Raw genomic sequence first — 138,652 nt, forward strand, 5'->3', positions numbered from 1 at the left:
GGCTCCTCCGGCGGCGCCAGAGGCTCGGGCGGCCCCAGCTCCAAGGATGGCTCCCCCAGAGCAATCCCAGCACGTCCCAGGGCTGGGGCTTGCAGAGGACAGGAGCTCCAGCCCGGCCTCTGCTGAGCCCTGGGGCTTTCCCTGGGGCTGGCGCTGCTTGCCCAGGCTGGGGCACAGGAAGGGACCCGCGAGGGAAAGCAGGTCCTGCCCCACCTAACACCATCCTCAGAGGTGTTAGTGGGGAAGGGGGAGAAAAGAAAACTGGGCTCCATCGGGTTCGTATTTCACACCAGAGAATCCCACAATGGTTTGGTTCAAAGGGACCTTAAAGCCCACCCAGTCCCACTTCCACCATCCCAGGGTGCTCCAAGCCCCGTCCAACCTGGCCTTGGACACTTCCAAGGATGCCACAGCTGCTCTGGGCACCTGTGCCAGGGCCTCCCCACTCTCAGAGGGAAGAATTTCCTCCCAATATCCCAGCTAACCCTGCCTGCTGGCAGTGGGAAGCCATTCCCCCTGTCCTGTCACTCTGTAGGCACAGGGAGGTTTTGTTTCACCTTGCCCAGCCTCAGCACGTCCTGTCCAGCACCCAGGCACCACCAGCACTCCCTGCAGGCAAAGGGCATCACCGTGCTTCCCCTGCACACCCAGCTGTGACACAGCATCCCCAGGGCTGTGCTGAAGGTGCCACAGGCTCCCTCAGCAACTCAATCCTTGCTCCTGCTCCCTCCTCACTGCTGTAATTGCCCCCAGGAGCACAAAGGAGCTGCCAGATGGGTGGGCTTTGAGAAAAAATATAAAGTAAAAAAAAAAAGGAATGAGGGAGGGTTAAGAAAACAGTGTGTGTAAGCACGTGCATGTGTACAGGTGTGTGAGAGGGAGAGGAAACTTGCACCAGGGTACAGCAAAGGCATTCAGCTCTTCACATCTCACCAGGCTGCTTTGGTCTAAGTCCAGCAGCCTGTGGCACTCAGCATGTGTAGGAAAGTGTGATCTGTGCAGAAAGGTGCCCACAGTGGGGCTGCTGCCCTGGTCCAGGGTGGGAAAGGGGCTGCTGGGACCTCCCTGGCTTTGTGAGGGGGAGGTGAGATGGAGAGGAGGAGCTGGAGTGAGGTGGAGAGGAGGAGCTGGAGTGAGGTGGAGAGGAGGAGATGGAGTGAGATGGAGAGGAGGAGATGGAGTGAGATGGAGAGGAGGAGCTGGAGTGAGGTGGAGAGGAGGAGATGGAGTGAGATGGAGAGGAGGAGCTGGAGTGAGATGGAGAGGAGGAGATGGAGTGAGGTGGAGAGGAGGAGATGGAGTGAGATGGAGAGGAGGAGCTGGAGAGAGGTGGAGAGGAGGAGCTGGAGTGAGATGGAGAGGAGGAGATGGAGTGAGATGGAGAGGAGGAGCTGGAGTTAGGTGGAATGGAGGAGCTGGAGTGAGATGGAGAGGAGGAGATGGAGTGAGATGGAGAGGAGGAGCTGGAGTGAGATAGAGAGGAGGAGCTGGAGTGAGATGGAGAGGAGGAGCTGGAGTGAGATGGAGAGGAGGAGATGGAGTGAGATGGAGAGGAGGAGCTGGAGTGAGATGGAGAGGAGGAGATGGAGTGAGGTGGAGAGGAGGAGCTGGAGTGAGATGGAGAGGAGGAGATGGAGTGAGGTGGAGAGGAGGAGCTGAAGTGAGGTGGAGAGGAGGAGCTGGAGTGAGGTGGAATGGAGGAGCTGGAGTGAGATGGAGAGGAGGAGATGGAGTGAGATGGAGTGGAGGAGATGGAGTGAGATGGAGAGGAGGAGCTGGAGTGAGATGGAGAGGAGGAGCTGGAGTGAGATGGAGAGGAGGAGCTGGAGTGAGATGGAGAGGAGGAGATGGAGTGAGGTGGAGAGGAGGAGATGGAGTGAGATGGAGAGGAGGAGATGGAGTGAGGTGGAATGGAGGAGATGGAGTGAGGTGGAGAGGAGGAGATGGAGTGAGATGGAGTGGAGGAGTTGGAGTGAGATGGAGAGGAGGAGATGGAGTGAGGTGGAGAGGAGGAGATGGAGTGAGATGGAGAGGAGGAGCTGGAGTGAGGTGGAATGGAGGAGATGGAGTGAGGTGGAGAGGAGGAGCTGGAGTGAGGTGGAGAGGAGGAGATGGAGTGAAATGGAGAGGAGGAGCTGGAGTGAAGTGGAATGGAGGAGCTGGAGTGAGATGGAGTGGAGGTGTGTTGGGAGGGTCACAGCTGGGTGCTCGCTGTCCCTGTTCCAGCCTGGTCTTGAGAATCCCAAAAGGGATGAAAAATGGTTAAACTGGCCTCAGAAAGGTCCTGATCCCAGCAGCTCCAGGCTGCCTGGCCTGCTCAGAAGCTGTTGGGAGCTGGTTCTAGGTGCTGAGCAGGCCAGCTCCCGCAGAGCCACTGTCCCCACTGTCACGTGCCAGTGCTGCTAATCCCATCTGGAAGGGCTGTGCCCCAGGCTGTGCCCACTAATCCCCCTTGGTGCCATGGCTGCAGGGCTCAGGGGCTGCCTGGCCAATACCAGAGTGTCCCTGCAAGCCTCAGGGTGTCCCTACAAACCCCAGGGTGTCCCTGAAAGGTGTCCCTGCAAGCTTCAGGGTGTACCCCCCACACCCCAGAGTGTCCCTGCAAGGTGTCCCTGCAGGCCTCAGGGTGTCCCTACAAACCCCAGGGTGTCCCTGCAGGCCTCAGGGTGTTCCCCCTATACCCCAGAGTGTCCCTGCAAGCCTCAGGGTGTCCCTACAAATCCCAGGGTGTCCCTGCAAACCCCAAGGTGTCCCCCCCACACCCCAGAGTGTCCCTGCAAGTCTCAGGGTGTCCCTGCAAACCCCAGAATGTCCCTGCAAGGTCTTCCTGCAGGCCCCAGGGTGTCCCTGCAAGCCCCAGGGTGTCCCCCCAAGCCCCAGGATTTCCCTGCAGGCCCCAGGGTGTCCCTGCAGGCCCCAGGGTGTCCCCCCAAGCCCCAGGATGTCCCTGCAGGCCCCAGGGTGTCCCTGCAGGCCCCAGGGTGTCCCCCCAAGCCCCCTCAGGGTGTCCCCCCAAACCCCAGGGTGTCCCCCCAAGCCCCAGGATGTCCCTGCAAGCCCCAGGGTGTCCCCCCAAGCCCCAGGATGTCCCTGCCCCAGCTCCTCTCCAGGCACACCTGGACATGCCCACATTCCTGCTCCGGCTGATCCTGAGGGCGCTCAGCTCCTGAGCCCTGGGCAGCCCCAGACCCGCTGTGCCTCCAGCCACACCCCGAGGCTCTGGGGAGGAGCTGCCCTGCCCAGGAGGGGATCCCCTGCTTGGCCAGGTGAGCAGCTCCAGGTGCCCATGGCACAGCCAGGGCTCGGCTCAGCCGTGCCAGGCTCCTCCCTGGCACTGCCAGGGGCTCTGCCCCCCAGGCTGCTCCCTTCTGATGGCAGCAGCTTCCTTGTGGGAGAGGGGAAAAAGCACAAAGCAAACCAGGGAGAAAATAAGAGGGGAATGTTTGCCGACTGTCTGCCGGGTGTTGTTGCTGTTTGTTGTGTTTCTGCGGTTGCCGTGGCAACCCCGGGAAGAGATGCCAGGCTGCAGCATGGTGGGTACCAGCACAGCGTGCTGAGGAGCTGGGGGATGGACTGGCAGGGGTGGGAGCCTGGGCAGGGCATTGGTGGGCTCACGTTTGGGGCCCAGCTCAGCTCCTGCCCTCCTGGAGAGCCTGGGGTGGGCGGTGGGTCACAGCCCAGGGCCCTCCAGGGGGTACCTGGCTCGGAGATGAGTGAAGGAAGACTGGCTGAAGGGACCTTGGGGAGCCAGCCCTGCTGCCAGCCCTGCTGCTCCCCAGGAGCCTGGGAGGACCTGGGCTCATCCTCTCTCCTCTTGTCTAGAGGCAAGAGAGTGAAGCAGTGGTGGTGTGGAGGGGCAGCTGCTGCCATGCAGGGCTCACCTGAGGGGCTGTGGGGGTCAGGAGGGGCTGTGAGTGGGTCAGGAGGGGCTGTGGGGGTCAGGAGGGGCTGTGAGTGGGTCAGGAGGGGCTGTGGGGGTCAGGAGGGGCTGTGAGTGGGTCAGGAGGGGCTGTGGGGGTCAGGAGGGGCTGTGAGTGGGTCAGGAGGGGCTGTGGGGGTCAGGAGGGGCTGTGGGGGTCAGGAGGGGCTGTGGGGGTCAGGAGGGGCTGTGAGTGGGTCAGGAGGGGCTGTGAGGGTCAGGAGGGGCTGTGGGGGTCAGGAGGGGCTGTGGGGGTCAGGAGGGGCTGTGGGGGTCAGGAGGGGCTGTGAGTGGGTCAGGAGGGGCTGTGGGGGTCAGGAGGGGCTGTGAGAGGCTCAGGAGGGGCTGTGAGTGGGTCAGGAGGGGCTGTGGGGGTCAGGAGGGGCTGTGGGGGTCAGGAATGCTGTGGGGACAGCTGCCTCTGCCCAGGACAGGTGCCACTCCTCAGAGCTGCTTTAATGTGGGCAGGGTCACACTCTGGCTCCTGCAGGGCTGCTCCCGTGTGGAACCAGGGTGCCAAGGGTGGCCCTGGGGACACCAGGGCAGGGGAGGGGGCAGCTCGGGGGGGATGGGGCTGCTCCCAGAGCCACTCTCTCTCTGCAGCCCCGGGAGCTGTACAGGCTGTCAGAGCAGGAGCCTGCGGCACCCCCAGGGCAGAGCAGGCAGGGCTGGGTGAGGGCTGTGCCCCTGGGAGCCAGAATGTTCTGTGCAGCTCCAGAGATGAGTGTTAACTCTTTGGGGGCTGCAGGGAGGACTGCAGCAGCTCCTCGGGGCTGTGGGCATTGCCATCCACCCAGAACCTGCAGATCCTGGGGTCTGGGGAGAGATTTCAGTGGTTTGGGGGCTCTGCTGCTTCCCATCCTGCCTGGCATGAGAAGTGTGAAAAGGTTTCAGCCTGTCACTGGTCAGAAGTGCCAGTTTAATTGAATTGTTTAATTGCTGCATCTCCAAATGGTGATTTTTTGATAGAGAGGCCTGATGAGGAATCCTGCCCTGAACTGGAAGCTGACTCATTCTCCTCGAAGTCCTGGGGTCATTGTTATATTGCAAACAAACACACCAAATTCCCACTGCTGGGTTCTGGGAACGTGCTCCTGCCCTGCATGGAGGCCAGGGACCCAGGAAGGGGCTGGGTGTCTGCCTGCCTCCCTCTACCTCCTCCCACCCTCGGAGCAGGGGGGGCTTTGGTGGCACCTGGAGCTGTCTGGGGTAGGGGGAAACACAACTTTAACACTGGAGGGGGTCTGGAAAACCCCAAAGTGCAGAGATTTGTTGTTTCCTCTTTGAAAAGGCAAGAGCAAGAATCAGGCCCCAACTGTCTCCTGCCTGCTGGAGCCATCAGGAATTCCCATTTCTTTGCTTGCAGCATCTCTGGGTGCAGCTTCAACCCCGATCCGGGGAGCAAAGGAAAACTGAAGAAAGAAGAGCTCAGAGCTGGGACTTGAATCCACATCCCAGCATGGGGGGTGAGGGAAGGGCAGTGCTTTCCCCCCCAAAAACCTCTCCACACGGGGCTGAGCAGAAGCTGGAGCCAGCATGAGTCACCCTGAGCAGCTGCTGCCAAGGCAGGAGCGACCTTGTGCTGCTGAGCCAGCGTGGGCTGAGCCACGGGAAAGGGAAGCTTTTGCTCAGGCCGGATGCTCCAGGGGAAAGAATGAGCTCTGGGGCTGAAAGTGCTGGCCAAAGAGGGCCAGAGCTGTGGTCAGGGAGGCTCTGGGGTCTGCCCCTTCTCTGCAGGGAGAGCAGCAGGGGCTGCTGGAGCGGGGAGCAGGGTTTGGGCACTCCCAAAATTCCGGGGCTTGCTGAGAGGTATCTGTGAGCACCCGGGGATGGGATTCACTTTCCATGAAACTTCAGGGAAAATCAGATAAATCTCCCCTCTGCTTCTGCCACCCTGTCCTCAGCCTTGGGATCCTTCCCGGCTGGCACTGCTGGATGTTTTCCCCCATCAACTTCTCTCTCTTGACTCAGCGGACGGACGTGACTCACGGGGAGGGAAGAGAGGGCTCGGTGACAGCTCTGTCCCTGCAGGAGCGGGGCTGGGGCTGTGGACACCAGGGGAGCAGCACCCCGACCCCCTCCCTGCCAGGAGCCAGGCTCAGGGCTGACATTCCCCTTGTCCCATGCTGTCCCTCCCTGTGCCCAGCCCAGTGGGTGCAGCAGAGGGGGAACTGGTTGAGCCGGTGCACCCCGTCCCGGCAGAGAGGGGACATTCCTCGGGCAGGGGGGTGACCCGGGGGCCTTTGTCACCAGGGTGCCACCACACCCCGAGTGCTGGGGACATGCATCACCCTTCCCAAGGGAAGCAGGCAAAGAAGCCCCTCCGTGGTGGGTCTGAGCCTTGTGGGGTGGGTGGAGGTGGGGAAAGGGCTGGGGGGGGTCAGTGCTGGTGGCACTGGGTCAGGGGAGCAGAGCCGGGGTGCCCAATCTTGGCTGGATTAGTTAAAGAGATCAAGAGCTGAGGGATTAGGGAGTCAAGAGAGCCAGGCCACCTGCGGGGGAGGAGAAGGATGGGAGAGGTGTGCAGGGCCTGGGCTGTGGAGCAATTAGATAAGTGAATCGGGGCCTCGGAGCGATTAGAGAAAGAAATCAGGTTTTACACCAATTAGGTAAAGTCCCCAGGCGATTAGACAGAGGTGGCTGCAAGAGGAGGGCTCCCAGCAGTCCCTGGAACTGATAGGGCTGGGCATTGATTAAAGGAGCATCAGAGGCTGAGAGCAATTTGATAAGAAAACAAAACAGTGGATCAATTAGCCTGGGAAAAAGGAGGTGGCTGAGGTGATAATGGGAATGGGGAAGTGGGGCCAGTCCAAACAAGCCCAACAGCTCTGAGTGTGGGGCTGGTGGAGCTGCAGGGAAGCGGTGGAAAGAGGGAGAATGGTCCCGGCTGGAGCCTCCAAGGGCCACTGGGGTGAGGTTGGTGGGCAATTTCAGTTTGGCCTCAGTGAATTCACAGCTGGCCCGAAGATGGGTTTGCTGTTGGTGGTGGCTGGTGTGAGCCCACAGCTCCCTGTGGGCTGCACTGCAGCATCACTAGGCAGCTGCTCCTCCCACCAAGGGAAGCAGAGTTCTGCATCTCACAGAACCTCAGAATCATGGAGTGGTTTGGCTTGGAAGGGACCTAAGAGTCCATCTACCTCCAATGGCCCTGCCATGGGCAGGGACACCTTCCACTATCCCAGTGGATCCCACTGTCCCAGCCTGGCCCTGAACACTCCCAGGATGGGGCAGCCACAGCTGCTCTGGGCAACCTGAGCGAGTAAATTCCAAAATATTTTATTTTTTTCCGGCAGGTTTTGCTCTGGGCTCACACTGTCACACACCTGGAGCAATTTTATCCCCTGGGAAGGCAGTGACAGCAGGATAACTCAGCCCTGTGCCCTGTCTCAGATGCTCTGGGAGTTTCCAGATCCGGGTGCCAGACGAATAAGCAATTAAGTAACTCAACGGAGCCTAGAAATAATTAGACCAAGGAATGCAGCTCCAGCAGATGAGTTTAGTGAAGAAATGGGAGTGTTGGAGAGATGGAGATGAGAAGGGTGATCAGGTCTCAGCACAATTATCTAGAGAAAGTCTGCTCCAGACTGATTAGAGGAAGGGAAAAGAGCTTTCTGGGCAATTAGGTGAGCGAAATCAACTCCGGGCAGGAAGAAAATAGACTGTGAAAGAGATTGGGGTGGGAGATGCTGAGTTTTCTCTGCCCCTGACTTAGATAAGGGAGCTAGATAAGGGCTTTCCGAGGCAGAGGCAGAAACGAGGATGAGGAGGATTAAGGAGCAGAGGTGAGTGTGCAGCTGATGCCTGGGGCTGGGGAAGAGGCAGTGAGGAGTGAGGAGAAACTGAGCCCTGCCCCTGAGGAACAGGAGGGCCAAAACCTGGGGATGAGAGCTAACAAAGAGTGCACCAGGTAAAACAGCGAACCAGGGGTGCTGCAGCTGGAGTGGCCTTGGGTGGAGCAGGGAAGGCAGCTGGGCACTGTTTCCAACCCAGCACGTGGCAGGATCCTTCCTTAATCTGTAAAACAGGATTAGTCCCTCGTGCCCAACAAAGCTGAGAGCCAGCAGAGCCTTTCTGCACGAGTGACTTTGACTTCAGGACAGAGGAACCTGCAGGGTGGGAGCGTGACCAGGGATGAGCGTGGGCTGGGATGTGCCAGCCCCTGGGGTGTGCCCTGTGGCAGCCAGCAGCCCCTGACTGAGCCAGGGGGAGGGGGACAGGCAGGGCAGCCTGGGGTGACCACAGCAGGGAGCTTTACCCAGGTTTTGGGGTGCTGAGCTGCCGTGAGAGGGGTGACAGTGGTCAGCTGCAGCCCAAGGTTGCAGCACGGGTCAGCAGCAGCTGCAGCTGGAGAGTGCTGGCTCCTTTGGGAATGGCTTCATTTGCTCTTTAATTAGCCCTGACGGCTGCTGGAGCAGATTTTGCTGGTCCTTTCCTCTCTGAGGCTGGCCCTGGCTTGAAGGGGCAGGGTTCAGTGAGGTCAGGCTCCTTTTTCCTTCTTTGCCATTTTCCTTTCTTCCATCCCTGCGGAGCACATGACGCTGACTCTGGTACTGTGGGAAGGGGAAGCTGTGGTTTGGCTGCCAGGCCATAGTTTGGCCTCTGGAAATGACCCTTTGGAAAGGGAAGCAGGGTCTTGCAGCCCCCCAGGAAATGTGGCAGGGAGGCACTGAGGGACCTCAGCAGCAGCCAAGGGCAATGCTCAGCTCCTGGGAAACCAGCCCAGGTTAAACCAAGCACCTGTGGAGGTCATGGAGGGTTTTCACATTCGAAATTTCTTCTTTTAATTATTTATTTTCATGCTTAGTTGAGTGCTTTTCACCACAGCTGCTGGTGAGTGACAGAGAGCAGTGCTGGGGCCATCCAGGGAAGCTCTCCTGGACACTCGGCCCTCCTGGGCATCACAGCCCTGCTGTTCCCTGCAGGAGGGTGCCTCTGACATATCTCCTTCACCCCCTGGCCTCTGCTGAGCTGGCTGGGACGAGCCTGGTTTCTGTGGCTTGACAGCATTATCTGGGACACAGGCAGAGCCAGGCTCCACTGTGGTCCCTGCTCCTTGCCTGCTGTGGATATCCTCAGGAGATAGCACAGCCAGCTGTCCCCTGGGACTCCATCAGCCTCTCCTCCTCCATCACAGCATGGAAAAGGGGATTTACAGAGCCCCAGAGGCACGGGGATCCATCCTGGGGCCCACGGGTGTGTCCTGCTCCCAACGCTCAGACACTGCTTTTGTTCAAGCCCTATTGTGGATTTCAGTGTTTTCATGGCTTTTAGATTTTTTTCCCCCTTTCCAATTCTGATGAAAAAATGTATTTGGGGAAAATAGAAATATTTAGACATTTCCCTGACAGGCAGCAGAGCTGGAAGAGCTGTGGTACAGCACTGCTCACGTGTGCTGGTGAAAGCTCAGCACAAAGAATCAGGCTGGGGAATGCAGCACCCTCAGCAGCAGGAGACCCACAGGGTGAAGTGTCAGTGCTCACCCCTCTTGCCAGCTGCCTTCAAAATCTGCATAAGATGGTTTTGAGCTGGTTTTGGGGAGGTTTTTAATGAGTGTGTGTATATCTATATCTGTATATATTCACATACACATATAAATCTTGTGTACACAAAAATATAGGTACTACATTAAAATATATTATACAGCATATTAAACCTCACTATAGAAGGAGTTTTGTATTAAGTAAGTAGCAGGACATTACAAATCTGGATTTGGTGTCATGCAGTGACTCTGTCAGGGCTGGAAAGGGGTCCACACCAGCCCTCCACATTCCTGTCAGGAGGTGTCTGGGCCAGATGTGCCTTGAAAGGGCTGGTGCAAACCCCCTCTGGAGCTGCAGGATGCTCTGGGGACCTTGGGCAGGTCAGTGAGGAGCAGAGCTGCTCTCTTCTGTGCAGCTGGCTCTGGGATGAGCCCAGACCTCCCTTTCCAGGAGGCAGAGGAATCCCCAGCCCCACAATCTGCCTTCCCCACCCCATTTTTGTCCTGCTCACGCCCTGGGGTGTTGATGGGGCGGGCACCACACCTGTGCTGGGGAGGTATCAGTCCCCATCCTGCACCCCACTCCCTTTGTCCCAGCCCTTCAGGCTTCAGCCCACGGCTCTGCCTCATTCCAGGGGGTGCAGGATGGGGACTGCCACCTCCTCCCACCCACCCCCAGCAGGGCTGTGCCTGCCCAGGCTGGCCCCTGGCCCCCTCTCCCTGCTGGGTCCCCTCTGTGGGAGCTCCCTGGATGCCTGTACTTGTTGAGATGGTCACAACACAAAGCAACACTCTCCATTTTCAGGAGGCTTCAAACTGTTTTTATTCTAGCATGCATGCTTTTTATACATTCTTACAAAACTCAGAAGTTTATATTTACTCATTGGTCAGGAAAGACAAACAAAGTGCTCATGGTTGCAGGTTTCTCTTATTTCTCCTTCTTTCTTTCTTGGTTTCTATGTCAACAACCTTGGTAGGAAATTCTTTCAGGGGTAAACATGGATCCTCTTCTCAAACTCCTCTCTGGCTCACAGGAGTTGCTGTAAAACCTCTTCCCCAGGTGTGGATGCCCCAAGCACAGGGCAGCTCTGCAGAACTGGGTGTGTGGGGCTACTGAGCTGCTCCTGGGGAGTGATAGGGACTGGAGGCCATAAACTCACAGAATCATGGAATAGTTTGGCTTGGAAGGCCCTTAAAGCTCCTCTAATTCCACTATCCCAGGCTGCTCCAACCTGGCCTTGGACACTTCCAGGGATAGGGCAGCTGCAGCTGCTCTGACAACCTGTGCCAGGGCCTCAGCACCCTCCTTGTCAAACACTTCTTCCTTATATCAAACCACAATCAACCTCTTTTCGTTTAAAAATGCTCCTCCTTGTCCCATCCACCCTTCTACTTGGGCTTAGGAAGAGAAGCTCAAGGCCCCAGTGCCCAGAGATCTTGCAAAGTCATTTTCCTGCTTGAATTTTGGGGAGTTTCCCTGCAGACCTGTTTGGCTGCCCTCTCCCTTCCCTCCCTTTTCTAACTTGTTGCTGGTGTGGGGGGAAAGAAATACTCTTAAAGAGTTTGTGGCTGCAAGACCTCTGGATCACACCCAGCCCTGGCACTGCCAGGCTGGAGAATGCTGGGGCAGGGCAGCAGCCGTGGCACGAGCTGCCTCCATCCCTGCCCCAGCTCCTGCCTGCTGGAAAGGACAAGGCAGTTGATCTCAAACCACCTGAAAACCACCTTGGTGTCCGGATGTCCCTTTGGGAGGTGTCCTGATGTCCCTTTGGGAGGTGTCCTGATGTCCCTTTGGGAGATGTCCTGATGTCCCTTTGGGAGAGGTGGTGCAGGAGGTGCAGTTTTTGCCCCACACTTTTTGTCAGTTCTGCCTGGGCCACCCTTGGTTTGGGTGTTCACAGGTGGGGGGAGGGACTGGAGACCCAGAGAGAGCCAGAGGGGATGGGGAAGTTGAAGAGGGGAATGATGAAGCCATGGGATGGGTTCTGTGAGCTGCCCCATGAGTGAGCCAGGCTAGCACAGAGCACAGCCATGCCCACACCGAGGGGTGGAAGCAGAGCTGCTCCCTCTGCCAGGGAAGCAGTGCTGCCTTTCCCACCTGTCAGGGCTGCTCTGGGGGCTGGGGAGCAGCGTGGGGCCATGGGCTGCTGGGAGCTGGGGCTGGCTGCCTCTTCCCACAGCCCCCACACATCCTGGCTCCATCATCAGCCTGACCCCTGATTCCACTCCTCAGGCTCTGCATCGCTGCCGTTGCCCCAGCAACGTGTCGTCGCCACGGCAACCGTGACAACCTTCTGCTCATTAATTTAAAAAGGTTCGCAGTGTAACAAATGAAATAGTTATAAGCTTGTCAGGGTGTTAAGGAGCAGGGGCTGACAACTTGCCCCCCTTGCCTGTGCTGCCAGAGCAGCCTGGCTCTGCCACGAGGTCCCCACCCAGAGCTGGCTCCATCCCACCCCCTCTGAGTGCAGAAATTCCTTCAGGGCAGTCCTCGGAGCATCCTGGCAGGGCGGCATCACTTGGTGACCACCCCAGGGGACAGATGCATGTGGGGGCCGTGGCAGAGGTGGCTTTGGGGGGTTTGAACCAGTGACACTTCTGTTGGGCCATTCCTGATGTCCTGCCACTCCGTCCTGATGTCTGGGATGGAGTCAGAGTTACCCCAGGGTCTGTCCTGGAGGATAATTATTTTTCATGCAACATGTAGCACCTCTGTATCTGCACTATTAAAATTAATGTCTTTACCTTTGTACCTAATAGGATTGAGAGGGGGAGGATGAACAGATCAAACACTTGACTGTACACACAGATATTCCTTAGGAAACCTGGACAGATCACAGATAGCCTGGATATCCCCAGCTGGGGGAAGTTAATCCCAGCTGGCTAAGCCTGGCAGCTGAGGTAAATCAATGTTTCCCTTGAAGTCCTGGGCCAGGTTGCTGACAGGTACAAAGAGGTATTGGAAAGCTGAAGCTGCTGAAGCCAGGGCAAAGGACACCAGTCGAGGATTTGGCTCTTGCTTCATTATACACCATTTTGCTGAAATCTCAGCGGATTTCAAGTTGACCAAACCCCTTTAATCTCAAATAAAGGCCATTCTCTGGCTTTTTGTAAGTGGAAACACGAAAGGAACTGGTTTTAAAAAAAAATTCCTGCCATTGCAATTCTGCTTGGCAAGCTGAGAATAAGGTCATTTTTCAGCAAGAAAAGTGTCCATTCAGTTAAAAATAAAAATGGTGAGTTCTGGGCCACATTCATTCCTAGTGGAAGCTGGTGCTGGGATTGCACTGGATTTTGTTAGCTGGGACCCAGCATTTCCCAGCTCTGCCACAGCCCCTTGTGCCAGACAAGTGTTGGTTTGGGAACAGGGCTTGTCCCTTGTTTTGACTCTGGAGCCTCTCTCCTCATGATCACCCAGTGGTTCCAAAGCCCTGACCTACTGCCTCCATTCCTGCCTCCAGCCCTGCCTTCATTCCTGCATCCAGCCCTGCACCCAACCCTGCATCCATCCCTGCCTCCAGCCCTGCATCCAGCCCTCTATCCATTCTTGTATCCATCCCTGCCTCCAGCCCTGCATCCATCCCTGCATCCAGCCCTCTATCCATTCTTGCATCCATGCCTGCATCCATGCCTGCATCCATGCCTGCATCCATCCCTCCCTCCATTCCTGCCTCCAGTCCTGCCTTCATCCCTGCATCTAGCCCTGCATCCATCCCTGCACCCAACCCTGCATCCATCCCTGCCTCCAGCCCTGCATCCAGCTCTCTATCCATTCTTGTATCCATCCCTGCACCCAACCCTGCGTCCATCCCTGCCTCTATCCCTGCATCCATTCCTGCCTCCAGCCCTGCCTTCATCCCTGCCTCCAGCCCTGCATCCATCCCTGCATCCATCCCTGCATCCATCCCTGCATCCATCCCTGCCTCCAGCCCGGCCTCCAGCCCTGCATCCAGCCCTCTATCCATTCTTGTATCCATCCCTGCCTCCAGCCCTGCCTTCATCCCTACATCCAGCCCTGCATCCATCCCTGCCTCCAGCCCTGCATCCATTCTTGCATCCATGCCTGCATCCATCCCTGCCTCTATCCCTGCCTCCAGCTCTGCATCCATCCCTGCATCCATTCCTGCCTCGATCCCTGCATCCATCCCTGCATCCATCCCTGCATCCATCCCTCCATCCCACACTCCCGGCTGGAGCTGCTGTCAGGTTCCTGTGCCCAAGGGGAGCTGCAGCTGCTCCAGCCCTGCTCTCTGCCCCGAGCTTCAGGAAGGGAAGTCCAGGGAGTGCTCCAGGGCCTTGTTTCCTTGCCTTCAAGAGATCCTTCAAAACCTTTCTCAATAATTAAACAAGCAAGGCCTAAAAATAGCCCCAATATCTATTAGATGTGGCAGAATAATTGAAGGGGAGAGCAGGGAAGAAAGCGTCCTCAGTGTCCCAAACTTCCCCCCACCCCGGCCTCAGTGGGCTCCTGAGGAGTGCAGGGAGGCTGCTGGATGTCAGGAGCCCAGGGGCTGCTGGCAGGTGGCTGGGATGTCTCCTTCCAAAGCAGCCAGCTTTGGGGATGGTTCATTCCCTAGAAGAGGCCTTTTGGCAGCTTTTTATGCCATGGTGGGTTTTGGAAGGGCACAGCAGCCTCGGCTGTGGCTGCAGCAAGGAAGGCCTAAGACCTACACCCATGGCTGGAAGCATCTTGCCCACCCTGGGCACTGGCAGAGGGCACCCTAAATCTACCCCAAAACAAGCTGGTGGCACAGCTGGCTCTTGGAAATTGGGCTGCTCCCGCCCAGCACGTGGTGCAAATGCTACTGTGAATGGCAGCCCAGAACAGCACCCCTGGAAGCGGCAGCTGGAGCCTTAAATCTGCACTCTCCTGAGCTCCTGCTTATCTCCAAAGCTCCCAGCACTGAAGTGGGGCTGTGGTGGAGCAGATAAACCCTTGGCTGGGAAGGGGCTGCTGGAGCCTTGGCTCCAGGGAAAGGCAGTGAGGGGAGGCCCTGCCCTGGGGGAACTTGGCCCTGGGGATGCTCAATTTGGGGCTGTGCCTCGTGGTCCTGGGTGGGGGCTCACAGTGCTCTGAATCCTGGGAGAATCAAAATGAGACTCAGTGCCAGCAGCACCATGGCACTGCAGTGTGACATGGCACTGCCCCACTGAGGGAGGGTGAAATGGCCCTGCCACACTGTGAAATGGCACTGCCACACTGGGGGGGGGTGAAATGGCACTGCCACACTGTGACATGGCACTGCCACACTGAGGGGGGGTGAAATGGCACTGCCACACTGTGACATGGCACTGCCACACTGAGGGGGGGTGAAATGGCACTGCCACGCTGTGAAATGGCACTGCCACACTGAGGGGGGGGGTGAAATGGCACTGCCACACTGTGACATGGCACTGCCATGCTGTGACATGGCACTGCCATGCTGTGACATGGCACTGCCACACTGAGGGGGGGTGAAATGGCACTGCCACACTGTGACATGGCACTGCCACACTGAGGGGGGGGGGTGAAATGGCACTGCCACACTGTGACATGGCACTGCCACGCTGTGAAATGGCACTGCCACACTGAGGGGGGGTGAAATGGCACTGCCACGCTGTGAAATGGCACTGCCACGCTGTGACATGGCACTGCCACGCTGTGACATGGCACTGCCACACTGAGGGGGGGCTGAAATGGCACTGCCACACTGGGGGGGGGGGGGTGAAATGGCACTGCCACGCTGTGACATGGCACTGCCACACTGAGGGTGGGTGATGATCCCAGCTGGGAGCTGGCAGGGGCAACTGGGATGGCAGAATTAGCCAGGATGGTGTGCCAGGAGTAGCCAGGATACTGTGGCAGGGTTAGCTGGGTTGCTGTTTTACCAGGATGCTGTGGCAGGGCTCACTGGGATGCAGGATTCACTGGGATCTGTGGCAGGATTCACTGGGATGCTGGGCCAGGCACACCGTGAGCTTGAGGAAAGCTCTTCTTGCAGCATGGAAAGGCCGTGTGGAAGGGGAGCAGGGCTGAACCCTGGGGGATACCCGGGAAGGGGAGAAGAGGAATGCATTAGGAACGGACAACAGCCCCTGCGGCAGGGGGGACGACGACACCAGCGTGCAGCTTCTCGATCCCCATTTGGGGCATTCCAGGACCTGTCCATTGCCCGGACAGGGGAGCCAGCCCAGCCTCCCAAACCTCCTCACGGAGAAAGGCAAACAGCTCAGCCGTGCGTTGCATAACCAGGAAAAAAGGCGTCCTCGTCCTCGGAGCCGAGTGGCTGCCGGCCAACTCTGGCATTAAAGTGGAGCAGAGGATACCGGGAGGGGAGCGCGGATTAGGCGGGGAGGAGACGGGATCAAGTGAGCAGCAGCGAGGGCAGGCTGGCCGCAGCCTCACCGAGGGTCACGCTGCCCGGGAGGGATCCAGGGTCCCTTCCTTGGGCTGTGCAGAGCCCCGGGGCCAGGGGGGATCCAGCCAGGGTGGGATCCAGCCTGGAGGGATCCAGCCTCCCTTCCCTGGGCTGCGCAGAGCCCCGGGGCCAGGAGGGATCCAGCCAGGAGCGATCCAGCTGGAGGCATCCAGCCAGGAGGGATCCAGCCTGGAGGGATCCAGCTGGAGGGATCCTGCCTCCCTTCAGAGCCCCGGGGCTCCCTTCCCTTCCCTGCAGAGCCCCGGGCGCGTCCCATCCGTGCCAAGGAGGGGTCGCACCCGCGGCAGCGAGGCTGCTGCCTTGACTCACGGCGATAAGAACTCACTCAGGAGAGGCTTTTTGTGTGCGATGGGCTCAGTTTGTGCAGGTTTAACTGGCTGGGCGATGGGGAGGCGCCGGGCCCTTTCATTAGGGCCAGGTGTGTGTGCAGGAATCACAGGGAGCATCTCGAGGAGGAGGGGATGAGATACTGGCGTTCAGCACTGAGGCTGGGCTGCAGCGACCAGGAGCTTCGATTTCTCTGAGCTGCTGAGCGAGGAGCTGCTCTGGATCTCGCACTGATTCAGCAAGACGCAAAGGCTTGTAACTTTTGGGAGTTCTTGGAAATGGTGCTGCTCCCAGTCAGCAGCTACTCCTACACACAGAGGAGATACACTTGCTTGGGGAGCTTCTGGAGCTCTACCCGCTGGCTGCCTGCACCAGAACAGGGCTGCAGTTTTATGCTGGGAAGAAAAAGGAGAGATCAAGTGAATTTAAAATTGCAAGGTGCTCCAAAGTCTCCATTAGCTGATAAGCACTGTGCTGGGCTTAAGCCTCTGGGGTGCTAAAAGACACTTACCTAGCTGATAAACCCCCAGCAGTGGAGATGGGGGGTTCTGCTGTGCCTGTTCTGCCCCAGGAACTGCTGCTGTCCCAGCTGGAAAGCTCCAACACAGACCAGCAAAGCTGCTGCCAGCTTGGGCTGAGCTAAACCCCAGCTGGGTTTGCTGCCTGCAGAATCACAGTATTAGAGGCTTCTTTGGTAAGGCTCATCTCATCCCAGCCCCCTGCCATTGGCAGGGACACCTCCCACTATCCCAGGTTGCTCCAAGCCCCGTCCATGCTGACCTTGGACACTTCCAGGGATGGGCAGCCACAGCTTCTCTGGGTAACCTGTGCCAGGGCCTAAGCAACCTCCACAGAGAAGAATTTCCTTCTAATATCTCATCCTCTGGACTCACTCCAGCAGCTCCATGTCCTTCCTGTGCTGGGGGCCCCAGAGCTGGAGGCAGCACTGCAGGTGGGGTCTCACCAGGGCCCAGCAGAGGGGCAGAATCCCCCGCTTTGGGTGCTGCCCACGCTGTGGGATGAGCCTCATGTAGGTGGGCCAGCATTGCTGGTGTTGGTTGCCAATTTGTATTGCCAGGTATCATCGAGCTTCTCATTCCCCAACAGCTCCAAGTCCTTCTCTTTTGGACATTTCCCAGCAGGGTTTGGCCCTGGTGGTTACCCCACAGTGTCAGCCCTGGTGAGCAGATCCCACACCCTGCAGCAGGGTGAAGGATCACCATCAGCAGTAGATGAGTAGATGAGTGTGTTGGGGGTGTAGACAAACAGTCCTGACCAGCGGCCAGGCCAAGGCAACACTGATGCCTTGCAACAGCAGCGGGGTCCTCCCCCACCCCCTTGAATTTATCAGGTTTTCTCCAAACCCAGCAGCCATGGCAGCCCAGCTCAGGACTGGTAACTGTGCCCTTGGCTCGGTGCCCTGAGTGTGTGCCAGGGAGGATGAGGATGGTCTGTCCCCAGTGAGTGTGCTGCTGGCCCGGGGATGCTCTGCCTCTTGCCTGCACGGGGTGGCCCCCACTCAAGGTGGCCGCTTTCTGCAACATGAGTTATTTTAATTTTCCCCCCTCTCTCGCGGCGGCTCCTGTTGGAGGGCTCACCACGATGGCTCCCACTCACCCATCTGTCTGAGCTGAGCATTCCACAGCCTGGGTGCGAGCGTGGCACTGCCGGCGCTGCTGGAGGCACGGGGCGGGGGCTGGGGATGCTCCAGGGGAGGAGATTCAGGGCTGCTCCTTGGGGAGCTGAAGGGCAGCGTGTTTGCTCTCAGCTTTGCATCGAAAGCAGGGTCAGAGCCAGGAATCTCTGTCCCCCAAGAGCCTTGCAGTGCCAGCGCCCGTGGCATGCTGCCCGGGCTTCCCGGCCTTGGGTCCAGGATCAGGGCGAATCCCGTTTTAAGGCAAAAGGTTATGGGCGGGAAGGAAGCAATCACAAAGCAAACACCACAGCCTTCTCCAGCCGCACACGGCTCCAGCACAATAAATAGAAGGAAAGGGACAAAAATAGCCCCCCGTGTCGCAGCGTGGACACAGCGAGGAAGCGGGGCTGTGCTCAGGGGTGGCGGCGTGTTCTGCCCACCCCGACAGCCGGACTCACGGCCAAGGGGATGTCCTGCAGTGCTGCGGCTGCCAGGCAACGTCCCGGAGCAGAAATGACGAGTGGGCTTCAGGGCGGGTACCTGAGCCCTTGCAAAAGTCACTGCACCCCGCACCTGAGCCCTTGCAAAACTCGCTGCGTGCCACGGCCTGGCAGAGCTGTGGCACTGCCCCTGCGTGCAAAGGCTGCTCCCAGCCCCCAGGAGCCAGCTGAGCCTCACCGTAACTCGGGCAGAGGCAAAGCCCAGATGTGGAGGCACAGGCTCTGGCTGGGGGCCCGGCAGCCGGGAAAGAAACGCTGCGAGTCTGGCTCTGGCTTTGGGAGCGCGCTCGGGGAGCTCGCACGGCCAATGCAAGCTGCCTTCCCCGGCCAACGGAGCTGCCCGTCCCCATTTGGGGTGGGTTTGGAGCACGGCAGGGAGGATGCAAAAAGTTCACGGTCCCGTGCAAGCCTTGTGAGAGGGGTGACAAAAAGCCTCATCCTCCCCCAGCCCGCGCCGGTTCCCGGCGGGGCGAGCCAGGAAACACCGCCCGGAGGCACCGGGAGCGGGTCCCGTTTGGGTGGGGGGTTCGGGGGTGCCCCTCCCCAGCCGGCCCCGCTGCTGGGGGTGCGCAGCTGGAGCCCTCCCAGGGCCCTGCCGCTTTAACCTGCCTCTCCCACGTGCTGTCTGGTTGTGCTGGAGACGGTGACGCAGGCAGGACGTCAATGGACGCTGTGGGAGAATTTAGACTTGGAGAGGAAGGGGGGCAGGGAGGAAGGCAGCGTTTGCAGGGGCGGGGGCCGGCGGGGGTGCACGGCCGGGGCAGGATGGACCCCGCACGCAGCCTGGCAGGGTCGCCCCGGAGCATCGCCGCCAGCTGCGTCCGTGCCACACTGTCCCCCCTCCCCGGCACAGGCTGGGACCTCGGCCAGCTGCGAGGGCAATAATCCTCCTCCCTTGCCCAAGCCGGGTGGGCGGCGGGGGGGCCCCAGGGGCCACGTGAAGGCGACGCTTCCTCCCTGCCCGCTGCCCCCCCGCATTGTCACCACACGTGTGCCACTCTTGTCCCCGCGCGGGTCGGGCAGGCAGCGACCGCGCCGTGCTGTGCCCTGGGCGTGCCAGCCCAGCGCACGCAGGAGGGGCGGGTGGCCCCGCAACGGGGCTGGCAGAGGCCCTGGCGGTCACCGGGACTGTCCCTGGGCTGGGGACACTGGGGCTGTCCCTCGGCTCGGGGTAGGGAGCTGGGAATGACCCCGGTCACGGGCGGGCCAGGAACGGGGCTGGCAGAGACCCTGGCGGTCACCGGGACTGTCCCTGGGCTGCAGACACTGGGAATGACCCGTGAGTGCCCCTCCGTGCAGGGCTCTGCTCCTCTCCCCATCCCGAGATGGGCTGTGGGGGCATCACCCCAAGGGCACCACCCCCAGCCCGGGCCAGGTGCAGCCGATGTGGCACGGCAGGACCCCTATCCCCCTCCCTCTTCCAGAGCTTTCAGCTCTCTATACCCATGGCTCCGGCACTGCCGGGGACAAGCTGGAGCAGCACTTCCACTCCAGGGAGGGATGAGATGAGCCACGAACTGTGATTCCTCCCTGCATCCAACCCCAATCTTTAAGAACTACACTGCTCTCCCCAAAACTCGTGTGGAACTCTGCTCCCACTTGGTTCAGAGGGAGGAGTGGCAGAGAGAGACAAAAAGTTGTGGCAAGGAGGCTAGAGATCTGCTCTGCAGTACAAGACTCTGCTCTCAGCCTCTTGGCTTTGCCCCCAGCCCTCACCCCACTCCCCTCCCTGAGCTCTGTGCAGGAGAGGAACAAATATCTTTCCCACTTTAGGTTTTTGGGAGCCTTTTTAATTTTTGTTTTTGTTTTAATAGCCTGAGGGTGTAGGTGGCTGCATATCTTGGAGGACCCAGGAGTCCTGCCTCCTTCCTGCTGGCATAGGGCAAGGGAAAGCAGTTTCCACTGTCAAGAGGCTGCACACCAGCTGTACAAAGCAGCAGCCTGGTGTGGGAAGGGAGTTACTCAGCATTTGGTTCCCAAGAGACAAAAAAAAAAAAAAAAAAAAAAAAAAAAAAGCAGCTCAAACTGACTTTCCAAAATACTTTGAGGTTCATAGTAATGTTCTTGTCTTTGTCTCATAAATATCCTGGGTTGGATCCTTCCCTCGTTTTCATCCTGTAACTCACGGAGAGGCACCAGAGTGTGGCTGCTGCATGTTATTCTGACTATTTTTATTTTTTATATCTTTGGATACATGATCTCAGTTGATTGGAAAACAAACCCCAGAGAATCCTTGAGGAGAGACTGCAAACAGCTCTTGGTGAGATGACTAATCCCATCTCTATCTAAACCAACAGCGTCCTAAAAATAGCCTTATTTCTAACAATAAATATAATAAAATAACTAACTGACAACAAACAGCCTCAAAAAGCCAAACACGTTGAAAAGTCCACTAGAAATACATATTGAGATGGGGGAAGGAGCCAGCAGGAAACTGTGTCACTGAGTCAGAGGGGTGGCCATGCCACCAGTGATGCTCGGTCAGATCCGGCCTCTCTCTTGAGACCGCGGTGGCCTCTCGCCCTTGTGCCTTGGCTGTCCTTGTCCCAGATCAGTGTGAGGAAGGCACCAGACCCAGGGGAAGCTGATCCCAGAGTCACCATCCCGGCCTCCAGCACCCACTGAAAGCCCTGCAGTGGGACCCCTGCCTCAGCTTGGGGTGTGGGTCCATCACTGCCAGGGCTGCTCCGTGCCCACCAGGCCCTGAGCTCACCACACACCTTGGATCATTTGGATCATTTGCCACCTACTTTCCACACACCAGGAGCCTCCCACACCCAGCGTGTTGCAAAACAACCCCCTCAGCTGAGTCACCGGCATCGGGGAACTTCTCCCTGCCCTCCTGGCCTGGGATGGGGCTCAGGGCAGAGCCGGCCCTGGCCGACAGCTGTGGTGGGAGCACACCCCAGCCCCATCCCGGGTCACCCCAGGCCTTTGGGGAGGAAATTGGGTGTTTTGGGCTTGTGCAGTGCCCTGTGTTTTGGAGGCCAGTGCACCACATGCTGCTGCATTAATGGCTATGGGCATCATCTGGGTGAAAACACAATGACTCTGTCCCCATGCCTGGCACATTCTCAGTGCTCCAGCTGAATGTGACCCAACAGGGCTGGGACATCCCTGTCACTGCCCTCTAGCCCCCCTTGAGCTGGGACAGTGGCTTTTTACGTGACAGAGCCATCACTCAGTGTTTTTATGGAGCACTGGAGCCACTCCAGACTCGTGCTGGCTCCGTGTCACCAGCATGGAAGGTGGGCTGCATTCTGCCAGACAGGGGAACCCATGAAACATTTACTGTGGAGGCTCTGACCCCTGGCACCAGTCATTTTCTGCCAGAAGCAGTCCCACACCGGCCTGATTTTTATTTTTACTGCTTTGTGTGGCCCATGGGAGCCTGCCCAGGCCCGCCATGCCTGGGAAAGGACAGCCTGTGCCCCATGGCGACCCCCAGCCCTGCCATATGGCACTCCTCCAGCATTCCCAGCGGTGGGAGAGCTCATCCAGTGGGATCACCAGCTCTCACCAGTGCAGACCTGGGGTGTAGGTGGGTGGTCTGCATCCCCCCAGCCGCAAGGATGCTTGTGCCCACCACCGACACTGCTCTGAGACTGTGGATAAGCAGCACTGGACATGGTGGCGAGACAGGAACAGAACTAGTTACCCAACCCCCTAAAAACCAGATTCCTGCCCAAATTCACGGCCCCAAACTGTCCTGGCACAGAGGAGGGAGCCTCTGTTTGACCTGTTGGGTTTCTTGCGGGTAGCACAGAGCGGTTTATCTGGCTTGCAGCTACTTTAGGAGCTGGGGACGTAGAGCCCCGGCTTGGAGCAGGGTCTGGGCTGCCGAGGAGCACAGGGAGCCCAGCGGCGGTGCCATGTGCTCGGCTGAGGGTCTGGCGCTGCGGGAAGGGCCGGCTGAGGGCTGGGAGAAGCCCAGTGCAGTGACGATACCAGAGGCAGGAGCAGCCCTGGGCTGTGTCCGGGCACAGCAGAGAGCATCATACCCACGAGGGCTCTGTGCCGGTGCCGGACACACAGCTGGCACCTTTCACTGCCTCGGCGTGCTGTATCCAGCATGCTGCAGCACAGCTGGCACCTTCACGGGCAGCTGATGGCACCTGTGTAGCTTCAGGGACACCTGGAACCCACCGACCCGCTGTCCTGAGCTCGATCCCCCACGGGAGCTGGGGCAGAGCCCACCGTGCCCCCATCACCACGGGGCAGCCGCTGTGGCCGCGGGGCTGGGCCGGACGTTCCTGCCCAGCCCGGGGAACACGAGTGGGGCCAGGCCAGCCCCTGAGGGCGGCCGAAGGGAACTCCGGGCCCAGCACACCCCGCCGCCGGCTGCGATTCCCCGTGCCCGGCTCAGCGTACCGTCGGGCCCGGCTCGGCCCCGGCCCGCCCCCGCTAGGCCTCGGTTCCCCCCCGGCTCAGCCCCCCTCGGCCCCGGTCCCACCCCGTCCCCCCCGGCCCCGCTCGCTCCCCCCCGCCGCGGCCATTGGCCGCCCGCGCCGCCGCCGCCGCCCCTGACGCTGGGCCGGGCCCGGCCATGGTCGCTCCCCGCCGGCTCCGCCGCAGCCCCGGCAGCGGCCGGTCCGCGCCCCGCTCAGGTGGGTCCCTCCCGCTCTCGCGCTTCTTCGCCGTCGGCTTTTTTTTTTTTTTTTTTTCTCCTCCTTCTAATTGTTATTTTTAATTATTTTTTATTTCTTTTCACGTTTCGCGATTTCTGGCGCTTACTTCCGAGAACGGCCCCCCCCCCCCCCCCTCCTTCCCCGGGCGGCCTTGGGGGGGCGCGGAGCCCCGCTCCGCCCGGCGCTGTTTGGGGTGGGGGGAGAGGAGCGGAGGGACCCCCTCCGACCCCCGCGCCGCACGGAGCCGCCCCGAGGCGCGGGGATGGGCGGGGGCGGGAGCAGCGGCGGCGGCGGCGGCGGCGGCAGCGGCACATCCTTCCCCCGCGCCCCCCTCCTCCCTCCTCCCCCCTCGGCTTCAAAACAAACCGTCACCAAAATGGTGCAGAGGTGAAGGAGGGAGCGGGAGGAAGGGGAAGAGGTGGCGGCTCGGCCTGGGCGCTGCGGGGACAGGTGAGGGCGGCGCGGGACGCGGAGGGACGCGGGACACGCGGGGGTGCGGGACACGGGGGGATGCGGGTGCCGGGTGCGGCACACGGGGATGGTCCCGCTGGGTGCTGCCGGTGGGGTGGGGGCAGCGCTGGGGGTGCCCACCCCGCTGCGGGGCGCTGGGCAATGTCCCCGTGGGACCCCCGCGGTGACAGAGCACGAGCCCACCCGCGACACTGCGTCCACCCCGAGTGGGACCCGCTGCGGCCTGGCGGGACGCAGGGAGAAGCAGGGCCCGGCGGATTTCGGGGGTTGGGGGGTGCCCTTCCTGGCAGGACATAGGGTGATGAGACGGGGACTGTGGGGCGACCCGCCGGCTCGGCTCCGGGTGCCGGTGGGGGCTGCGGTTTGATTGGCAAGAGCAGATTTTGGGAGAGCCGGCGGTAAATCGAGTCCTGGAGCGTCCATGCCTTGGCCGTGCGCCGGCTCCGGAGCCGACAGCTGGGATTGTTTGTCCGGGGGGGCTCAGTGCCTCGGCTCCATCCCACAGCGGCCGGAGCAGGGTGTCGTGTGGGGCCGAACCGCGTCACTGCTGCCGCGGCCTCCCCGCGGTGCCGAGCGCTTCCTTGGCCGGAGGGACCGGCGATGCTGAGCGGGGATGCGCTGACAGGGCGTCCGGCATCTGCGGCTGTTCGGCATCTGTGACGCCCGTTCGACCGCAGTTTATCCCTTCCCTGCAGCTCCCAAACCCCTTTGGCTTTGTCGCTGGTTTTTATTCTTTTATTTATTTGCCTTTCCTCTTCTCACACACAAGAGCAGCATGATCAGTTGTACCACACACGCAGCTCTTACCCCTGCACCCATGGAGCCCCATGGCACCCCCAGCTCTGCACGGCCACCAGCTGGGCTGTCCCCTCCTCCTAATCCTCCGCAAGTGTCGGAGCTGCCACGCGGTTTTGGCTAGTGACTCCCCCTTGCTGTGTGCAGGGGTCTGGGCAGGGACAGTGACACCTGTGCTGCTGCAAATTCCCCTGGCACTTCAGCTCTGCCTGCCCCCACCCCGGGAAGGCCTGATCCTGTCCCTCCAAAGCCCCTTCTCCCGCAGTGCGTGACTGTGTATGGGTTTTTGGGCTGGCATTGCTTTGCCAAGGTGGATGTTTTCAAAACCACTGTCCCAGGACAGCCAGCCTGAAGTCCTGCTGCTGATGGGGAAGGGGCTGTGCCAGCCTCAGTGTGACAGGGACACATCAGGCCAGGGGTGCAGGTTTTGGGTGTAGGTGAGGGTTATTCTCATTATGTCCTTTCCTTCCCTGAGCTGATTCGGTGCAGGTGGTCCTGGCGTGGGAGCACTGAGCTGGCCCTGTCTCTTTGAAGCTCCAAAGCAAGCTGCTCGCCCTGCCCTCAGGATCACTGGAACGGGCTCCTGAAGGTCACAGACCTGTGGATGGGCCTCATGGATCCTCCTTTCTACTCCCACCTTGCCCTTCAGCCCCTGCAGTTGTCGCGGCTCTGCCGAGCTGAGGCATCTGCACTTGTGCCGGCTCCGAGCAGGTGGCCGCTGTCCCCGCAGCAGCAGCAGCGGTGGGGGCACTGCTCGGGTTTCGCTGGTGCCTCCGCCACAGCAGGGATTTAACGTGCTCATGTTGAAGGGACATTAGCTCTGAAGGGACATTAGCTCCCGTGTCAGGTGGCTCGGGGGTTTCCACTCCTGCCCAGGCTCTCCCCCAGCACAAACCGGCTCAGGGGCTCCTCGTGCTGAGTGGTCTCATCCCTGTGTGTGCTCAGTCCTGCTGAGGGGCTCTTGGGACCTTGGGAAGTGGTGGCTTTGGCAATAGGTGACCTTGGGCACGTCCCTTTGCTTCCCCACACTTTGGTGGTGTTCTTGGAACGGGGGAGGTGGTTAAGGTGTTTAATTCCCCCCTCCTCACTGGTATGGGGCTCCTGGCTCCTCTTGGGAAGTGCAACTGCAGAGCTGGAAAGGGCTGTTGCTATTTTGTGCTGTCCCCGAGCGGGCAGGGTGGAGGCATGGACGGTGCTGGAGTCACCCGGGGTGGATTTTTCCCAGGCTGCCAAGTGAAACAAGTGGGGTCTGAGTCTCATTTAATGCTGCAGCCCTTTACTGTGACTCTGGCAACATAAAGGAGCCTAAATATGGTCATAAACTGCATCCACTTCAAGGTCCCTTCGTGCTGCCAGGGCAGCCTCACGGCGGCTTTGTGAGAGGGAGAACAAAGCCGAAAGTGTCGGACGAAAAGTACGGGAGTGGGACCCAGCTGCCGTGTGCTGGGAGCTGCCCGGCAGGGAGGTGTCACTGCTGGTGCAGGCCCTGGCTCACCAGGGAAGGATGTGTGTGAGGGTGGGGGGAGATGCTGCTTGGCACATCCCCGAAGGAGCAGGAGGGCTTCAGCTAGGTGTGGAGGGCTCAGCTACGAGCTATGCGTCTAACACCCTGGGCGAGTCATTTGAACCTAAAAAAGCGTCTGTGGTGAGGGGCAGAAATTGCTTTTCCCTCTTTTTTTCCAAGCCAGAGTGCGTGCCAGGGTCAGGTTGGCATCGCCTGGAGCGTGCTGGGAGGAACCCGCCATGGGGTGCTGCGTGGCATCTCCTCTGTGATGGATTGCAGGGATGTGGCCTTTTTGGGAGTGAAGGGGAAAGAGGCAGCGGGGTGTGGGTTGGTTGCTGACGTTGACTCCGCTGCCCCGGACCACCTCTGCCCCACTGGGTGCCCCCAGCAGTGGTGGTGAGATGCCATGTGGAGCTGTGATGGTGTGAGCTGGCCTGGGAGGTGGTGCCTGTGGCTCAGGAAGTGAGCAGGCAGCATCCCATTAAATCCTGTTAATGCCCGGGAGCGCACATGGAGGTGACCCAAGGCACGGTGAGCTGCACAGGCGGCGGTGGGGCTGCCGTGTCGATGCTGTGCCGGACTTCCCCATCTGCAAGCAGAGCTAAAAATATCCCCCTGCCTCACCCCGCTGCCGTCCCATCTGTTTGGAGGGTGAACTCCTCAGGCCAGGGGCTCTTTCTTATTTTTATCGCTATTTTGGCAGTTCCTGGCGGCTGAGCCGTCCCGGGTTCAGAGGTGACTCTATTGTAGATGACAGTCCTGCTCCCGGGAAGGTTCGGCTCTGCTGCTGAGCCCGCCGCGGTGAGCAGAGAGCGGGTGAGGAGGAGGAAGGGGAGGAGGAGGAAGGCTGGGGAGGCACGGCAACATGTGGCACGGGGTGAGCGCTGGGTGCCCCTGGCTGTGTTTGCCCTCTCCTTGTGCCAGCAGGACTGTGGGGTGCATCACCCCCTCACCTCCCCCCAGCACTGTCTGGGACTTCACCACTCGATGTGACTCTTAGGGGTTTGGTTTTGTTTTTTCCTTTTCTTTTTTCCTCTAATTAGAGAAGCTTTCAATAAAAAGCTGAGATTTGTTAATCACTTTGTTTGATCAGAGCTCAGGCAGTGCTGAAGACCTCTAGGTTTTTCCCTCTGCCTGTGTGAGCAGCAGTTTGCTTTTGCTTTCAAGATGGATCTCGCCGTCTGCCTGCCAGCAGCTCTGCCTCCCCGGATCTGTCGGTTTGCATCTTGCACTCCACTTTGCTTTGCTTGTGGTTCTTCTTTAATTTTTCCTTTCCCCTCACTCTTGGTGTCTCCCCACTGTAGCTCCCCACTGCTTGCAAAACAGACAAGAGCCCGCATCCTTTAAAAAATCCTAAAAAATGCCCATGTGGAGAGCAAAGGTTTGATAAATACTCCAGTTTGGAGTGATTTATTTTGGGGAGGTGGGATCTAGGTCTGCTTTCTCTTAAATGGGGGCTCAGAAGATGGGGGACTTGGGTCTCTGAGCTGCATGGGAACATTTTTTTGGGGAAACTTGGCCTGTTTTTTTGTGGCTGGTGCTTCTTAGCTCTAGGTGAGCACCTTCCTCTATAGGAAAGAGGGCAATGACACGAGGTGGGCATCAGTGTCACCCAGAGGGCTCTGCTCATGGTGAGATGCCCTGGTTGTGGTTGACTGCTGGAATGCTCTAGCAGCTGCTGGGGCCTGTTCCCAGTGCTGGGTACTGCCATGTTGCCCAGTGGGACTTCAGATGGCTCCGTGCACCTCCAGTCCCCAGCAGAGCAGGCGTGTGCTGCTGCTCTTGTTCTGTGTGTCCTGGTGCACGGTGAGGACAAGCTGGAAGGGCAGGATGGTCCCTGTGCTGGGATGTGCCAGGCTCCAGCCACCACCCAGGAGCCACCGTGGTGTCCCATGCCGAGGCAGCCGGACTGGGCCGTGCTGGGGCTGAGCGGGACACGTAGGATTTCCCAGATTGCCATCAGCCCTTGGTTTTCCTGGAGGCAGCAACGGCCCTGCCCGTGGCTGTGTGTGAAGGGGGTGAGCAGCACCCCAGCCTGACCCTCCTTGCTGTGAGTGACCAGCAGGAGTTGGAATGCAGAGGTGGGCAGCTGAGCCCCTGCCATCTGTGCTGGCTGTGCCCTGTCAGCCCAGTGCTGCTGGCACAAAGGCTCAAGGTCAAAGCCGAGCACGGTGGCTCTGGGCTGCTGCTGGCGCTGGGTGGAAGCACTCCCACCTCCTGTCCTGAGTCAGTGGTGGTTGGGGTTGGAAAGGGGGTAATTAAGTGACCTATTTCTGGGCAGGGAGGAAGAGGAGGAGGAGAAGGAATGGTTTCTCTTTCCAGAGCTTCAAACAGCTTGCTGCAAGCGTCCGGCACAAACCCCAAACCGCTTCCAGGACGAGGTGCCTGCAGCCCCCCTGGCTGGGGTGCTTGGGGCACGGGTTGGGAGCTGGGGGCTCTGGGGAAGGGTGACCTCCCACTGCAGCACTGCTGTTGCATCAGCCTTTTTTTTTTTTTTTTTTTTTTTTTTTGGGAAGGAGGCAGGACAAATCCGTGGCTCCCAAATTATTTTTTACCTTTTTTTCCATCCCCAAAAAGTAGTTACGAGATTTGGGAAGTGGCACCTGCCTGTGGGGCCAGGTCCTTGACCCGAGCCCACCCCAGGGCTGCCAAAGGATCTTCTTAGGATTTCTAGTGGGATTTCTCCTTCTCCTCTCTCCTCCTTTTGCCATAGGGGGATTATCAGCATCTACTGTGTGATGGATCCTGCAGCTCATGGCCCGGGGGGTGCTGGGCTGTGGGCCTGGGGGTACCTGCTCTGGAGGCTGTGGTGGAGCTTCAGGTGTAAGGTTTTATTGACGGATATAAGCAGTGGTTATAAATAGCCCTGCTTGGAAGTTTTCATCTTCTTTTCTAAATGGAAGTGCCTTTTAGAACAAAGTGACTTTCCTCCATCCTTTTAGAAAGCATCTTTTTTCTTGTCTTATTTTGAAGATGAAATTTTTCTTTTTACTCTTAAATTTTTTCCTTTCTGATTTTTGGAAGGCTTCGGGGAAAAATTGCTAGGCGCCATACCCAGGAACACATCCCATGTCGTGCAGGTGGGGAAAATATGTGGGGTCAGATTCATCTGGTTTGGTTTTCCTTAAAAAGGAAATTGAGAATTGGAAATGTTCATGGCATCAGTGAGAATTTTCTTTCGAAACAGACAAAATCTGAGGGGCAGGAGTTTGCTTAAACCTGCTGCATCAAGTGTAAAAAAAATAGAAGTTAAATAAATTAATTGGATAAAGAACTTCTGTTCAGTAAAAGACTGGCAACATTTCTGGGTTTCTGTCTGGAATTTTTCAGTTGTAAAACCTGAAATCCTCCCCCACCCCTAGCAGTAACCTTGAGACATGGTGCCGGAGCAGGAGTTTCCACTGGCAGGGAAGAAAAAAATTAGAATAAAGAATGTGGACAAATTATTTTGACTGACCAGGCTTTTTTTATTTTGCACGGGCAGTCACCAAGACTGTCCTGCCCTGCAGCTGCTGTGCTCAGTGCTGGGAGCAGGAGATAAACTGAGGGGCTGGGGCAGGGAATGGCAGGGATTGGGCTCCAGGCATGGGTGCTCTTGATCCTTGGTGGCATCCGTGGGGAAGGGCCTTCTGGGACAGCCAGAAATGAGTGGTTTTCACCCATTTTGGGTATACAGAGGCAGAGAGGCTGTGTGTTTGTGTAACTACAGGTGAGGGCTGAGCTGTCGTGCTTTGTCCAAATATCGTGACAAATGTCCCCGTGGAGCTGGTACTCACCCAGGCTTCTTGCTGGCATCTGAGCGAGCTGCCAGCCCTGGGGGGAGCAGCCACTTTGTCTGGATGCCAGTGGCTGGGCATGGTGTCCATCCCTGGGCTGCAGTGTCCTGTGGCACCCGTGACACCTGCTCTGTGTGGGCACCCTGGAGCTGCTTGGCTCGATGATGGGTGGCAGGTTGGGGTGGCTGAAGACCACAGTTTGTGAAAATCCTGGTGTTGCTGCAGCCTGGCTCTGTCACAAGCACCCTCCTCCTGCTGGGAATTCCTGCAGGAGCTCTGGCTTTGGCTGTGTTGGATACGGAGCCTGACATGTGGTGCTTGGACTGGTTCAGAACTTGCTGGAAGAACCGTGGGGGAAAGGAAAGTGTTTGTGTGTCACCAAGTGTCTCCGATGCTGGTACCACTGGGGAGGTCATGGAGGTGAGGAGGTGCCTCTCTAGGCACAGTTATCACAGACTCATGGAATGGTTTAGGTGGCAAGGGACCTTAAAAATCATCTCATTCCAACCCTTGGGTTTATCCCAGGGGGTAAACCACATGTTCCCTGGAGACTTGTCTCTGCCCCTAGGAAAACCATGTGGTAGCAGCAAATTTATTTCAGTAACTGGAACAGGATGTGGAGGGGTTGGGTGAAGGCAGGGCTTACCTGGGTGTGGGGCAGTTTTCCATGGAGTATTCCAGTGAGGAGCAGCACGTGGGATCACATGGACAGCGTGTGCATGCCAGCTCTCCTCTGAGAGCATGCACCAGCGTGGGGGCTCCGGGAAGGGCGCAGGGGGTCAGGATGCAGCCAAACTCAGGCCTTATCTCAGCCTCATCCCTTGGGTGGTGCTCTCCCAGAGAGCTCCACGTGCCACTGGACGTCTGGCTTTGCATGACTGAGGAGGATTTGACGCCCCATCTCCAGGCTCTGAAGCACAGGGATCAATCACGTATCCATCCTCAACCTTCCCTGACTCCACGGCCGTCCTTCCCACGCGCCGGCAACGAGCCGCCGGGAAAACTCGCACCTCTCGGCTCGCTCGCTCAAAAATATCCCCAGTCCTGCATGGATGCTCTGCCAAGATGGGGAGTGGAGCCTGCGCTGCCTCTTAGCAGAAATCTGTCGCCTTGCTCGGCGGTGGGGAGGCTGGGAGGGAGGCTGGGATCTGCCGAGCGCTGAGCCCCGGCGCTTTCGAAAATAGAAGCAGAACAAATGGTTGGAGCAAGATGCTGGTGGTGAAGGCAGCCAAGGCCTCTTCCCGCGGCAGCTGGTGGCTGCTTCTCGCTCCTCCATCAATCCTCTCCCCAGAGCTGGCATTTCCTTGAGGGGGGAGAGGTGAACATCTGGCTCTTGGGGCGGCCTGGGGTGCAGCGATGCTTTATTGGGTTCGGTGTGGCGCCCTGGGCTTTGGCACAGATGAGCTTTGAGTGAGCTGTGAGGGCGGCAGGGCAGGAGGGGATTCAGTCGGTGTGAGATAAGGAGATGGTCGGGTGGCGCCAGTTCCTGGAGGGACTTTGTCCCAAAACAACGGGACAGGTGCTGGGTTGAGCTGCGGGCACGCCGGCGCGGCGTGACAGCAGGTGCTGACCTGGTGTCCGACAGCTGAGCACGGAGCTGCTGTGCCTGCTCCCGTGGGAGGGGTGGGGGTCCCGGTGGGGTGAGTTCCTGGGGGCTCCCGGGGGCCCCAGGGGTCATGGGGTGCTGCCTTGGGGTGCTGCTGGGGAAAGGCCAAGGGCTGGGTTCCTGCTTCCCCATGGGTGCTGCTCCGGAGGGGAGGAAGCCGCCTGTCCCCTTGCCAGCCACTGGCACCCAGGAGAGGAAAATGGTGAGCCCAGCTCTCAACACAGACTGAGAGAGTTTGGAAAAGTCCTGGTAGTTGCCCTCAGGTCTTTCAGCTTTAGGGCCAGATGTGAGTGTGTGCTTTAGCGAGCAGGATTTCACACCTGCCTTTGTCCTGGAGAGAGCTGCTCCAACTGGACGAGGTGGAAGTGGGAAGGTTGGGAAGATGCTTTCCTTATGGGAAGATGCTCTTGCCTTGTCCTTTCCAGGGGAGAGGACCAGCCACGGTGAGCTCAGCATCTGCCTGGGTGACCTTCAGTGCCTTTGCTTGGAGAGAGAGGCTGCTTTGCATGTCCTCTGCCCTGCCAGCAGCACTTGCACCGAGCATCGGGGTCTTTTTGTTATGCAAATGAAGCTTTGGTTTTAGCTTCTCAGAGATAAATACATCTGAGGCTAAATTTGGAGCTCGGGGCACTGCTGAAAGTGCCCTGATGGCCCAAGGCCTGACAGGTCAGCTGCTGAAGGTGGTAGTTTGGGTGTTTGGCTCCTCTTTGGGCACGGAAACAAAACAGTCACAATATTTTTTCCACCGAGGTTGTACAAGATTTTTTGCAGTGAGGAACAAGCACCTTGAGTCCTGCTGGGGGTTCCTTGGCCCCTGCTGCCACCCCGCACTGGAGTTCCCACTTTTGCAGTGATGTGCTGTGGTTTTATTTAGGCTTTTGGAGCTCAGGAGACCCTTTTGTCCCAGCCTCACGCTGCCCTTTGAGGATCCTCACTCAGCTGTGCCCAGGCACCAGGGCTCAGTGCAGGACTGAGACAGAGATATCTCAGTGTCCCTGACACGGGCCACCTGGGTTTTGTGGTTAGGATCTCTCCCCCACCCCTCAGAGAGGCTGAGGGGTGCAGGCTGCATGGCCAGAGGATGCAGTGCCAAATGCCATGCCCCAGACCAGAGCTTTTTCTCATCTCCCCAGTGGTGCATGGTGTGGACCTGGCATCCCCAGGGGCAGTGTGGCTTCCTTTGGGACCCCCTGAGTCCCTGGCAGCTCATCTCTCTCGTGATGGGGTCATGGGCCGTTGGTTGGGGTTTGGGCAGAGGTGTTTGTGTATGGTTTTATTTTTATTTGTGCGTCTTTCGGAAATTTTTCGTCACAGCAGGTGCCGGTTCAGTGCCCGGCAGTGGGGCTGCCAGCGGGGTGGAAACGTGGCTAAAACTGGTTCTGTTCGTACAGTTTTGCTATTTCTGGGCCACAGGAGAGCTTGAGCTCCCTGGGGTCTGCAGGGGGCTGAAGCCATCGGGGTTCCTGGTTCATCCCTCCTGTGGGGTCACAGGTCACCTAGCAGCCTGAAAACTCACAGACATCAGCCCAGGGGCTCTCTAGGGCTGGACCAAGGTGGTGTGACCTTAAGAGCACCCAGAGGTGTCTCATGGCCTTGCAAAAACATGGGCAGTGGTGGGTTTTGTTCCAACGGAGAGCTGGACAGGAGCACAGGGTGTCCTGCGTGCTGCTCGCAATGGGATACCTTGGGGACCTGCAGCTGGAAGGGAAAGGTGGTAGGAAATAGAGGTAAAAAGGGAGGACAGCTCTTTTGGAGCTGCTGCTTTGCAAAGTTTTGGCATTGGCTGCGTGCTGAGCTGTGGAGGGCTGGGCTAAGGCCACCCCAAAACAGGGTGGTCCTGCTCAGGGGCACCTTGGGTTCCACAAGGTTTTCCGGGGCATTTAGGATTTGTCGTGCCTCCTGGCAGGGTGGCAGCCTGCATCCCCCAAAGCCCTGCGTGGTCTGGAGTGCTCGTGCCCAGGGAAGCTCTGTGCCAGCAATGCCCCGAAGTGGGTACTCTGGCCGAGGCACAGGAGCAGGTCCCCATCCCAGGGAAGAGAAGGCTCCAGGTAAACCCTAGAGCCCTTTCCAGTGCCTAAAGGGCTTCAAGTGAGCTGGAGATGACTTTGGACAAGGGCCTGGAGTGACAGGACAAGGGGATAATGGATTCACACTGACAGAAGGCAGGGTTAGGTGGGATATGGGGAAGAATTTCCTCCCTCTGAGGGTGGTAAGACCCTGGCAGAGGTTGCCTAAGCTGCCCCATCCCTGGAAGTTCCAAAGGCCGGGTTAGACAAGGCTTGGAGCGACCTGGTCTAGTGGAAAGTGTCTCTGACCGTGGCAGAGGTTGGAATAACATCTTTATGGTCCTTTCCCACCCAAACCATTCCATGATTCCATGATCCCCTGTCCCTTCAGCTGTGACATGGCACTGCTCCTCCAGCCTCTGCTACCCAAGCAAAGCTGCTGCCTTGGTTCTTTTCTATTTTTTTAAATTCTTTTTTTCCCTAAAAATGCATTACCAGTGCAGCTCATCCATATTTCCACCACCTTCTCCCTCCTGTTCTCGCGCTGAAGTCTATAATGCTGAAATTATAGCATCCCCCTCGTCACCATGGCAACGCTCAGGGATGTATTTAAAAAAAAAAAAAGACCAGAAGCCCTCCAAGGATTATGACTTCAGTGAGGGATCAGGCTGGAGGGGAATCTGGGTCACGGCTGGAGCAGGCTTTTCTTCCAGCCTGTCTTCAGTAATTCCCCTCAGAGCGCCCGGGGCCGCGTCAGGGCAGGGCAGGGCAGAGCTGCCACTGGCACCCGTGGGTGCCCTCCAGGGGGTCCAGCTGCTCTGGGGGGTGCTGCCTCCCTCTATATGAGGCTGCTTATTGCCCATGTGCACTCTGGGAATGAGCATCCTCTGCAAGCTCAGGATTCCCACCCAATATTGAGGTGTTTTAACCAAACCTTTTTGATTCCCAGCGCGTGGTGCCTGCAGGAGTGCCAGAGCCTCGCTCCCCCTCCACCCTGGTTTGTGCAGTGCAAGCTTTCTCTCTCATCCCCCAAAATAAACAGGACTTTTTTATATATATATTTTTTTTACTCCTCTTCTTCTTTTTATTTTTTTTTCCTCCCTTTTTCCACACCCCCAGAGCCGCTGTTGCTGGTGGCAGGGAGCCCAGACTCTGTAGGAACTCAGAAATGCTGCGAATCCAAGCCCTGGCTGCCCTCTCAGTTTCGCAATCCTTTGGAAGGGGGGAGAGAGAAGGAATAAAATGGGAGGGGATTTTTTTTCTTTATTAGAGATTTATAGACTTTCCCACCAGTAGGGACAAGGAGCTGGAGCCGAGCGGCCAATTTCCTGCAGTAAGTTTCCAACACTGCTCCTCTCTGGCCACTGCAAAACCCTCTGCAGCCTCTCCTCTGGTGGGTTGGGTTGGTTAAATTTTCGGAAAACCATCGGAAATGCTGGCCTTTCCAGTGCTGGGGGGGTTGGCAGGGTGAGGGGCTGCTGATGTGGGGGGTGGTGGTGCAGCTCAGTGGGCCAGCACCTCCCATGGGCTAGGTGATGCTAAGGGCCAGGAAAAATCAGCTCAGGTGGTGCTTTTTGAGCAAGTAAAGCCTTTTTTCTACCTGTTTTTTGCTTGCATGTGAACCCTTTGGCTTGGGCTTCGTGGTGGTGCCTGAGAGCTGCTCATGGCTGCTGCTCCCTCCAGCCGGCTTGGTGCTGCTGGGGCACGTTCCCTGCTGTCCTCATCCCCCTCAGTCATTTGGCCTCTTGAGGTTTGTGGTCCATTTATTTTTAGGTAATTGCAGTGTCCGGGCGTGGAGAGGCCGGTCGGTACCACGCAGCCGGACAAGGGAGGGGTTTGTTGGTCAGTTATATTTTAAGCAGTTGGTTTCTTACAGGCGTGAGCTTGTGCAGCTCCTTGCACTGGTGTGGACGGGCCCAGCCAGTGCCACGGTGGCTCCTGTCCCCACAGATGCCACTTCAGCTGTGCCTGGTGCTGGGTATGGGGCAGGGTGTGAGGGTTCGGCTCCTGGCCCTTCTCTGCACCCTCGTGCAGGATCTGACCCTCTGCCAGTGCTCTTGCTGGAGGAAAAAATCCTCCCTTAAGCTGTGCCTGGATGAGATCTGAGTGCTGGCAGCTCTGCTCCCAGTATCCAGTGATTAATGGGATTAAATTGGTGCCCCTAGTGAGGTTTTTTTATTTTGCATCTGGTTTTCTCAAGACTTTTTCAGCAGGGGGAGGCCGGGGCCATGTCGCGCTGAGATCTGATTAGATAAGGGAGAGCTGCCTGTGAACAAAATTCCTACCGGATAATTATTTATACCTCCATGTGCGTCACTAATAAACATCTGGATCTGCTCCAAACATCTTCATTTGATTTGTTTTGTAGTCTCTCAACAGGGATGTTTCTCAGCTCCCCACCTCCCTCTTGTCGCGTGGCTTTTGAGGACTTGGCTGAAATGAGGGGTGGGTTTGAGCAGTTGCCCCCCTGCTCGTGGGACAGGGCTGTCCCCCAGCACCAGCCTTGCTCGCCCATTTCCCCCTGGGCATTAGCACTCTTGGGGCTGGCTTAGCAAATTCCCACTCCTGGGTGCCCGTGATGGGGCGACAGTCACGTTGTCCTTTCTCAGGAGGAGAAAATATGTGGTGTTGGTGGTTGAAGAAAAAAATATGAGTGGTCAAAACAAGCCAAAAAGCAACCCCAGATGTGTTGCCTTCTATTTTAAACATCCTCGTTTGATTTGGGGGCGAACCAGACTCCTGACCTTTCGGAGCACGTGGGGCTGGCAGTCACGCCAAGCGCTCCCAGGCCAGGGCTGACTTCTTGCTCTGTTTGTGCAGAGCCAAGAAATTACTATTAATAACTTTCCCTGAATGAGAGCTGAGTACCTGCTTCCCTGGGGCTCCTTGGAAGGCTCCGGCTTGGGCGGATAACATCAAGAGTCATTATGAACGGGACTGAGAGCATCGGGCGCAGCTGGGATGCAGATGGGAAGGGACTGATGTGGGAGGGGAGAGATGAAGGAAGCCTCTGGCTGGCTGTGAAGCGCCTTGGGCAGGGCTTGCAGGCGCCACAAGCCGTTTTTTGTGCGTTCCTCCATCCTTTTTACAGCCCTGGCCCCTCTTTGCACGAATGCGATGCGAAAACCATCCCGAGTGGCCGGAGCCAGCGGCGAATGCCAGCTCCATCCATGTCGGCTGTAATCTGTGTCTCACCTCTGCTGGCCTCTCAGGAGAAAAAAAATAAAAAATAAAAAAGTTTCAGTGCTGCACCCAGCCTTAATCTCTTTAAACTGTATTTCGCTAATCCTTCATTAGGATCTCATTGTGAGCTTGTTATCCCGTTAGGGCTGAGCCGTGCGTGGCGGCGCCCGCCGAGCTGGGTGGGAAGGGGCTGCCTTGGCCCGCTGAGGCCACGTGCTCCACCAGGATGTGCCAGCAGCACCAGCCAGGTGGGCTCAGCTCCGTGGGGATGGTGTCTGTGCTCTGTGCTGCGGCTGAGGTGGGGTGGGTGCTGGGGGGTGCCGGGTGCTGGTCTTTGGTGTGAGCTTTGTTTCTGTTTCTGTTTGCCTTCCCATCCATTCCTTGATGTGCCCATCAGGAGCGTTGGAGCTGGGGAGGGGGGGTGTCACATAGAAAGTGCTGGTTTTGGTTTGTACCAAGGCTTGGTCAGTCTGTAGGTTGTTTCTGGGAGCACCTGCAGTGCCGGGGCCAGGCACCAAGGGCAGGGTTGTAGCTGGGGTTGTTATCCTGGAAGCTGGCAGGAGGTGATCCCAAGGGTCTTGCCAGGAGCAGGGTGTGCACTGATCCCCCTTCCTTCTGCCACAGGAGTGTTAGAAAAGGGCATCAGTTGGACCCAGCATGGGCAGGCAGATTCCTTCCTTCAGTGAGAGCTGCTCTCCCGCTGGCAGGCTGCGCTGGTGCTGTCCCCTGTCCCAGGGGGCACAGCCATGCCAGCGCTTTGCAGCACCCAGCCTTGGCACCCTCCCCTCCACACAGGGACCTTCTCAGAGTGACTGGCAGTGACAACAGCTCTGCAGCACCCTGAGGGCTGGGATACCTGCAGGCCATGTTTCTGGAAGTCCTTGGAGGAGGAGAGTAGCTGGAGAAGTGGGATGTCCACCCTGCTGGGTGATGGAGCTGGGCTGAGCCATGCAGGCTGCGCTGGCCCAGAGCAGGAGATGGTCTGCAGAGCGGTGCAGAAAGCAAAACAAAACCCACACACCCACACATTCCCACAAGCACACAGGCAGTGAGCAGGCAGGAGGGGATCTGCCGGCAGCCAGAGTCGAGGCTCGAGTTAATTTGGTGGAAAATGAAAACCATTGCGGCGAGCGAGAAGGTTCCTGCCTTTTCTTTTTCCTTCCTCAAAGAAAACATTAGGTGGGATTTTTACCTTCCCCAGGTTTTGTTTCGTGCAGCAGTGTGGCTCTGAAGAGGAGCCTGGTGGTTAAAAGAGTTGCTGCCTGTTTTGTACTTTGCTGCCCGGCCTCCTCCCTGCTGGAAGGTCTCGTGGGCACGTGTGTCACCACGTCCTTGTCCACTTCTGCAGTGGGTCGAGGGAGGGAGGTGGCTCCTGTGACATTGCTCAGTGAGTGACAATGAACTTGGCTCTAAGCCTGCCCGTGGCTTTGCCTGAGAGCCTTGGCTGGGGTGTAAATTAATGCACGTTTATTTGCCTCCACATTGGGGAGCAGCTGTGCAGGCTGTGTTTTGGGCAGTGCTGGGGCACGAGGGCACAGTGAGGGGCTTGTGGCATCATTCACCTTCAGGAGATGGGATCTCTCCAGGGAACCCTGTGCTCAGATTCCGGGTGTGGGACTGACAGACTGGTTCTGGCTGAGGCTGGGGTGGTGCTGACCTGTCCTGCTCCCCCTGAGGGGCTTCCCCTCTCCACCAGAGCACCTTGGAACTGTGAAGTATTGTGAGATAAGATTTATGCTGGCTTTCGTCTTTCCATCATCTTTCTATCTTTCCTCACCTTTCCAGAGAATGAGGATAGTGAAGTCCAGGAGGACTGGATCCCTGGGATTCACTCTCCTTGCCTGGGTTTTGCAGCCCTTTGGGGTGCTCCTGTCAGGGGCTTGGCTGTGGCTGTGCTACCCCACTCCCTGTGGCTGGGAAGGTAGAGCTTTTCCAAATGCCTCTCTCCCCTTTTCCTGTGCCTATAATTAGCCCTGGCTCCCCGCCACCATATACTGTACGATCCTGGAAAGAGGTCATGGCTTTGCTGAAATTCTTGGGAACAGAGCTGCCTTTGCAGCTGGGAAAGCAGTGCAATTTCCAAGCAGATAAGAAATAGGGCAAATGCAACTCTGTTCCCTGCTGTAATTTATGGGCTCTGGGGATGGCATCCAACGGCCTCCTCCCTCCTCTGACTCTCCACGTGCTTGGGAGAGTCTGGGTGGGTGAAGAGGTTCCAGCTGGTTCCCAGCTCCAGTGTCCTGTCCAGTGGTGGTGGATGAGGAGGGTCCTGTCTTCTCCTGCACTGCTGGGTCTGGTTTTCCCCTTCTGCTGGATCCTGTGGAGGTCTTGCCCAGGACTGGAGAAGGAAACAAACACATTTTTGGGTGCGTGTGGTCCTTTTCAGTTCTAAAACTTCTCATTTTTGTGAACTTCCCCAGAATGAAACTTCCTTTGCAGCAGGAAAAGGATCATCTTCTTGACCTTAAAGGTCTTTTCCAACTGAAATGATTCTGTAATTCTGTGATTACACGATCTCTGGGCAGGTGAGGAGTAGGACTTGGCTTTTCTTCCAAGGAGGGCAAAGCCCACAGAAGCAGAAGGGTCTGCATTGGCTGGGGAGGGTTTTCCCACCTCCAAATCCTCCTGTGCAAACTGGTGAAAAACTCAAAGTGAAAAGAGAAAACTCCCCTCTTCAGAAAAGAGAGACAGAAACACAGCAAAATCCCCTGGTCAGAAGTTTCCTGATGTTTTGCTGTTGTTTCATTGCCCCTGTACAGTTGTTCTGAGAAAAAAACGGGATAAATCCACCCCAAAAGGGCAGGATTGGAGAGCAAGGACTTGAGTTTCCATCCCAGCTGGGACTCCACACGTGCTATATCCCCCTGGCAGCATCCTGCTGCTGAGCCGATCGTCCCTTTCCAAAGGAGAGATTAGCTAAAAAAATCAGGAGATTAAAAAGCAAAACACTTTCCATTTGTTGTAATTGGCTTCTGGGCCAGTGAGCTACTTCCCTTCCCTTCCCTTCCCTTCCCTTCCCTTCCCTTCCCTTCCCTTCCCTTCCCTTCCCTTCCCTTCCCTTCCCTTCCCTTCCCTTCCCTTCCCTTCCCTTCCCTTCCCTTCCCTTCCCTTCCCTTCCCTTCCCTTCCCTTCCCTTCCCTTCCCTTCCCTTCCCTTCCCTTCCCTTCCCTTCCCTTCCCTTCCCTTCCCTTCCCTTCCCTTCCCTTCCCTTCCCTTCCCTTCCCTTCCCTTCCCTTCCCTTCCCTTCCCTTCCCTTCCCTTCCCTTCCCTTCCCTTCCCTTCCCTTCCCTTCCCTTCCCTTCCCTTCCCTTCCCTTCCCTTCCCTTCCCTTCCCTTCCCTAACCTTCCCTAACCTTCCCTAACCTTCCCTAACCTTCCCTAACCTTCCCTAACCTAACCTTCCCTAACCTTCCCTAACCTTCCCTTCCCTAACCTTCCCTAACCTTCCCAAACCTTCCCTTCCCTTTGAATTTTCCAATTTTCCTTTAGCCCCTGAAGGGTTTTGAGGGTAAGAAGCACCAAGGGTGCTTAGGTCCGTGGTCCCCTTTGACAGCACCATGAGTTTTTCTGGTGATTCCAAGACTTGATTAACCCCCTTTTTTTTTTTTTTTTTTTTTTTTTTTTTTTTTTTTTTTTTTTTGCATTTGCTGTTACCAGTATGCTCAAACTGCTCAAACTGGGAGCAGGATTCAGGATTTGGGATTTGGAACTGTCAGAGGAAGGTGATGCTCGCACTGGCCATGGAGGTTTTGTTGCCCCACGGGGGGAGCACAGGACATTCTCCTATGGATCCATGCTGCTCAGTTGCCTGATTAACCAAATTAGGCAGAAATCTCATTTTTTCAGTGTAGGTGCCTGTGAACCCCCTTCTGCTCCCCCGTTGCAGTGGAGTACGTGGGGGGTGGTGTAGGAGTTGCTGACGACGGCACCGAATGTGTGTTTCTCTGCACCTCGCTGGGGAGAAATATTTTAATCTTTTTTGTTGTTGTTTTTTGGGGTTTTTTGTGGGTTTTCTTTTTTTTTTTAAATAGTGGATCTGAAGTTTGGGGAGTAAGCGCCTTCCCCACAGAGATTTGCCAAGGATGTGAAGGGAGCTGGGGCTTGAACTGGGAGATTTGGGAAACCCTGAGGATGATTTTGCCTCTGGCTTAGGGTTTTTCCCTTCTGGGTTTTCAGAGGCAGCTGGGTGGCAAAGCCTTGCTCCATCAGGATGTGACACCTGCTCTTCTGGATGCAGCCCTGCAAAGATCTGTGCTCAGCCATGGGACTGTGAGTGTGTGTGAGGGGTCAGGGTTGCACACTGCCTGGGGGTGAACACCCTTTCTGCTCCCCAAGGCTGAGCAGCCCTGGCTCTGGCTCAGATGGGGTCTGTGCCAGGTGATTTTCCAGCTGCTTGCAGGGCTTTCTCTGATGCTGCTGCTGCCCATGGCTGGCACTGCTGGCAGGGTGCAGGAGGGGCTGTTAAGGGGTGCTGGAGGCAGCAGCCCTGGCCATGGCTGGCTCCACTCTGGACACACCAGAGGGGCTGCAGCACAGCCCAGAATGAAGTGTGAGCCTGCCAGTGCTGGTGTTTGACAGCAGCCCCTCTCTTCCCCACAGGGAGCTCTCTTCAGTGGTTTGCAGGTTGCCCTTACAGACAGGTTACAAAAAGCTCTCAGCTTTCAGCAAGGCTGCAGGGCTGGGTTGGGATGGGGGACAGCAGCAAGGGGCAGGTGGAGGTTTTTCTGGTCCCCCTACCTCACATGTGCCCACCTCATCCTTCTGCCTTTGCAGTGCTGTTGGAAGGGGTTTGGGGGACTCATCTGGCAGCCCAGGCTGGGAAAGCCCTCTGCCAGCCCAGCATGTCAGCCAGTTGCAGCTGAGAGGTGTCTCAGGAGCTGCTACCACCTGTCAGAGCAGGGAGGTGGATGGGCTGGAAGTTTTGGACATGGGTGATCGTGTTTGTTTGGTTTCCATGGGGAGAGGCCAGGCCAAGTGACCGCTGGTACCCTGAGCCACCTGCCCAGGCTGTGGCAATGAAGAAGGTCCCCATGGTTGGTGGCTCCTGACTCAGGTGATGGCAGAGCGAGGCCGTGAGGGGCCTGGGCTTTGCTCTTAGTGGTGGTGATTGTCTCCCCCACCTGGCTCGGCCCACACTGCTCGGCCACACCTCACCCCGTGGCCCTGGAGTTTGGACCTGTCTGGCAGAGCCAGAGCTGGGGCTGGGGCTGAGCTGGCCTCGACACCGGCGAGGGTGGAGACACCCAGAGAGAGCCAGGTTCCCATGCTCTGGGAGGGAGAAGTGCTGGGTCTGCCTGAGGCAGCTCCCGTGGGGTCCTTGGAGACCTGCCCCGTGCAGGATCCTTCCCAAAGTGGGAGGTGAGAGGAGCTGGCACCTGCTTGCCAGGGCTCCGTGTGCTTTGCCCATGCTGGGCATGCACAGAGCAGCTCCTGGTGCCTTCCACGAGCTGCTCACGTGGATCCACATGAGTGCTGCAGACATGTGAGCCCTGCCTGTGATGAGGCCATTGGTGCTGATGTGTGCACGGGTGTGCTGGGCTGAGATTGTGGGTGGGGTCCCTTCCAGCGTCACCCACCTGCTCCTTGTGCCCATGGCGTCCCAGACCTGCTGCCCTCTGGGGACAGTGGCTCTCCATGTCTGTTGAGAGCCGCACTCTGTGTTGATTTTCCTCCAGCCCTGATTGTGTAACCGTGGGGGGCTGTGTTAGTCGGTGTTCACGGAGTGTCAGGGATGAATTGTAGGTGTGTGTCAGGCGTGTGCAGGTGGGATTTCCACTCCACGTGCCTTGGGTGGGGTTTGTGGGGATGAGAGACGTGGATGACTGCAGAGCAGTGGCAGAGGATCTGTTCTCCCCATGGGACAGGAGGGAGAGTATGGCCTGAGAGACGGGTGGGAGTTGGATCTGTGGCCTCTGGGGAGAGGCAGCAGCACACAGGAGAGATTGTTGGGGCATCAGGAAGGTTTGCAGGGAGTCTGGGTGGCAAAGCAGTTGATGGTGCCATCTCTGCTTTACCTCTGCCTTGGAGATGCCAGCAGGAGCTGGAACTGCAGATCTGGAGCAGCTTTCCCTGCTGCTGTGAACTCTCCTGCCTTCCTGGAGCAGCACTTTCACTGGTGCTCAGGAGAGTGCGGGGGGTGTGAGCAGGGTGGGGGCACCCACAGCCCCTCTCAGCACCTCTGGGATGGGTTAGGGTTGCACATGCACTGTCCCAGCTTGGATAAAACGAGTTCAGGAATGTGAGGAGGGGCTGCTCCAGCTGGATATGGCAGTGGCCTGTTGTACCCAAACATGGACATGGGCCCAGACCTGATACCCAGCACAGAGCCACTTGCTGTCCCCATCAGGGAAGGTGCCAGTGCTCTCAGCCCCCAGGGCTGGTGCCAGCAGGTGGCAATGTGGCCTGAAGTATTGTCACTGTCACCGGGGTGAGGGCAAGCCCTCACCCATAGAGTATGGGGCACCCACATCTTGGTGTCCCTGTGCTCTTATAGGAGCCCCCATGATGTCCCTGGGGGTTCTGGGGACAGTTTTGGGGTCTTCCTTGTGCTGCTGTGTCAGCAGGCTGGGACAAGGAGGTGAGTGTCTTGCTCAGGGGGAGGAAATTGGGGTTTGGGACATGCTTGTGTATCCAGCTCTGTGGTTCACATCCCCTCTCTGTGCTTCAGTTTCCCTGCATTAGGAGGTGCTGCTGGCGCTGGGACCACTCCATGCTGCCCAGTACTTGCCCAATGGACTGGGATTGCACTGTCCTGCAGCAGTGTCAGCCCCTGGACAGGCTCCTGGAGCAGGGACATGGCAGCTGGAGCCTGCCCAGCTGTGGGTACCTGCACGCCCAGGGTATTTCTGCTCCCCCCAGATGTGCCAGCTGCAGGGAGCTGAGTGGCCCAGCTGTGCAGAGAGGGCAGGAGCAAGAAGGGCACTGTGAGCCAGAGAAAACCCCTGTCTGCCTCTGGTGTCCTGCTCGCCCTGGTCCCCAGCAGCCTTTGGTCACTGGTGTGGTGGCGCGTGGCCCTGCCCCGGGAGCTGTGCCGGTCCCCAGCCCGCTGCACCTCCGGCCGCCCCCACGGCCACACAGCTGCAGGTTTCAGTTCTGCATCTCTGCTGCCCAAGGGGAACTCAGCCAGCCAGAGCGAAACTCGGTGGCTCCAACGGCTGCACTTGTGCCACCCCCCTGACGCCCCCTCATGTCCCCGTGGTCCTTGCAGGGCCAGCAGCCGCTGTTGCAACACTTGCAGTGACAGCTGTGCTGCTCTGACCTTCCCCTGCCCGCATCCAGGGCTGCATTTGCTGCTATGCTGGGACCCTGTTGGTGCCATGCAGGGTGACCTGGTGGAGCAGGTGTGGGAGCCCCGACAATTCCTACCCTGTCTTGATCTGGGGTGCCTTCATGCCATCCCTCCGTGGGGTTTGGAGGAGCTCAGTGGAGGTGGTCGTGCTCTGCATGTGCCCCTGGCACAGCTGGCTGGTGCCATCGTTCTTGGTCACTGCTCACCTCTGCAGTGTCCTGCTGGGCACCTCCGTGCCACTGGAGGTGGATTTCCTCCTCCTGTCCCCCTTTGCACAGCCCCTGGTGCTGTGCTGCTGGGACTCTGGCACCACTGGATGGTTGGGAGCTGGGGCTTCTCACTGTGCTTAACTGCCAGCCTGTCCTGCCTGGTGCTCCTGCTTGGAGTGAGATCTCTCCCAGTTTGTTCCTTCACACCTCTTGGTGTCAAGCCAGAGGAAAGGAAAACTGGAACTGGAAAAGGCTCAACAGGTCTAATTAAACCTTGGGGATATTCCCAGTGGCTGCTGCAAACTGAAGGCTGGGCTATGGCTGAGTGCTTTAGTTTCGTGGACTGGAGAAATGGAGAAAAATGGAGAAAGTCCCTTTTCATCTTGTTTCTTTTTCTTTCTTTTTTTTTTCATTTTGCCTGCTCTTTGCTGTTGTTGGGACTCCCTGAGACTGACATGGCACAGCTCTGGGAAATGGGGTCTGGGGTCTCCCTAGTTTGGGGTGGGAGTCCATGAGCACCTAGCACAGGAGCAGCGGGCTGGGTTGGGAGCCCGAGGTGGGGAAGTTCGGGTTTGGCATCCAAATGTTTGCAGCCCCGAGCCCGTTGCTAGAGGAAACATGAAAAAAGGGGAAGGAGAGATTGCGGTCGGGGCTCTTCCCCTCCGCAATCTGCGCCTCCCTCTTGGCCCCTCCAGCCCCAAGGCTGCTTCTTCTGCCCATCCATCTCCCCTGGGCTTCCCAGCTGTGTGCTGGGCAGTGGCCATGGTTATTTATTTGGGGGTATTTTATGGATGTATGATGTAGGCAGGGGTTGTATGTATTTGGGGTTTATATACATGGGAATAAATATGTATTTGGGGTTTATCTGTACATGTGGGAATATAGGTATATATATTTGGTGGGTTACATATATGAGAATATGTGTATTTGGAGAGGGCTATGTGTATGGGAATATATATCTTTTTTGGAGTTATATATGTGGGCATATGTATGTGTTTGAGGGTTTAAGCAAAGGCTGGCTGTGGCACAGGGGCTGCTGAGCATCAGCTGAGGAGATATCCAGGGAAATCACCAAAGCCATCCTGCACATCCTCCAGGATCCTTACAGGCAGGTTGGAGCTGCTCCCTGCTGCCTTTGCGTGGCAGATTGTGCCAGCCTAACTGCATCAGCTAAAAATGGGGATCCCAGGAGGTTCCTGTAGTTCTCCTGCCCTGAGGAATTTTGGTTTGTTACCTGGTGAAACCAAAGCTTTGGTTTTCAAATAGGAGCAGTGTTAGCACCTGCTCAGCATTTCTGCCCCAAAGCTGGGCATAAAGATTGTCTTGTCTTTACCCTTTCTTTTTTCACTCAGAAATGGGAATTCACTTGTCTTTGCCACCTCCTTCCCACCCCTATGTGGTTTTTTTTTCCCTCAGCTTATAAAATAACAGCATTTTGAAAACATGATACTTCCCCCCTTCCCTGGGCAGCATTTTTCTGTCTGTAACGAGAAGGCTTGGAAGGCACGAGTGTGGTGGGGTGAGCCTGGGAGTGGCCAGTGGCCTGACCCAGCCCCAGCCCCTCAGCAGGGCCTGCTCTCACTGTGTAGGTCGAATGGTCACCTTTTGAAATCCTCCAGAGGTTTTGGGAGCAGTGCCAGGATCCTCGCTTGGCGGGGCAAAGGACGAGCATGGACAGACGAGGGAGCTGGCAGTGCCAGTGAGGGGGGGCTTTGCTCCTTTGTACCAGCTCAAAATGTTGCAAAATGGAGACTTGGGGGTTCACTGGGGTTTGCTGGTGCTGGAAGTCCCACCAGGTCCAAAGGGCAGAGGATTCTGCAGCTTGGGCAGGGTGCGAAGCAGCCCTGGAGCTGCTGGGCTGGAAAGGGTCAGGGTCTCAGGACTGTCACCCCACGTGTGCTGTTCATTGCTGTCTTGGGTGACAATTGGCTGCAACCCTGCAATGTCGGAATTATCTGCAGGCTGAACACCCCAAAACCAATCCTGCTCCCCCTGGAGTTCCCCACCTTGACCCTGCAAGGGCAGCTCATCTGGCCAGATTGGATCAGCAAAGGCACTGCTGTTAGTTGTCACCATCTGGGGCCTGTGGCACGGCCAAGGGCTGGGCGGGGTCAGCCATTGTCCAAATCATTGTCCTGATGGCCTGGTGGGCTGTGGGAGCCAGGGATGTGGCTGCTGCCCACCACCAGCCGTGGGCAGTTCTGTCAGTGCAAGAGTCTGTGAGCGGTGACTGTGTGGCTGTGCTGGATGTCCCATGGCACCATGGGCACCCTGGACATTCCTGGTGTGTCTAGCAGCATCTCCCACTGAGAGAAAACAACTCTGTACAGACATCTGAAGTCTTGCCTGGCCACATGTCCCCCACTGCATCCTAGTGGGCTGTAGAGCTGACCCCAGTCCCCTCAAAGCAGAGCCAGCCTCGGCCACATCCTCCGCTCAGCCTGGCCTGTGGTCTCCAGTCCCCCGTGGCTCTGCCACCAGCCCTGCAGAGCTCTGCAGCTCTGAGACCAGAGAGAGCTGCTGGGACACCGAGAGGAGGTTCAGGAGCCTGTGGTCCCCGGTCCCCACGTGGCTCTGCCACCAGCCCTGCAGGGCTCTGCAGCGCTGAGACCAGAGAGAGCTGCTGGGACACCGAGAGGAGGTTCAGGAACCCTCTGAGAGACCCTTGGCATCAAACAGCACTTCCCTCGTCCTGGCTGGCAGCGTGGCCCTTGCAAGGTGGTGCTTCTTCTGTGGCTGTCCCTGTCCCCAGGTGGTCATTCTTCCTGCAGGACACTGTTTTATTCAGGAGAATGAAGGAGTGGTCCTGGGGGGTGACAGCTTGGTCTGGGCTTAATGGGTGTGAGTGTGGCAGTAGCTGGAGTCCCCCACCTTGTCCCTGCTGCTCCCCGTTGTGGAAGACGGACTTGTCTGTCTGTCCTGATGAGGGGATCCCTGTGCCTGCTCCATTTGCAGGACTCTAGCCCGAGTGCTGTGGGGTTTGAGGCCGGAGAGCCGCTCGCACCTCGGCTGCTCAGGGATGTCCCCTGCGCCTGGCTCCTCCAGCGGGAGGAAGGGGCAGCCCCGGCCGGAGCCGCTCCTCGCTCCAGCTTTGTTCGGGGGGAATTTTGTAATGGCAGGAAATGAGCTGGCTGTGGGAGGGGAGGCGGCCGGGGGAGGAAGGCTGGTTTTGTGGTTGGAGCGGAGGATGAGGACGCCGGAAAGCTGAGCACAATTCCTCGCTCTGCTGCAGGTGCTGGGGGTGAGGCTGCAGCTCGGGAGCTCGCGGTGCGTTTGGAGAGCGGGCGCTGGCCTCTGTGCCTCAGTTTCCCTTTTGTTCAGCACAGTTCTCCTCAAGGGAGTGTGCTGTGCTGGTGATGGGCTCTGCACAAGTGCCACATGGTTGTGAGCACCAGTAGATGACCAGCACAAGGCCAGCTGAAGCCACTGGGCTTTGCCCCGTGGGTCTCCTCCCATCTCCCAGTGGTGAGTGGGATGAGTTTGGGAGCTGCGTTTCCTTCTGGGCCACGGCAGATTCTCCGTGGGCCAAGCACATGTGCTGCATACATTCCCTGGGACAGTGTCTGAGCAAGCTGGTCAGTGCTTTTTCTTGTGGGTTGTGCATGAGAATCTTCCCAGAAAACACAAAGTTCATCTCAGCTTTGAGCAATTCTCTGCCTGGGCCACATCCCGGTTAATGTTAATTTTTGGTTTATGATTTGTTTCATTCCTGAACTCTTTTTAATTTCTTTCCCTCTGGTCTCACCAGGATGCTTTCCACATTGCATAGCCTGGGGCTCCTGGCTCCCTGGATCCCTGCAGGTGCCTGGCCAGGTCCCACCCAGCCTGCATGGCCCCTGCAGCGATGCTAAGGATCAGGGCAGTGCAGGAGGGGACTCTGCAGCCAGCTCTGCAGGGGATACTGGGCTCCCCTCTGTTCCCTCCATCTGGCTGTGCTTGGATGGGACATGTGGGGAGTCCTGTCCTTGCCTCTGTCCCCACCTCTGTCCCCTCAGACTGACGGCTGCTTGCTTTGTCTTTGCAGTTGGATTGAGGAGCGGTGGCTGCAGCTCATCCCTGCCAGGAGCAGAAGATGCAGGAGGCTGCGTAGCAGGTATGGGGGAAGTCCCAGACTCTGCGTTCCTGCCTTCCCTTTGGGTTTGCTTGGCCTTGTGTGTCTCCCCTGCTGCAGGCTGGGAGCTGCAGAGGGTGCCACAGAGGTTGCAGCTCAAGGGTCTCAGGCTCCCACAGTGGTGCCAAGCAGACCCTGCAGCCCTGCTCCAGTGAGGTCTGGTGCAGGAAGGGCACAGGGAACACCCTGCTGCACTGTGCACCCCTCACCTGCTCTGAACATGGGGTCCTGGTGTGTGGGGTGGGGCAGCAGAGCCCCCAGAGCAGGGCAGGGAGGTGGTGCCCAGCAGCGGGTGCCGCTGCTGTTCTCCAGTGCCCATCTTCCCCTTCACTTCCCCAGCTGGCACAGCTCTGATGGCTCCCAGCCACAGCCACAGCACTGATTTGGGGCTCTTTGGGTGTTTTGCAACACAGCCCCATGTATCAGTGCAAAAGAGGGTTTTCCTGCCCTGTTTTCTCCCGGTGCGGACAAGACTTGTGGCCAAACCTGCTGTTATGTTGTCCCTTGCTTTCCTCTGAAATAAGGTGCTACTGGGAGAGGGCCTCATGTCCAAGGTTTCTTCCTTTTCAACCTTCTTGGCCTGTTTATTGCTCTTACAGTAAATGTTTGTGTCTCCTGTGTCTGCAGTGAGGTTGTGGTACAGACACCACTGCGGGCTGCTTTATGAGGGCTCTATGGTTTCATGAAATGCATCTTCTGTACCTGAGAGTGAAATCAATAGAAGGAAAGATTTTTAAAAATAATATGCCCCCCGCTCCTGAACGGAGGGGGCTCTGTCACGACTGCTTAGTGAGCAGTTTTGTGGGCTTGTGATGACTTTTAGTGCTGGAGAGGGGGCAGGTAATTTATTTGGAGGCCTGGTGATGGGAGATGGGGGCAGCATCACTGTGTCCTCTGCAAGGTCAGCACCAAGGGCTTCATCTGCTAATAGTAACCAAGAGCAGCTCCCCAGGCTGGGTCAGGGGAGTGCAGCAGCAGGGCCCTGCTGTGTCTCAGTGGTGCTTGGTGTGTGCCAGCCTTGGGCCATGCTGTGCCCAGGGCACAGGAGGATTTGAGGGCTTGGCTGGGTCTGTCTGAGCTGAGTGCCCCGGGAGTGTTCTGGGGGCAGGTCTGGGACCAGCTCTGATCCACTCCTCTGGGCACAAATGAGTACTAGTACTACCTCAGGGGCATGTGTTTCAGTGTGGTGAGTGATTTCTTGGAGTGTAGGGGCAGTGGGTCTGTCTGCTGTGGGGTGTGCATGGAGGGCAGGACCCTCCTGGCTCCCAAACACCACAGTCCCCATGGACCGGGCACATTCCGTGCCCAGCCGGATGCGGGTGGGCGGTGGCAGGATCTCTGTCACTGCCTTCTCTCCCACATCACTGCCCAACTCTGCCAGCTCTGACCAGTGACAACAGCTCCTTGTTCTCTAGTTTCACACAAATTCTTGGGTTTTGGGTTGGCATTGTCCTCCCTCAAAGCCCTCGTACTGCCACTGGTGCCAGCACAGAGTTTCGAGCGAGGAGGAGCAGTTTAGTGATGGCTGCAACGGCAGAGCTGCTCGCTCCAAGGAGCAGCTCAGCAAGTGGTGCGCCCAGGGAGGAGGATTTGGAAAAGCATCTCTGGGGACTGCTTTAAGACTTGTCCCCTTCGCTGTGCGAGTGACAGGAGCTGAGCAATTAGAGGAGCAGTATCGACCCAGCCTCGGAAGCTGTGACGGCCAGCACCGGGCGGTTGAATCCCAGCGAAGCCACGTCCTCGCGTCCTGGGCGTGCAGCATCGCTGCCTGCCATCAATAGGCATTTTGTCTGAGGCCAGCCCCGTCTGAGGCCAACCAGGCAAACCTTCTTCTGTGGCAGAAGACTCTTCTAGGGCCTGTGACCTTAATTGAATTGACTCTTTCGTGTCCTGAAGACGGTGGCATGGTCTTGCTGCAGCCACGCTTGGTAGATCACGTGTCCAGCCCTGCATGCAGGGTTGTGCCACCCTGCTTCTCTCCCGGTGAGATTTTGCATCCTGAGGCTGATTTCCAGCTGCTTGGGAAGAGCGCTTGGGTCACCAGGTCTGTTCCTCTGCTGTCTGAGCCCTTGCCTGTGTTCTCTTGGAGGTTCATTGGCAACTGGAGTTCGCAACCTCCAGGCTCCCACTGTCCTCGAGGCGTGAGTGTGCCACCTCACCTGGCACCTGGCTCTTTGCAAGATCCTCCCCATCTCCAGGGAGAGCTTGTAAAAACCAGCCAGTGGGCACAATGAAACCAAATCCCCACTCTTGACCCTTTTGCATATGAAATAATGAATTTGGTAAATCAGTGGGTTCCTGCTGTGTTTGCCGCAGCTGAAACGTGGCCGAACTGTTGGAGGTCACCTTTCCAGTCCCCGTGGAGCCGGGTGGCCTTCTCTGGTCATGGCACTGCCCTGCGCTTTGGGTTCTGAGCTCATCCGCTATTTTGCCACTCGCGGGGGGGGGGGGGGGGGGGAAACGTGTCTTCAAAGCCCTTTTCCCTTGGGGAAAAGCCAGCTTGGTCAGAAACGTCCGCGCAGAAATGTCATCTGACCCAGCAGCTGGCTCACGCCTCCCTGGGGGTCCTGCCGCGTCCGCTCGCCACGGGCCGGCCCCGGCTTCGGGCTGCCGGAGGAAGCGAGCCCGGCCGCTGCTTTTGGCCAGCTCCGGCCGCTCCCTTCCCCCGCAGGGCTTCACCACCCCCTCCTGCCTCCGCATCTGCCTCTGCCCTTCAGCCGCCGCCGAGCGCGGCGCTCGGGGTGCCGGGGCTCGGGGCCGGCCGGTGGCCGCGGCAGCGCGCGGGGATGGCGGCTCCGGCCGGCGCTTCCTCCCGGCCGCCAGCGCGCAGCAGCCGTGGAGAAGGACGCAGCCACCCTGTCTCCTGTAAGTACCTCTCACTCTTTCCACTGGAGAGTTAAAATTAGCAACTTCTTTTTTTAAGGCAGGCGTCGCTTTAAACCTCGCCAGCCCAACTGGGTTTCCTTTTATTATCCCCCTCCCCCGGCTCTTTTTCTCTTGATTTTTTTAAAATTATTTTGTTGTTATTGTTCAACGCGTGCATGCACTTTTCTCCCTTTTTATTTCTTTATTTCTTTTTTTATTTTTTCCCCCCCTTCTTTTCGTTCCTTCCTATTTTAAACACGGGTGACGCTGCAGTGTCGGTGCGGAGTTTGGAGCCAAATAAACAGCTCGGCACTCCCCCACCCCGATCGCCTTACAGAGCCCGGGGCCGGAGCCCAGCGCCGAATTTAGACCCTTATCTATTGTCAGCCTCCACGGTCGGCGCTGCTCTGCCAGGGGGGTTGCCCCGGACCCCCTTGTTGCTCCTGACACAGATTGTCGCTGTGAGTTGTTGTTTTTCCCTCTCCTTTGTGTTCGTGGTAAAGCACAGAAGTGCCCTTAAATCAGGAATCAGGACCCGTTGCTTTTTTTTGTTTGTTTTGTTTTTTCCAGAGCTGGGTGGGTGGGGAGGGAGAGGGGGTTCTGAGTGATGTGGGGCTCCCATTCTGGAGAGAGGGGGAAACTGAGGCACAGAGGGGAGCGTGGCTCCCTGATGGGGACTGGGTGAGCTGGGATTTCCTCTTTTAGGAATCAAAACAAACATAGACCAGGAAGGAAGAGGCAGCAGGAACGGGCTCAGAGTCAGGATCAGTGCCTGTCCCGGGGGATAAATCCCTTTGGGAAGCCTGTGCCCGCCGTGCCCTGTGGCAGGGCCGGTTCGGGGCCCGCCGGTGCCGGTGCCGAGGTCGGAGCTCCGCCGGGACGGGACGGGACGGGACGGGGCCAGCAGCTGGAAGTGGACGTCCCAGCCCGGATCTGCGAAAGCAAACAGGAAGGCGAATGGGGAGCAGCCGCTGTGTTTACTCAGAGGTTATTTATTGTGGTTCCTCAGAGGTTGGTCCTGGGGACTTTAACACCTTCCTGCTTGCTGCTGGGTCCTTTCGGCCAGGGCCGGGTGCCCGGCAGGAGCTCGCGGGCACATCCGAGGTGAGCCAGGTACCAGGCACTGCTGGCAGGCCAGGTGTCACACTGGGGCTCTCTGCCCAGCTCCTTCTCCTCCCCTGACTGTTTCCTGAATGTTTGTTTTGCTCTAGAGCCCAGCCTGGCTGGGGTAGATGTGGTGGGGCTGGGACCAGGGCTGAGCTTGGCTCATCCTAGAAGAATCTTTTTCTGTTTGATTTTTTTCAGGGGTTTTTATGCCGTTGCTGCTTTGGGGTAACAGTTAATAATGGTGATAATGGTCATTTCCATGTCTGTGAAAATGAAGGTGCAGAGCCTGTAGGAAGGGGATCTTTCAGAAGTGTTTTTAGTGTGTTCTTCCCAGGAGGGAGGAAGGGAGTGAGGGAGGGAGAAGTGTTTCCTTCCTAGGTGTGTGCTGCTCTAGCTCTGATGCTCATGGATCGGGCTGGAGGATAAACTTTGGGTGTGCTTTGGGTAAGACCCTGCTCTTTCCCATTGCTGGGTGGATGAGGTGGGTTCTCCCCTGTGCTTGGCTTGGAGGGATGTGTCACAGGGTGCTCTCCTTTGTTTGGGAACCAGTACAGGGTCCCAGGGTTTCTGCTTTTGGAACTGAGTGGCTGCTCTCAGTCCTGCCCTAGGCAACAACAGCTGCAGAGCCCTTTCCTCCTCCTCCTCCTGTTTTGGGCAAACAACCCATTTGGGCAACTCTTCATTGATACATTTTACATCCCCATCCTTCAGCAAAAATCGTGATCGAAATATTTTCATTTCTTTCTACAAGCTCATGCCTTACCTTTTCTCATCCCACCTTTGCATGGGGTGTATTGACTAAAAACCTGTGGTATTTGATTTTCTTTCCCAATATTTTCCCTTTTCCAAGAGGAATTGTGACTGGTGTTTATCCATGACATTCCTGCACTCACAATGGCTCTTACCTGCCCTCAGGGTCCATGTCCTGTGTGCTGCAGGAGCATCCCAGTGGCTTTTCTGACTTCCCTCTGGCAATGTGGCTGGGAGCCATGACAAGCCCTTGGCTTTGCCAGTGATTCTCCAGCACAGATTTTGGAGTGTGCCACACCAGGATGTGACAGTGCTTCTGGAAAGTACCAAATGTTGGCATTTCCCATTGCTCTCCTGAGTGTCACCTCCGTGCTTTGCTGGGATGTCCTTGTGGGCAATGTCCACATCCCCAGGGCTGCCCAAAATCATCATCCCTCTGGCACGTGGCTTTTGATGCAGCCACAGAGAAGGGCTCCTCAGCTGGTTGGGGATCTTCCCCCACCACCTCCATCCCCCTTGCTGAAACACAGAATTTGGCCTTAAAAAATCCCCTTTTGAGCCAGGATGCTGTTCCTGGAGGATGTGTGCCAGGGTGGGCTCTGGATGAATCTGTCTCAGTGGGAACCATCATCCAGGCCTGGGAGGGGCTGCTGTGGGGTCAGCAGACCTCGTGGCCTCACTGCTGTGGCCCAGGCAGTGCCGGGGAGCAGGAGGACAGGATTTGTGTGCCTGGGACAAGAATGTGTGTCCTGTGAGTGAGCAGCAACAGCTGAGAGCCAGCTGTCCTGCTGGATTTGAGCTGCCTGATGAGCTGGGGCCGGATTCTCACCCCTCTGGCTCGTTGGCATGTGGGTACAGGCTGTGGCTGAGCTGGGGTCAGGTCCCAGCTGGTGGCAGAGCCTCTGTGGCACAGGGGGCATCCCCTGGTACCAGCAGCCATGAGTCATGCTGGGGATGAGGGACCTTGAGTTTGTGTCTCTGCAGCAGCTCTGGGCACCCTGGGATGCTCCAGTGGTGCCCTGCTTGGGCTCTGGATAGCAGAGTCTGCTGGTGGCTGATTTATTTATCTGCTGGGTTGCAGACACTGTGTTTTCAAGGCAGCACAGGGGAAGAGGAAGTTAAACCCATCTTTGCCATGTGGCATCTTGTCCCAGTTCCTCCTCTTTGCTCAGAGGGAGCTGGGTTGGGGCTCAGCGGCAGCCAGACCGTGATCTGTGCCTCCTGGTGTGCTTTGGTGGCTCCTCCTCAGCTGTACATCCTGGGGCCAAGGGACAGGTTCCCATGCCCAGGGCCTTCATCTCTGTTTTTGGTGCTTTTACAGTCCCAGTGCTAGGTTTGGGCTTTATTTCCTTTATTAAATGAAATAACAGTGTCTGGTGGTGAGCTTCCAGCTGGAGTGTGGCACGAGCCCGTGGCTATGGACCAAAGTTTTGGGGAATGTGCAAAGATGGATGGGCATGTCACCTCTGAGAAAGGCAGATGGCCAGGATGACAATCTTTGTGGCTTTGTTTCCAGGCTGGAAGTGCCACAGGCAGGTTGGAGCTGGGATGGTGGAGTGTGAGCACTGGGATGGAGGCAGGAGTGTGGCAGGAGTGTGGTGTCACCCTCACAGTAATTAGCATTGCCATATCAGTGACACATTAAGATATTTTTCTTCTTATCCTTCATCTGCTCAAGTGCAGCTGGTGACCACCATCACCTTCCCAGCAATGGGGGGCTCCTGACCTCACCAACTCCTTTGCACCCCAGATGAGTGCTGGACCCTGCAGCCCCTGGGGAACCTGGTGCTTCCTCCCCAGGAGCTCAAGACATGCAAACCCTGGTGGAGAGTGCATGGGACAATGCAGGAGCAGCATCTGCTCTGCATTGCCCGGCCCAAGTGATGGTTGCCTTGGGCATGGATGCAGTCAGCAGTCAGTTTATGCAAATGAAATCAAATCAGCAGCCCCGTGACTCTTGGCACCACGGCTGCTACTCACCAGTGCTTGGGGGTACAAAACCAACAAAGAAATGGTTGTGGGAGGTGGCTTTGAAAGATCTTGGTGGCCCTTGGGAAGGAGCTGAGCCTTTGGGAGTGGTGCTGCTGAGGTCATGCTCTGGGAGGGAGGATTGTGCTCCAGGGCTGAGTTCTGGGGTGGCACTGGGGACCTCCAGCCTCTAGGCAGCCCTGGCTCCCAGGCTGAGCCCACCCTGGGCTTTGGAGGGTCTGCAAAGCTGCTCTGGGGTGCTGTGGGTGGGGATGAGGCACAGAGTTGCTGAACCTGTGTCTGGGCTGAGGATGGAGATGAGCTGGAGATGAGGCTGGGAGAGCTGGAGCTGTTGGGGAGGCTCCAGGGAGACCTTGGAGCCCCTTCTAGCACCTAAAGGGGCTTCAAGAGAGCTGGAGAGGGGCTTTGCACCTAGATGGGGAGGGTTGAGGGCCTGGAATGACAGGACAAGGGGAATGGCTTCCCACTGCCAGCAGGCAGGGTTAGATGGGATATTGAGAGGAAATTCTTCCCTGACAGGGTGCCCAGAGAAGTTGTGGCTGCCCCATCCCTGGAAGCGTCCAAGGCCAGGTTGGATGGGGCTTGGAGCAACCTGGGATAGAGGATGGGATGAGTTTTAAGTTTCCTTCCAACCCAAACCATTCTAGGATTTCATGATTTGTGCCACAGTGCCCTTGGGCAAGGAGCAGTAGGATGTGCCAGGCTGGTGCTGAGCACATTTCCCCAGTCCCCATCCCACTGACACAGGAGGGAAGAGCAGAGTTTCCCTGGGACAGTTTCACTCTCAGCTGTGTCCTGTGGGGCTGTTGTGGGTTTCCATTGCTCTCTGGATGGCCTGGAGCAGCAGTTGGGGCTGATGGAATTTCCCCTGGGTAAAACCCACCAGGAGGACAGACAGTTGTCCCCTGTGCTACTGGAGGAAATCCCTTCATGGAGAGCCCCCAAATTCCCAGCAGGGAGGGATTTCCTTTGCCTGATGCTGCTGAGCTGCCCCTGGGAGCCCCATTGGGTCCCAGAGCTGAGATCCTGCTTTGTGCTGGAGCTGAAGGCAGTGATTGTCCCCCTTGGGCGTGCTGTGTGACAAATTATCAATGTCCTTGGTGACCATGGTGGTGATGGTGACCCAGGGCTGCACCTTCAGGATGGGGTGCCAAGGAGGGTGGAGGCAATGTTGGGGTGCTGCTGGGGTTAATTGAGAGAGAAAAGCCCTCAAAGTGAAGCTTTGCAGCTTCTCCTGGGCTCAGATCCCCCCACCCCAGAGCAGGAGGCAGCTCCAGGGGGAGCAGAACTGGATGGCCCCAAAACCCACAGCCATGTCCACCCCCTCCGTGGCTCCCCTTTCCTCCCTGTGGCCTCAGCAGCAGTGAAAGTGCCCAGTGTGGGGCTGGTTTGGGGTGGAGAGCTGCTCCTGCTCCCCACCAGCGCGGGCTGGGCTGTGACAGCCTCCTGATTTACCGAGTGCAGGATCCGACCCCGAATTCAGCTCCCTCTCCTTCTCGCTCTTTTTTTTTAATGAGTCAACCTCTCATCTGTCATATTAAACCTCCTCATTACCAGGTATCTAAATTTTGCTCTGACAATAGTGACAGGGGAAGCTGAGATCTCATTGCCACGGCGCGGGGCTCCGGGGAGCTGGCAGGTGGTTATTTCATGCCCTGCAGGGAGCCGTGGGGGTGGGCACCAGAGCTGGATAATGGGCTCTTGCTTGCCATCACTTAGAAAACCCTACTTAGTGCACAGGGAAAAATTACCCCCAGTCTCTGCCTCTGGAGCTGGTGAGAGATAGAGAACATGGGGGAAGGGGAGCAGCTTTGGGGGTCTGGCTGCTGCTCCCTGGGTGTGAAGGTGGATTGGGATGAGAGTGGTTGGGGATGGAGGGTGGCTGGGGGTGAGGATGGATGGGGATGGTGCAGGGCTGCCCTGTGCCTGCAGTTGGTACACTGGGGAAGGGGAAGCTCTGTGCATGCTGAGGAGCCCCTGGGGCAGGCAGGGTTCCCAGCCTAGATGTGCACACCTGAGGAAGCTGCTGAGCCACCTGGGACACCACAGTCAGGCTCAGGGTGGTGGATGGCCTCTGCTGCAAGGATGCCACCACCAAGGTCACTGCTCAAGGTCATGAGGCTTAATCTGGCAGCTGCATCAGCCTTTGGGTGCCGTTCTCAGGGTGCTCTGAAGGTCACTTTAGCAGGGGACTGTCCAAGCCCTCCCGTTTAACACCAAGCCCTGCAGTGACTTGTCCCTGCCAGTCCCTCCCTGTAGCATCTCCAGGAGAGAGGACCAGCTGCCTCTGTGGGAAGCCACGTGGTGTGAGGGGCTGCAAGTCCCTGCCTGTCCTGGTCCCACAGGCTTTTCCTTCCTGAAACTGGATCTCTGCCTTGGGTGAGGGTTCCCTGGTTGGCTTTTGGACAGCACCAAGCAGGGCTGTGGCTTTGCCAGTGGAGCTCCTGCCCAGCCTCTTTCTCCTGAGTCCCCTCCAGCCTCTGCTGTCTTTGGCCATGCTGGCAGTGCAGAGAAGGTCGCTGGCTGTCACCCTGCCTGTGCAGAACCCATCCCCAGCCTGGGATGTGCTGGATGTTCTGAGGATGTGCTGGCATCCCTGGCTGCCTGTGGTGTGGGCTGAAACTGTGATCTGGCGTGTAGGGCACCAGGGTTGCTGCTTTGGGTGCTGCCTCCAGTTCTTGTGCTGATGTTGGGACTGTCATCCTTGTGCTGATGTTGTCTGACCCCACACTGGCACACACAATGCGGGGGAAGAGAAGATCAACCCCAGTTTAATAATTTCCCCTAAATCCTTTCTTTCACCCACCCTTGCTCAGCAAACACCAGTCCTCCAGTGTCAGGGCTGTGCTTTGCCTCAGCCTCTGCTGGGCTTGGCACGATGTGAGGTTTTGTTACAGCTCAGCAGAGCTGGTTGCACGGTTGGCATCTGCTTTTCTTCAGAGAGTGCCTGAATCTGGGTCAGGAATATATGTGTGTCTTTCAAATTCCTTGGGGGCCTGGCTGAATCCAGCCTCACTGCTGCTCCCCTGAGCTACCTGCAGCTGGCAGGACTGATTCCCTCCTGCAGGCAGGAGGAACTGGGGGCTGGTTTGGCTGCCCATCCCAGGGAAATCTGAGCCCTGCCATGGGTGCCAGGTGTGCAGGAGGGATGGCAGCTCAGCACTGGGCTGGCACCTGCCTGGCCAGGGGGATTTGGCCCCGGACAGGGTCAGGCAGCTGCATTTCTGAGCAGGAGGTTTGCTCTGGAGCCATGTTTCGGGCGCCTTCCTCTCCCCTCCCCCTGCCTGCATCTGGAGGTTCGACACAGGAACCCAGATAGCATCATCCTGAAACCAGAATAGAAGCTTTGGAGGAGACTCGAGCATGTTTGTGCGGTTTTTATCTCGGTTTGGAGATAAAGAGGTGCTAAACAATGCAAAGCTGGCGAGTTGGAGTCCCTCATGGTGCGTGCAGTGGGGCTGGGGACTCGCTGGCACCTGCCCCTGCTGCCCTTCCAGGGACAGCCCTGGGTGCTGCATCCCTCCTGGTGCCACATTCCCCTGGCACAGCAGAGCAGGGCTGGCAGCCAGCACCGTGCCCCTGGCTTTGCCAGAGAGGAAGAGCAACGTTAACACGAGCACTGGCTGTGTGTTTTAGGGAAGGGGCTTTGCAAAGGAGAAGGAAGTCAGTCCTGCTGATCCAGAAACCACACAGAAGGAAACTAAAAGTCCTCGGTGTCAGCATGGAGGATATGTTAAAAAAACAACAATTAGCTCACAAGAGGCAGCAAGAAAGGAAACAGGAAGGCAAGAACTGCAGTTAAACAGGCGGGTTCAAGAGGTGACTTGAGCTAAATCCATGTCCTTAAGGGATGGGATCCAGCCCTGGCCATGGGTGGGGGCTTTGCTCTTTGTCACTGCAGGACTTGGTGTCCTCAAGGTGAGGCTCAGAGACCTCAGCTGCAGTTGCTCTTTATTTGCAGTTGCTTTTGTGGCTGTTTGCAGCAGGTGGAGGGTCTCATCTGGGCTGGGGGCTGCTGGGGCAGTGGGGCCACCTCACCTCTCCATGCAGCTGCTTCTGGAGGTACAAGCTGCAGCTTTGTGGCAGTGCATGCTGCTCTTGCCACCTCCAAAGCATCACTGCCACCTCAGGAGCATCACTGCTCCCTCCCTGCCTTGGCCTGTTCCCCCACCCAGCAGGGGCAGTCAGGGGCTCAGTGTGGTGGGTGTAATCCACTTCCCACTGCAGGCCAGCTCAGGGGCTGGTTTGCATCCCTCACCTGGGCTCTCCTTGGGAGCAGACAGACAGGATGAGTTGGTGTGCACAGGTGTGCACAGGACATGGCCCAGCTGTCAGTGCTGGCAGCCTGAAGAGCCACTGCTGTGCCCAGCTGATCCCACGGCATGGGCAGCATGTGGGGGGCCAGGGTTGTGCCCCTCTGGTGAGGATGTCTCTGGTGAGACACCCCTGCAGTGCTGCCTCCAGCTCTGGGGTTCCCAGAGGATCAAGAATACAGATCTCCTGGAGTGAGTCCAGAGGAGACCATGGAGATGCTCTGAGGGCAGGATCCCCTCTGCTCTGGAGCCAGGCTGGGGGAGCTGGGGCTGTTCTGCTTGTAGGGGAGTCTGGGGACGCCTTGGAGCTCCTGCCAGTGTGTAAAGGGGCTCCAAGAGAGCTGGAGAGGGACCTGGGACAAGGACCTGGAGTGATGGAGCAAGGCTTCCCACTGCCAGAGGACAGGGTTATGTGGGGTCCTGGCAAGAAATTTGTCCCTGTGAGCGGGTGACAGAGAGGAGGGATGAGGTGAGCTTTAAGAATCTGACCATTCTACAGTTCTGTAACACCTTGTACCCCACCTGCCCCACTGTTGAGTGCTGAAGCTCCCTTGCAATGACCTTTTTCCCACAGAGAAGCTGCAAGGCTGGGACATTTTATTGCTGTCATTTTTGTATGTGGATAAACCTGACACCCCCCAAAATGTGTCCTTGGCGGGGGGATTGTGGCAGAGAGGACCCTCCCTTTACTCCCAGCCAGGCCTTTGATTTGATGGAGCCTGTTGAGGAAAACCACATCTTGGGGATGTGCACATTCTGCAGATCTTGGGTAAAAGAAGGGCTGGTCCCTCAGCAAGAGCATTGGGTGCCTGGGGGAGCAGCTGCTGGCTTGGGCTGTGACCTGCCATTGTCACCTGCATTTCTGCCTTCAAACTGGGACTTGCTGTGCCTCCATAAGATGAGCTGTGTCTTCACAGGGCAGCATTTTTCTTCTTTTCCCAACCTTCAAACGTCCTTTGAAGCTCCTTTTGCTGGTTTCCTTGCAGCCAAGGATGTCCCCGTTGCACTGGACCTGTTTTGGGGATGGAGATCAGGAAAACATCCCTTGAACAGGTGCCAGCCCATCCCAGTTTTGCCCTCACTCATGTCTCTGGCTCTGCTGTGTGTTCCTGCGCAGGCACGGGTGGATTGAGGAGCACGGTGCCACATGCTGGGAAAAGCAAAGAGCTCCAAAGGAAAATCCACTTTTGGAAAGGATGCGTTTATTTGCCTTTATTTATCTTCCTAAAGCTTTCAGATTAATCTTTTTGATCTTCCCTCTGCAGCTGCATGGCCAAGGTTTGGTTTCTTTCAGCTGACATTGTGCTGAGAGCACACAGCACTGCAAGGGGGGTGTTAAGGAAGGGCAGCAGAATTCCTTTGCTCTGGAGAGGGGCGGTGTGTCGAGCTAACTTTAGCAAGGAGCAACTAAAAAGGGATGCAATAAAAGTATATTAAAAATAGCAAATGGCTGTAGAAAGTGGATGTGAGACTCTCAGTGTCCCTGCTTGTGCCCAGAGAAACGTGGGGCTGGAAAAGTGACAAGTTATGGAGCAGTGCAGAGCCCCCCGCTGCTTGTGGAAGGCAAAGGTGAAACCACTTAGAAGTAGGTGAGGCAGATCAGAAGTTGGTACAGTAGATAAAAAAAATCCAGAAATAAAGACTTGAAAGAGATATCAGCTCCTCTGTGTCCTCAGCTCTCGGAGCTGGGGATTCAGCCCCCCAGATTCCTTGTTCTGTAAAAACATCTCCCAGCTGAGATTCCTCTGCGCTTTTTCTTTCTTCCCCCATTTGCAAAATGCTAACTCTGCTCTCTCGCCTGTCTCTCCAATTTGGAGCAATTTACTGGGAGCCGGGGATGAATTACTCAGCACAGAGTTAACCAGCACCTGCTCGGAGTTAATTGGCATGTGTGCTAATTGCCGTGATAGTCACACTTGTGCGAGCGGAGCGGGGAGGGGGGAGCGGGCGCTGGCGGCTCCTCCAGCCCAGAGCTTCTCCTGCTGCATTCCCTGATCCTGGCTGAGATCCCTGCCACTGGAACGGGGTCAGGGTGGCTTTTTTCCAGCGGATTTGCAGGTCCCTTTCCATGCCCTTGGAGCCTCCTTTTCGGGGTGTGGTAGCTGGGATGCTCGGTGGTTTCCTTGGAGAACGAGGCTCAGGAGGAAGGAAGAAGCTGCTGAGTGAGAAGGAGGAGATGATGATTTCACGAGTGGGGTTACTGTGGATAAAATCACTTGAGACCCCAAAAGTGAGATGTTGTTTAGGAGCTCAGCTCCTTGTAGCAGTCCTGTGCTCTGGGTGCTTGGCTGTGCAGGGTTCAGGTGCTTCAATTCCACCTGATCACGGAGGAGGGTCCTGGCTGATCTTGGTGCCTCAGGCTGGACAGTGAGGGAGCCAAAGCAATCTGATGGTGAAGGAGAGGGAGCCCCGGGGCAGAGGGGGTCCTCCTGGGCTGGGTTTGAGCCACAGCAGGAGGGACAGGAGAGATGAGGGCAGCTCTCCAGGTTTCTTGGTCTTCCAGCTGCTGTTCAGAAACTCCAGCCAGTGGTTGGGCTTTCTGAAAGAGCCACCTGGGCAGGAAACGTGAAAATACCTGGGTTTAAAAATATGGTGGGAGAAAAAAACCCAACCTGAAAACAAATAAACTCACCCCAAAACCCCAATTCCATGAAGAGAAAAGGGAGGGGTTTGAAATCCCCTCTGTCAGGTGCATTAGGAGGGCAGCAAACAGGCTGTGCTCTCCTCCATCCCTCCTCCTCACCCCATCCGAGGGCTGCCCTCCCCGTGGGGTGTTTTCCTTCTCATGCAGGGTGCAGGGGTCAAGAGCATCACATGGCAGCTCCCTTTCTCCCCGTGATGATGAGCAAAAACCTGTTAAGTCACCTTTTCCCTGTGGAAAACTTTATCCAGCAGCATGAGCAAACCCTGAGGCTGGGCCCACAGTCCCCATCCAGCCAAGGTGCTGAGGATGCAGAGTCAGGATTCAGAGCAGCAGGAGGAACCTGGTTTGGTGGTTGAAAAAGGGGATTTGGTTTGAAACACTTGGGGTGTCTTTGTGGCCTGGGGAGAGGAATGTGGTTTGAATCCCACTGCTCCCATGCAAGAAGCACCAGCTGGTGTGGAGCTGAGGGCAGGGATGAGCAGCCCTGGGGTTTTTTCCTCATCCCATCTCTTTGAGCACTGTGCAGCTTTTGGCTGCCATAGCATCCTGTGAACAAGTCCCACAATGAAATTGTGTTAAAATATGTTTCCTTTCACTCCGTTTAAATTTACTGCCCGTTGTTCTGCAGTGTTTATTGTTGCTTCTGGAGAGTTCCTCTCTGGTTTGGACAGTAAATCCGCTGTCTTTCAGAGGGTTTCTCTGTCCAAGAGCTGCAGCACACGGAAAGAATTAGCATCTTGCCCTGTGTCTGGTTGAGGAGCTGTTGCTACTTTGTGCTGCTGCTGGTGGTTTTGAAGATGCTGAAGGTGAATATTTTTCAGCCAGTTTAGAGAAGTGGCAACTCTTAAGGGAAAAGCAGCAAAGCAAACCCGACAGAAAGTTCCTCCTCTTCCAAAATTTCTTTGTGTGTGCAAAATCCTCGCCTTGGTTCTGACCTTTGGGCTGTGGGGTCTCTCCTGGATGGGCTCACAGTGAGGGAAGTACCAAGAGGACACTTCAGGGGGATGAAATAAAAATTCTCATTTTCCTTTCGGCTCTCCCTGAGTCACTGACCTTCCAGGGATGCTCACATGGTGTGAGCTGGAGCAGTGATGCTCTGGAACTGCTGATGCCCAGAACTGGTGATGCCCACAGCTGGTGATGCTCTGGGACCTATCTTTTTGGGGCTTTCCATGGTGGCATGGGGAGCAGCAGCCAAAGGATGTGCCTGTGGCTCGGTGTTCCCCATGGTGACAGTGCTCCTCACAGCTAGATGGTTGCTCCTGTTTTGGTAAATAATATCTCAAGAATTAAATGCCATCTCTGTATGATCTGTCCTTGCAAAGAGTCTTACTGGTGGGATTTATGTGTAAAAAATTCAGGTTTTGCTGCCCTTTGTCTCTCTGGTCTTCTTCCTGGCCTCCCCATACCTCCTCCTCCCTGGAGGGCAAATTGTGGATGTCAGGATGGGGAAAAGACTCCCTGTTCTCCTGCACTGAAAGCACAGAACATGATGCACGATGAATAACTTTAGCCCCCAAAAAAGCAGAGAAAAAGATGAAGTGACTCACATGACTCAGTGAACCCCAAAAGCGAGTGTGGGAGTGAGACCATTCGGGCTGGTTGGTTGGAGCGTGGTCTGATGAGGAGGTGAGGGATGGGGCCATGGTCTTAAGCAGGGTCTGGGTTGCTCTGGGATGGGAGAGGAGCAGGAGGAGCTTGGTCAGGTTGGCTGTGGCTGCTGCTTTGAATTTGGGATATAGATTTGGGAGAAAAACCTGGTTTTTGGGTTTTTTTAATGCTTTTTGTGACAAGACTGAGGGACTGCCAAGTTGAGGCAGATAGGAAGCTATTTTGGGACTGGTTCTTCCCTTTGCCTGGGTCTTGGCACAGGGCAGCTTGCCCTAAATGCAGTGTTATCACTGCTGTTATCCAGCTGCTCAGGGAGAGAGCAGGGAGAACGACATACCTGTGGAAAATGCTGAAGTTCCCTCTGTCCCCTCTCTGCAGTGCAGCACATGCTGGGAATGACACGAGATGGGCTGGGGGGCTGTGCCAGGAGGTGCCCTGGTACATCTGGCTGCAGACTGGTGCTGGGGGATGCAGACTACTGTGGGGAAGCTGCAGAAGGAGCCCCTCTGACCTGCAGAGCTCATCCCTTTGGGGAGAGTTTTGGGCACAGACAACCCCAAGATCCATGGGAGCACCCAGAATCCAGCTGTGGCTGAGCCCAGTGGAAGGCCAGGCTGTCTCAGCTGCCTTCAGAGTCCTCCTTCCACCTAAGAATTAGGTTTCTGTGCCTGGTTCTGAGGTTCCTTTCAAGTAATCAAATAAAGACGTTTTGAAATTCCAAATTGGAGATTAGTGCAGAAACTGGAGACGGATTTAAATTGCCCGAGCTAATCACCAGCCACTCGACTGCTTATGACTTTATTAAGAGAAAAAAAAAAAAGTCTGGAGTGTCACAGAGGAGCAGTGATTCAGGGGCTCACTGCTGCCACCTCCTCCTCCTCACCAGCCGTGGCTGTTCCCGGCCTCCATCCTTGGGCTTCTTGGAGACCAGTTGGGATGAACAAATCCCTCTGCAGCTCTCCTGGCCCTGAGCTGGGTGGGGGAAAGAAGCAGAGCCCGCTCTGTGCTGGGGGTGGGATCTGGCTGGCTGGTGGGGTGCTGGGCCTGGCTGGGGTTTGGGAGCAGAGTCTCACTCGTGTCTCTGTCCCTGTGCAGGTTTCTGAGCAGCTGCTGACGTCTCACCCCGCTGGATCTGGCTGTGCAGGACGGTACCATGAACTGAGCACGCAGCTGCGCCAAACTTTTTTTTTTTTTTTTTTTGGCTTTTTTTTGGGTTTGTTTTCCGCCCGAGAGAAAAGCCCCCCAGGCTCTTTGATGCAAGCATTCTGAAGTGAGGTTGCTGCTCCCCTCCCTGAGCCCAAGTGGTCCCGGCTGTGCTGAGGATTTCCCGAGAAGATGGGGAGGAAAAAGATCCAGATCCAGCGGATCACGGACGAGCGCAACCGGCAGGTCAGTGCTGTGTCCCTGCTGCCTCACCTCACCCCCCTTCCCCTGGGGGCTCCAGAAGGACCCATTTCCATCCCACTCTGGGCCACCAGAGCTGTGTTTTTCCCAATCCATAAAAGAAGCAGAAGCTTAGGCTGGATCCAGGCGGATCCAGGACCAGGCAAAGTTGTGCTGCCCCATCCAGGCGAGGCCTTGCTCCTCGCCTTGGAGCTCCTTGAGCTGTTTCCATCTAAGTGCTTTTCCAGAAGAAAGTATCTTCTCCACTTCGTTAGTTCCCCCCTTTTTTTTTATTTTTTATTTTTGTCTTGCAGAAAATATATTTCAGTTGACATTTTCCATGTGGTTTCTCCAATAAAAAACAGCCACAACAAGTATCCATTTTGCTGAACGCAAACAACTCAAATTATTCCCTTTTTTTCCCCCTCAATTGTAGGCTTAAATGACTCCAGGGCTTTTTTCCTTGGGCTCTCTTGAAGCCAAGCCCGAGACACGCATGTGCATGTGTGTAGGAATGTATTCATGTATCTCAGAGGAAAAACAAAACCCAGCAGATTTTCCCCAAATTTCCATGTTCCTTAAACGGGAGTGGTGGAGCAGCAGCACCCTGCCAGCCCAGGTTTGCTCTGGGATGACTCTGGCCATGTATTTCCCATTACCACAAGACTTCCAGGCTGCTCCCATTGCTTTCTGTGCTCCTGGAGTTTGGCTCAGCAGATCTGCCTTTAGTCCAGCCACTACATGACCTGCCACACTTCTTTCCTGCCACTTTCACTCCAGAAAAACAGAAAAAACCAGTCAAAAAGTGTGTGTGTATATTCCTAATCCTTAGAGTGTCAAAGGACAGAACTGGATGAACCACTTCGTTGCTCCTCAGCAAAACAATAGGAAATGGCAGATTTTCCTCATTATAGCTTCACTTGGTGGTGGGGGCTGGGCTGGGCATCAGATACTTTCTGCTCCTGGGGCTGTTCATATCCATCGTGAGGAGGAAACAGGACCTCAGGGGTTATTGAAGGATCTGGAGTGTATTTTATGGGGTGCAGAGGGGAGTGAGGGATCTGCAGTGACTGGAGCCTTGCTGGAAGTTCAGCCAGATGGAAAATAATTGGTAGTGCTGGAGGGGAATGGCTGGATAGACCTTGGGGAAAGGAAAGAGGCACTTCTGTGCAGAGGCAGCAGCTGAGTGATGGGGCTGTTCTGAGGGATGAGCTGCTCTTCAGCCCTGGCTGGAGATAAACACCCCCGCTGGGGGCTCACAGCCCTGGGTGGGATTTGGCAGCAGGAGTTGCTTTGCATGGCTGGGTGTGATGGCTTTAGTGCCTCTCTGATGTCAGGTGTCCCCAAAACCCAGTTCCCTGGGCTGGGGGACACTGCTTTTCCGTGCCTGGGCTGGTTCTTCCCAAACCCAGCACGGGAGCATTGCTCTCTGTCCCAGTGCTGCTCAGCTTGCTTTGCTTCCCAGAAACCAGCCTGATCAAATGGGGTGTCAGCGAGGCAGCAGCTGCTTAATTGGTCACCAGCACAGCTTTGCAATCAATTTTCACTGCTCCCTTTCTTTGGGAAAAAAGGACATCCCAGGAGTGTGGGACATTGCATGAAAAAGGACTGTTCCAGCAGTGGGGTCTGCTCTATCCACTGTGGTGGGAGCTGTAAACAGGGGGAGAAGCCTCTTGCTCCCCTCTCCTGGGCCATGCTGTGCATGTGCAGTGCCAGGATCCACTCCCCAGAGTCACAAGTGTCCCATGTTGTTTTCCCTCACAGAATCATGGAATGGTTTGGGTTTGAAGGGATCTTAAAAGTCCATCTCATCCCACCCCCTGCCATGGGCAGAGACACCTCCCACTATCCCAGGTTACTCCAAGCCCTGTCCAGCCTGGCCTTGGACACTTCCAGGAACTGGGGCAGGCACAGCTTCTCTGGGCACCTGTGCCAGGGCCTCACCTCCCTCACAGGAAAAATTTCCTTCCAATATCCCATCTAAATCTCCCCTTCTTCCGTTTGAAGGCATGCCTCTTGTCCCACCACTACCTACCCATGTTAAAGTCCCTGTGTGTGTGTTTGATAAGCCCCTTGAGGTGCTGGAAGGCTGCAGTGAGGTGTCCCTAGTGCCACCTCTGGCTTCTCACTGCCCTCCCTCTCCTGCTGCTGCAGTGGATCAGTGATGAGGAGCTGATGTGTGCCTGCCTGCTGTGGCTGCAGGCTGCCAGCTGAACTGGCTCAAACCCAGGCTGGGAGCATCCTCAGCCCACCTCTGCCCCAGCTGGGGGCAGGGGGCACAGCTCTCCTGAGCTGCTGGATGCAGGGCTGGCTGCCCCAGCTGTGCCAGGCACCGTCCTTGGCATGCCTGGGTGGAGAGCAGTGGGAATAGTGCAGGGATGCCCTGGAGAATGAGGGCTTGCCCAGAGCTGGTGCAGGGAGCTGGAGGCAGAGCTGCTTTGGACACCTGCATTTCCACTCGTGCTGCCAGGTTCATCCTGAGCCGTGCCCTGGGGCTGCTGAGGCTGAGCAGGGGCTCCTGCAGAGCCTTTGCTGCCTTTGCTCTTCCCCTGCACCTCAAACTGAGCCTGCAGCATCATCTGACCCTGCTGGTGTCCCAGGGTTTGGCTCCCGTGGGGCACAGACCTCATGAGGCTCCAGCTGGACGTGGAGCTGCTGCAGTGGGTCCAGAGGAGGCCATGGAGATGCTCTGAGGGCTGGAGCACCTCTGCTCTGGAGCCTGGAGAAGGCTCCATGGAGATCTAAAGGGGCTCTGAGGCTGGAGAGGGACTTTGGACAAGGACCTGGAGTGACAGGACAAAGGGGGAATTGTTTTGAACTGAAAAGAGGGAGATTTCGATTGGATAGCAGGAGAAAATTGTTCCCTGGGAGGGTGGGGAGGCCCTGGCACAGAGAAACTGTGTCTGCCCCATTGCTGGAAGTGTCCAAGGCCGGGCTGGACAGGGCTTGGAGCAGCCTGGGATAGCTGAAGATGCCCCTGGCCATGGCAGGGGGTGGGACAAGATGAGCTTTTAGATCCCTTCCAACCCCAACCAGTGTGTGATTCTGTGAATTACAGCAGCAGCCAAAACCAGGAGAGGAGAGCAAGTAAGAGTCACTAATGGCATTAGAGGAATTACTGGGGAGGATTTGCCACAACAGATCAGGCCATCAGTCCTTCAGGGCCAGGCTGCTGACTCTGGCAACTGCCAATATGGTTTACATCAGGGGAAAGGCAAAAAATCCCCTGCTAGTGTGGGGCAGTAATTCCTTCCTGACCCCTTTGGTGATCGGCTTATGCCCTGGAGCATGAGATTTGATTACCCTCTTAGACTTACAAGGTTAATTCCTCTCGATGAGGCTCCTGCCCAGCGTCAGGCAAGGTTTGAGGTTTCTGTCCCAGGTCATGAGTGGATGCACAAAGCCCTTTTAGGTGATGCTTTCGTGTGATGTGGTGGTTAAATGGCAAATCTTGGCTTTTCTCTGCAAGATGCAGGGCTGCCAGTAGAGAGGGATGCTCTTGGGCCCTGTCTGCAGAGGGAACATCCCCTCATCTCCAGAGGGGTAATTGGGTGCTTTGTGTTCTGCTGAGCTCTGCACGGGTTGCTGGTTCATCTGGGGAAGGTGACCTCACACTCTTCACTGCTCAGGGGCAGAACCCAAACCATGTTTGTCACTGCTCTTCAAGGCCAAGAGCTGCCCCCTTGTTTGGACCCCATGTCTCAGTCTCACCCCATTGCCTCCAGTCTCGTGGCTGAGCCCATCGTGGTGCCCAGCAAGGTGTGGTTTGGCCAAGTGTCCCTGGCACTGTGGCTGCAGGGACAACCCTGGGCTGTTTGTTCTGGTGGAGACCCTCCTGTTTTCCTCCTGGGGCTCCTCGAGCTCCTTGGAGGGTCAGTCAGAGCCACCCCAGCAGGGACAGAGAGGCAGGTCCTGCTGGGGAAGGGGGCAGGGAGACAGGGTTTGGTTTTAGAGCCTGTCCTGCCACAGCTGCAGGAGCAGAACCACAGCTGGGTCCCACCTGCAGTCAGTGCAGCCACGGCTGGGCTGTGGCACTGCCAGCTGCTGGTGTTGGGAGCTGCCCCCCAGCAGAGGTTTTGGGTGGCTGAGAAGTCCAGAATGCTGCTGGGGAGGGGGAGCTGCCCACAGGTGATGTAATTTGAGCAGAGGGCACTGGGCTGGCAGTGCCCAGAGCAGGTGCACGTGGCGGCCCCAGCAGCACAGGGACCAGCCCTGCACTTTCCAGGGGCTGAGGTGATTAGAGCTGAATCTCATTACTGCTAATTATCTCTGGGAGATGGCGGGGAGGGGCAGCACTCCCCTTGCCCAGTGTGCCCAGAGCTGCCCCTGCTCTGCCCTCCCACCACACATGGTTTTGTCCCTGAGGGTGCATTCCGGGTGCTGCTGGTGTGGCTGGGATGCCACTGACAGGCTGAGCAAAGGCAGCAGCCTCGTTCACTCTCCTCCCTCAGCTCTGCCAATTAAAGCTGTTCAGTTGCAAAATTGATGCTGTGGTGGAGGCCCAGAGTGGAGTGGAGCCTTCCCATGTGGAGAGGGAGCAGGTCTTGGCACCCAAGGGCATCTCAGCTCATCTCCAGCCCTTCTCTGAGGCTGCTTTGCCCCCAGAGCAATGCTTAGCACAAAGCCCTGACCTCCTGCCTCTTATTTTCTTTTTCTGCTCTTTATTTGCTGAGAGGGCACTGGCCAGGCCTCGTGCCTTCCCCATCAGTGTGCTGTGTGTTCTGGGGTGGGAGACCCTCAGCAGCTCTGTCTGCACTGCAGCAGGGCCAGGGAGCCCCAAACCAGCTCCGTCTCCACCAGCTGGCTCCTGTTAGGAGTGTGGTGGTGAGAGCTGAGCGTGGGCTGGGAGTCGCAGCCCAACGTCTGCCCGGCAGCTGGAGCTGCTGTTGGAGCCAGCAGCCAGCCCCAGTCCTGGCCCCAGCCCCCAGCCAGCCCTCCAGCATCACTCCTGCTCTGGTTACAGCTCAAGGCAGGGCGGGCTGGGGAGGCAGGGGACCCCAGTTGGGCAGGCAAGGAAGGAGAACACCCCAGTGAGGTCACACAAAGGGACAGCAAGGTGGAAGCTGGGCAGGGCCCTGGCACAGGGGGGCTCGTGGTGCCCTTGGGGAAGCATAGCCTAGTGGGATAAATGGGGGCTGGTGAGCAGGAGAGTGGGTCAGTGGTGGGGTGGGCACCCCTGGGTGGTGTTGGGGTGCTGAGCCCCAGCTCTGTGGCCCCCAGGATTGGGCACCTGCAGCGCAGCTGCAGCGAGCCAGGACAAGATCTCCACGGCTTGAATATTCCACTTAAAAACCCGCAGCCCCCGGACAGATGGCAGCTCTGCTGGGGATTTTGCTGAAATTTATTTTCTCTTGATTTGGCAATATGTGATTTCCAAGGCTGATAATCATCTTTGTGCTTGTGAAGTGTCTGCCTTTGGAGGATCCCAAAATAGGCAGCAATACGAACCGTTGGGAAGAGGGAGGCGAGAGAGGAGAGCTTGGGGTTGGGTCCAGTTGGGGAAACTGAGACACGATATTCCTTCTGCCTTCCCCTTCCTTCTGCTCTTCCTCCAGTGGTCATTCCACTTTTCTCTGGGAGCTGTTGGGCCTGTGGCAGGGTGGCCACAGCTTCTCACCGTGGCTGTCCTTGCTTTCAGGTGACCTTCACCAAGCGCAAGTTCGGCCTGATGAAGAAAGCCTACGAGCTGAGCGTGCTGTGCGACTGTGAGATCGCCCTCATCATCTTCAACCACTCCAACAAGCTGTTCCAGTATGCCAGCACCGACATGGACAAGGTGCTGCTCAAGTACACCGAGTACAACGAGCCCCACGAGAGCCGGACCAACGCCGACATCATCGAGGTGAGGCCCCCACTCTGCCTGCAGGGAGGGGATGGAGCAGCAGATCTGCCACACTCAGGTGGATTTTGCATGGTTTTGGTTCAGCCCATGAAAATAACTCCATTCTGGGTAGTAGAGTAGTCTCCAGTTGGGTGGTGACCTGCTGCCCTGAAGCTTGAGGTGCAGGTTTGCTGTGTGGGACCCCGCTGTGGAATCCAGGCAAACCACGAGATGGATTTGGAGGCAGCTCCTGGGGCTGCTGCTGGAGTGCCTGGTGCAGCTGGTGACATTGCCCCCACCTGATATTCAGACACAGTGGGGTTGTGGAAGGCCACCAGTGGCCAAATTGCAGGGGAATTTAGGTGGGAGGGGCCAGGGGGGGTGGTCCAGTGCCTGCTCAAAGCATGGCCAAGCTCATGGCTTGTCTGGCTGTGCTTTGTGGGTCTCCAGGGATGGCCCAAGCACGCTCAGTCTGACCCATGCCCAGCACTGCCCCTGGCACCGTGCCCAAACTGTGCTCACTTCAAGGCTGCTCTCCTCCAGCCTGCTGGCATTGCAGGAGGTGCTCAGCTGCCTTGTGCTGGTGGTGCCCCCACTCTGGCCCTCTGCTCAGCTTTGTCCTTGTCCCTGGTGCTGGCAGAGCATCTCTGGGCTGGAGCACGGGGCACATTTGGCTCTCAGGACAGTGCCAGCAGTGCCTTGGTCATGGGTCACATCCTCTCCCTCAGCAGTGGCTGGGCAGATGGAGCTACAGGGTCCTCAGCAAGGGGGAGCTGCCATTAAACCTGGACAGACAGGCTTGGCTTTGTAATTAGTGGCATTATGGGCATCAGTTAATGCCCTCAGAGCCACTGGTGGCAGAGTGGAGCAGCAGGGCCTGCACTGCTGGAGGAACTGGGCTTCTGCTTCTGCCTTTGAATTCCTTTGGTGCCCCTTGGCCAGTGTGCTCAGGCTTTGATTTCATAAAGGAGAAGGGAAAAAAAACCCAGCCTGCCTCTGCCCCCCAGATCTTGCTTTCTTTTTCTTTTTTATTCTCTGTAAATTGTGTCTTTTTGAGAGATTTGGACTTGAGGTTTTCACCCCACGGCTGAGCCAAGCATCTCGCAGCATCTGCCTTCCTTCGCTGGGGTTTGGAGACTCTTCTGCCACAGCACAGTTTTGTAGGGGCCTTGAAAATGGTTCCAAAATGTCCTTTTTGGCCACTTTGAGGCAGGTCATGCCCCTTTGCTGTGAGGATGCTGGCAGCCTCTCCGGGATGCTCAGCCCGCACTCTCAGCATCGAACAGATTTGTCTTGGCCTAAAAATACCATAAACATTTTGGGCAGCCTTCTCTGTTCCCTTATGGTCCAAGATGCAAACACTCCCAAGCCGACAAGTTACACACAGTCCTTGGCACCCAGAGAAACGCTGTGTTTGCACCACATGAAGAGCTGGATCTGCATCCAAAGCCGGGGAGAGGAACATCGGGAGCGGAAGGATCTTGGTGGATGGCAAGGAAAAAACCCAAACACGCCGGGCTCGGCATGGCTTGCTGGCAGAGCTGTCGTGGAGCAAAACCTGCTGGGGTGCAGGCAGGTTTGGAGGCTGCTCAAGCATCCCTCCTCATCCTTGTCTTGTCTGGGAGCAGGGGTGGGGCTGCTGGAAGGCTTTTACTGTTTTCTGAATCCATGCTCCCAGGAGACCTTTCCTGCTCTTGGTGCTGGTTTCTGTTTCCCCTCGCCCAGGTCAGATTCCAACAGCCCAGCTGTGTCCCCACTGCACACAAATCCAATTTATCTCCTGTTTCTTGGTGGCTCCCAGTTGAACTTGACACACAAAATGTATCTTCTCATTCTGGAAGCTTCCCCACATTGAGCATTTAGAGACTGTGAAAACCCAGGCTGGGTTTGATGTGATTTTAAGTGGATTTCAAGGGGCTGCTGCATCAACCCACCTTCCCTGGGATGTCTGCCTGCCTTTTCTACTGAGGGATTCGGCCTTGAGTGGCTCTGGCAGCATCTCAGGAAGGATGAGGAGCAGCCAGGACCTGGAGGAATTGAGGCAGAAGCCTCTTGATTTTATTTTTCTGCTGGAAGGGAGGCGAACAGTGGCTCTGGAGGGCTGGGGGCTCCTGGGGCCAGCAGCACTGGTACCACAGCTCAAGGCAGGAGGAGTTGCTCTGTCCAAATGACGTTTTAAAACAACAGCAAACATGAAATCTCTTGGTTTTTGGTCCTGGGGAGGTGCATCTGAGGGTGGGACTGGGGCACCCCATCCCGTGCTGCACAGGAATGTCCTTGAGGGGTTTCTCCCCTGGGTATTTAGTGAGAGGCAAAGCTGCTCCATGCTGAGCACTCCCAGCCCGAGCTCAGGAGGGGTTCCACACCCCTGCTGCCTTTTGGGGCCCATTCCCTGTGGGGACCCCCCCAGGAGGTTTCAGCTGTGCCAGGGCTCAGCAGTGGATTCAGCCCCGCAACCCCCATGGCTGTGCCCAGCAAAGTCCTGGTTATTGCAGGCTTTTAAGTCGGAGAAAATCTCTCTGCTGCAGAGAGGGGGGTTTCCTGACTCAGGGGGCCCAGCTGAGCCCCCAGCCGGGCACGCTGGGTGCCACGTGCCCGCCCAGGCCGGGATCACGCCGGCTTTGGGGCTCGCTGTCGCTTCTCGTTTCCTGCCAGCCTGGCTGACGTGCCAGCTCCTCAGAAGGGACTTGGACAGAGCAGAGCTCGCCAGGCACCAGGATGCTCCAGAGCCACTTCAAGGCACACAGCTGTTCCTGCCCTTGCCTTGGCTGAGTGTCCTGGAGGGGCTGATTCTCCCCCGATTCGCCTTCCTGGTTGTGGTTCCCCAGGATGTGTTAAATCAGACATTCTGCAGGATGCTGGGGAGGTGGTGAAATGCAGGGGCAGCTGCCAGTGTCAATGTCTTCATCCTCGTTCTCATCCTTATCCTCATCCAGACTTCCCCAAAGCCCAGAGTGGTTGAGTCTCCCTCCTCTAAGGGAAGTCGACTGCATCCTGGTCGAGCATCGTTTCCTCTCACATGTTCTGCATTTCCTGCTGCTCTCTTACCCTCTTTGAGTTGGAAATCTGCTCCCCTGTGAGCTGGAGTCGTGGAAGTGAGGATATTGCCTGGAAAAGCAGGATGGGTCCTGATAGAGTGGGGGGGACCTGAGTGTGGCAGGGAGAGGGGCAGGTGATGACTGAGGTGGGCTTTGCACTGGGAAGTTCTCCCCCTGGTTTTCTCTGAAAATTTCCTCCTGTAAAGGAACTGCTTTTAAATCTCTTCCATATGAAAAACTGTTGTGTTCTGCTGGCTGCAGCCCAGTGACAGAAAGGTTTCCTGAAAACCTCTTTGCATCTTCTGTTTTTTTTCCCTGGCAAAAAGAAAGAGGAGGAATGAGAAGGAAAGTTCTTTTCTAAAAGACCTTGCAGAGATCCCAAAAACAGGAATCTTTGGGTTTGATTCCCGCTCCAGCAGAATTATTTTCCTTTTACATCATCTTGACAAAAAGCTCAAAATGTGGGATGCACATTTTTTTTTTTTTTGCAAAAAAAAACCCGAGAGAAGAAGCAGCCAACGCCTGTATGGCTGGAAATGGCATTTTGTTGTCCCCAAGCTCTCATTTTGTTGTCTCTGCTGCTCTCTGAGCAGATTGCTGCAAGGCACGCTGCCCTGGCTCGTGTCCTGCTGCCACTCCAGCCCGGTGCTCAGCCCTGGGGCTTGTCCCCGTCCCCTTCCCTGCAGCTCCTCACAGTGTCACAGGCACAGTCCCAGCCCCAAGGTCACAATCCCAGCTCAGGGTCGCTGTCCCAGCTCCCAGGTTTACAGGAAGAATTTATTTCTCCGTGCAGAGCGGGCTTGACACTTCCTGGGGCTGCTGGTGGGTTTCCTGCAGGAGCAGGGATGGGGACACCACAGCTGCCCCTCACAGCTCAGCCGCTGCAAACCCACCCTGCAAGGAGCTGTGGGTCTCAGAGCCAGTGAAGTTGTGGCTGATTTTACAGCATTGGTGGCTGGGGAGAGCAGAGGGAGCAAGGCAAAGCTGGGACACCAGGTGTGTTGGGCCCACAGAGAAGGACCTGGGCAGAGATGAAGGGGTGGTGCTGTGAGGTGTTTCAGGGCATGGGTGAGCAGAGCCACACCCATCCCATTCCACTGCTTTCCCTGACACACCTGTTGAGGGAACAACCCCCAGGATGATTTTGTATGGACTTTGAAATGGCAAAATTCTTGGGCTGGTGGTGGCAGCCCTGTGCTGGTCCCTGTGCTCACTTCAGGGATCAGATACGGGCAGAGCTGAGGGCTCTGGAGCTGCCTAAAAACCTCCCTGGTGGCAGCGTTGCTGCAGGTTTCATAAAGGGTGTTGTTGCTTGGCTGAAACCTCTGAAAAATCCCCTTTTGAGGTTCCCTGCTTTGGGGGTCCTGGGAGATGGCAGTGGCTCCTCCATCCCCTCAGCTTCTGAGCCTGCCAGCAGCTGTTGCTGGAGGAGAGGAGTTGTCAGGGATTTTTTTGATTTTGATTTGATTTGATTTTGGTTTTTTTGAGGGATTTCCTTCCCAATCCCCTCTCAGGGATGGGAGGGCAGAGATGAGAGGTCCAGCTCCTGGAATCGTGTCGAGGTGGGCACAGCCCCTTGTTTGACACCAGAGAGTCTCTGCAGTGCCTGAAGGAAACCCAGCTTCATTGCTTCCCTGCTCATGGAACAACTTTTTTCCATTTTTGCCTCTGAAAGAGAAAAAGGAAAAAACTTATTTTTTTTTTAGAGAAAAGCTCAACTTTCCGTCTTTTGCCTGCGTCGGCGAAACAAAAGGTTTGGGAAAAAAAAATCCACAAAAAGCAGTTTAAAAAAAAAAAAAAGGCAAAGCTGTTCCTTCCCCACCAGCAGCACCTCTTCCTCTTTTGGGCCATTCTGAGAACAAACAAGGACACATACAAAAATAGAAAAATAATAGGGAAAAGTCCTCGGGAAACTGCAGAAAAAGGCCTGGAAATCTCCTGTTGGTGGCAGTGGCTGATTCCCTGTGCCCTGCTCTGCAGACACTCAGCACAGGAATTAGAAATACTGGGAATTACTGTTAGGTACAATATTAATGTGAGGTATAAGAATTATTCATAATCATTCTTATCAGATAATGAGTTAATAATTATTAGGTGTCAGGAATTACTGGTGACACCAGACAGGGCAGCAGATGCCACCGTGGTCAGGAGTGAGCGGGGTCCTTCTGGGTGTGAACAACTCTGCAACTGAATCCAGTAACGAGGGTGGAAGTGGGGCCTGGGAAGGCCCAGGAAGGAGCAATTTTAGTGGAAAATATTGTGAAAAGCTTCAGCTGGATGGAGAACAGGCTGGGGTGGGTGTGGTGCCCATTGGCAGAAGGATCCACTGAACCCAGCCTGTGGTGCTGGGCAAATCCTGCAGTGTCCCAACCCATCTGGAGACATCCTGGGCTCATTCACTCCAGGGTTTTATTTGCCCCAGAGGCCTCTGTGTTCCCTGGAGCTCTCAGGTAGTCGAAGAGCCACTCCCAAACATGCTTTGGCCTCAGAATGAAGATGTTTGTTGCTGTTTAGGAAGACAGAGGATTGTCAAGTTTTGGGTTTTTTTTCCCTGCTGAATTTGGCATGAAAAGGGATCAAGACTTCCAGGAAATTCTGTATCTTTGACTCCTGAAAAAAAAAAATAGAGCTGACAAGTGCTGGTTCCATCATAATGCCTTAATTGCTTTTGGTGTGTTGAAAATGGAGGGATTCAAAGTGGGTCTCAGTGGGCTGCTGGATATGAGAGAGGGACTCTGGGGTGTCCCTGTGCCCTGTGGTCACTGGGCTCCTCCTGTGGAGGAGTGGTTGTCTCACCTCATTACCTCGATGTGGCAGTGTCCAAACCTTTCCTGTTTGTGAGCCCAGTCTTGGCGTGGGGTTTGCTGCCCAGTGTTGTCACCATCCCCCTGTGTCACCCCCAGCAGGGCTCCCAGATGTCCCTGTGCCACATGCCCTGTCCTGTGGCACCTTTGCATTTGGCCAATGCCTCTTGTCTGGTTTTGTCAGGAAATTCTGTCCAATTTGACACTTTGCCTATAATTTCAGGGTTTATTTTCCTATTTGGCTGTTTGTAAGTAGGTTTTCCCTGTTTTTTGCAGGACAGCAAAGAGCATGAAGGTTTTTTTTCCCCTTGGTGATGTTGTGGCACCTGAAAGTGACGAAGATGCCTGAGTTCATGCAGGGCCAAATTCAGTCCTGGTGTAAACAGAACCTTGGAAAACAAGGAAGTTTCTCTCTGCTGTTCCCCATGCTGTAATCCCTAAATTAGAGACACCCTGGCATCAAACCCCAGGGGTTGTATCCTGATTTTTTAACCCCATGGAGGTCAGGGATGTCTTTGGGTGATGCTGTTGATTGGTGCAGGAGCAAGTCCTGGTCCATGCAGGCCAGGGGATGTTCCTGGGGGGGACCTGGTACCAGTTATTGGTTTCTCTGGGTCTGGACTGAAGGCACTTGAGGCAGTAGTTCATGTTTGGACTCAGGTGTTTATTATTTCTCATCAGTAAAACAGTCTCACAACCATGAGTTTGGCAGCTTTCATTGGAAGGCACAAAATGGCCAACAATTTCTTGTTCCAAGGTCTTTTAAGACTAAACTATCCAGTGAAGAACTGACACCTAGATTATTTTCCCTTTTAACCCAGTAACTGATCCCAAAGACCCTGCAGTGTGGACTTCTCTGTCCAATTACAAAATGCCACCCAAACCCATGAAGAAGGAGGAAGAAGCAGCCCAGGATGACACCCTGTGCCCTCCATCTTGCATACTAAAAATCCCAAAAATTAAATTTCTCACCCAGTGACACACCTACACTGCTCTCTATAACCTGTTTCACACTTTTGTGGATTCCAGTCTACCTTGAACTCTAGGAAACTTTCTCCATGAGTGAGGGTTCAAGTCGGTGCTCCCCTGGGGGTCAGGGCACCCCAGAGCAGACAGAGCAATATTCCCAGTGCCCTGGCTTTGCACAGGGAGCTGCCCATGTTCCCCAGCTGCACTCCCAGCTCTCAGACTGTTCCGGTTGTGTTTTCAGACGTTAAGAAAGAAAGGTTTTAACGGCTGTGACAGCCCAGAGCCCGACGGCGACGACTCCATAGACCAGAGCCCCTTGATGGAGGATAAATACCGCAAAGGCAGCGAGGATCTGGATATCCTGTTCAAGAGATATGGTGTAAGTACCTGCCCGTGCCTGGAAATCCTTCATTATATGTTCTTTTCTGTTTTGTTTCTCTTCTGTTCGACTTCCCCTCGCCCTCGTCCCCGCTCCCTCCCCGGCCCCCCCGTGTCCCCCACACGTAACAGGCGCTGAACAAGAAGCACAGGGAGTGCGAGAGCCCGGAGGGGGACGAAGTGTTTGCGCTGACCCCGCAGACGGAAGAGAAATATAAAAAGATTGATGAGGAGTTTGATAAAATGATGCAGAGTTACCGGCTCGCAGTGAGTAGCTGGTGGCCTGCAGCCCCCTGGTCCCCTCCCCAGTGCCTCCAGGTGAAGGGGGGGTGGATTTTGCATGGCTTTGCTTTGGAGCCGTGCCGTGCCTCGGGAGCCGATGCCAGCAGCCCCTGCAGCCCTGAATGCACCTGGCTCTTGAGTGCCATCATTCCTTCTAGCTCTGGCATTCCTGACCCTCCTTGGCCCTGGCCAGGCAGTGCAGAGTGGTATTCTCTTCTCCTCTACTGCAAGTACTGGATTAGGGTCTCCTTTTTCACCCTCTTTTCCTCAAAAAAATCAGATTTTTGTCTGGGTTAAGATCCCAGTGTTCATGTGAGCTGGTGGCGGGTGCCGACCTCTCACATCCTTGCAAAGCTCAGCCTGGTTTGGGCTATTCCACATTAATTCCCCCCAAATCCACCGAGCCCTCAGGGCAGCTGGTGGCTGTGGCAGAAATCCAGGGAGGTTTTAGCCTGTGATCCCGGAGCTGTCACTGGCACTGGGGTGGCATCAGGACAGTGCTGAAAGGGATTTGTGTCAGGAGACGGGAGGAGGAGGGGGACACGTTTCAAATTAGTTGTTAGTTCAAGGGAGCAGAGACTATTGATGCAGGCAAGGGCTCTTCAGGGGATTAGCCCCGAGTTGCTGCAGCAGTAATTAATGCTGTGGGAGCAGGGGGGAGGCTCCTGTCCAGGGGTGCATGCAGCACAGCAAAAGTGACACACACTGCCCCACCCAAAAGAATCTGCCCTTCTGTGCTTTGCAAGCCCCCACAAGTTAAAATTCTGGCTTTTGTCGAGAACTGGGCCTTGTGAAATCCCCAGGTTTTGTTTTGCTGACTCAGCGCTGTGTTGCTCCGCGAGCCTCGCAAGGATCCCCAAATCTGCATTTTGATCCCTTAGATCTCAGGGTGGAGGGGCTGGGGAGGCTGCCCTGAGACCTGGGAGAGCTGAGGAGGTGGAGGAAAGTGCAGGTGGTGATGATCTCTTGCAGCTCTGCTGTGACAACGAGCTCAGCCCCACAAGAGGGGCTCAGGGCAGGATTAGCTCTGTCAGGACATGGATCTGCCTCAGCCTCCCTGGTTTCACTAGGGGGGTGCAGGTTCCCACCCTACCAGGGTGTGTGGGGTGGGAGTAGAACCCCAGCAGAACCTGCACCCCCCCAGCACCTGGCACAAGCCCTGCCACAGTGGAAAATAGGCTAAAAAGCCGCCTGAGCTTTGTCCTTAGTGCAGAGCACCCTCGTGAGCAGGGGCTGCTCAGCCTCAGGATGTGTCTGCTGCGAAGGGAGGGCCCTGAGTAGGCTCCCATCATCCAGACAGGCCAATCCAAAGGGACAATCTGTGCCCAGAGGTCCTTTCAGCAGGTGACATTCAAGTGCTGGGTGGCTCCTCAGCAGGGCATAGCATCTGGCTCCCCCACTAAAACTCCCTGGCAGCAAGGGGCCAGTGCAGGTGGAGCGTGTGGTTGAAGAAGATGCTTTTCCATTTTAACGCTGGGTTGGTTTTGTGTGTGAGCAGAACTAACCCAGAGGGGCAGCCTAATGACAGCTTTATCTGCTAACGAAGGGCCTCGTGGGGCTTCTGCCTCTGGTGTTTGCCCTCCCTTCTAACAAGAGCAGAAATGGTGGATTTTGGCTGATGTGTGCATTTTCTCCCCCAGACTTTGGACCCACGTGCACGCTGCCATTGTGCCCTCTCCGGGGCTGGCTGTCCTGGCTGTGCCGGGGCAGTGGCTGCCTGACACCTGGCTGCAGGTGCATTAAGGCAAACCTCGCTCCTGGGCTGGTGTATCAGCTCCCAGCTCCACCAGGGCATTGCTCATGCCATGGTGTGGAGGAGCTTCAGCTCTTGCTCTCCCTCCCTGGGAGTGCTGAGCGCACATGGGCGCGTTGGCAGTGATTTATTACACAACGCTACTCCGGTGTTCGTGCGACGCCCAAGAAACCTTCCTCCTCCTCCTCCTCCTCCTCCTCTGATTCTGCTGCCGTGCAGGATGAGCTCCCGGGCTGAGCAGAGGGAGGGCTCCGTGTTCCAGCTCTCCCTGGTGGTGTAGGAGTTGCTGAGCCCCGGGAGCAGTGCAGGCTCAGAGCCGCTGGCCTCGTGGCTTGGCTGCGGCCGCGGGATATCTCTGAAGGACAGGATGCCCTTGGGAGGCAGGTGGGGAGAATTCCTGGCAGGGAGGCGTGGGTGAGCCCTGTCCTACTCCTTCCTGCCATCCCCCTCTCTCACCTAAGGAGCAGGACCTATAGAGGAGCAGATTTTGGGAGAAGAGGGGGCTGCAAGGCAGCGGGGAGATGCAGCAGCTGCAGTCCCTCTTCCCTCACTTGTGCAGCCTGTGGGGCTCTACTCTGGCCCCGTGATGGTCCCATTCAGTGCTGGGCTACTCTCCCTCTCCATCCCAGAGCAAATTAAAGTGGGACTTAAGCAAAGCCCGTGCTAAAGCCTCTAAGCAGGTGCCAGCTCCTGTTAACGAAGAGCAAATCAGTGACATAAGACAAACGGCTGGGATAATCGCAGCGGGTCTGGCTCCCACAGCACGCTGGTAGGTGAAGCTGCTCCTCAACCTGCAGCCAAGGATAGGGCTTTGGTGATGCTCCTGCATCCCTGGGGTCAGCTCGTCCTCCCCAGCAGTTCCCAGAAGAGACAGGATGGATCCCAGAGTCACTCAGGGGCTCTCTGGAGCAAAATGAGTTTTTCCCAGGTGCTCGGCCACCAGCAGCAGTGCCAGCCCAGAATGGAGATCCACTGCTGGTGGAGGAAGGGAGAATAGAATCCTGCTTGGGGTGAAGGGTAGTGCCAAGCTGGGCTGCTCTCGGTGCTGGTGGGGGCAGACCCCCAGGCTGGTGCCTACCTTCATGCTGTGGGCTGCTCCCAGCCTCTCCTTCTTGCCTGCCCTGAAAACACAGGGGGTAAATAAATACAGCCTGAAAAAGAAGCCAAGACAGTTGTTTGCAGAGCTTGGGTATGTCCGAGAGGATGGCCCATCCCATGGTGGGAACTGGGCTCTGGTGCATCCCCTGCAAGGTACCAGTGTGGGTTTGAGCACAGCACTGCAGGTCAGCAGTGCAGGTTTGAGGAGCCTGACTGTCCCCCCTCGGTCAGCAGCCGTGCTGTGCTGCAGGAACTCGGCTCCCCTTTACCCCCTGCTCTGTGTTCAGTCCACAGTGCCCGCTCCGAACTTCGCCATGCCCGTGACGGTGCCGGTGACCAACCAGAACTCGCTGCAGTTCAGCAACCCGGGCAGCTCGCTGGTCACCCAGTCCCTGGTGACCTCCTCGCTGACAGACCCCCGGCTCCTGTCCCCGCAGCAGCCAGCCTTGCAGAGGAACACGGTGTCCCCAGGGCTGCCGCAGCGGCCAGCCAGCGCAGGTGAGCCCGCTGTGAGCCCCTCACCTCCTCGTCCTTCCTGCCTGGCTGGGCTTGGAACACCAAGCATGGGGCATCCCTGAGGGAGGGGACAGCCCTGCTGCTTCCATCCCCTGTCCAGGGGCCCGCATTACAGCACCTGGGGGTGGCAGAAGCTCCCTGGAAGGGTTGCTGCCCCTCAGTGTGTGCCCCTGCCCTCCTGGCAGCCGTTGATGCCCTGTTTGTGCCTTGGCCCCAACTGAGGGCACCCTCTCCACCTTACCTTGGTCTCTCTGAGAGATGGATCCCTGCAGGGATCTGGGTTGGGTTGGGCAGTGCAAGATGAGTCACCTGGCACCATGCCTGGGCTCGGGGGTGGCTGCTGGCATCCAGCTGGCCGGTGGCACTCTGGTGACATGGGTCTGGCTGCCTAAAAAGGGCTGTTCTGAGTTGGGCTGTGCTGCTTGCACTTGGCTGTGGATGATTACTCAGTGGCTCTGCTGACAGATCTGAGGAGCAGTCATTTCCAGCAGGGACCGCCCATGGTGGCACAGGACAGGGTGGGGGAGAGCAGTTGTCACCCATGTCCCCTGCAGTGGCAGGGGGGACAGGGACAATGTGTGACCATAGCCTGGCTCTCTTTTATGATCATAAATAATATTTATGCTATTTTGGATGTCACAGATGGTCTGTAAAAGGTGCCCAGGCTGCAAATGGCAGAGCTGGTGCCAGTGACCCCCCGGATGTTTGGGTCCTCAGCTGTGGCCCCTGGGGCTTTGAGAGCTCCAGGGACCTTTGCAAAGGGGATGGATTGGGAGAGAAGGCTGGGAGGCGCTTCCAGAAGCAGGTTGTGTGCTGGGTCAGGGTGAGCAGGGGGAATGGCCTGGCTGGGATGCAGCAGGAACCGTGGTTCAGAGACAGCTTGTTTGCTCACTGCTCTCACCACCATCTCCAAGGTGCCTCGAAGCACTCAGGTGTCAGGATGAGGCCCCAGAGCTGCAGGAGAGGGATCATCTGCTCCAGGACTGATCCCAGAGAGCAGCATTTCACTGCAGGCAGGGTGGCAGAGCCCTCCTCGGGCACAGGCAGCCATGGCTGCGGCTGCAGGGATCTCCTGCCCTCTCTGAGGCCCCTCAGCTGAGAGCAGAAGAGGCTTCCTGGTGAAGCAGACCCCTCTGGGGCTCGCTGTTTCCAGCTCTCTCCCTCTCGTTTGAGGGGGATCATTTTGCGGTTGTGAGCGCAGAGGTGTTCCAAGTCTGGCCATCTGTGTCTCATTCACTCGCTGCCTGGGACACGGAAGAAATCCTGTTTATAGGAGCCAGGGCTTTGCATGTTAGAAAAACTCCTTTTTTTTTTTCCCTAAATTTATTTTAGCATTGCACCAGAGCTGGTTGTGTTGTTTCCAAAGCAAACGCACGGCGAGCGCTGGGTGGGTACCCTGACAGTGCCTGGTGCTGCTGGCTCGGGGATGGTGTGGGAGAAGGGCAGCCGGGGGGGGTGTACGGGCTGGGGGTGGGCTTGGCATCACTCACCCAAGGAGCTGAGCCCTCTCTGGCAGCAGAGGCACCGCTGCCTGGGGTGCTGGTGGGGTCCCACAGCAGGGCACGGCCACAGAACCCCGGTGGAGTCCCTTCAGTGGGACTTGGGAGGCACAGGGACCTCTGGCTTTGCACCCCCATCCCTTGAGGGGCGGTGCTGCAGTGTCACACTTGCCACATCCAGTGGGTCACTTCACCCTTTCTCAGGCCATCCAAGTTTTGGGACCGACCCTGCTCCCATCTGAGGAGTAGCTGTGCTTCCCTGCCTGGCAGCGGCTCAGCCCTCCCAGCCTCCTCCAGCTTCCAGGGGCTCGCTGCAAGCCCAAAGCTGAGAGCCACGGCCTGGATGAAGATTCGTGTCTCAGGTTTCCCCATCTGCCTTGGGAAGGGCTGGGCAGTGCTTAGAGGTGGGGTTTGGCACCGAAAGCCCCCTGTTGGCCAGCCCGGGGCTCCGGGTTGACTGCGGTCGCAGCTCCGGAGCCTCCGCGCCGGCTCTTGGCTGCAGTCGCCGCCCGCGGCGTGGTCAGGCAGCCCCGGCTGGGGAATAGGTGGCTTTCAGAAATAACTTCATAACAAGGCAGAATAAAGATCAAGTCTTCTTCCAGGCGAGGCAAAACGTTCTGGTTTTTGGGAATAAAAAGGTCCAGTTTTTCCCAGCCTGGTGCGGAATTTCAGCGCTTTGCTGCGAGTGTTGGGGCGACGGGATTGGGGATCGCTGTGCCCTCCTGGCGCTGTGGGATGGTTTCCATCCGTGTGAACATTACAGGGGGGATTTTGTTTCCTGTCGTGCTGCTGGGGCTCTCTCTCCCCCAGCAGCACCAGCCCCGTGTCCCCCAAAGGGGGTTTGGAATAAAATAGCTGCAGTGTTTTCCACGCTGCCTCCTTTGGAACAGGCTCCTGTGCACCTGGCTCCTTCCCAAAGGAAACGGATCTGCCTGGATAACGTTTCCCAACCTGATCACCAGGAATGCTGCTCCTTTTGCCCAGGCCTTTCTCCCCAGCAAGGCACTGGCTTTTTTTCCTCTGCCTTCTTCCACTGTGCTCCCTGCCTTCCTGCCCCCCAAAGCAGGGATGCTCCCCCTGTTCCTGCTCTGATGGTGATCCCATCTCTCCTCTTGCTTTGCAGGGGCGATGCTCGGGGGAGACCTGAACAACACGAATGGAGCCTGCCCAAGCCCCGTGGGTGAGTAAGGAGCCTTTCAGCCCGTGCCCCTGGCTCCGTGGGGCACTCCTGGGCTCCCCACACCTCCCACAGGATTTTGCTTTGCTGTTGAGCCCATAGGGAAGCACTGGGGAAGGTTTTGCTGCTCTTGGCGTTGGGAGGGGTTGGTGTGTGGAGCTCCAGGCCAGTGCCTTTTTTGGGGGTGCTGGTTTCAGTGGAGTCCCCAGTGACCCAGGAGTCTCCATCTACCCGGGATTCTAGGAGAGCTGCAGAGCAGGGAGGTGACCCTCGAAGCCCAGGATTTGGGTAGCTCTGGGTTTAGCTCCTGGTGCTGCAGCCAATTCTCCGCCACCTTCGGGTGATCAATTAACACCCAGTTCCTCCTCGTGCTTGGGCCCTATAAAGGAACTTTACTGCGAGGAAAAGAAGCTCATTAAGGGCCTTTTCCACTGTGAGAGCCTCAGTGCTAATGAGGCTCAGGCCTCATGGCTCAGTTCCTCAGCTGTAAAATGCACTAACGATATCTTCATCCCCACATCTGCCTCTGCCATCTGCAGGCTGAGGATGTTGGGCCACTGCTGGTGTAGGCACAGCCCAAAAACCAGAGCCAGCCCTGGGTACTGCTGGGAAGCAGCTGCTGGGCTGGCACTGGGCTTGGCAGTGGTCCCAGGCTTGGCAGGGTAGATGCCATCTATCCCAGGGCAAAGGCAGCCTTGCTCCTGAGCCTGACTCCTCACCCCTTCTGGGCCTTTTTGCAGTAGGTATCCTGCCTACAGCACAGAGCAGGAGTGTGGAATTCCACATTGCCCCAGTTAAAACCAAACTGGAGCCAGGTCCCACTGGTTTTTGGGTGGGGTTGGACCAGTTGTGGTTCTGCAGCACCGTGGCCACCCGACCCCATCCCCTGCACTCTGGATTCTGGAGGAACAGGGAAGAGCCATTTCCCTGTGCCGGGCAGCACCCTGCCAGCGCCAGAGGGATTTCTTCACAGAGCACAACCTGCCGGGGTGGTTCATGGGACAGTGCCTCCCTGGGCTCTCCCAGCACAGAGCTTTGCTGATCCTGGAGGGCAGAGGGAAGGGGCCATCGTGCCACAGCCCCCAGGCAGCTCGGGGGCCCCGTTCCCCCGCAGCCACCCCCGTGTCAGCTGTCGGAGCAGCCACGGCGGGCGCAGAGCTTGGCAGGGCCCGTGAATGTCAGCATTGACGTCACCGGAGCATTCCCCGCGTTCCTGCTGCCACTGCAGGAAATGGGGCTGAGCAGCAGGGCCAGCCCGGCCCTGGCCAGCCCAGACCCCTGCTGTCCCCAGACCCCCGCCCTCCCCGGGGCTCCCCTCGTGGCTCTGGGAGGGGACTATGGCTCTGGCACTGCGCTCGCAGTTCTCAAATACCTGCTACGTCTCTTCCTCCTCCTCCTCCTCCTCCTCCTCCTCCTCCTTCTCCTCCCTTGCAGTCTCTGCAGCACTGAGTGATCACCTGCTGCCTCTGAGTCATCAGCTGCGGGTGCCTCTGGCCGGATCCTGCAGTGCTGTATCCCTGCATCCTGCCCACGCTGCTCCACCCTCGGGATGCAGTGCCCCGTCCCCGGCCCGTGGGGGCTGCTGAGCCCTGCCTGTCCCCACTCCAGTTCACACCAGGGTGCTGCAAAGGCAGCCACAGGGCTCCTCTTTCAGACTCCTTTTGTGGTGGGGGCCCTCGGTTGGGAAGTCCTGGTGGGAGTGCAGCCCTTCTCTCTCTGGCTCACAGGGCTGGCCGGATCCATGCTGGGTGGACATGGCAATGACAGCAGCAGTGACAGCCCAAGGCCGCCCATCTTTGGGGGTGACTGGCAGCACTGGAACCCAAAGCAGCTCCTCTCCAGCACAGAGAGCCAGCCCAACCCACAGCCCAGGTGGTAGAGAGATAACATGGTGTGCCTCAAACAGGGAGTCACCATGAGAGCCCCCTGTGCATCCATGCCCCTGGTGCCTTGGAAAGGAGAATATCAAAGAGTTTAACATTTCTTTTGGCTTTTCTGTGGCCTTGGGAAGGAGAATATCAAAGGATTTAACATTTCTTTTGGCTTTTCCGTGGCCACCAGCACTGCAGGTCGCCTGAGGAATTTCTGCACCTTTGTTGTTAATGAATGTAAAAGCCAGTGAATCCTTTTGAGCAGGATTCCAGCAGCTCACGGTGCACAGAGGTGCCAGGGCATGATGCACTAGGACAGCCCTTCTGCATGGCTGCTCAGGGTCGTTTGGGACTGGGAGGACACCTCAGTGGGGACAGGAAGGTCCTCTCCCTCCATCAGGGACACAGATGACACAGTTGCCAGCCTGCAGCAGCGCGGGCACAAGTGTCCTGGTGGCACCTCCCAGGCACCCACAGGGGCAGCACCCCCTGTGCCCAGTGCCATCTGTGGGATCAAGGGGAGCATTGCCACCGCAGTGCCATCTGTGGGATCAGGGGGAGCATTGTCACCTCCTGTGCCCAGTGCCATCTGTGGGATCAAGGGGAGCATTGCCACCCCAGTGCCATCTGTGGGATCAAGGGGAGCATTGCCACCCCTGTGCCATCTGTGGGATCAAGGGGAGCATTGCCACCCCTGTGCCATCTGTGGGATCAAGGGGAGCATTGCCACCCCTGTGCCCAGTGCCATCTGTGGGATCAAGGGGAGCATTGCCACCCCAGTGCCATCTGTGGAATCAAGGGGAGCATTGCCACTCCTGTGCCATCTGTGGGATCAAGGGGAGCATTGCCACCCCTGTGCCATCTGTGGGATCAAGGGGAGCATTGCCACCCCTGTGCCCAGTGCCATCTGTGGGATCAAGGGGAGCATTGCCACCCCTGTGCCCAGTGCCATCTGTGGGATCAAGGGGAGCATTGCCACCCCTGTGCCCAGTGCCATCTGTGGGATCAAGGGGAGCATTGCCCCCCCTGTGCCATCTGTGGGATCAAGGGGAGCATTGCCACCCCTGTGCCATCTGTGGGATCAAGGGGAGCATTGCCACCCCTGTGCCATCTGTGGGATCAAGGGGAGCATTGCCACCTCCTGTGCCATCTGTGGGATCAAGGGGAGCATTGCCACCCCAGTGCCATCTGTGGGATCAAGGGGAGCATTGTCACCTCCTGTGCCCAGTGCCATCTGTGGGATCAAGGGGAGCATTGCCACCCCAGTGCCATCTGTGGGATCAAGGGGAGCATTGCCACCCCTGTGCCATCTGTGGGATCAAGGGGAGCATTGCCACCCCTGTGCCATCTGTGGGATCAAGGGGAGCATTGCCACCCCTGTGCCATCTGTGGGATCAGAGGGGAGCATTGCCACCCCTGTGCCATCTGTGGGATCAAGGGGAGCATTGCCACCCCAGTGCCATCTGTGGGATCAGAGGGGAGCATTGCCACCCTTGTGCCCAGTGCCACCTCTGTGCCCGCTGTGCCCAGCCCGGGCAGCTGCAGGGGGGCAGGGCTGGTGCTCAGCCCCCCTCGCTGCAGTGCTGGTGGCAGCAGCCCCTGCTGAAGTGCAGATGCAGCGCAATGTGCATGTGATTAATAATGCAATCAGCGACCTATTTTTCCCGGCCTAACGTGCAATGAATATGAGGGCTGAATCCTGGTGATTGCTGAACGCCTTTCTATCTTTGGGGCCTATTCATGAAAAAAAGCCAACCCTCATCAGAACAGTAATCTGATCCAATTTATTCCTTTCCTGATGTTCATCAAATCTTTTCCTTTTTTTTTTTTTTCTTCCTTTCCTTTCTTCTTTTTTCCCCCCCTCTCTTTGCTCATAAAATCCTTAAGTGGGGCAGCAGGAGGAGGAGAAGGAGAAGGAGGGAACCTCAGATCTTCAAAGGGGCAGTGGGAGCAGTGAACTGAGTGCTCACTCTGCCACAGCCCCTTTTCACTGCCCCAGTACCATAAAGAGAGCTCAAAAATGAATGTGCCAGTAATTACCCATCTTGGCAGGGCTGTGGTGCCCAGCCAAAGCGGGAAAATAGCCTGACTGCAGATCAGGCTCTGAGATTTGCAGGGTGTTGTTGCAGGAACAAGGGGGAGTCCCTGCAGCTTGGGGAGCTGCCCTGAGCACCGTGGGCTCAGGGCTCCTGCCTGTCCTGGCTTCACCCTGCAGGGTGAGCCTGCTGGGGTGCAGGAGGGGTTTGGGGGGGATGTGGTGCTGCTGTCCCCCAGGGAGGAGCACTCGTGGAGCACCGATGGAGCCCCAGTGCAGCACCACAGCTGCGGTGTGTCCATCACCGTGCATTCACCGCTGCCGCGCTTCCAACCTTCACCCGCTCCCTCTGTGTGCCCCGTGTTCCCGCAGGAAACGGCTACGTGAGTGCCAGGGCCTCTCCGGGGCTCCTGCCCGTGTCCAACGGCAGCAGCCTGGGCAAGATCATCCCGGCCAAGTCGCCGCCGCCGCCGGGGGCGCACGGCGCGCCGCTGGCAGCCAACAGCCGCAAGCCCGACCTGCGAGTCATCACCTCGCAGGGCAGCAAGGGGCTGATGCACCACCTGGTGAGTGCCGCTGGGGGGGCTGCCGGGGGCACCAGGGGCTGGGAGGGGCTGCCAGGGGGCACCAGGGGGCTGGGGGGGGCTGCCAGGGGGCACCAGGGGGCTGGGGGGGGCTGCCAAGGGGGAACCAGGGGGCTTGGGGGGGCTGCCAGGGGGAACTAGGGGGCTTGGGGGGGCTGCCAGCAGACAGGCTCTGGTGCTGGGAGCTGAATGGGGCCGTGCTGGAGTGGAGATCTGAGGGGGAAGGATTGGATTCCTGCCTGCAGCATCCTGGAGCAGGCACCAGTGTGAGCTCTGTGTGCCCCATGGATGGTGCAAACCCTGTACCAGGCACCAGTGTGAGCTCTGTGTGCCCCATGGATGGTGCAAACCCCGTACCAGGCACCTCTCTGACCTGTTTGTGCCCCATGGCTGGTACAAACCCCAAGCACCATCTGACCAATTTGTGCCCCATGGCTGGTACAAACCCTGCAGAAGGCACCATCTGAGCTTTGTGTGCCCCATGGATGGTGCAAACCCTGTACCAAGCACCCCCTGACCTGCATTGCCCCATGGCTGGCACAAACCCTCTCCCAAGCCACCACCCTGACCCGTGTGTGTCCCGTGGAGCTGAGGGTGAGGTGCCAGTGGGCACAGTGCTGGTGGCATGGGCTGTGTGAGTTAACAGTGCTCTCGGTTCTCTCCCTGCTCTCCCTGCACAGACCGAGGACCACCTGGCTCTGGTGAGTTCCCCTCTGGGCGTGCATGGTGTGGTGGCACACGGGCTGCTCGTCCCCTCAGTCCTGCCCTGGCCTGGCATGGGGCACACACAGGGGGTGGGCACTGGCTCCCTGTGTTGAGAATGTGGTGGGATGTGGGCACCAGCGTTCCATCCACTCCTGCTGCAGAAAATAAATCAGGGGAAAAACAGCTCTTAGGAAAACCCAGTTCCCTGTGGAAAAGAAGGAGCTGGCATGAGCTGCAAAGGGCCTGTTTCTCCAGCAAGGCCAAAATTGCTGTGTTGGTCCCTCTGGGGAGGTCAGCCAGGCTCCCTTTGGGGACTGTGGAGCTGAGCTGGGCACTGCCACTGCCCTGGACCTGCCCATGGGGCTTCGCTGGAGCCACCACAGCACAGGAACACCTGGCCCATGGCCAGCACATGAGAGACAGGGAGTAAATCAGGCTCTTCCCATATTAAAGATATTATTTAAAGCCTGTGTAAATCCACTGGCTGGCTAGTGCACTCCCTAAACCTCCCTTGTGCATGGGGCAGTTTTCTGTGTTATTTTTATGGCTTTTTTTTTCCTCTCCCTGCCAGCAAAGTGAATGCCACCTTGTTTGTGGCAAGGATTCACTCTGCTCTGTTGCTATTCTGGTGCAGGGCAGATGGGAGACAGGTCAGCCCAGCAGGGGAAGGGCAGGAGCTGCTGCAGGATGCAGGTCACACAGCCAGGGAAAGGCTCTCCAAAAGCACAGGAGAAAGCCAATCCCTCTGGTAGCCTGCACTGAGACACTCCTGGCCAGGGCAAGGGTGGGCCAGACGTGGCAGACGTGAATTCTGCTGCTCTTTGTGTCCCCAAACCCTTCTTGCTTAGTAGCCCCTATCCAGCATCTCCGTGCCTCAGTTTCCTCATGTGTGGAGGGAGACCAGTCACTGCCCCCTCCCCATCTGCTCGTTCCTGATCCCCGTGCCCAGGGCACTCCCTGGCTGCACGCTGCAGCAGCACTGGGTGAAAATCCACTGGGGTGGCGTTTGCAGTTTTAATTGTGGCTCTGAATTAACCTGGTGGGCTTTTGCCTGAAGTGAAAAAGTCCTCACCCCAGCCAAGGTGGCAGCAGCGAGGTGGAGGGTGATGGAATGTGGGCAGGGTGGCACAGGCACCTTGGCACTGCTGCAGCAGGGTGTGTGCCCCACAGATCCCTCCTGCCTGCTGCAGGTGCCCCCCTGCTCCTCGAACCTTCTCCCCAGCTTTGCTCCCTCTGTGCTGCTCAGCCTACACAGCAGATCCTCTCTCCATGGCAGCTCCTACCTCTTCCCAGGCAGCTGTGAGATGAGTCAGGATCCCTCCAGTGCATCCCCAGTGCCCACAGCCCCAGCCCTGCCACCCTCAGTGCTGCTCCTGCAGCTCTGGGTGTGCTTTCCTCCCAGGGTTCAGAGAGGTGTCCCCCCATTGCTCTCCCCACTCCCACCACTCCAGGGGCAGCAGGGTCCACGCACTGGATCCCTGCCCTGGCAGCATGCTGCATGCTTGGTACCAGCTGGCAGTTGGCTGTGGGCACAGTGTGAGTGGCACAATATGGGGGGCAGCCTGCACAGCTCCTCCCTGCATGGATTGTGGTGAAAATCGGGATGCTTCTGCCAGCACAGTGCCCACACTCACCTTGTGGTGGCAAGGAGGTTCCTGGGGCTGGCACTGCCCGCCCAGCTGGTGTCTCCAGCCCTGTGGCACGGCCACACTCGTCCCTGTGCCCTCCCAGAGAAGGCACAGGGCCCTGCAGAGAGGGGCAGGATGGGGCTGTGGGGGCTGCATCCCCCAGAGCTGGCTCAGGTGTTGTGCAGGCAGGACAGGGACAGGGCTGTGCCTTTGGGAAGACGTTTTGTGCCACGTCCTTCACCTGCAGCAGTGGGCATGGCCAGGGCTGGCTGCCAGCAGGATGTGTGCCAGGAAAGCCTCCTCCTGCAGCCCCCCAGCTTTAGCAGTGAGAGCCCTGCTAATCTCCTTGCCCAGGCCACAGGAGGCACCTGGGGCTGGGCACTGTGTGGGTGCAGGGGGAGCAATCCTGCCCAGCCAGGTGCTTTCACCCTCTGCAGGTGGCCAGGGCAGGGTTCTAGGCTCCAGCCTTGTCCCAGGAGAGTCTCCCAGGCCCTGGGGAGGCACTGCAGAGTGTGTGCCCAGCCCTGCAAGGCCCTGGGAGCCCCGAGTTGCACAGGCAGGCTGCTCACCGTGCCCCAGGCAGCCTCGTGCCAGGCGTGGTTCGAGCTGGGCACTGCCCCAGTCTTCACAGGGTGACGTGTGCTGGCTGCTCGGGATTAGAGTCAAGCCTCTTGAGTCTGATTTAAATCAGATCAGCAGAGACAGCCCAGATTATCTGTCTTGTAAACAGGGCTGAATCTGACCTGTAGATCTGCCCACATAACTGCCTGGAAAAGCAGGGGGGGAGCTTGCTGTGCTCTGGTCCAAGGGCAGAATTTTTCCACGGTGGGCCTGCTAATACCTGAGTCACCGAAACCTTGTGAGGGCACTGAGCCAGCAGGCTGCTGAGCACTGGACTTGGAGTTTAGGGATTCCAGAGTCCCTTTAAAATCCTGAGGCCAGTGCTTAGTGTCCTCAGCTTCCCTTGAGGCAGGGGCTTGTTCTTGGCCACCAGAGCTGCAGGGAGATGTCAGCTCTGTGCTGCCTCAGCTGGTTTGGGTTTGCTTTGGTCCCTTTGTCACTGCTTGGAGGCTCAGCAAGCCTCACGTGCAGCCTCTGGAAGGCAGTGAGGAATTGTCTGAGGCCTCCTGCTGATTTCCCCCTCCATGCACTCAGGGGCACGGCTGGTGCTGCTGAGTGAAGCCCAGCCCTGGGCAGGAAGGGGACCCAAGGCCATAACCTGCACAGGAGTGTTGAAAGGTCTGCAGTGTCAGTGGCTGCTGTGGTTTGTACTTTGCTTTTTTGCAGTGTGGCATGGCCAGAGGATCAGTCCTGCCTGTCCCACGGTCTCCATGCTCAGCCCCAGTGCATGCCCAGGGGTCTGGGGCGGCCACAACCCCTGGAAATAACCGAGTCCAACCATCTGGGCTTTAACTCCCTCCCTGTTTGCTCTCACAGCAAAACACACAGCGCTTGGGTGTCTCTCAAGCAACTCACTCTCTGACCACACCAGTCGTTTCCGTGGCGACTCCGAGTCTGCTGACACAGGGGCTGCCCTTCTCAGCCATGCCCACGGCCTACAACACAGGTAAGCCATGGCCCGGGCACAGCTCTGACACAGGTGAGCCATGGCCAGGGCACAGCTCTGACACAGGTGAGCCATGGCCAGGGCACAGCTCTGACACAGGTGAGCCATGGCCAGGGCAGAGCTCTGATACAGGTGAGACATGGCCAGGGCAGAGCTCTGACGCAGGTGAGACATGGCCAGGGCAGAGCTCTGACGCAGGTGAGACATGGCCAGGGCAGAACTCTGACACAGGTGAGACATGGCCAGGGCAGAGCTCTGACACAGGTGAGACATGGCCAGGGCAGAGCTCTGATACAGGTGAGACATGGCCAGGGCAGAGCTCTGATACAGGTGAGCCATGGCCAGGGCACAGCTCTGACACAGGTGAGCCATGGCCAGGGCACAGCTCTGACACAGGTGAGCCATGGCCAGGGCAGAGCTCTGATACAGGTGAGACATGGCCAGGGCAGAGCTCTGACGCAGGTGAGACATGGCCAGGGCAGAGCTCTAACACAGGTGAGACATGGCCAGGGCAGAGCTCTAACACAGGTGCCAGAGCAGAGCTCTAAGCAGGCAGGACCTGGCCAGGGCAGAGCTCTGACTCTGACAGGACCTGGGCAGGGCAGAGCTCTGACTCTGACAGGACCTGGGCAGGGCAGAGCTCTGACTCTGACAGGACCTGGCCAGGGCAGAGCTCTCTCTCAGGTGGCTCAGTTAGCAGCAGAGGGAAATGTGCTGCTGCAGACATGTGCCTGCTGCTCCTGAGCAGCTTCAGGGATGCTCCTGGAAGTCTCCACTGCAGCCCATGGTTGAGTGCAAGGGTTCCACAGGACTAAAACTCACTGTGTAAGTGGTGAGAGCTCATTGCCATAGCCAGAAGGGCTGTGAGGGCTGATGCAGCCCTGTGCACTGTGCTAGTGGATGTTAATTACAGCTACACCCATCCCCGGGCTCTCGGAGCTCAGGGGGTGTTGAAATAATGACAGCAAGTCCCTCAAAAAGTTTGGGAAGAATGCAAACCAACCTGCTCCCAGCCCCATCTGATTTGGGTGCTGGATTGAAACCAGCCCGAGGCGACAGTGACAGTGCACTTGCCCAAGCACGAGGGTTGCTCATCTGCCACCTGTCAGACCTCCACCAAGACTTTGAGGGCTTGCTGGCTGCCTGCGTAACTCGTTCTGGCTCAGAGAAAAGTTTGCAAAAAATGTCAAAAAGCTGCTTGTCTGGGAGGAGGCAGAAGTGGCTGTTGGATACTCCCTCTCCTAATGAGTAGGTGCAGTCCCAGAGAGTGGCTGTGCGTGATGGGGCTCCTCTCCCTGCGTGACCATGCGGTTTACCAGCCAGCCTGGGCACAGCCAGAGTCCCCAAAATAGGTTTTAATTGAGCCCTGTGCGCAGAGAAGAGGGGCCTGAATTTCAGCTCTCTGTCGTTATTTTTTCTCACAGCTGACTGTGGGCAGAGCCGTGTTCCTGCCCAGGTGCTGCGTTAGGGGCACCACTGGAGGGTACAAACTGAACCTGGCAGTTCTGCCAAGCTGCCCTCTTACTTGGACAGGAATTGTTTCCATTTATGAAGGGTCTGGAGCACAAGGAGCTGAGGGGGCTCAGCCTGGAGAACAGTTTTGGAGGGACTTTGTCACTCTCCAGAACTCCCTGACAGGAGGGGACAGCCAGGATTGGGCTCTGCTCCTGGGTGACAAAGGGCAGGACAAGGAGAAACCACCCCAGGTTGTGCCAGGGGAAGTTTAGGTGGGATATTAGGGAAAAAAAATCTATGTGGAAAAGGTATTCAGGCCTTGGACAGGCTGTCTGGGGCAGTGGTGGTGTCACCATGCCTGGAGGGATTTAACAGAGGTGACAGTGGCACTTGGGGACATGGCTTAGTGGTGGCCTTGGCAGTGCTGGGGGAGCAGTTGGACTCCATGGTCCTGGACAGCCTTTCCAGCCCAGATAATTCAGTGAGTCTGTGGTGCTGCAGAGGTGATCATTGCACAGGAGGGCTGCAGGTGCCCTGAGCACACTCCCAGCCTGGAGCATTGCCACTTGTCCTTCCAGGACTCCCCTGATAGTTGGGTGGGCATTGCCTGGATGCCAGGCTGGTGCAGCTGTGCTGAGCTGCCCTCTGGCCAGAGCTCTGTGCCCTCTCCTGTGCTGGGCTGTCAAACCTGCCCATTCCCAGCTCTGCCATCCGGGGCAGCTCCAGCTCAAGCCCTGGTGGGGGCTGCAGGGGCAGCCAGGAGTGTCAGGAGCTCCCAAACCAGAACAGGCAGTGCAGGGGGGGTGTGGAGCAGGGAACCAGTGCCAGGATGTTGGGTGGGGTGTGCTGGGGACTTGGCAGCAGTTCAGCACCAGCACAGCCACCTCTGTGTGTGCTGCTGGGGTGGGGACAGCTGAAACCACGAGACACCCAAAATTAGAGCTAGAAGGGGGGAGGAGAGGGTGTGAGGAGGCTTTGCTGGGTGTCTGTGTCAGGCTGACATGGCTGACCAAGATCTGACCATCTCCTCAGGGAGCAGCCCTTCCCTCCCTGGCTTTCTCCACCAGCGTTCACACCCTTTGTAAACCCCCCCTGGTTTGAGGTGCCCCACTGGGATTTTCAGTGGGTTCTGCACGGGAAGGGTATTGCCCTGCGAGCGTGGGGGAGGGGGTCCTCCGCGGGTGGGGGGTGCCCGTGGAGGGGTGGGAGCAATGGGGGAAGGGGGTCCCGGGGTGCTCGTGGGGGGATGTCACGGTGACAGCTCCGTGTCCCCATGGCGGGCAGGGAGCGCCCCCTGCTGCCACCCGGGACACGGCGCGCGCGGGGTGTCCCAGGCGTGGGTGGGGCTCTCCCAGGTACGCCCCAGGCACAGGTGAGGGTGCCCCAGGCACAGGTGGGGATGCCTAGGCACAGGTGAGGGTGCCCCAGGCACAGATGAAGGTGCCCCTGGCACAGGTGTGGGTGCCCCAGGTACAAATGAGGGTGCCCAGGCTCAGGTGGGGATGCCCAGGCACAGGTGAGGGTGCCCTAGGTACAGATGAGGATGCCCAGGTACAGGTGGGGATGTCGAGGTACAGATGAGGATGCCCAGGCACAGGTGGGGATGCCCAGGCACAGGTGGGTGCCAGCTGCCAGGGTTGCTGCCCCAGGAGGGCAGGAGGTGTGTCTGGCACTGTTCATTTGCCTGGAGGGGCTCTGGGGGTCTCATGTGTGCATGGCCCTTCCTCGGGGAGCCAGACACGGCTGCCCTGGGCCCTGCTGTGCCCGGGGGCAGGGGCACTGGGGGTGTTGGGGGGCAGCAGGTCCTGCCAGCAGCTCATGCCCTGAGGGTGGCAGACCAGTGGATTTAAGGAGGGAGTTGTTCACACTGAGGTGGGGAGGTGCTGGCACAGGTTGCCCAGAGAAGCTCTGGCTGCCCCGTTGCTGGAGGTGTCCAGGGGCAGGTGGAACAGGGAGCAGCCTGGGATAGTGGAAGGTGTCCCTGCATGGTGGACTAGATGGCCTTTAAACATCCCTTTGTTGATGCAGAGTCTGGTCATAGATGGGACTGGATCTCAGAGCTCTTTTCCAACCTCGTTGGTTCTGTGACTCCAACACAAACCATCCGCACCTGAGCTGTGTCCTCTGGCCAGCATGCTGTGCCACAGGCACCCCATACACTGTGTGCTTGTGTCCCTGCTGTGTGTCCATCCTCCCCCAGTGCTGGGGCACCGTGGGGCAGGTTTGGCACGGAGCTGACTGCAGGGCTCCTCCCTTGCAGATTATCAGCTGACGAGCGCTGAGCTCTCCTCGCTGCCGGCCTTCAGCTCACCTGGAGGGCTGTCCCTTGGCAACATCTCTGCTTGGCAGCAGCAGCAACAGCAGCAACAGCAGCAGCAGCAGCAACAGCAGCAGCAGCAGCAGCAGCAACAGCCGCAGCAGCAGCCGCAGCAGCCGCAGCAGCAGCCGCAGCAGCAGCACCTGGTCCCGGTGTCACTAGGAAACTTAATGTGAGTGACACGAGAGGGAGATGGGCAATTCCTCAGGGGGTGCCACACCTGCAGGGCCCCAGGGAGCTGGGAGAAGCCTCTGTGTTCTCCTGACTCCCAGTGGCAGGCCCTGGTGGGTCCACACTGTGTTCCTGGGGGCAGGAGCTGTGTGCCTGTGCACAGCTGGCTCCTGGGGTTTGGGCAGTCCTGTCCCTGTCACTGTAAGGGTGACCCAGGGTCACTGGCTAAGATCAGGGTGCTTGGGGATGCTCCCAGAGCCTGTCCACAGTGGGACTGATCTCTGCACTCACGTGGGGGGAGCTGAGAGCAGGCAGTGCTGGATGGGATGGACACTGCAGGATAAAGTGCCTGGAATTGTGTCCTGCTGGTACAGAAGAAAGTGGCTTTTAGTATTGCAAAGAGGCTGCTCTTCTCCAGGGCAGAAAACACAGGCACTTGCATCTTGGAGCAGGATGGTTGGTGTGGATCTGCTTTTACTCTGGGATAAAGCACCCACACACAGTCAGAAGAGAGATTTAAGCCACTTGCCCATGATTGCATTGAGACTGGGGGACACAGAGACAGGAATTGAACGGGGTGGGGGGGAATCAATGAGTGCTCCAGGCACTGAGCCAAAGCCACATTTCCACCATGGATGGATGGATGGATAGATGGATGGATGGATGGATGATGGATGGATGGATGGATGGATGGATGGATGATGGATGGATGGTTGGATGATGGATGGATGGATGGATGGACGGATGGATGGATGGATGGATGGATGGGGGGATGGATGGATGGATGGATGAAGGATGGATGGATGGGTGGATGAAGGATGGATGGATGGATGATGGATGGATGGATGGATGATGGATGGATGGTTGGATGATGGATGGATGGATGGATGGACGGATGGATGGATGGATGGATGGATGGATGGGGGGATGGGGGGATGGATGGATGATGGATGGAGGGATGGAGGGATGGATGGATGGATGGATGGATGATGGATGGAGGGATGGATGGATGATGGAACGGATGGATGGATGGAGGGATGGATGGGGGGATGGATGGATGATGGATGGAGGGATGGAGGGATGGAGGGATGGATGGATGGATGGATGGATGGATGGATGGATGGATGATGGAACGGATGGAAGAATGGATGGATGGGTGGATGGATGGATGGATGGATGGATGGATGGATGGATGGATGGATGATGGATGGAGGGATGAAGGATGGATGGATGGATGATGGATGGATGATGGATGGATTGTGGATGGATGGAGGGATGGATGGGGGATGGATGAATGGATGGAGGACTGGATGGATGGATGATGGATGGAGGGATGGATGGATGGATGGATGGGTGATGGATGGATGAGGGATGGATGGATGGATGAGAGATGGATGGTGGATGGATGGATGATGGATGGTTGGATGATGGAGGGATGGATGGATGGACGGATGGATGGATGATGGATGGATGGATGGATGGATGGATGGACGATGGACGGATGGATGGATGGATGGATGGATGGATGGATGGATGGATGGATGAATGGATGATGGATGGATGGATGATGGATGGATGGATGATGGAATGGATGCAAGGATGAATGATGGCTGATGGATGGATGGATGGATGAAAGGAGGATGAATAGAGGACTGGAAGGATGGATGGATGGATGAAGGGGTGGGATAGGTGGATGGGTAGAGGAGTGGATGGATGGACCAGGTTTTGGGTTAGGAGTTGAATGTTTCCTCACTGCCTGGTGCATGTTTTCCAGGCAGGACAGGCAGCAGCTTCCTCAGTAGCTGCCAGGACCTCCTGCAGCAGTGGGGCTGTAGGATGTGAGGAAAGCCTGGACAGAATTTTGTGTTGTGGTAGAGGCTGAGGAGATTGCCACTTTTTTCCTGGCTGAGCCATGTGCTGTGTCTGTGCAGCCCACAGGGATGCAGGGGCAGGGCTGTAGGGACACCCATGGCTTTGGGCCACTGCTGAGGACGGTGGGACTGGGGCTGGATCATGGGGTGCTGGAGAAGAGAAATGCTGCCCACAGGGTCTGATCCCAGCTCTGTGGTGATACATGATTCTGAAGTCATAATTCTGCTTGTGAATCCAGATTAGTAATCTAATCCAGGTTTATAACCATGGGTTCATTCAGCTGTAGTGAGTGCAGGTTCTGAGTTCTGTGCACTGGAAGGTAGAAGGCCACCAAAAAGATAATAATGAGAGATTTCCCATTATCTCCTCCTCCATCTTTCTCTCCCTCCTCCTCCTCCTCCTCCCCCCCTCCCAACCTCTCTCCCCCACCTCCCGGCTGCCCAGACAAGGGAGTCACTTGTCCCACACCACCACTTTGACTGTCAACACCAACCCCAACATCAGCATCAAGTCCGAGCCCGTCTCACCCAACCGGGAGAGGAACACTGCCACCCCGCTCAGCACCTTCCCCCACCAGCCCCGCCACGAGCCCACCGGCCGCTCGCCCGTCGACAGCCTCAGCAGCAACACCAGCTCCTACGAGGGCAGCAGCGAGCGGGACGACCCCGCCCGCCCCGATTTTGGCTCCTCCCTGGGCCTCCTGCGGGCCAGCAGCGAGCCCGAGGGGGAGAGCCCCTCCGTAAAGCGCATGCGGTTGGATACCTGGGTCACATAACGGGTCCCCGGCATCCCTGGGAGCTCCAGAGGGGCTGGGAGGGGTGGGGGAGGGCAAAACGGGTGATGGGGATGGGCTAGGGTGGGCTGGGCGGGGGGAAGTTATCATAAACTGCCTGAGAAATAGCTTTAGGATTTTGTAGGCATTCATTCTAGCACAGCAGCAGGGACGCGTGCAGGACATCCGGCGCTGGGGAACGGCCCAGGCTGGGGGAGTGGGGGCTGCAGGGGGGTGTCTGTGTCCTCACCAAAGCCAGCAGCCCCCAGGGATGCTCTCCTGAGGGCCACACTGGCCAGCAGAACCCCCTGGGAGGTGGGACCCCAGCCCTAAGGCAGAGCACCTGTGGCAGGATGGGCTCTGGGGGAAGACGGGGCACGGAGCACCCCAAAATGCACCGTCCTGGCCACTCCCGTGGCTCCCTGTGCAGGGAGGGGCAGGTCAGACATGAGCCAGCTCTCTGGGAGCTTGAAGGGCTTTGGTAGGCACAGGTTTTCCTCCAGAAGGGTTTTTCCTAAAGCTGCTGGGAAGGGAGGTGGAGAGCAGCTTGGGGATGCAGCCACATCCACAGCCTGCTTCAGGCTCCTGGATCCTGGGAAGCTGCATCAGGAGGAAGAGGCAGATTTTTGGCTTAGTACCATTTGCATGACAGGTGGATGCAGACAGCATCCTTCCTACCTGAGCAGGGAGCTCCACTGTTTCTCCCACTGGAGCACTGCAGTTCCTGTTTCCCTCACCTCCACCTGGGCACTGTGTGGAGAGGGGGTGTTAGTGCTGGTTTGGAAGAGAAAATTGTGGATTTTAGCAAACAACGTCCATAAAAACATTTTAGAAATGTGTTCCCATTGCACATGGGCCAAAGCTTTAAATCAGGAAAATGGGAAGAAATTATATTTTTACTGAAAGATGCAAGTGAAGTTATGAGATTTTTGCCTGAAGGTTTCTAGGCCTCAAAAGGCAACAGTGAGCTGTGCAGAAAATCTCCTTGAGCAGTGATTTAGTGGAAGGAAAAAGGAAAAACTGAGGAATTTTCTCATGTTGCCACTTGCTCTGGCAGTTTCCCAGGGATGGGTGTTGGCACCCTGATCCCAAAATGCATCAGCCTGCTCATGGTTGGAGGGTTTGGAGGAGAAGGGGCTGTTCCTGCCTGGCATAGCCATTAGGGATGGGCTTTCTCTCTGCAGGTGCTCGTGCTGGTCCCCTCCTCCCAGCCTGCTGCCCTCTCACCCTGTGCAGGGCCACCCCAGCCCCACTCAGCCCCGGGCTGACAGTCCCAAACTGGCACAAAACCTGCCCGGGTGCCACCTTTGCCAGCTGGAGCTTGGCCAGCCTTGGGGGGCTGTGGAGGAGCTGGGGGTTCCTGGGGTTCAGCTCGACCCTGAGGCAGAGCCAAGGGAGAGGAGCTGAGTCAGGGTGGGGTTTATCCCCCTCCTGCCAGGTGTCAGCAGCCAGCTCAGCCTTGCAATGAGGCAGATGGCCAAAAACCATCCCAGGATGAGAGCAAACCAGAAGCAAATTTATGGGGTTTTACAAACTTTTCCCAACCAAGCATTTATCACAAAGTTTCTAATTGGAAAAACAAGACAAAAAAAAAAAAAGAAAAAGAAAAAGCTGATGATTACTGTGGGATGAATAGGGCAGCCTAAAGGAGGAGGAGAGGAAATCCTTCCAAAGCTGGGTGAGAATTAGGAGCTGGTTGTGTGTGGAGACCTGGTGGAGGGGTCAGGGTGGTGGGTGCTCACAGTGCCGGCGTTCTGGGTACCCTCACCACCGTCCCTGCTCCTGGATCAGATCAAGGCATGGTGCCAGATCAAATCCCCCCCTCCGCACCTCGAAAGACCAAATTTCTGCCACAAAGACAACCATAAATTGGAATTTCCTCTCCTGGAAAGGCCTCGGGTGGGCAAGAGGAGGAAAGGACCCCTGGCAGGTTTTGTGCAGTGGAACCCCCCGTGCCCCCTCCCAAGCCAAACCCGGCGGGCAGCAGGGACACGCTCGGCTCTCACCTCCGGAATGCCAGCAGCAGGAGCAGATCTTCCTCCCTCCCTCACCCCTGCCAGCCCTCGGGGAAGCAGGAGAGCTGCTGTGGACCGTGGTCTTCCTCGCCCGCGCCGCCGCCCCGGCCCCGCCCCGCCGGGCGTACCTGGACGCGCACCTGAGCTCTTTGCACGGCCTTGCTTTGGAAATTAGGCGGGATAGTGACGTCTCATCGCTCTCGGTTTTTCTATTTTTAATTTTTTCCTTCACGAAAAAGAAACTCAACCCAACGAAGCGGGGTCTGCCCCACGGGAGCAGCGTGGCAGGAGGGCCCAGCAGACCAGCTGGCTCAGAGACCCCGGTGAGGAGTTGGCAGCGGAGACCCCCCGGCACTCGACGCCCTTGGGAGGGGGGAAAAAACCAAAAAACCCCATTTTGCTCATGAACTTCATGCCCTGACTCCCAAGTTCACACTTCTGCCTGGAAGCTGAGAGGCTGGAAACCACAGAATGCAAGAGACAAACGCTGGGTTGGGCAGATGCAGGGTCAGATCTGCCCGGCTGGATCTGCAGCTGCAGCACTCGGCGCTCCCTGCGCTGTGCCAGGGGCAGGTACAGCTCTGGTGGCACGGGCAGGTCCAGCTCTGGGCTGTGCCAGGGGCAGGTCCAGCCCTGGGCTGTGCCAGGGGCAGGTACAGCTCTGGTGGCACGGGCAGGTCCAGCCCTGGGCTGTGCCAGGGGCAGGTCCAGCCCTGGGCTGTGCCAGGGGCAGGTACAGCCCTGGTGGCATGGGCAGGTCCAGCTCTGGGCTGTGCCAGCGGCAGGTCCAGCCCTGGGCTGTGCCAGGGGCAGGTCCAGCCCTGGGCTGTGCCAGGGGCAGGTCCAGCTCTGGTGGCACGGGCAGGTCCAGCTCTGGGCTGTGCCAGGGGCAGGTACAGCCCTGGTGGCACGGGCAGGTGCAGTTCTGGGCTGTGCCAGGGGCAGGTGCAGCTCTGGGCTGTGCCAGGGGCAGGTCCAGCCCTGGGCTGTGCCAGCCCCGTGGGGAGGTGGGATGCCCGGGTCTCGTCGCAGTGGAAGGGGTCTGGGGCTGTTTGTCGGGGTCTTTACTTTGCTGGGGGCTTGGGGTTATTTTATTATTCTATTCTAATTTTTTTTTTTGTCCGGGTCATTATCCTTCATTTCCCCCCTTCCCCCCAGACTGTAGTATCTGGTAAACTCCTCCTAATTTTCAAAAGACAACGAGAAGAATGACAATCTAAGAAACCAACACCCTCCTTTGTGCTTCTATAAATATGTTTCTGATCTAATTTTATTTCTCGTGCTCATCTGTACTGTTGACAGTTACAATTGTGTATAATTTTTTTTTTAATTTGGAATTTTTGCGTTGTATAGGGTTTAGTTTTAAAATATATATATATATTTTCCATTTTTTAAAAGGGGTGTTGCAAAAAAAAATTGCACGATTTAAATGACAATAGTTAAAATGCTGCAGTTTTTAGAGATGTGGAAGCAAAATGGAGCTTATTTATTCTCAAAGGCTATAAAGGTGTAAAATGCATGAAGAAAAAAAAAAAGCATTTACAAAAAAAAAAAAAAAGACAAAAAAAGTGTAACCTGAACAAAGTGTAGCGTTAAAGATTTTAAAGGATGACAACAACAAGAAAAAAAAGAAAAAAAACCAACAAAAAAACAGCTAATATATTGTGTTTGGGCTAGTTTGCTTTTGTTTTTAATTGTTCCTTTTTTGGAGAATGAAATACATTTGTGTATATTTTCATATAAGAAGTATGCACTGAGATGTTTCCAAACTGATATATTCCTTTCTAAACGTGTGGTTACTTACCAAAGTCTGTTTCTGATCTTTACCTTCAAACTCTCTGTGGATGCTCCAGCCCTCACCTGAGCCCAGGTAAGGCGGGGTGGGGGCAGCGGCAGGGCCCCCTCCCCGCGGGGTGCCAGGGGTGCCAGGGGGCTGAGCCGGGGGGGGCTGGCAGAGGGGGGCTCTGACCCCCGGCCTGGGGAGGCTGGTCTTTCCCAGGGCTTGGCAAGGCTGGGGTTTGGGGGTCTGTGCCCGTTTTTGGGGGGTCTGTGCCCAGTTTTGGGGGTCTGTGCCCAGTTTTGGGGGTCTGTGCCCGTTTTTGGGGTGTCTGTGCCCATTTTTGGGGGTCCGTGCCCGGTTTTGGGGGGTCTGTGTCCGTTTTTGGGGTGTCCGTGCCCGTTTTGGGGGTCTGTGCCCGGTTTTGGGGGTCTGTGCCCGTTTTTGGGGGCTCTGTGCCCATTTTTTGGGGTCTGTGCCCATTTTGGGGGCTCTGTGCCCGTTTTTTGGGCTCTGTGCCCATTTTTGGGGGGTCTATGCCCGTTTTTGGGCATCTGTGCCGCAGTGGGGCTGCCTGGGCTGGGCTGGTGCCAGGTGTGGGGGCAGGGGCACAGGTGGGGGGTTCATCCCTGGCGGGGCACGGGGCTCTGCCGTGGGCTGGGGTGGCCGAGGTGTGTGCAGAGAGGAGGAGGAAGGGAGGGAGGAAGGAAGGAAGGGAGAAGGTCCCAGGGTGTGGCTGGGGTGATGCAGCTGTAGGAGCAGGGATGGGCTGGGAAGTCACCTGGCCTGCCCTGGAGGAGATCTGGGGGATGGAGCAGGACCCGAAATGATGGACAGAACCTGAAATGGTGGGAAGGGCACTCAGAGGGCCTCAGACACTGCCTGGGTGCAGTGAGGATGGTGATGGAGCAGTGGGGGTGCTGCTGCCTGCTCTGGGGGCTGTGGAGATGGTCAGCTGGGGTCAGGTGGTCAGCTGGGGCTGGATGGTCAGCTGGAATTGGATGGTCAGTTGGGGCTGGATGGTCAGCTGGGGCTGGATGGTCAGCTGGGGCTGGATGGTCAGCTGGGGCTGGGATGGTCAGTTGGGGTTGGATGGTCAGCTGGGGCTGGATGGTCAGCTGGGGTGGGGTGGTCAGCTGGGGCTGGATGGTCAGCTGGGGTTGGATGGTCAGCTGGGGCTGGATGGTCAGGTGGGGCTGGATGGTCAGGTGGGGTGGGGTGGTCAGCTGGGGCTGGATGGTCAGCTGGGGCTGGATGGTCAGCTGCGGTTGGATGGTCAGGTGGGGTGGGGTGGTCAGCTGGGGTTGGATGGTCAGGTGGGGCTGGATGGTCAGCTGGGGCTGGATGGTCAGCTGGGGTTGGATGGTCAGTTGGGGTTGGATGGTCAGCTGGGGTGGTCAGGTGGGGCTGGATGGTCAGCTGGGGCTGGATGGTCAGCTGCGGTTGGATGGTCAGCTGGGGCTGGATGGTCAGTTGGGGTTGGATGGTCAGCTGGGGTTGGATGGTCAGCTGGGGCTGGATGGTCAGGTGGGGTGGGGTGGTCAGCTGGGGTGGGGTGGTCAGCACGGGCACGGGGTGACTCCTGCTCGGGGCGCTGTTTTGGGGGGAGCAGAGAGCCTGGCTGTGCAGGGGGTTGGGGTGAGGCTGGCAGTGGCTGGGGGGGTGTCAAGGGCACCCGAGCCCCCCTGGGGGCTGTGGTTGTGGCAGGGACACTCTGGGTGTTCCCTGGGGAAGGGGTTTGTTGCTGGGATGTGTCTGAGGCCGCTGCCAGGTTGGGGTCTGAGGGCAGTGGAAGTGTTAAATCCAGAGCTGGTGATGATGGGCCACGTGTGGGCCTGGGGGAAGGTGGGGCAGAGTAAGAACAGGTTTCCTTTTCCTTCCCCCTTTGTCACTTCCCTCTTCCTCTCCAGAATAATTTCAGCAAACCAAGGAAAAAGCAAATTTACAAAAACCCCCCACCTTTTCCTTGAAAATTTCACTTCCTACACTTTTTTCTCCCCTTGTGTTGCTTGCTTGGGGGATTCCCCCCATGGCTTTGGGTGTGAATTGGGATATTTGGGATGTTTGTCACCAGTTCTGGGGACAAGGCTGCGAGCTGCTGCTGCCAGCCCAGAGCTTGGCTGGGCTGAGGGGCACTTGGTGCTCTGGGGGTCCCCTTGACCCTCCTGGGGAGAGGGGAGAGCATCCAGCAGGTGGGGAAGGAGCATCTTCCCAGCCACTCCCTACCTCTGCCGCATCCTGCCTCCCACCTCTCCAGCTGGGGGCACAATTTGGGGATGTTTGGGGGATTTTCACCTCCCAGAGTGGTGAAAATTCATCCCTTGGGCTGTAGGAGAGTGTCTAACAGTGGGCTTCAGCTGAAGGTTTGCTCTGGTTTCCCTTTCCCGCGTTCATCCTTTTATTCCACCTTCCCCTCTCACTTCACTTTTCTCTTTTTATTTTATTTTCCTTTTCCTTTCCACAAAAAAACCCGACCAGACCCATAAACCATGTGTTGTATTTTCACTACCTCCATCCACCTCCCTTCCTTGTCCAGTGCAGGAAGCCACACTCGGATGTTAGAGGGCCTTTCCCCCTTGATTTTCCCCTTTCCCCTGGTGATTTTCTCTCCCTTCTGTCCCTCTGCCCCTCCTCTCTCTCGTCTCTCACCTGTATTTTACCTGGCTACTGTAACTGTAAATAGCAAGTTTCAATCTGTTAGCAATGGTAACAGTACAGAAAACTGGTTTGGGGGTTTTTTTGGTTTGTTTTTTTTTTTTTTTTGGTTGTATTGATATGAAATGAGATTATATTTTTGTCAGAGTATATTGTAATAATACTGACTTTGGACATGGCCGAGTTGTACAGCGATTTCTTGTTTAACCCTCTTGGCTCTTCCCCTGCCCCCCTCCCCGGGCTCCCTGCTCCCCAGATTTCCGTGTCAGATCCAGGAGTAGCCAGTGGGATATCGGGATATATCCGCTTTTCCCCTGGTTCCCACCACGCCGGCGTGTCCCCCGTGTCCCCGTGGGGCTGGGCAGCCCAGCAACACCCCGGGGTGCCCTTAAATAGGGATGCTCTGGGTGTGTGCCACGCTCCGGGAAGGAATCAGGGACCTGGGAGCAGTGAGCAGCGTGGGTCCAGCTCCCCTCTTCTCCCCAGCCAGGGGAAACCCCGGGGGCTTCCCAGGACCTTCCTCCCGAGCTCCGTTCCCTGCCTGTTTGGAATGTGCTTGGCTTAAGCCAGAAGAGGGTGGTGTGGCTCAGGCTGAGCCAAAACCGGCTCCAAACGGGCTGGGAAGGTTTTCAGGAACCGAGGGACTGCCAGTGTCCCCAGGCTGGGAAGGTTTTGGGGGAACTGAGGGATTTTCAATATCCCCCAGGCTGGGAACTGAGGGACTGCCAGTGTCCCCAGGCTGGGAAGGTTTTGGGGGACTGAGAGTTTTCAATATCCCCAAGTTGGGAAGGTTTTTGGGGACTGAGAGTTTTCAATATCCCCAAGTTGGGAAGGTTTTTGGGGACTGAGGATTTGCAATATCCCCCAGGCTGGGGAGATTTTGGGGACTGAGGGTTTTCAATATCCCCCAGGCTGGGAAGGTTTTGGGGGAACTGAGGGATTTTCAATATCCCCCAGGCTGGGAAGGTTTTGGGGGAACTGAGGGATTTTCAATATCCCCCAGGCTGGGAAGGTTTTTGCGAGCTGAGGATTTTTCAGTGTCCCCATCCCTGGGTGGGGGTGGGTGGCTGTGTCTCCCCCCAGCCCCCCACACCCACCCCGGCCCACGGGGAGCCCCAGCATTGTGCTGGTGGTCAGAGAAGGATTTCCTCACTTCAGAAGGGTTTTCAGAGCAAGATTTTCGTGCTGGTGCCGCTGAGCCTGGCCCAGCTCCTCCCTCTCCAGGCACCCCGGGGCTGTAGGAACATCCCTCCCCAGGTGCTCCCCGTGGGCTCCTGGCATCCCCAAGGCCCCCGCTGAAGCAGCCCACCCTGGGCCATGACTCCCCTCCTCCCCACGGCCCTTTCCAAGCGTTTGCAGGCGAATCAGATGCTGGAGAAGTGGGGACCATGGTGGCCCAGCTGCTGCTCCCCCTCCATCCCCCACGGCCTCCAGGCCCTCGTTCTCCCCCCTCCCTCTGCTCCCCGTAGCTCAGTTCAGCAAGTAGGTGTTAGCAAACTCTGGGGTGTCTGCAAAAACTTTTGTAAAATAGAATAGACCCTTGAAATGATGCACTAGAAGAAAAAAAAAAAAAAAAAAGAAAGAAAAAAAAAAATCCCAAATGCCCCCTGTCGTCTTCTCTGTGTGATGGTTCCTTGGATGTCCCCGCTCAGCCCGGCTGTACCAGCACAGGCAGCTCTGCATCCTCCCCCCAGGGTGCTGCACAGGTAGAAACAAACCAGGACGTGCACTTCCCCCGAGGAGTTTTATTTATTATTTTGAGAAGCAATTTAAAAGGGAAAAAAACCCAAAAAAAAAAAAAAAAAAAGGAAAAAAAAAGGAGAAACTGTATCTATTATATATATATATATATATATATATTTTTAACCTCTTTTTTTTTCCTGATGCTCCTCCAGCCGTGTGTGTGGGTGTGTGTGTGTGTGCGAGCCAAGGGATCGGGCGCAGGGCCGGCCGCTCGGGACAGGAGCAGCGGGACGGGCGCGTCCCTCCTGTGGGAGCGGCAGCGGGAGGGAGGGAGAGTTTATTTCCAGACTTTGGGATGTTTGAACCGGGATCTTCGGCTGAGTCCATCTCTGAAGTGTTGGCACCCTCGGGGGCTGGCCTGGCTGAGAGCCTCCCGCGCCCTGGGGACGCCGTCCCCGCTCCCTGTCCCCTTCCCTCCCTCCCTTGCTCCCTTGACAATCAGTGGCTCCTTCCCAGGGACTGCAGCACGTGGTCGAGACGTCTCTTTCGTTTTTTCAATATTCCTTTTTTTGTGCTGTATGGTGATGCGTTATTGTATATTCCACAATAAGGAAAAAAATATATAAAAAAATGATGATAATAATAATAATAATAATTACCATGAGAAATTCTTATGAGTTTTGTTTGGAAACTCTTTCACTATATTTGTTGTAAAGAGGTTTACTATTAAAAAGAAAAAAAATACACGTTTCTGATAATTTTCCATGCCTCTGGCTCTTTCTTTCCTGCTCTCTGCATGGCAGGGTACAGCAGGGTGGCACTGGGGACAGCTCCTGGTGACACCCTGGGCTCCAGCTCCTGGTTCTGGTGACACCCTGGGCTCCAACTCCAGGTCCTGGTGACACCCTGGGCTCCAACTCCTGGTTCTGGTGACACCCTGGGCTCCAACTCCAGGTTCTGGTGACACCCTAGGCTGTTACTCCAGGTTCTGGTGACACCCTGGGCTCCAGCTCCTGGTCCTGGTGACACCCTAGGCTGTTACTCCAGGTTCTGGTGACACCCTGGGCTCCAGCTCCTGGTCCTGGTGACACCCTGGGCTCCAACTCCTGGTTCTGGTGACACCCTGGGCTCCAACTCCAGGTCCTGGTGACACCCTGGGCTCCAACTCCAGGTTCTGGTGACACCCTGGGCTCCAACTCCTGGTTCTGGTGACACCCTGGGCTCCAACTCCAGGTTCTGGTGACACCCTGGGCTCCAGCTCCTGGTTCTGGTGACACCCTAGGCTGTTACTCCAGGTTCTGGTGACACCCTGGGCTCCAACTCCAGGTTCTGGTGACACCCTGGGCTCCAGCTCCTGGTTCTGGTGACACCCTGGGCTCCAACTCCAGGTTCTGGTGACACCCTAGGCTGTTACTCCAGGTTCTGGTGACACCCTGGGCTCCAGCTCCTGGTCCTGGTGACACCCTGGGCTCCAACTCCAGGTCCTGGTGACACCCTGGGCACCAGCTCCAGGTCCTGGTGACACCCTGGGCTCCAACTCTAGGTTCTGGTGACACCCTGGGCTCCAACTCCTGGTTCTGGTGACACCCTGGGCTCCAGCTCCTGGTTCTGGTGACACCCTGGGCTCCAGCTCCTGCAGAGGTGGGGATGTCACCTGCTCTCGGTGGCTGTCCCCACGTGGGCAGGAGCTCAGTGGGAGCCACCTGGAGCAGCTGCAGGGATGCAGGAGCAAGGTGACCCCTCTATCCTGCCCAGGGGTTCCCAGATCCTATCCCTGTCCCCTGTCTGGGAAGGGCCCAGCGAGGCTGAGGAGCAGGACACCCTTGGCTGGGTGGAGAGGCTGCCCCGAGGCAGAAGGGCTGTCCTGGGGTGCTCCTGACACCCCTGGGAGGCTCCTGGATGGCCTGGGGTGCTTTTGGTTGCCCTGGGATGTTCCTGGATGGCCTGGGGTGCTTTTGGTTGCCCTGGGATGTTCCTGACTCTCCTGGGATGCTCCTGGATGCCCTGGGATGTTCCTGGTTCCCCTGGGACATTCCTGGTTCCCCTGGGATGTTCCGAATGTCCTGGGGTACCCCTGGCTCCCCTGGGATACTCTTGGTTTCCCTGGGATGCTCCTGGCTCTCCTGGGATGCTCCTGGCTCCCCTGGGATGTTCCTGATGCCCCTGGGGTGCTCCTGGTGGAGATGGCGACTCCCAGCACCCAGTTTGTGGTTTCAGTCCCTTGGGCAGGGATGGACAGGTGAGGACAGCCCAGGTGAGGCTCCCAAAGGCCCTCTCAGCCTCCCCACAGGCCAGGCACTGCCTTTCCAACCCAAAGCTTCTCCTGGAGGGGTTGGAGCATCCCCTGATGCCCCAGGAGAGCCACGGGGGCTGAGCTTTGGGTCTCCAGCTGGATTTCTGTGAGGATGTCAGGTGATCTGAGGGGTGGCTTTGGGGTGGGGTCCCTGTGGCACAGCCTGGTGGGCACCTCTGCATTCAGGATGAGCCCAGGAGTGCTGCAGGAGGGGCAGCAGGGACCTCCTGGGACCCTCACCCCAACTCCTGCATTCAGTTTTGGGCCCCTCTGACCAGAAAGACACTGAGGGGCTGCAGAGTGTCCAGAGGAGGGAACAGAGCTGGGGAAGTGCCTGAAAGAGCTGGGGGTGCTCAGCCTGGAGCAAAGGAGGCTCAGGGGGGACCTTGGGGCTCTGCACAGCTCCTGCCAGGAGGGGACAGCCGTGGGGGGAAGGCTCTGCTCCAGGGACAGGGACAGAGGGAACGGTCTCAGGCTGGGCCAGGGGAGGTTTAGGTGGGATATTAGGAAAATTCCTTGGTGGAAAGGGCAGCCAGGCCCTGGCACAGACTTCCCAGGGCTGTGGTGGTGTCACCTGAAGGGACTTAGCAGACGCTTGGGTGTGGAACGTGGGGACTTTAGTCGTGGCCTTGTCAGAGCTGGGGGAGCAGCTGGGCTCGATGACCTCGGAGGGCTCTTCCAGCCTTAAAAACCCCTCTGAAATCTGTGATTGCAGCTAGCCAGGCCGAGAGGCTACACCCAGCAAGAATCCCTTATCAGTGCAGGAATCACCTTATCAGTGCAGGAATCACCTTATCAGTGCAGGAATCCCCTTATCACTGCAGGAATCACCTTATCAGTGCAGGAATCACCTTATCACTGCAGGAATCACCTTATCACTGCAGGAATCACCTTATCACTGCAAGGATCCCTTATCACTGCAGGAATCACCTTATCACTGCAGGAATCACCTTATCACTGCAAGGATCCCTTATCACTGCAGGAATCCCTTATCAGTGCAGGAATCCCTTATCAGTGCAGGAATCCCTTATCAGTGCAGGAATCACCTTAGCAGTGCAGGAATCACCTTATCAGTGCAGGAATCCCTTATCACTGCAGGAATCACCTTATCACTGCAGGAATCACCTTATCACTGCAGGAATCACCTTATCAGTGCAGGAATCACCTTATCAGTGCAGGAATCCCTTATCAGTGCAGGAATCCCTTATCACTGCAAGGATCCCTTATCAGTGCAGGAATCCCTTATCAGTTCAAGAACCCCCTTATCAGTGCAGGAATCACCTTATCACTGCAAGGATCCCTTATCACTGCAAGGATCCCTTATCAGTGCAGGAATCCCTTATCAGTGCAGGAATCCCTTATCAGTGCAGGAATCAACTTATCACTGCAGGAATCACCTTATCACTGCAAGGATCCCTTATCAGTGCAGGAATCCCTTATCAGTGCAAGGATCCCTTATCAGTGCAAGGATCCCTTATCAGTGCAGGAATCCCTTATCAGTGCAAGGATCCCTTATCAGTGCAGGAATCCCTTATCAGTGCAGGAATCACCTTATCAGTGCAAGGATCCCTTATCAGTGCAGGAATCACGTTATCACTGCAGGAATCCCTTATCAGTGCAAGGATCCCTTATCAGTGCAGGAATCCCTTATCAGTGCAAAAGCAGTGAAGGGTCATCCCTTCCCCCCGGTCCAGCCCCGATGTTTTATTTATTTTCACCAATTCAAACTCGGGTTTATTTGCTGTTAGAAATCCAAAGCCGGGTTTTTATTTCCTTTAGCAAATTCTAGGTTGGGTTTATTTTGTTTAACAAATTCTAGGTTGGGTTTTTATTTCCTTTAGCAAATTCTAGGTTGGGTTTACTTCCTTTAAAGAATTCAAAGCCGAGTTTTTAGTTCCTTTAACAAAATCTAGACCAGGTTTATTTCCTGTAACAAATCCTAGGCTGGGTTTATTTCGTTTAACAATTTCAAAGCCCGGTTTTTATTTCCTTTAACTAATTCAAAGCCGATTTTTTTATTTCCTTTAACAAATACTAGGCTGGGTTTATTTCCTGAAACAAATTCTAGGTGGGGTTTATATTTCCTTTAACAAATCCAAAGCCGAGTTTTTAGTTCCTGTAACAAATCCTAGGCCGGGTTTATCTCCTGTAACAAATCCTAGGCCGGGTTTATCTCCTGTAACAAATCCTAGGCCGGGTTTATCTCCTGTAACAAATCCTAGGCCGGGTTTATCTCCTGTAACAAATCCTAGGCCGGCTTTCTCGCGGTGCCCGGGCCGGGTTCTGGGTGCATTTCCCCCCAGCGGCCGCCAGGTGGCAGCAGAGCGCAGCGGGGCGCTGATTGACGGCTGTCAATCACGTCGGCCGAGGAGGCTGAAAATGGGGGTTCGAGGGGGTGCGAGGCTGTGGGGCAGGCCGGGGCTGCTGCGTGGGGATAGTTCCATTGCTCATTGTCTCACCTGCTGGGGAGCTCAGCTGGAAGGAGCTCCTGAATCCCTCAGTCTGGGATGGGCTCCTGATTTCCTCAGTCTGGGATGGGTTCCTGAATTCCTCAGTCTGGGATGGGCTCCTGAATTCCTCAGTCTGGGATGGGTTCCTGAATCCCTCAGTCTGGAGTGGGCTCCTGAATCCCTCAGTCTGGGATGGGCTCCTGAATCCCTCAGTCTGGGATGAGCTCCTGAATCCCTCAGTCTGGGATGGGCTCCTGAATCCCTCAGTCTGGAGTGAGCTCCTGAATCCCTCAGTCTGGAGTGAGCTCCTGAATCCCTCAGTCTGGGATGGGCTCCTGAATCCCTCAGTCTGGAGTGAGCTCCTGAATCCCTCAGTCTGGGATGGGCTCCTGAATCCCTCAGTCTGCAGTGAGCTCCTGATTTCCTCAGTCTGGGATGAGCTCCTGAATCCCTCAGTCTGGAGTGGGTTCCTGAATCCCTCAGTCTGGAATGTGTTCCTGAATCCCTCAGTCTGGGATGGGCTCCTGAATCCCTCAGTCTGGAGTGGGTTCCTGAATCCCTCAGTCTGGAGTGGGTTCCTGAATCCCTCCGTCTGGGATGGGTTCCTGAATCCCTCAGTCTGGAGTGGGTTCCTGAATCCCTCAGTCTGGAGTGAGCTCCTGAATCCCTCAGTCTGGGATGGGTTCCTGAATCCCTCAGTCTGGGATGGGTTCCTGAATCCCTCAGCCTGGAGTGAGCTCCTGAATTCCTCAATCTGGGATGCATTCCTTGGGAAGGGTAAAGCCCCAGAGATGTGTTTGCTAGGAACTGAGCACGTTCACTGGCAGCCCAAAAGGCCAGAGCCAGGCCAGGCACAGCCACAGCAGCGTGGGCAGCGTGTGAGGGGGGGATTCTGCCCCTCTGCTCTGCTGAGACCCTCCCCTGCAGAGCTGCCTTCAGCTCTGGGGTCCCAGCACAGGGAGGACAAGGAGCTGCTGCAGTGAGCCCAGGGGGAGGCCACAGAGATGACCCAGGGGCTGCAGCCCCTCTGCTCTGGACGCAGGCTGGGAGAGCTGGGGGTGTTCAGCTTAGAGAAGTAAAGGCTCCAGGGAGACCTCAGAGCTCCTTCCAGGGCCTACAGGGGCTCTGGACATTGGACAAGGGGCACAGGAGGGACAGGACAAGGGGAATGGCTTCCCAGTGCCAGAGGGCAGGGATGGATGGGATATTGGGAAGGAATTCTTCCCTGTGAGGGTGGGGAGGCCCTGCACAGGTGCCAGAGGAGCTGTGGCTGCCCCTGGATCCCTGGAGGTGTTCAAGACCAGGCTGGACAGGGCTTGGAGCAACCTGGGGTGGTGGAAGGTGTCCCTGCCCATGGCAGGGGTGGGACAAGGTGAGGTTTTGTTCCCTCACAACCCAAACCATGCCCTGACTCTTTGCTGAGCAGCCTGCAGGATTTGCAGCCTGTGTGAGTGATGCAGGGCCTGGATCACCCCTGGATCACCCAGCATCACCCTGGATCACCCCTAGATTACCCCTGGATCACCCCTGGATCACCCCTGGACCACCCCTGGATCACCCCTGGATCACCCCTGGATCACCCCTGGATCACCCCTGGATCACCCAGCATCACCCCTGGATCACCCCTGGAACACCCTGGATCACCCAGCATCACCCTGGATCACCCCTGGATCACCCCAGGATCACCCCAGGATCACCCCAGGATCACCCAGCATCACCCTGGATCACCCCTGCCTTCCCTTCTGAGGCTGCTGTGCAGAAACCGCCCCTCCCTCCCCCAGAGTGGCTTCCCTCTCCTGGCAAAAGACAAAGTTTGGAAAGTGGGACCAAAACCACCCAGCTCTGAGGGGCTGCTCCTGGCAGGGCTCTGTACCAGCGTGCTCTGCCAGCCAGCCCCAAAAGAGCCATTTTTGCTGAAAATGCCCTTTGATGCAATCTGCTTTTTCCAAGGAGAAGGCTGGGAACCGTGGGAGCCCCTTGGACAAAGCTCTGGCTCTTGCCTGGCCAGCTGGAGCTGGGAATGGCAACCCTGAGGGTTTTTGGGAACGGGGGACGGTTCTGTTTGTCTCACTCTCCCTTTGTGCCAGAGGTGCTCTCTGCTCGCCAGGGCTGTGGCAGCCAGGGGAAAAGGGAGGAAAAAAAGAGAAAATCCTTTGCCCTGCTCACTCAGCTGGGAGCCTGGGAAGGAGCTGGAGTTTTGCTGGCCTGCATTTCCAAGTTTCAGTGACAGAGGAGGGTGGAAGCTGAAGTTTGTGTATGGGATGAGCTTTGTTTAGATCGTCTTCCAGCTCCAGGTCTAATCACTCCCTGCAGCCACCAACTGTTCTCTGTGTGGTCAAAGAACAGTAGAAGAACAGAAAAAGAGCAGTGAAAGAATAGTGAAAGAGCAGTTAAAGAATAAAGCCAATTTAATATTTTTTAATTTCTGAGGTGTGCTCTCAGCTACGGAGAAGGAACCTGCAGTTTGAAGGAATAGAGGGGATTTCAGTCTCGTTTGGACTCTGGTGTGAGGAGTGTGCCTGGGCAGCAGCTCTGCAGAGCACAAAGTTTCCATCTGTGGGATCACAAGCTTTGCACTGGTGTGTGCCCTCACACCCCGAGCTGCTCCAAAAGCTCCCAGCTGCTGCAGAGTGTTTATTTTACACCCACCCCGCTCACACTTTGAAGTAGATTTAAGCAACAACAACAAAATTATAGACCCAGTATAAATCTTTAATCAGAACATGTTTCCCCCTCCGAGCCTGCACTGCTGTGCACAATCAGAACAAATCAAAAGAGAGCAGAGTAAATTATTCATTGGGAGTTTATTCCTGCTTCCCCTACATGGAGGCAGGGCTGGGCTGTGTGTCTGTCTGGGACTGCTGGTGTTCGCTCCAGAAAGCTGAGCTGTGGCCACAGAGCCACGGGATGGGTGAGCCACGGGATGGGTGAGCCATGGGATGGGTGAGCCATGGGATGGGTGAGCCACGGGATGGGTGAGCCATGGGATGGGTGAGCCATGGGATGGGTGAGCCATGGGATGGGTGAGCCCAGCTCCTGTTCCTGTGTCCATGGGATGGGTGAGCCACGGGATGGGTGAGCCACGGAATGGGTGAGCCATGGGATGGGTGAGCCCAGCTCCTGTTCCTGTGTCCATGGGATGGGTGAGCCATGGGATGGGTGAGCCATGGGATGGGTGAGCCGTGGGATGGGTGAGCCCAGCTCCTGTTCCTGTGCCCATGGGATGGGTGAGCCCAGCTCCTGTTCCTGTGCCCATGGGATGGGTGAGCCCAGCTCCTGTTCCTGTGCCCATGGGATGGGTGAGCCCAGCTCCTGTTCCTGTGTCCATGGGATGGGTGAGCCCAGCTCCTGTTCCTGTGTCCATGGGATGGGTGAGCCATGGGATGGGTGAGCCCAGCTCCTGTTCCTGTGTCCATGGGATGGGTGAGCCCAGCTCCTGTTCCTGTGCCCATGGGATGGGTGAGCCCAGCTCCTGTTCCTGTGCCCATGGGATGGGTGAGCCCAGCTCCTGTTCCTGTGTCCATGGGATGGGTGAGCCATGGGATGGGTGAGCCATGGGATGGGTGAGCCCAGCTCCTGTTCCTGTGTCCATGGGATGGGTGAGCCCAGCTCCTGTTCCTGTGCCCATGGGATGGGTGAGCCATGGGATGGGTGAGCCCAGCTCCTGTTCCTGTGCCCATGGGATGGGTGAGCCCAGCTCCTGTTCCTGTGTCCATGGGATGGGTGAGCCCAGCTCCTGTTCCCTCCATCCATGGGATGGGCAATTCCAGCTCCAAACTTCAGCCTGACAGCTTCAAACTGTCTTTTGCCAGGAGAGGGAAGCCACTCTGGGGGAGGGAGGGGGGGTTTCTGCACAGCAGCCTCAGAAGGGAAGGCAGGGGTGATCCAGGGTGATCCAGGGTGATCCAGGGTGATCCAGGGGTCATCCAAGGGTGATCCAGGTGTGGTCCAGGGGTGATCCAGGGTGATCCAGGGGTGATCCAGGGGTGATCCTGGGGTGATCCAGGGGTGGTCCAGGGGTGATGCTGGGTGATCCAGGGTGATCCAGGGGTGATCCAGGGGTGATCCAGGGTGATCCAGGGGTGATCCAGGGGTGATCCAGGGGTGATCCAGGGTGATCCAGGGTGATCCAGGGGTGTTCCAGGGGTGTTCCAGGGGTGATGCTGGGTGATCCAGGGTGATCCAGGGGTGATCCAGGAGTGATCCAGGGGTGATCCAGGGGTGGTCCAGGGGTGATGCTGGGTGATCCAGGGTGATCCTGGGGTGATCCAGGGGTGGTCCAGGGGTGATGCAGGAGTGATCCAGGGGTGATCCAGGGGTGATCCAGGGTGATCCTGGGGTGATCCAGGGGTGTTCCAGGGGTGATCCAGGAGTGATCCAGGGGTGATCCAGGGGTGTTCCAGGGGTGATCCAGGGGTGTTCCAGGGGTGATCCAGGGGTGATCCAGGGGTGATCCAGGGGTGATCCAGGGGTGATCCAGGGTGATCCTGGGGTGATCCAGGAGTGATCCAGGGGTGATCCAGGAGTGATCCAGGGGTGATCCAGGGTGATCCAGGGGTGTTCCAGGGGTGATCCAGAGGTGATCCAGGGGTGATCCAGGGGTGATCCAGGGTGATCCTGGGGTGATCCAGGGTGGTCCAGGGTGATCCAGGGTGATCCAGGGGTGATCCCAGGGTGATGCTGGGTGATCCAGGGGTGATCCAGGCCCTGCATCACTCACACAGGCTGCAAATCCTGCAGGCTGCTCAGCAAAGAGTCAGGGCATGGTTTGGGTTGTGAGGGAACAAAACCTCACCTTGTCCCACCCCTGCCATGGGCAGGGACACCTTCCACGACCCCAGGTTGCTCCAAGCCCTGTCCAGCCTGGTCTTGAACACCTCCAGGGATCCAGGGGCAGCCACAGCTCCTCTGGCACCTGTGCAGGGCCTCCCCACCCTCACAGGGAAGAATTCCTTCCCAATATCCCATCCATCCCTGCCCTCTGGCAGCTCCTCTTTCCCTCTGCCCAATCCATGGGGGGACCCAGGGGTGGGAGCTCCTCTGGGGCACCCCCAGCCCTTCCTGCAGGGCTGTTTCTGCCACCCAGCCCTTGGGACGGCCCTGCTGTGGCTGTTCCTCCCCTCACAGCCAAGAGGGACTGCAGGGATTTGGGGAAATGAGTGCCCTGAGCCGTCCCAGCCTCACCAGATCTTCCCATCCCTCCTTCATCCCTGCACCCACCCACAGGGGCTGGGCAGGGAGTGCCAAGCAGGCTCTGAAGCCCCCTGCCCACCTGCCCACAGCACACAGAGAGGTTGGGAGGATCCAAACATTCAGGAAGAGTTACCAAAGCTGTTTGGAGAATGGGCTTTTGGAGGGGGCATCGTCATCATCATAATCATCATAATCATCATTACATTATTATTATTATTATTATTATTATTATTATTATCATCATCATCATCATCATCATCATCATCATTATGGTCATTATTATATTAATTAATTAATTAATTAATTATTATTATTATAAACCTCCCAGTATTTACCCAAGGCATGCCCAGGCCCATCACTGTTGTGTGTCTGACACAGTGCCCTGCTCTCAGCTGCCAGTGGAATCAAACCCCTTTCTCTTGATTTTTTTAAAATTTAATTTTGTTTCAGAGTCACGCTCCGTGGCACAAACTGTAAAAATACATTTTAAAATGTCCAAAACCAGCAGGTCGAGCCCTTTCTGCTAACAATCCCCCACCCCATCCTTGAAATCTAAAGTAGTGAAGGATTTTGCAGAAAATAATGGATCATTTTCCCATTTACCCATGATTCAAGGATTAATAACTAATCCCATCAAAGGACATCTGCTTAGATTGTTCCTTGTCAGTGAAAGTAAATAGAGCCTTTTAGTCTTTAGCCCTAAACTCCTCTGAGGTTATTGTGCACAGGAACCTCCTACGAGCTCTGGCTTTCTCTGTCGCTCCTGCTGTGCCCAGCCCTGGAGGGAGAAAGCAAACTTGGCAGGTCCCTGCACAGAAAGGTGATCTGCTAGAATGGAGGGGACTTTTCTGAGAGGCTGGGTAAGCTGAGACCCTCACCCTGCCCCGGGGCTGGGCTGGGGCAGGGGCTGCACCCCTGAGCCCCCTGAGCTCTTTGTGCTGCCCCTGGGCCACGGCTGGGGCTCGGCTCTCCCTAAAGCCTCTCCCTTGTTTGTGGGGTGTTTCAGCCCAGCTCTTCAGGGGTTAAACAGGAAAATGAGGAGCTCGATCCAGGAAAATCTGGGGTTGGGGGTCCAGGGGCTAGCAGGGGACCTGGGGGGAAGTGGGGAAGGGAAGAACACCTTGGAAATGATGAGCTGCTGGTCAAACAATGGCCTGTCAGAGCATGACCTGGGTTTTCACCAGTGGGGCTCCCAAAGCTGCTTTTTGGGGGATGGGGACATTCCCAAAGCGGGTCTGGTGAAGCCAAAATGGGAGAAAACTGCCCCAAAGGAGAGGAGCCCTGTAATGATTGATGCCTGGCAGCGCCCAGGGCCCCAGAGGGGACATCCCCTGGGGTCACCTGGGGAGAAGCTGGTGCGAGCTCCCAGGTCCCTGCTCTCTCCTTCTGCCAGCGTGGAAATAACCGCTGGTGCCCGTGCCAGGCCGTTGGAGGGATGCATGTTGTAAGCATTTCAGAACATCTAAAATTAGACTTTGTCATTTTTCCCCCTACCAGAACACGGCTGAGTGTCTCATCCACCAACACCAGCTGTGGGGTTTTTTTTCTTTTTTTTTTTTTTTGCTCTCGCTTTGGAAAAAGCTTCCTCAGAGATACAGACAAAAAAGAAATGCTGCTCCACCCTCTCCCTGGCACACACAAAATATGAGAGGAGTAATTACAAACTGGGGCTCTGGGCCTCAAACCCAGTCCCTGCTCGGGGCTATTGAGGGAAATCTTTCCAAACCCAAAGGGAAAGCAGCCCCATCAGCCTTTTGCCATGTGGGGAAGCTGGTCCTGCTGTGCTCAGCCCTCCCAGCCCTCTGGACCTGCAGCCCTGGTGCTGCTGTGCTGCAGCTCCCAGCTCTGAGAAGGGAACAATTGCAGGCTGAGCCAGTGGGAGTTCAAAAGGAGCAATAGTGAATTAAACGATGGCAATTTCCCTTATTTTCTGCTGCTTAAAGGTGCACGCTGGGAATGTTTAAATATCCTTGTTATCCCCTTCAGTACCTAGGGAACATTTTTTTAACGAGCTGGGCTGTAATCAGGCCGTGTTCGTGCCAGGCATCCCTTACAAGAGCTGCTCTCCAAAAGAGCTGCCCAGAGCGGAGCCCTTTGAGGCAGAAGAAAAAGAAAAGGCACCTGCTGGAAGGAGGAGCAGGCAGCTGAGCTGGGGTAGGTGCTGGGGGGGCACTGCACCCAATTTCACCAAGACAAAACACAGCACCCTGCCAGCACAGCAAGAAGGAATTTTGGTGTTCAGTTTAGGTTTGGGGTTTGTGGGATTTTTCCTGGTTTGTTGTTTCTGGTTTTTTTCACGTTGGTTTGGAGGTGAGCTGAAGCTGAGGATAAGATCACATCTGAGCTGATCTGATATAAAATTTGCTGATTTTTAGGCTTCAGCTCCCTTTTCCCCTGAAGCTGCTGGGTTCCATGGGTGCCTTTGGGGTGAACCACTAAAATCTGAATTCCCAAACCCTCCACCTGAGGCAGGAAGCACTTGCTGGGCACAGCCAGAAGGAAGCCACGAGGCTTTCCAGCCCTGAGGCCTGAAGGGTTTGTCTGGCTGTGGGGTCAAGGATGGAGCAAAGTGTTCTCAGGGCCAGGACAGAGGCTCTGGGTGCCAAGGACAGAGGCTGAGGATGGGCAGGAGCTGCCTGAACGGGGCTGGCACAGCCTGGGCACGGCTTTGGAGCTTCTCTGCCTCTGTCCTTCAGCCTGCACCCACCTGCCTCCAAATGATGCAGCTTTTGTTGGCATTTCCTTTGTCTGGAGGACGCTGAGGCGGTGGCACAGCCTGGCCCAGGCAGCAGCAAAAGTGCCCAGGGAAGGCAGAAAAATGCCATCCATGGAGTGGAGGCTGGTACCAAGAGAAAGCCATTTCTTTAGACATTTCTTTATTTAGAGACCACCCAGCTCCAGAGCCTTTCCCCTTGCCCCAAACCTGGCAGCCACTGCTGGCAGTGCTCTGGCAGAGAGCAGTGTGATCTGCTCAGGCAGCTGCACCCCAGGTTTTGGGGGGACTGGGACTTGCTGGGAGGTTCTCAACCAAAATCCTGTGTTTGAACGGCCCAGAGCAGCAGCCACACACATTCAGGGCCCGTTGTGTGGGTGTTGGCTGCAGGAAATAACCCACAGCTTGTCTCACCCCCTCTTTGTGGGGGTGTCTCAGTGCAAAGACTTCAAAAGCCAAAAATCCTCTTTGACCCCAATGTGGCCCTTCTCACAGAGCTCCCTAAAGCTTCTCCCCTGTTTATGGGGTGTTTCAGCCCAGCTCTTGTGGGGTTAAATGGGAAAATGAGAAACTGGTTGGGTCTGGGTCCAAATCCCCAGGAAAAGTCTGGGAGGGAGGAAGGGGCTTGGGGCTCCACGGGGCTGGAGAGGAACGGGGACCCTTGCATCTCCCACATCTTTGGGCTGGCAGGCAAAAAAAAAAAAAGGGAATTTCCTTAAAAAAAACCCAGGAGGGGCCCTGCAGGCTCCCCAAACCCCCACGGCCTCGGGGAGAGAGCAGGGAGCACCCCCTGCTCCGAGAGGGGCAGGGCTGCCCGCGGGCACTTTCTGGGGGCATTGTGCCCCTTGGCACGGCCAGGGGCACGGAGAGCATCCCCCTGCAGGTGCCCTTCGTGCAGGGAGCTGCTGGGGGGGATGGAAATCCCTCTGTGCCCTGCACCGTCCCGGTGCCACACGTGGGGCACACCCCTGGCACGCGGTGCCCGCAGGTGGGGCACACCCCGGGAGGGGTGGCACGCCCAGGTTTAGGCTCAGCCCAGCGGCTTCTGCTCAGTTTTGGGGGTGCTGCCGCTGAATTTGTGCCCCCGTTCCCACTCTGATGTGCGCGGCCTCTCCCCGAGTCCATCCTGGCACAGCCGGGGCTGGGGGGGCACCGAGGGCACCGGCCCACCGCATAGCCCGGGCGGGGGGCGTCCCTGCCCCCTCCCCTGGTGCGCTGCAAACCCGACCCTGCTGGGGGGAATCTGCCTTTGTTTGGCTTTCCTGGAGGGTTTTTTTCCATTTTTCATGGGTGCAGAAGCTGCGCGGCTCCGTGCGGGGCTGGGTTCCCGCGGGTCGCTGCCTCCCCCTCCCCCGGGACCCCCACCCCGGAAAATCCCAGTGAAAATCCCCCTGGATCATCTGAAACCGACCGCCCCCGCCGCCGCAGCCCGGGATTTGCCTTCCAGCAGAAACTCTCTGCAAAAATAACTTTAAACCGCCCGTTTTGCGGCACTGACGCCTCTTCTCGTGCCCGGTGGCAGCGCCTGGCACTGGAAAAATAAACGCGAGATGAGATGGGCACAAAGCTCCTGGGCTGGAGGCTGCGTGCCTTCCGCTGGAGGAGCCAGCGGTGCCGAGAGAATTCCGAAAAAATGGGAGAAATTGCTCTGCGGCTTTGCTCCGACCCCTCCTCTTTAAAGTTCGCTATCAGAGAAAATAAAGAGGCGCTTTGAGACCCAAAAATGAACGTCTGTCCCAGCGGAAAGCAAAGGTTCCCACTTTCTTGACTTGTTACTTTGGGATAAGGAGGGGAAAAAATAATAATCCACTTTTTTTTTTTTTTTAAATAATAATCCACTTTTTCTTTTTTTTTTTTTTCTTTTTTTTTTTTTTTTTTTTTTTTTTTAAAGCATAATCTGGTGGGCGAAGCCGCCGTCCTTGCTGGAGGATGGGGAAGTGATGCCAGAGGGTCTCGGGGCTGTAGTGAGGATTTTTGCAGGGAAAACGGCTCCTCTCGTTGGGCGTCGGTAGCTGCGAATTTGCCAAGAGAGGGGGAACAGAAAGGGAATTTCAAATTTTTTAAATTCCCTTTCCATACAGCGTTGTCCACGTTTCCAAACTCACGGGAGGTTCGCAGGAACGTCGGCTGAAATTAATAATAATAATAATAATAATAATAATAATAATAATAATAATAATAATAATAATAATCCGGGAAGGGCAGAAATGGTCGGGGTAACACGCGGCTCCTCCGCCCGCAGCCGCGCAGGATGTTCGTCGTTTCTGGCCATTCGCAGTAAAAAAAATTGATTTTTAAAATATAATAGTAATAGTAATAATTTAAAAAACAATAAAAAATCCTGGTGAGTCGGGAATTAAAGAGGAATGGGGTAGAGGAATGCAGAGAGCAGCGACCCAGACGGGGCTGGGAAAAGCGGCTCAGCTGCCGAGGTGGAAAGGAAACTGTAGGAAAAGGCTTTTCCCAAATATTAAAAAGAAAAAAAAAATTATCTAAAAAACTGGAAAGAAAGAAGGGAAGAGACAGCCGCACTTCCCTCTGGTTCACGGCTGTTGCTGTTATTAAGCCGGGCTCGGGCGGGCTCGCGGGGACGCTCCGTGCCCCGGGGCTGGGCTGCTGCCACCCCCACCGTCCCCAGCACTCGCCGAGGTTTTGTTCACTTTGGGTGCTTTTATCTGTATTTTTATCACTTAAACGAAACCACAAAATAGGGAATTGATTCCTGATTTTGAGTTCATTCTCGTTATTCGGGCGCTGGAATGGCGGGCAAGAGGGAGAAAATGTCATTTATTAGGGGGAGAAAGAAAATAACCCTGAGTAGGGAAGAAAATCGGAGCCCAAGCCGAGACGGGCGTTATTTTTTAAAACAATTTGTGGAAGGAGGGGAACAAAGTCAATTCCCAAATCGAGAGGGAAGCCCAGCACCGGGGAAACTTTGGGAGATGCCACGGGCGAAAACGCTCCGCTGGCCGGCGGAAAAATCCTCTCCTTGCGCTGCTCCTGCCGCGCTCCCCCAGCTTTAATCAACACTCAGGAAATGCCAGGGAGACTTTGCCCCTAATCTCTGCTTATCGAGCAAAAAATGCCCCGCGATGCTCATGAACCCGCAGGGAACCGGGGAACTCGCGGTCCAGAGCTTGCCGGGGATCCCCGCTGGACCGAGGGGGTTTTGTTGGTAATAAGACGCAAGAAGTCAGAGGTTACCTTTGAAACACTCCCTGGGGCCGGGGCTGGGGCGCTCCGAGCCCGGCTCGGGCCCTCCGCGTGTCCCGGAGTTACCGGGTTTTGGTACCGGCTTTTATTCCTGGGCCGGGCTGAGGGCACGGCACCCTTTGGGGAGCGGCTCCCGGGCGGGCGGAGGAGCCCCGGTACCGGGGCCGGGCCGTGCTGCTCGCCGGGCGTTTATGGCAAAGGGAGAAGATATTGATTGGAATTAAAGAGCGAATTGGGAGCAAGCGCACGGGCCCCGGCCGCGCTTGTCTGCGCCCCCCGAGGGCTTTGTGCCCCCGCGGCTCGGCTGCTTTCCTCCGAAAGCACCCAAATACCCTCAAATAACCTTTTTTCCCCCGTTATCCCCGTTCCCCCGCACGCCTCACCCCTTTCCCACCCCCAAAGGCTGCTGCGGTTCTCTCTCCCCGCGCCTCCGTGGCTGCGGAGAGAGACGCTGCCATATTTGCATATATGGTAATGAGCTCCTAATTGCCAGGCTTGCTGCGCTTTGCCGATCGATTTCGAGCGATCCAGAGGTTAAGGAAGCTTGGAAATAGCGCGGCTCTGAGCTCCCCCCAGCCGCGGAGCCCCCCCGGCCGCCCCCCCGCGCCATGGAGCTGGCCCCGCATTTGCATCCCAACTTTTTTTAACTCTCCCACGTACACTTTACGTATCGGCTACGTGGAGGCTCCTCGGCCGCTCCTATATATCCGTACGCCGGGCACGGCCCCCGCTCCTCCGCTCCGCCGGCGGCTCCGGGCTCGGGGCCACCGCCAGGACCAGCGGGCGAGCCGGGCAGGTGAGGGCAGGGCAGGGCAGGGCAGGTGAGGGCAGGGCACAGCGGGCAGGTGAGCGAGGGCAGCTTGGGCAGGGCACAGCGGACAGGTGAGTGAGGGCAGGGAGGGCAGGCAGAGCCGTGCGGGCAGCCTGGCACGCAGGGCACTGAAGGGAGGACACCAACCCAGGATGGTGACCAGCGCAGGCAGGACCCGCTGGCCATCGGGGGCATCCGCCAGGTGGGTGAAGAAGTCGGGGTGACCCGGGAGAAAGAAGGGAGGCCGGGCCGTGCTTCCCCGGCCGGCATCGCCCACCCACCCCCGCCCCGCGCTGGCGGCCGGGCCGGGGTGCGGAGCCCCCGTGGAGCCCCCGCAGCCTCCCCGCGCCCGCGGGGCCGGCCCCGCACAGCCGGACAAACAATGTGAGACTTGGCGGAACAAAAGCGGCGGGGCTTGGGTTGCTGAACACGTCTGAGGCCAGACGAGCCGCGCGATTTATTGGACTCGGTGAGAAAACCATAATAAAAAAAAAAGTAAAGGGGGGACGGGGAGGGGGGAGAGGACTCTCAAAGCTTCTTTATTATGGGCCGGGGGCCGCAGCGCTGCGGGGCCGGGGGAAAGATGCCCCGGGAGCGGGTCCAGCTCCTGCCTGGGGCCGGGGCTGCGGGGTCGGAGTTCCTCCCAAATCCCCGGGGCAGGGGGAGCTTCCTTCCCTTTGCCCTTCTACCTTTCCTCCCGTCCCGCGGCATTCCGGCATCCGAGCGGAGAAAGTTTGGGCCGAGCGCGTCCATCCCGCGGCCCCGCGCTGTTCCCTCGGCCCGCGGGTGACCCAGAGCCACTTTGGGTGAGGGATTCGCTTCTTTCATCTTCTCCCGGCTGGAGAATCCGGATTTGGGGTGCGGAGCCCCCCCCTGCAGCCCCCCAGCGTGCCTCGGGCAGGGGATGGCAGCGGCCTGGCCGTGCCGGGGTCTCGTCCCCGCTCCACGCCAAGCCCCGGGGCTTTGTGCTTTGCTCCAGGGGATGCTCTCGGTGCCTCCCGTGGGGGGCAGGCCGAGGGACCCCCAAATCCTCGCTCCTGCCAGCGCCTTCCCCGCGGGGCGCTCCGGGGGTGCTCCGGGTGTCGGGCCGAGCGGCGGGGAGGGAGCGGAAGGGACACGGACACCAGGGGAGCGGGAAGAGAAGGGTCCTGGTGCCCCCATCACCTGGCAGGAATTTGGGAGGGGTGCGATGCGCGGAGCTGGATCCCAAATTTGGAATAAGCAAACGGCAGCGAATGAAACGCGCGTGGAAATAACCCCAGGGCAAAGGTTCCGCACATCCTCCCGCACTGCCGGCGGCAGAACGAAGGGGGAACGATTCCTCCCCACCTCGGGAACTTCTCCTAGTGCGGCGTTTCTTAAATTTCTCCCCCCACCACAACAAGGTGGGAGCCGCTCCATTAATACCCCTAAACGCCGAGAATTCCTGCCCTGGAGTGGCCCCGTTAAGGCTCCCCCTCCTCAGGCCGTGCACGGAACCCAAATTAAACGGGTTTAGAGGTTTTTTAGAAGTTATTGAGGCCAAACGTGATGCTCCGGCCGAAATTCCCCTCTCGGTTGCGGCGGGCCCGGGTGTTCCAGTCCTGCCGCCGATGGAAAATCCCGCATGGCTTTTTTTTTTGTTTGTTTGTTTGTTTGGGTTTTTTTTGTTTTTGTGGGGGTTTTTTTGGTTTATTTTTTCCTGCCAAGGAAGCGTTAATCTTCATTCTAATTTTAATTTTTATTTTAACTTATATTTTAATGCTTATTGTCCTTTTTTTGTTGTTGTTGTTGTTGTTTTGGTTTTGGTCTTTAAAAAGCCTCATCCCTGCAATCCGTCCTTGATTCTTTCCTCAGCGAGGGGAAGAAGCTGCTCTCAATGAGTGAGCGGGGAAAAATCAACCCGGGCTTATTTCGGGCTATTTTTCGGGTCGTACGTGGACTCCCGGCTCTGCAAAAAATGCCCATGGTATCCACCGGGTCAGGTCCTGCCCAGCTCGGCTCCGTTTTTAGCCCGCGGAAATTAAGTTTTTATACATGCCCTGGTGTGAGTGGAACTTTTAAGGCTGGAAATCCTCAAATCTGCCGTTCAAAGGGAGATCCCGCGGTCGCGGCGGAGGCTCCTTGTGCTTCCTTGCGGTTTGGATTGGGTTTTTTTCCCCTAGAAAGACAGCAAAGCACGGAGCAGGTTTTTATTTGCCAAGACACTCAAAACACACCCGAGCATTTTCTGCAAATCGCTCGTGCCCTTCCCTAAATCCTCCCAGATCGGGTTGGTTCTAACGCGATGTTAAATAAAATTAGAAATAAAATTGCACTGTCATCGGGGTAATCCCAGGATGAATCCAAATTTGAAAGCGAAATCCCTGTTTTTGCAGCCTTTTTCAGGTTAAATCGCAAAATTCGTAGTGTTTCTTCTTTAGGCATTAAAAAAATAATGCTAATTTCTGGAGGGGATTGGGATAGAAAATAAGAATTTAAAAATGTGAATTTAATAGAGAAGGGAATCAAAAGAGGGGCAGACGTGCCGTTGTGTCCCTAAAATCCCTTTTCATTTTTGTGTCCCTAAAATCTCATTTCGCTGGCGCTGGGGAACGGTCACAGCCGGCCCCGCCGGGACCCCACCGAGCTGCCCCACGGCCACGGGGGCTGCGTGGGCACCGCGGGCGCTGCTGCGTTTTTAACCCACCCCTCTCGGCTTCTGTTCCAGGAGAGCCCCGGCCCCGGCTCCGGCCCCTGTGCCCTCGGAGGAGAAGCCGCCGGCCCAGGTGGGTGATGGGGAACCGCGGAGGGAGGAAAGAAACCGCGGGCAGCGCCCGAGCGGCCCCGGGAGGGCTCGGGGAGGGTCCCTGCCCTGACAGAAGTTGGAGGCCGTGATTTGGATGGGGGTGCAGGTGGGAGGACCCCTGGGTGCCTCCAATGGGTGCTGCAGCCCCTCCCTTCCCCCGTGAGCACCCACGGAGTCTTCCCGAAATCTGCTTTTTCCCCCCAGCTAAGCCTGGAAGGGCCAAGGGAACGGGGAAAGGTGCAACACGGCACCCCAAAAACCCTTTTGTGCAGGGGGGGCTCGCAGAGAACCGGGCAGGAGGTCACGGGGAGGGGCTGTCGGAGGAACAGCCTGAGGAGCAGAGCCCCAGGGCTATTTTGGGGCTATTTTGGGGCTGTTTTGGGGCTATTTCCACACCCCCAACCCCCTTTCCCCACTCCAGTGCTGGGCCTGGTGGGGGCCAGACCAGTGGGTTCCTATTTTCCCAGTGGGGGCAACTGGGAGAGAGGGCCCTGGCAGGTCGGACTGGCTGCACCGGTGGTGGCAGGGGGAGAATCCAGCTCCAGAAAGAGACAAAAGCCATGAGTAACTTCCCAGCCCAAACTCCCAGACCCAAAACCAGCTAGAAAAAAAAAATAATTCCAAGGTAAAGAAACCTTTAAGAGAAAATGAAAAAAAAAAAAAAAACCAACCCAGCCCCAACTCTCTGTTCTTGTTCAAGGAAAAATCATGGTGTTTTTTCTTCTTTCTTTTTTTTTTTTTTTTTTTTTTTTTTTTTTTTTTAATGGGATCTATACTATAGCAGGGAAATCAAAGGGTAATTAACGGTGAGGTTAAAACTAGAGAAGTAAACCTGCCTTTGATTCCATCCGGGCCCTGGCACTGGCACTGGGTGGTGTTCGCCTCCCCGAGAAGGGAAGCCAGGGAGGCTGAGCCTGGGGGGCACAGAGGTGGCGAGCAGGGACATCGGTGCTGGCAGGGCGGTCACGGCTGGGGCAGGGGACACTTGGTGCTGCCCAGGGCTGGTGGCCGTGAGCAGCGGCCGGTGGCGCTGGGGGTGGTGGCAATGCCCATGGTAATGAGGAGCGCCGCGCTGAGCCTGGTGGAGTCCAGGCGATGAGCGTGGCGATGAAGATGATGATGATGATGATGATGATGAGGGTGATGTTGGCGATGGTGGCCATTGAGGGTGATGCTGGACGTGCCGATGGCGGCGGCACCGGGCGGGAGAGGCCGGAACGGCGGAGGCGGTGTCGGCGGTGGGGCAGGCGGGGGTGACGGACGGCGGCGGGGCCGGGGGGCGATGCCGGGGCCGGGGGTGCCAGGTTGGGGTGCCAGGTTTGGGGGTGCCAGGTTTGGGGTGCCAGGTTGGGGGGTGCCAGGTTGGGGGATGCCAGGTTGGGGGGTGCCAGGTTGGGGGGGTGCTGGCGTGTGCGCGCGGCCCCTCCCCAGCCCATTGATGAAGCGGGAGCGCTGCAGAGGGGTGGGAACGGCCCGGGTGACGTCAGGCGGGCCCGAGCCAATCAGCGGCGGCGGCGAGGGCCGGGAGTGTGAAAGCATGAATGAAAAGTGCCGCGCGCCGCTCCCCCCGGCGCAGAGGCTGCGGGCAGCGGCTGCGGGCAGCAGGTACGAGCCGAGCCGAGCCGAGCCGAGCCGAGCCGAGCCGAGCCGAGCCGAGCCGAGCCGAGCCGAGCCGAGCCGAGCCGCCGGCAGGGCCTCCGATCCGCCGCGAGGGCCACCCGCGCTGCCGCGGGAGAGGCGCGGGCGGGGGCGGAGGAGCCGCGGGGTCTCGGCGGAGCGAGGGCTCCGCTCTCCCCGCAGCGAGAAGGGTGAAAGAGGGATGCAGGTGAAGGAGGGGTGGAGGGATGGAGCGGAGCAGGTCGCTCGGCGAGGGGAGGGACGCGGGGGTGGAGGCGGGCGGGAGGAATGCGGGGTGCGGGAGGGATGCGGGTTCCTTCCCCGAGGAATGGAGGGATGCGGGCTGCCCTGGAGAGGAGGAACGGTGGGGAGATGCACGTTCCTCCCCGGAGGAAGGAAAGGGTGGAGGGCCGCAGGTCACTCTGGAGAAGGAGAATGAGGGTTCCCCCCGCCCCCGGGGAAAGGAAGGATGGAGGGAAGCAAAGCCCCCGAAGCGAGGATGGAGGGATGCGTGTTCCCCGCGAAAGAAGAAAGGACGGAGGGATACGGGGAGGGGAAAGCGAGGGATGCGGTTCCCTGGCGGGGGAAAGCCGCGCTCTCCCCCTGAACGAACGGAGGGATTCGGGTCCCGGTCCCTGCCCGAGATGCGCGGTCCTTGCTTAGGGCCGGGGTCCTGAGCCGCGAGCAGGAGTCGCTCCCTTCTTTCCTCCCTTCCATCCCTTTCATCATTTCCTCTGTGTTTTCTGTGTTTATTCATCGCTATTCCCCCAGATCTTGGCTGAATCCAATGCATCATAAGTTACTATTTATATTAACCGGCAGGTTTTTCTCGCAGTCATTTTGTTTAGAGAGCGTTAAACGCATTTGTGGGTGGGGAAATGTCCTTTTGGTCTTTTACGCATATTTTAAGTTGTGGGTGCAAATTATATTTGCTTAGATTATTACCAGTTTGAATGCATTAATTTGATAGTTATTAAAAATAATGTGGGCTTAATTCTCGGCACCTGCAGAATATCATTTGGTTTGCAAATGAAACAAATTGAAACTCGGCAGAAAATAGGCAGCCCTTGCGTGGTTATCCTGTAATTCTGCTCCAAATTGCGTTTCCTAGGGGCCTGATCCTGCCCGTCCCAGCGATGCTCAGGACTCTGTGCCCTGGGCTGCTCGGGCTGCAGGAGCAGGGCCGGGGCTGGAGCTGTGTGAAGATATTACGGATCTGGCTGCTAATATTTGCATCTCTTTTTATTCGTTTTCCTCCCTCGTTCCTTCCTTAAAAGCCACGTGCCCCCGAGCCCCTGGAGAAGAGGAGGTTGGCTTTTTCCTGCTGATGCTGTAGACTCCAGGGGTTGGTTGTTATCTTTGGTTATCTAGCTGTATGAGTGGTGTCGATTCTTCATAAAGCTAGATAACCGAAAGTAAAAATAACCCCATTACACGCCTGAGGAGGATGTGGAGAAGAAAGGAAATTCATCAAAAGGAAGAGGAGGAAAAGAAAAATATTAAAAAAAAAAGAAACAAAAAAAAAAAAAAAGAAGAGAAAGGAAATGAGAGGCGGAAAAAATGGGGGAAAAGACAACTTTCAGAGACTGGAATTAAAACCCGAGGTAGGATTTTTTTTTTTTTTTTTTTTTTAAGAACCAATTTGCCTCCTGTGATTTTAAGAGTTTACTGGTTCTGGGCATGTGAAGAAACCGTCTGTGTTGAGAAAGACAAAGATGTTGCCGCTCTCTCCTCGGCCGTTAACTGTAATTGAATTAACAAAGTAAAACTTCCAATCAGATTATGAATTAGTTAAGTCCAGGACCCAGACTACAGATCAAGGATGAACTTTCATTGCATAACCAGTCCTAGAGCATCAGAGAATCCATAAATCAATACAGATTACTGTGTTGGATTATCTGTTTAATAAAGCAGCAACAGAGCAATGTTTATTAATGGTTGTTTTGCAAATACGAGTGCTGGATTCTTTTTCCTTTTTTCTACCTTCCCTCCCCCCTCTTCCCTATCTGTTTTACAGATACATAAATTTTCCTCCCTGACAGCTATAACTTGATATCAGTATTAGAAAGAAGGATATGGTGATTTGTAAAATGGTTTCTTGCAGTTTTCTTTGTTTTTCTTCCCTTGTGTCTCTATCCAAATGCTTCCTTTCTCCTTTTAACCCTTTGTTTATGAATGTTTCTTTGAACCGACTCAAGATTCTAATTTGGGGATGTACAAGGGAGATTTTTTCTATATATTTATATATATAAAACTTGTGTGTGGAACCACATGAGACTAATTGGGGAACTTGATTTTGCTTAATTTATCTTCTTTGCAAATTGATGTTGGTTCTTATCCCTCTTTAATGGATTAGGTGTCAACCCCTTCCCTATGGAAACTGGGATTTTTTAATCTGCTCTACTGTGGAAGGGAATTTTGAGTCAAAGAGGTGAACTGGGTGCTTCCCACTTGCTTTTAATAATCAGACTGGGTGCCTGAGATGCCACCTACAAATCACAGCAACCTATTTGAAAAGGTGTCTTGATCTTGCTTAGAAGAACACAAAGATCTCATGGTGGATTAAGATAAAATAATATCAGAACGGTGATTCCAAGGAGGGGGGAAAAAAAAAACCAAAAAAAAACTTTGTAATAATAAAGAGCTAATGTGGGTGATGGCACCTGAACTAATTTTGGAAAGGAGCAATTATAGCTTTGTGACTTTATGAAAACCCTCTTGTGAGAGATGTAGAAATGAGCTGACTTTTGACCTGTGCTGGACCCGCTCGCTTCGCTCATGTGCTCATGGGGATCTAAAAAACCCAAAAGGGCAGAAGGAACTGTCCCTGGCCCTTCCTTCAGGGAAGGGCTGTGGTGCTGGCTGTGACGTGACAGATTTATCCTGCTCATATGAATGCTTGAAATTAATAAACAAGATCTTATTCCCCCTCACCCATGGCCCTGTGATTCAGAATAATTTAGCACGTGTGTAAGTGGAGCTCTGTGATGATCTGCTTGGGGAAAGCTTAGGGAGAACCTTCTTTCCTTCTTCCCTTTGAGGTTCTGCCATTGTTCCTGGTGCTGGCAGTGGCAGGGATGTAGGGAAGTTTTTACAGGCTCTTCTTTGATTCCCTGCTCTCCTTTGCCATCCTGCTGCTCCTCCCCGGGGGGAGTGAAGTGCTGCTCTCCTGGCCAGAGAGGGACATTGCAGAGGACAGGGCAACAGGGAACCAGCTCCATGAGCAGGGAGAGGAAGGGGAGACCTCCTCCATGGATGCTCACACCCTGAGCATCTCAGGGTGGAGTTGGACACCCTTGGCTTTGGTGACAAAGCGGTGACAAAGCTCTCGGCACGGAGCTCTCCTCACTCATCCTTCCCAGGCCAGGAGAACTCCTGCTGGTCCAGCTGGGTGCTGGCCACCCAGCCAGGCTGGTGCTCCAGGATGTGGCTGAGATGTCGGCGCCGAGCGGTGGCCCGAGGGCCGGGTGTGAAGGGGCGCGGTGGCTCCAAGGGGGACAAGGGACTCTTATTCAGGGTGAGCCCTGGGAAGCTGCCATGTGCCATCCACCATTGGCCCGTGGCTTCCCTCAAGGAGGGGAAAAGTGCCTTTTCTCCAATCAGGGGCTGGGAGTGCTGCTGGGGGAGCATCTTTTGGTGCTCCTGGGTGACCAATCCCGGGCTCTGCGGCACTGCTATAGGCTGCTTTGGATGGTGTCACTTCTTGGCTCTAACAAAGGCATGAGCAGGAGTGGGGGGATGTAAACTGGGACAAGGATGAAACTCCTCCAAGAATTTAGCAAGCCATGTGTGGAGGGCCTGGAGCCAGGGGCAGGAGGTGCCTGCACTGGTTGGTGATGGAGAGGGTAGGTTTAAAGCCCACCAGGCCCAAGCTGCCTCTCTGGAGCTTTTGCACCTCATTCCCAGCTGCAAAAAGCTCCCTTTAAAATGCTCGTGACCCCCACTGCCATTCAGGGAAGTGGTGGCACTGTGGGGCTGAAGCACCTCCAAGCTCATCACCCATCCCTTTGTGCTCCCAGCCTGGCAGGGAAATGGAACCAGTTCCAGCCCCGTCAGCCCTTGGATGGGTCCCTGGGGGTTCCTGGTACCACAAGCTTTGCTGCAGTTTCAGGGTGCAGTTGGAGCATGTCACTCTTTGGCTGGATAAAATTTCTATTTAATCTGAGTTTTTGCTGTGGGGGATAACCATTTCCAGTGGTGGAAGTGTCTGTGTGATTGTGAGCTGGGCTCTCTCCAAGGACTTGGGAATAGTCTTGCAAATAGCTGATTTTTAATTTTTTTTTTCCTCCTTTTCTCCCTGATTTACTCCTGGAGTGCTCTAGCAGTAAGCCCTGCGTGTTTGCGTGACATTGATCCAAATTGCAGTTTACATGTGGCCGTTTAAGCTTGCTTGGACACTATGATTTGACTGGTTAACACTCAGCACTGTCTACTCCGCTCTCCCTTCTGGCCACATAACTGCTGGAGACATTAATAGGAGACACACTCGTTTGGGAGCGAGGTATCAGCTCTCCACACCGCTCTCTTGCTTAGCAGCAGTTTGGAATCTGGGGGAAAAAAGGGAGAAAATGCAATACTGGTTTTTCTGTGATTAAGTGAGCCATTGAGGAGAATGATCCTATACAAATACAATTGTTGAAAATTGTGAATTTCGCTCAGTGGATCCCCTTTAGCTTCTGTCTTTAATGCTTATGTTGGCAGTGCAGAAATGCAGCAGAGCAGTTTGGTGCTGAGGCCAAAGCCCTCTCATTGTATGAGCGCTGCTGGTCGGGGACTGGCAAAAGGGCAGAAATTCTTGTTCTGGTTGGTGCTGCCAGTGGAAATGAACTTTTACTTTGTGATGGACAAAATATGTGGTTTCTTTGACATTTTGTATTTGAAAATTCTCAGCCCGGAATGATGAAAAGTAGCTTAAGAAAATGTTTTTTAAAAAAATCATTATTTTATAGTGTTCGAGGAAAATAGACATTTCCCCATTGAGGGGATTTTTTTGCTGGCATTTTACAGTTTAAAACTGAAAACAAAAGGAGGCCCTGGTGGCTCAAGCCCTTTGAGGTCTCCCTGGTACATGAAGTGTCCCTTGTCCTCCCAGCACAGTCCCGTGCAGCCTGGCTAGGGCAGGTGTGGAATGGCGCTGCAGTGCCACCACAAAGAAATCCCACCAATACCATAGAAATTTGCATCTATCTATTTCATTTCGAAATGCACAGATTGAATCCCTTCCCACAAGCAGTCGCAGCTGGATTTGGAGGGAGAAGGGATGGTTTTTAGAGATGCTCTCACAGCAGGGCAGGCAGCCAGCGGTGACTTGTTCCGAGCTCTCAAAGCTCTGCTCTTTTTGGGGTGCCGCTGGTCGAGCTGGGTTTGGGGGCATCTCTGTGCCAAGGAAAGCGTGAGGGCTCTGCCACGGGCACCTACAGGGTCAGAAATGCTGATGGAAGCCTCCAGCTGCCCATCCGGGGCTGAGAGGGGAGCACATCTTTGTGCTGAGAACAGAGTCTTTCCTCTTCAAACAATCAGGGCTTCAAACCCCTGAGCGTTTTCAAGGGAGCGATTTTTATGTCGGGATTATGATAAAGCGGCTGAGTGGGCGCTAAGCCGCCATAGGAATCAGATCAGGCCCTGCTTTAATTTCAGCGAGTGGCGGTGTGTGGGAACGGAGGCTGGGCTGATGCTCGGAATTAACCGGCTGGGCTCCGGGCCCCGCTGCCCCCGGCTCGGAGCTCAGCCTGCAGGAGGCTGGGCAGGATCCTCTTGTCCTTGTCCCCAGCGTGGCTTTGCCCATCGGGTCTGGCACTTCGCAGGGTGCTCTGCAGCGCCCTGGAGTGATTTTGGGGTGGCCGGTGCCCGTCTCTGTATGGCAGGAAAGGAGATTTCTTGAATGGCTCGAACGCGGTGCTGCGTGCCCAGCGCACGGGGCCGGGCGGCTCTCCCGCACCCCGCCCGGGGGTAGCGGGTGGCAGTGCCCCGAGGGGGGGACGGCTAGAAGGAAAATGATGAGCTCTGTGCTCCTCAGGCTGCTGAGGAGACGGGAGCCAGCGGGCAGGTCGCTGAGATGCAGCCGGGGTGATTGGATGTGAAAGCGGAGCTCGGGTCTCGCCGCCCGCGCTGGCAGCTCCGCGCTCCCATCGCCGCGGCGGCGGCCGCTTTTGCTGGCCCAGGCTTGCGCTGCCTGCATGCGGGAGAGGGCTAAATATAGCCCTGGGGGGCATTTCGGATTGCCCGGAGGGATTTTCGGGGACAGATATTGAAAGGGACGTGTGCGTGTGAGTCCCGACCCCTCTCGCGGGCCGAGCTGGGGAAGGGGCGGCGGCCGCGGGCAGGATCTGCTGCGGGCAAGGCTGGCATGACCCTGGGTGGTTTTGCCCGAAAAGAGATGGGAAACTTTCTTTTAGTGTGACAGCTGTGGAGAGGGATGCCCGAATCCTGGGATTATGGCTGGGGGTGTCCGTGTGTCTGCAGGGCTGGCGGGGAGGTCTTGGACCGCCACTCCTGCTGAATCTGGCTATCGGTGGATCACTGTCTCTTGCTCACTGCTCTTGGTGGATCACTGTCTCTTGCTCACTGCTCTTGGTGGATCACTGTCTCTTGCTCACTGCTATCAGTGGATCACCATCTCTTGCTCACTGTTATCAGTGGATCATCGTCTCTTGCTCACTGTTATCAGTGGATCACCGACTCTTGCTCACTGCTATCAGTGGATCACCATCTCTTGCTCACTGCTCTTGGTGGATCACTGTCTCTTACTCACTGCTACGGTGGATCACCATCTCTTGCTCACTGCTATTAGTGGATCACCATCTCTTGCTCACTGATATCAGTGGATCACCATTTCTTGCTCAGTGTTATCGGTGGATCACTGTCTCTTGCTCACTGCTATCAGTTGATCACAGTCTCTTGCTCACTGTTACCAGTGGATCACCATCTCTTGCTCACTGCTACGGTGGATCACTGTCTCTTGCTCACTGCTATCAGTGGATCACAGTCCCTTGCTCACTGTTATCAGTGGATCACCATCTCTTGCTCACTGTTATCGGTGGATCACTGTCTCTTGCTCACTGCTATCAGTGGATCACAGTCTCTTGCTCACTGTTACCAGTGGATCACCATCTCTTGCTCACTGCTATCGGTGGATCACTGACTCTTGCTCACTGTTATCAGTGGATCACAGTCTCTTGCTCACTGCTATCAGTGGATCACTGTCTCTTGCTCACTGTTATCAGTGGATCACCATTTCTTGCTCACTGTTATCAGTGGATCACTGTCTCTTGCTCACTGTTATCAGTGGATCACTGTCTCTTGCTCACTGTTATCAGTGGATCACCATTTCTTGCTCACTGTTATCGGTGGATCACAGTCTCTTGCTCACTGCTATCAGTTGATCACAGTCTCTTGCTCACTGTTATCGGTGGATCACTGTCTCTTGCTCACTGTTATCGGTGGATCACAGTCCCTTGCTCACTGTTATCAGTGGATCACCATCTCTTGCTCACTGTGTAACCTCAGGATTTATCCTGCTACAGCTGGGAGCAGACTGGGACCTGGCATCTGTAACTGTACAGCTCAAGCTGTGTAATCCTCACCCAGCATCGACAGCCAGGGCTGGAGCTTCCATTTTGACAGCCCAGGCTGGGTGTAAAAATAATTGTAATTCCACTTTTGGGGGTTTGAATGTTGCTGGAGCAGGGACAAAAGGAGCAGTGGCAGGATGCTGGTGCAGGAGGAGGGAGCATCCATGTTGGGTGCATCTGCTGCCTTTAACTGCTTGGTCTCGTGTGGTGCATTTTTACAGGCAAGCAGAGGACATGAGGTGGAGCTTGCTCTGGGGTAGGGAGAAAATACAGTTTTCAGAAGGGGGAAAAAGTGCTGATTAATAAGTGTTGGGAATGAAAAAACTAGATACTCTTTGGTGGTGGACTGGCCTGGTTTCAAGCCCTGTGTGGCTCCAGGGGGCTATTGGCTCATCTTGTGGCCTTGCATTGTTTAGGTCAAGGTAGGTAAATCAGGTTTAATTTGACCATCAGCAGGTTTCTGCCTGCTGGAAGCTCATATTTTATTGAAAAAAACCAAAACAAAAACCAAACCAACCAACCAACCAAGAAAATATCCACAAAAAACAAAAAAAACAAAAAACAAAAAAAAAAAAAAAAAAAAAAAACAACAAAAAACCCCACCACCAAAAAACCAAAACAAACAAACAAACAAAAACACCTAAAAAACCCCCAAAAACCAACCAAACCACAAAACCTTTTCTGGATCAGTGTGAGAGCTCTGGGAAAGGGAAAGGGGATCCTTCAGATCGTCTTCACCCTTTTGGAGGCACAGAATGCTCTTTGGGAAGGAGAAAGGTTTGTCCCTAAGGAATCTGCTTTGTTTCATCTGCCTCTTCCCCTCCATCTTTTAGTAAATGTCTCTGTTTTGGTGGAGTGAAATATTCTGCTTTTGCAGTATTCCATAGGAGAGGATTGTTTTAGGGATTCCCGGGCTGAAGCAGGCAGGAATGTGTCTGAGCCAAACAACCTTCCTCTGGCATCAGCAGGCACCAGCTGCTTGGGAGGAAAGTGCTTGAAACCCTACAATTATGGGATAATGTATTCCAAGAGAGTTTCTTGGCTTTCCATCCCTGGGCTGGAGAGTTTATATTCCCTCCCTGATCCTTGTAAAATGTTGCTGAACTTGGATGTTCTTGTCACCTGCTCCTCGATGGGGACAATCCCACAGCAGCAACTGGCAGAGCTTGGGGCTGGGCAGAAGGGAAAGAAGCCAAATTTCTGGCATTAGTTTTAAATTTTGTGGCTCTGCTTGTGGCAGAGGAATCTTTGAAACGACCTGAAGGGGCACAGCCCTTCCACAGCCATGTCTAGAGCCAATGGAAAAGCCACGGGGAATTAACCATATAACCTGGATTGTTCAAGGGAATTAGGCACGAAATTCCCTCAGGAAATTTGGTTAGTCCTGCAGGGCACTGTCAGCATCCAGAGCAGTTTTCTTCCTGCTGAGGCCTGGCCAGAAGGCGCAGCCATTGTTCCCTCTGGCTGGGGACAGGTTTGAGGGCTCGGGACTGGAGAGGGACCACGGAGGACGGGTGGCCCTGGGCCACCACCCCACCCCAGAGTTTTGCAGACAAACTCCAGTCCTGGGAGATTTTTCTGTCTTCTTTCCCCTTGTTTTGCCTTCGAAAAACACTGCTAACATACACGCACACATATTTTTCTTCTTCTTCATGAAAAAAGGTCTTTCCAACATCAAACCCTCCCGTGTGCAGGAGCAGGGCTGGCTCTTTCTGGAGGCAGAGCTTTCCCACGGAGCTGTGCATTTCTGGATGCTCTTTGCTGTAGAAAACCCCTGATTTTTGGAGGTGAGGGAGCAGGAGGAAGCCTGTCCAGCCCCGCTGCCCAGCCTGGCCGAGGCTCTGACAGGATGGGGACAAGCTGGCAGAGATTCCAGAGTGAAAGCAGGCTGCCTCCCTCCTCTGGTGCGAGGCATGGCCACGGAGCAGGTTGCCATGGAGAACGGGGATTATTCTGCGCGTGTGTGTGTGTACAGGCTGGGGGGGAATATCGTAATTTTTTTTTTTTTTTAAACCCCATTTCTGATGGAGGACCATGCCGTCAGCGGCCGTGCTCACCCGACCTTGGGAGCTACAACCTCCAACCCCATCCCCATCCCCTCCTCCCCTGCTGCGGCTGCCCCAGCCCCTCCATCGGACTCTTATCTCCAATAATCCCCCCGTAAGAGGGCTTTCTGCTTGTTATGACACCCAGTGAAAGCGTGGGAGAAAGATCCTTTCTTCGCCCTTGTCCTCCACAGCCAGCCACTAGCCTGAATGGGAGGCTTTTTTGTGTCTCTGTGTGCCTGACTAATTGAGCTGAAGGACTTGCGTCTGGAAGGGCTTGAAAGGGACTTTTGTTGCCGCTGCGGAGTTTGTGGAAGGAGAACGAGCTCTGCTTTCTTAGGGAACGCGGCTCCTGGGCAAATTTGACTCTCGAGTGCTCACGCCTCCCAGTTCTTTGGGAAAATAAGAAAAAAAAAAAAAAAAAGGGTGGTGGGATTGGATTTTTTGTGTTGTGTGTGGGGTTTTTTGGGGGTGATTTTTTTTTTTTTTTTTTTGAGCGTTATTGGCAGCCCCCGGGCGCTGGAGAATGAGTCTGGCAAAAAAGAAAAAGAAAAAAAAAATCAAAACAAAAAAAAAAAAAAAAACCCCACAAAAAACCACCCCGGCCCTGGAAGGTTGGTGAGCGGGCTGTAAAAAAAAGGGCTTGGTGAGATGAGTTAAAACTGGCTAAAAATAACAGTATCAGAAGCCCTCCAAAAATAACAGTATCGAGAGCTCTTGCCTCCAAAAATAACAGTATCGAGAGCCTGTGCCTCCTGCAGCTTTTAAAGCCTGATAATCCAACCCCAAATCTTCTCTAGGATTCCATGGGAAATTCTTTTGTGGTCCAAGGATGCTTTCACACCCCATAGCAGCCAGAGAGGAGATGAGCAACAGCCATCACAGGAGAGTTTAAGTGGCTGCTGTAAAATTCTTCTTTTCCTCTCGGCCTTAAGAGGAGTGATGAAAAGTTGGGATTCTGCCTTAAATTGGTGTCAGGTGGTCCCCAGGTGGCTCCTGGCAGCGCCAGTGGCAGTGT

General features: G+C 56.5%; 1 protein-coding gene and 1 long non-coding RNA gene across 8 annotated transcripts; one reads left to right on the forward strand and one right to left on the reverse strand.

Moving 5' to 3' along the window:
• Positions 1-16,153: 16,153 nt before the first annotated feature.
• Positions 16,154-16,803, reverse strand: LOC132340315 (uncharacterized). The gene is made up of 2 exons (XR_009489835.1): positions 16,656-16,803; positions 16,154-16,539 (listed from the first exon to the last, which is right to left on the reverse strand). It is a non-coding gene; the product is annotated as an uncharacterized LOC132340315 (long non-coding RNA).
• Positions 16,804-22,795: 5,992 nt separating this feature from the next.
• Positions 22,796-98,888, forward strand: MEF2D (myocyte enhancer factor 2D). 7 transcript variants are annotated; one of them, XM_059871252.1, is made up of 12 exons: positions 22,796-22,887; positions 47,771-47,839; positions 64,232-64,525; positions 70,158-70,361; positions 77,393-77,530; positions 80,950-81,160; positions 83,801-83,857; positions 88,133-88,326; positions 89,025-89,045; positions 92,115-92,244; positions 95,960-96,188; positions 98,504-98,888. In XM_059871252.1, the coding sequence occupies exons 3-12, from the start codon at positions 64,472-64,474 to the stop codon at positions 98,832-98,834; spliced, it is 1,569 nt and encodes a 522-aa protein (XP_059727235.1). In that variant the 5' UTR covers positions 22,796-22,887; positions 47,771-47,839; positions 64,232-64,471; the 3' UTR covers positions 98,835-98,888. The 7 variants fall into 7 exon arrangements, with proteins under 7 accessions (XP_059727235.1, XP_059727242.1, XP_059727241.1 ...); XM_059871253.1 differs by lacking the exon at positions 22,796-22,887 and adding an exon at positions 23,232-23,358; XM_059871259.1 differs by lacking the exon at positions 89,025-89,045 and having other exon boundaries at positions 98,504-98,887.
• Positions 98,889-138,652: the final 39,764 nt, after the last annotated feature.

This window comes from Haemorhous mexicanus, chromosome 31 (assembly GCF_027477595.1).
Source record: "Haemorhous mexicanus isolate bHaeMex1 chromosome 31, bHaeMex1.pri, whole genome shotgun sequence".
NCBI lineage: Eukaryota > Metazoa > Chordata > Aves > Passeriformes > Fringillidae > Haemorhous > Haemorhous mexicanus.

What these genes read in the sequence shown, in the direction of transcription:
- MEF2D (XM_059871252.1), top strand. Translation starts at nt 64,472, where the DNA reads ATGGGGAGGAAAAAGATCCAGATCCAGCGGATCACGGACGAGCGCAAC. An exon ending in CCAACGCCGACATCATCGAG is followed by an intron (nt 70,362 to 77,392) that starts GTGAGGCCCCCA and finishes TTGTGTTTTCAG; the next exon opens with ACGTTAAGAAAGAAAGGTTT. An exon ending in AGCCTGCCCAAGCCCCGTGG is followed by an intron (nt 83,858 to 88,132) that starts GTGAGTAAGGAG and finishes GTGTTCCCGCAG; the next exon opens with GAAACGGCTACGTGAGTGCC.